At 50.8% G+C, this 138213-nt stretch overlaps 6 protein-coding genes across 12 annotated transcripts in view; 4 read left to right on the top strand and 2 right to left on the bottom strand.

Moving 5' to 3' along the window:
- Positions 1-22058, top strand: part of UAP1L1 (UDP-N-acetylglucosamine pyrophosphorylase 1 like 1) — a 22304-nt gene extending 246 nt beyond the window's left edge. Inside the window, exons 1-9 of the mRNA XM_074608556.1 lie at positions 1-77; positions 9572-9776; positions 11528-11703; positions 12793-12965; positions 13867-14060; positions 14901-15041; positions 16979-17164; positions 17939-18005; positions 19733-22058. The exon at positions 1-77 is cut by the window's left edge and continues 246 nt beyond it. Of these exons, the coding sequence (XP_074464657.1) occupies positions 1-77; positions 9572-9776; positions 11528-11703; positions 12793-12965; positions 13867-14060; positions 14901-15041; positions 16979-17164; positions 17939-18005; positions 19733-19819 (1306 nt within the window). The 3' untranslated portion in view covers positions 19820-22058. The remainder of the gene's footprint in view (positions 78-9571; positions 9777-11527; positions 11704-12792; positions 12966-13866; positions 14061-14900; positions 15042-16978; positions 17165-17938; positions 18006-19732) is intronic.
- A 2419-nt stretch (positions 22059-24477) lies between these two features.
- On the top strand, positions 24478-45971 carry MAN1B1 (mannosidase alpha class 1B member 1). The gene is made up of 13 exons (XM_074609269.1): positions 24478-24734; positions 27045-27153; positions 27799-27935; positions 28978-29138; positions 30847-30956; positions 32746-32931; positions 35211-35359; positions 36001-36189; positions 37175-37365; positions 38788-38908; positions 41831-42028; positions 42319-42450; positions 43315-45971. The coding sequence occupies exons 1-13, from the start codon at positions 24603-24605 to the stop codon at positions 43516-43518; spliced, it is 2019 nt and encodes a 672-aa protein (XP_074465370.1). The 5' UTR covers positions 24478-24602; the 3' UTR covers positions 43519-45971.
- Positions 45972-49055: 3084 nt separating this feature from the next.
- On the bottom strand, positions 49056-75235 carry DPP7 (dipeptidyl peptidase 7). The gene is made up of 13 exons (XM_074609271.1): positions 74920-75235; positions 74654-74767; positions 70794-70933; positions 70012-70175; positions 68100-68235; positions 63728-63809; positions 61901-62067; positions 60661-60721; positions 52021-52139; positions 51783-51939; positions 51404-51468; positions 50539-50609; positions 49056-50026 (listed from the first exon to the last, which is right to left on the bottom strand). Exons 1-13 carry the CDS (start codon positions 74978-74980, stop codon positions 49885-49887), a joined length of 1479 nt encoding a protein of 492 aa, XP_074465372.1. The 5' UTR covers positions 74981-75235; the 3' UTR covers positions 49056-49884.
- LOC141751826 (kelch-like protein 9) lies at positions 52870-60660 on the top strand. The gene is made up of 4 exons (XM_074609270.1): positions 52870-54195; positions 55499-55751; positions 57587-57747; positions 59432-60660. The coding sequence occupies exons 1-4, from the start codon at positions 53161-53163 to the stop codon at positions 59828-59830; spliced, it is 1848 nt and encodes a 615-aa protein (XP_074465371.1). The 5' UTR covers positions 52870-53160; the 3' UTR covers positions 59831-60660.
- Positions 74188-117344, top strand: LOC141751828 (dual specificity testis-specific protein kinase 2-like). Of its 7 annotated transcripts, none has more exons than XM_074609272.1 (9): positions 74188-74311; positions 102592-102791; positions 107311-107432; positions 107591-107639; positions 108373-108522; positions 110525-110698; positions 111296-111379; positions 112468-112554; positions 113990-117344. In XM_074609272.1, exons 1-9 carry the CDS (start codon positions 74281-74283, stop codon positions 114089-114091), a joined length of 999 nt encoding a protein of 332 aa, XP_074465373.1. In that variant the 5' UTR covers positions 74188-74280; the 3' UTR covers positions 114092-117344. The 7 variants fall into 7 exon arrangements, with proteins under 7 accessions (XP_074465373.1, XP_074465374.1, XP_074465377.1 ...); XM_074609273.1 differs by lacking the exon at positions 74188-74311 and adding an exon at positions 75532-75684; XM_074609276.1 differs by lacking the exon at positions 74188-74311 and adding an exon at positions 75629-75742.
- Positions 117345-119572: 2228 nt separating this feature from the next.
- Positions 119573-129907, bottom strand: LOC141751556 (ficolin-2-like). Its single transcript, XM_074608578.1, has 9 exons — positions 129531-129907; positions 128549-128662; positions 127767-127820; positions 126130-126165; positions 124769-124804; positions 123181-123308; positions 122662-122791; positions 121974-122108; positions 119573-121077 (listed from the first exon to the last, which is right to left on the bottom strand). Exons 1-9 carry the CDS (start codon positions 129607-129609, stop codon positions 120830-120832), a joined length of 960 nt encoding a protein of 319 aa, XP_074464679.1. The 5' UTR covers positions 129610-129907; the 3' UTR covers positions 119573-120829.
- Positions 129908-138213: the final 8306 nt, after the last annotated feature.

Genomic DNA, 138213 nt, shown 5'->3' with positions numbered 1-138213 from the left:
GGAGCCTCTCCCCGCCCGCCTGCTGGGCAGCGCCCGCCGCAGCGGCCCCGCCGCGCTGGAGCGCTGGGAGGCGGAAGGTGAGCGGGGCGCGGGGCCGCCCCGCCGGCCGCGGGAGGGGGCGCGGGGGGGGCTCCGTCCCGGCGGGCTCCCCAGCGCCGCCCGCCCGCCGTGCCAAAACCGCTGAGGTTTGTCCTCGAAAACCACCCGGGGCTGCCTGAAGCCCGGCTGGCCGGGCCGGGCCGGGTCCCTGCCCCGGCGCGGCAGCCACAACCGCCCCGCGGAGCCGTGGCCGGCGCGGGGTCCCGGGGCAGGGCCGGGCTGTGCGGCGGCACCCGCGGGGTGGCAGCGGGCTTGGGGCCGGGCAGGGGGGAGGCCAGGCGGGCGGGGAGGGGAGAGATCGGGGGTTCCGGCTGTACCGGGCCCTGAGCGCGGCAGGGGCTGCGGCGGCACTTCGGGGCTGAGGCGCTGGATTTCCGCTCTCGGCTGTGAAATCCCTTGGATGAGGCCCCGGGGAGGGGGGCGCGGGGGCTCCCATCGCTGCCGAGGCCGGCGGCTGCGCGGCGGCACAGGGCTGCCCTCCCGGAGCGCTGACGGGTGCGAAGGCAGGTGCCGTGTTAGCGGCTGGCACGGCTGGGGATGGCACGGAGCCCCATCCAAGGGGGGAGGGAGACGGGATCTGGGAGCAGAGCGGTCGGGCAGTGTGGAAGAAGCCCAGGAAAGCCCAACATCCTTGGTTTTTGGGGCCCGGTGGATGCTGGCGGCTTTTCCTGGTCACCCCGTGGGCGTGTGAAAGATGGGGGTGATGGGGGAGGTGGTGGCTGGGTGTGGGGGGCTGTTCTCCCCCCGCAGCACGTACGTCTTGCACTGACATCCTGTGCTTTTTTCCAAGTGCACGCTCTATTTCATTTATTTACAAACGTTCAGACGTGTCTCCCCTCCTTCCTTGTATGCTGTTAAAAAATAATCATCATTAAAAAAGGGAAGCCAGAAAAAACGCGCTGTGGTTGGAGAGACGCGTGTGTAAATTGTGGCAAGTGTCTGCACAGCCTTGACCCAAACCTGCCAGCAAAGAGGTGGGGGGATGCGTGGGGCAGGGGAGTAAACATTTCCAAACAAAAATAGAAGCGGCAGGGGAGCTTTTCTTCCGCATCAGACTCTGCTCCTGGGGCTGAGCGGGGATGGAGGGAGCAGGAGGAAACTCTGGTGACCCAGAGGCCACGTGTGCTCGGTTAAACCAGTATTTCCAGCGGCCGTGCTGACATCTCCAGCCGAGCAGAGGAGGGTGTCAGTGCCCTGCCGGTGTCGTGGCCGCTGCCCAGCCCTAAGCTGGCTTTGGTAGGGGGCCCGCTCGGATGGTGGTCCCTGCCTTTTGCTTGAGGGTGTTGCAGTGAGGAGGAAGGGAACCCGTGTATTCTAGTGGCTGGTGGGTCTAGGTCAGGGCTGCACAGTTAAATTTAAGAATTTTACCAAACTGGGTCCTTCGTCTAACGCCGTGCCAGGCCAGCAAGGAGCCAGTGTATCTGCCTTGTGCTGCCGTCTGCAGCAGGGAAGGGAAGGCAAACTGGGCCGGGCTGGCCTCACTTGCTGCCAGCGGTGCTTGCAGGAGTCCAGAAGGTCCAGCGTGGTTGGGACCACCAGCACCACGCACAAGTCACCTGGCCCCGATGTCCGGCTGGCCCCAAGCCACATCAGTCCTGCAGGCAGCGTTTTTTAATTTCTACCAGGAGAGGGGGACACGGTTCTTCTGTTTCCCTTTGGTTTGTTTTTGTGATCCATTTTAATGCTGGAGATTGGAATTGGCCTTTGGTTTTATTTCCCAGGGGAGGACAATCAGGAGCGAGACTTTGTGCCGCTGAACCCGAGCAGCGCTGGCGTGTCCCTGCGGATGTGGCCTCATCCCCGGATGCGTCCCTGTGGCCCTGCATGGCTTTTCCCAGAAGAGCCGCTGGCGGTGGCACAGGCTTTGTGGGGATTGTGGGCTCCTGAGGGATGCAGGCTCCAAAGGCTCTCGGTTCCAGCGAGCTGCTGGCGGTGCCGAGCTGGACGAGAGCAGAGGGAGCGGTCCCGAGCGCTGCTGGCCGTCCCCGAGGCTGGGCAGCTGGGAGAGCCCTCGGCTGCGGGGCCGGGGTCTCCCCGGGGCTGAGCTCAACCGTGCTCTGCCCAGGGGTGTCCGTGTTCCCAGCGGCTCCCACCTGCAGCGCGTCCTCTGCAAAGACTGAACAACCGAAATGACGCCTCTCCCTTCCCCCTGCCCCCTTTTTTGTGATAAAAATGGTGGTTAAAAGAACCAGGCAACTCAAAACTTAGTCTTGGCAACAGCCAAGGTATTTTTTCATTGTTAAAAAAAAAAAATAAATAGCATTATTATTGTCTCTGTGACAGTACAGCTCAGCCTGGTCAGATTTGCTTTCAGATCTTAAATAGAAAAATTAAGCAATCACGTTTTTGTGGGCAGCCTTAGAGGTGATGTTGTAGGTCAAGCACAGACACTTTTACATTCTGTAAATGTTTTATTAATGAAATCTTAACTCCTGGGCGTGGGCCGCAGTGTAGCTCCCGTTTCATCAGAGCATTCGCTGAGCCGTGCCGGTTAGCCGACTGCCCTGAAAAATTAAGGATTTTGGGTTTTTTGCTTTATTCTCTTGCTGACTGCTGTTGTGATCGGGCTGATGCAGGAGAATTCCGTCTGTTCTTGCAAGATCAATCTGTTCTTCCTGCAAAATCTATTTTTTTTTTTTTTTTTATTTTTTACTTTCTATGCAGAATAAGACTTACTGCAGCATTGCTGGCTATCTAACAGCCAACACATCTTCCCTTTTTTGTTTGGTTCGGCTGTTCGGATTTCTCATGCTGCAGAAAATAAGGTGCGTGGTTTTTCGAGAGGGATACATATTTCCATTTACTGCAGGAACGTGCAGCAAGATGAGTCAGTTGTTATGAACTTTAATTGTGAATATTAGTAGTTTTACAGCTGGTAAGTCAGAGCAGACCTACTTACTCAAATTTGGGGGGATATTCGTTTTCATGGGAACCTAAGATCAGAACCTTGGAAAAACTCCCCGGTAGTTGTAGGGTTGCATCGTAAATAACTGGGAATGCCATAAATGATGGGAAGGAGAGTTGCCTTGCTGGGTTTTTCACGTGTGCTGTGGTCAGCCCTCTCACGCGAATACAGCCCCCGTCAGGCTGCTGGATTTTGGGAAGAGAAAAAGAGAATGAGGCTGTTGATGTTATCAGTGGCATTGCTTTGGACTCGGGTTCATCCTGCTTAGGTCAAGGTTTCGTCCCCGCAGTGAGAGGCCCCTCAGGGAGGTGGGTGTGAGATGCCAAGTCACCATTGGGCAGATCCCATCCCAGGGAGTTGTGATCAATGGGGTGAAATCCTCTTGGCGGCTGGTCACCAGTGGTGTCCCTCAGGGCTCAGTTTTGGGGCCGGTTTTGTTTAATATCTTTATCAATGATCTGGATGAGGGGATTGAGTGCACCCTCAGTAAGTTTGCAGATGACACCAAACTGGGTGGGAGAGTTGATCTGCTGGAGGGTAGGAAGGCTCTCCAGAGGGCCCTGGACAGGCTGGATCCATGGGCCAAGGCCAACTGTGTGAGGTTTAATAAGGCCAAGTGCCGGGTCCTGCATTTCGGTCACAACAACCCCCAGCAACGCCACAGGCTTGGGGCAGAGGGGCTGGAAAGCTGCCCGGCAGAAAAGGACCTGGGGTGCTGGTGGAGCCAGCTTAACATGAGCCAGCAGTGTGCCCAGGTGGCCGAGAAGGCCAACAGCATTCTGGCTTGTATCAGGAACAGTGTGGCCAGCAGGGGCAGGGAAGGGATGGTGCCTCTGGACTGGGCACTGGTGAGGTCTCACCTCGAGTGCTGTGTCCAGTTCTGGGCCCCGCTGTACAAGAGGGACATTGAGGTGCTGGAGCGTGTCCAGAGGAGAGCGACCAGGCTGGTGAGGGGTCTGGAGACCAGGGCATGTGAGGAGAGGCTGAGGGAGCTGGGCACGTTTAGCTTGGAGAAGAGGAGGCTGAGGGGAGACCCCATTGCCCTCTACAGCTACCTGGAAGGAGCCATCTCTGGGCCAGCCCCGTTTTAGGGGAGCGGTGCCAGCCCTGACACCCCTTGAGTTGCAGCCAAGGATCCCAGCGGCTTGTGCTCGATGCTGCGTGACAAAGTGGGACCTCGCAGGCTTTTTCGATACAGCGTTGGCTCCAGAGCTTCACAGGAGTGATGCCCCTTGGTCGCAGTCTGTTGCTGTGCGTCAAGCTCGAGTTGGAGATGGGTGGGATGTGGTCCATTGCGCTGGGACCAGAGCGTGCGCGTGGGCGCCAGCCCGGCGGGGCTGCAGCAGGGATGGAGTGGGGCGAGCGCCTGACTTGGTCCACTCGCACCCCGCAGCAGCGCTCCCCGAGCTGCAGCAGCTGAGACCAGCAAATGCCAAGTTCAGACCTCAGACAGCTTTGTTTTAAATCAATGTGAAATACTTTAGCTCAAGCGATTTCTGTTCTAGATTATGCAGGGTTTTTAAAATGTTTTTATTGCCTTTTTGAAACAGAACAGTTTGGAAGTGTCCCGCAGGGGATTTTTTTTAGATCTTTTTTTGATCTCCATAAATCCTTCTCTTCCTTAATTTTTTATTTTTTTATTTTTTTTTCCTCTGGGCTGTTTTGGGTCGGGTTTGGTGGAAGGAGCCCACCAGCCTGGTGCAGTGCTGCTGCGGCGCTGCCCCACCCCTGTGGTACGGCCAGGCTCAGGTAAGGGTGAGCACTGCGGAGCGTGGGGCGGTGCTGTGTCCAGGTGTAAGGGACGGAGTGTAAATTCCCTGCCGAGGGGCAGGAGCCCCTCCAAGCCTTCAGTGGAACGCCTCGAACACTCGCAAGGAAGTAAATAACGCAGGCCTGGCCTTCAAAGAACCGATAAGGCTCACGCTTCTGGCGCCTGAAAGTGTGGGAGACCTGTCTGGTGAAGCCAGGATGGTTCTGCCACTCGTGTGGTGAGCTCGCTAGTTCTCAGTTCTCAAGGCCATTGTGTCCGATGAGTGACCTTTGCTTCATTATCTGCGAAATGCATATGGAAGCGCACACCCTGCATATGCCAATGACGATTACAGAGATCATGCTAAACATGTATGACCATGGCACTCGTGTCTCCACCCACATCGTGCCACACATCACCTGGGAGAAGGGAGAAAGCCCAGAGGAGGCTGTCCTGGGCAAGGGGGGTGGGCCGTGCTGATTCAGCAAACAGAAAAGGGGAAAATAAGTGCCCCTAGGGAACAAAGAAGAAACAAAGGAGAAGATACTGCCTGGGAAGATTCTTCCCAAGAAAGAAGATTGTGCCTGGGAAGATTTTTCCAAGAAAGAAGAAGTTTATGCCTGGGAAGATTCCCTGAGAAAGAGGCTGGAACCAGGGCTGGTGATCTCTTTATCTCTGTCTTTTTCTCCGTCTTTTCCTTTCTCTATCCCTCAGTTTCTCTTTTCTCTTAGAATTGTTAAGTAACGGTTAGAGTTGTGAAGTAACGACCTTAAGTACGACCTCAAATACCGCTCGCCGTAAGTTGTCCTACAGCTGTTGTTCAGTGACGCGATGCACACCTCACCACTTGCCATCATTTGTTATGTACCTGACCACTTATCGTGGACTTGTGAAGACCGACACTAACCATTTTGGTAAGCTAATAAATGTTTCCATGTGGGCCTTGAGATTTATCTCACCTTAGTCTGCACGGCTGAGAGTTAACGAATCTGAAGTCACTCACCCTCCCTCTTTCCTGGGAGTGGGACGTGACACCAGGCAGGGGGTTGATGGAGGTCAACGATGAACGTGCTGCAGCTGCACCGTGCCTTGCTCTGCCCAGTCAGTGTTATCCATGCAGTGTCCCCACCTGGAGCGGACCTGAGGGGGATGTGACTGGGCACGTTGATTTTACTAACCCCGTGCCTCAGCCTTCAACAGTCCAAGGCTGTTCAGATCGTTAGAGAGCTTCAGGTTTGCTTTCCTGGGGAACTGTCGGTTGTCTTGATGCTGGAGGAAGGTTGTATGTTTCCTTCCATGCTGCTGCCCTGGTGGCCCTCCACACTGGTGCCCTGGGGCACTGGTGTGGCACAACTGGTGCAGCTGTGTGGTGCAGCCAGGTATCTGCTTGCATCCTGAGGAGCAAGCTGGAGCCAGCTGGACAGTGACGTGTGTATATGTATATGTATATATATCTATCTCTCACCACCTTAGGTCTTCTGCCCAGTAGGATGCACTCACTGGGCTTGCTGGGCCTGCGCAGCTGCACGTGGTGGTCTCACGCTGCCGTCTGGTGGTACTCATTCAGCCTTGGGCAGCTGTGGCATGATGACATTGAGTCCTTCCCATCACCACGTTTCCAGGACCGTGTCCATCTGCTGTGGGTTTTAAATGCAGTTGGGAATCACTGGGAAAGTGACTTATCCAGTGTCATCCTTGCCTATGGGAATGACAGGAAGGACACTCTCGCCGGTGGTCGTGGCCAAGGGCTTTTCTTTGCTCAGACGCTGCTATTTATCTTGTTTTAGGAGAGACATTGCGGTGGAGAGGCCAAGATTAGGCTTGCTCAGGCATAGATTGGCCAAGCGAAATGCATTTCCTTGCGGAGCGGTGAGTCAGCTCCCCGTGCTGGTTGAGCTCAGCAGGACTGTGACAGTTGTTATTCCTTTTCCTGGGATAAAGGAGGGGAAGGGAATGGGCAGGATCTGTGCAACGCTGTCCTCACTCACGACTCTGCAGCCATGACTGTCCTCTCCCTGCCCTGCCGCAGGACAGGGGGTGGCTGCCACAACAGAGTGACCCAAACTGAAGAGTTTGGCTTTCCTTTCTAACCGCGATCACTTTCCCTCCCTCTCCCCACTGGTGATTTTGTCATCGCTGCTGACCCCGCCACTGGCCTGTCATTCCTCCCCGCTCCATCCCGCAGCTGTTGCTCCAGGGCACGGCGATGGTGGGGCTGGTCCTAGCAGGGATGTGGACCCAAGAGCCAGCTGGGTGCTGAGCACCCCCAGCTAGCCTGGTGCTGGGCTGGCTGTGGGTTTGCTGAAACTGCGTCTGCGTGGGGAGGAGAGAGAAGGGAGGGGAGAGCAGCCTGGTGGGAAAGGATGTTTTCCCCAGGTTTGTGTTCCCGAGGGCTGTGTGGCTGCCGCGAGCCAGGCTGGTGTGCAGGGCGCAGGTCTCACCCGCGCGCTTCCCTCCTGTGCCAGTTTGTGCCTCTTTGCCAGGTCTCGGTGGGGGACAGCCACCACCCGAGCCGGTGCCGGGAGGCCTGGAGCCACGCTCCGGCAGCCCCTTGCTCGGGCCCTTCCCGTGACGGAGCTGTGCTCTGGCAATCGCCTGCCGAGCAGGCGGCGGCAAACCACGGCCGAGGACCGGGGCAAGTACTAGTGCCGTATGTCATACCTTAGAGCCCCTGCTCTGTACCATTAGTCTTTTGCAATGGGAAGTTCAGTAAAGGTGCAAAGGAGCTGCTAACTGCTTGGGGTTTGTTGTGTAAGATTGTGCTTGTTTTATTTTCATCGCCGTACAGCTCACCCAGTGCTATCCTCTGTGCCTTTTAAGTTTAGAGCCATACAAGCTTCCCCCTCTATCTGAGGACCTCCTGAAACTTTGAAATCTCAGGACTTCCACCTTTAGCACAGGTTTCCCCCTAGAGAGCTCTCCTAATCCCACTGGGAGCGGGAGGGTGGACTGCAGGTCTCCAGAGGTGGCCCTGTGAGCTCACAGGCTCTGCAGCGGAGCGACGGCAGGGCTGCCTGAGCGGCTCCCTTCGGCGTGCCTGGGCGGGCGTTACCGGCCTTTTCGGCAGAAACATGGTGTTACTGCTGTGGTGGGACTGAAACTTGTAAGCGTGGGGAGGTCAATAGCATTGCTGCAATGTCATGGATGGCTGATGTCTGTTTTTATTGCTGAAAGCTAGATTTTTGAGCAGAATTAAAACCAAGTCAGGTTGTTAAAGCAGAAATTGGTATTTTCCCTCTATTGCTTATTTAAACAGCCAATTATTTAAAGATGAGCATGAAAACAATCCTGCTTGTCTTCTAATTTCGTATCTGTGGTCCCTGTGTCTTTCAGTCCAAGTCAGGAATTTTTTTAGTCCCAGATGTGGTTAAAAGTTGGGTGTTTGTCCTCTCCCCGGAGGTTGGGGTGAAGCAGTGTCAGGCTCGGCCATGGGGTGTTGACTTCTTGTGTTGGGTTGCAAAAGGCTCTGAGAGCAGCAGCAGAGCTGTGGCTTTTGACCTGGGCAGTCCCAGAGCTCAGTACGTTCCTGGAGGAGCACAAAGTGTTCCCTAAGGTGTTCTGGTTTAACACCAGCACAGGTTTAACTAAGCACCATGCAGCCGCTTGCTCACTCGCCCCCAGCGGGATGGGGGAGAGAACCAGAAGGGTAAAAGGGAGAAAACTCATGGGTTGAGATTAAGACAGTTTAACAGGGAAAGCAAAGGCTGTGCACGAGGAAAGCAAAACAAGAAATTCACTCACTGCTCCCCATCGCAGGCAGGTGTTCAGCCATCTCCAGGAAAGCCGGGCTCCATCACGCGTAACGGTGACTTGGGAAGACAAATGTGATCCCTCCGAACGACCCCCCCCTTCCTTCTCCTTCCCCCAGCTTTCCATGCCGAGCACGATGCTCCACGGCGTGGGACAGCCTTTGGGCAGCTGGGGGCAGCTGTCCCGGCCGTGTCCCCTCCCAGCTTTCTGTGCACCCCCAGCCCTCGCCGGTGAGAGGCAGAAAAGGCCTTGGTGCTGTGCCAGCACTGCTCAGCAATAACTAAAACGTCCCTGTGTTATCAACGCTGTTTCCAGCACAAATCCAAACCAGCCCCATACTGGCTACTATGAAGAAAATGACCTCTGTCCCAGCCAAAACCAGCACATAAGGAAAAATCTTTCTCATGGTTGTCAGTCGTTACTGTATTGCTGGCTTGAGAGAAGGCAGGGAACAAAGACAATGAGCTGGGTGTTTATTAGGTGGTCTGGTTCTTCCCCAAGTCCTGGATTCTCCTGGTTTGTTGGGAGAGATGACACTCTTTTTAATTAGATTGTGGGAGTTGTGGCTTCTGCAGGCTTGGCTGTGTTAGTCCTGACTGCAGCCAAACAGAAGCTGAAGCACAAGTAGAGATAGTTGATTAAGGCAGATTCCAGAAGTGCCCACGGTTTACTGAAAATGATGAGACTTTGCTTGTTTGGAATGTAGAAACACTGGTGATAAGGGACCTCGGGAGGTCTGTGGTCCAACCCTGATTTGGAACAGGACCGTACCCCGCCCTAGGTCAGGTCAGCTGTGGCTTTATCCTTGAAGGGACCTTTAAGCCTTGAAAACCTGGAGGGACATTCCCCACTCTCCGGACAGAGGAAACTGCTGCATGGAAGAGGTGAAATGAATTTTTTCATATTGCGTGCAGCGTTGTATTTCTCTCTGAGCCGCCAGCAGCGGACACTGCACTGGCAGCTTCTGGCTGTTGCCTGAGCTCTGCAGAAAGGCTCAGGAGAAGAGCACGGGGTGTTGATTACGTTTGTGGTTCTTACGTTCCCTTGGGGTTCTTTCTCCCATTTAGGCTTGCATCAGATCTCGCAGAACAAGGTGGCAGTGCTGCTCCTGGCTGGAGGACAAGGAACTCGCCTGGGAGTGAGCTATCCCAAGGGCATGTACGACGTGGGGTTGCCCAGTGGCAAGACCTTGTATCAGATCCAAGCAGAAAGAATCCGCAAAGTGGAGCAGCTCGCGGGCCAGAGGCACCACTGCAAGTGTGCCGTCCCCTGGTAGGTGACCTGGAGCCATAGACCTACTGTGCAGGGCTCTCTGTGTCGCAGTCTTGCCCACGTCGTCTTCTAGAAGCACTTTACTGGGTGCCGTATGGAGACACGTCAGGGGAGAGCCTTTTGTCCGCAGGATGTGCGATGCCAGCAGCTGGGGGAGGGTGCGCAGGGGTGGGAAGTGACGGGTTCGTGTCTGCAGACCTGAGGGTCCGAGCACTGCCCTTGAATGGCTGACCACTACCCTCACTGCTGCACCATGCCGTCTCTTCAAGAACGGTCCGTGACAACACTATGAACAGCACTTCCCGGTGCCTGTTTCAGATGCTTTGCAAGGGTTTTCATCCGTTTGTGCTGTGCTTCCTCAGATTCCTGCATGGAGGGAGAGATTGCCTAGAGCTCACCTTCCAAGACCCCCTGCCTCCCCTTGCCTGCAATTTCTGCTGCAGCAAAAAAAGCTCTTCCCCTCGCAGCAGTAAATGCTTGTTGTGCTCCATTTTCAGGCCACCTCCTGCTGTTGTTGTTTACAGCTCTCTGCTGTCTCTCCTGGCCGCTCCTAGCTTTCAAAAGCCTTCAGGCTTCAAAAGAGACTAGCTCTGTGCAAGGTGCAAAATATGAATTCCCGATGGGATGTGGTGGGTGAGAGAGAGGAAGGCACTGGGACAGGCTGCTTGGAGTGTTTTCGGCTAAGTGGTCTTCGTTAGACTACAGATACCTTTGTGAAATCACTGTCTGGTCTGAGCCAGGCTGGGGAAGAGTGAAAGAGCAGGTGTCAGAGGTCTTCAGGGTAGCACGTTGTTTTACAAATTGGAGATCAAAGGTGATTTGAGTCCATGTTGTGTTTCTTTCGGAAGCCATGCATGCATGGCCTGAATTGCAAACGCACCATCTCTGGTGCTGCTGGAAGCCAGGATTGGTGTTCGCAGGGTACAACATCTGCTGACGGTGTTCCTCTCCAGGGTACAACATCTGCTGACGGTGTTCCTCTCCCCGGGCTGAGGGGGCAGGTGGCTGCTACAGTACACCAGAGGCCAGGCTATGCTGTGCTGCAGAGGTGTAAATCAGGGGGAGTGCGAGGTCCAGGCTCTGCTGTGCAAGGGAGCGATACCCCTGGCATGCTGGCGGAGGACCCCTATACCTGTGCCAATAGCTGTTGAAGTGCTTGCCAGGTAGATGATGAAGATGGCCCTTAGCCACGGTTGAAGAAGGAAAATATTGGAGGGAGAGAGAGCAGCAATGGAGCTGGAAGAAGAGGAGGAAACAGAGAAACTTAAGAGAAAAACAAACCGTGCAGGCAGCATTTGAAAATGTGTCTGTTTGTCTTGGCACAGAGGAGGTGCTGGCAGACTGAGCGTCTGGGGATTCGCAGCTCGGTCTCGGTACCTCATGCTGGTCAATGCTTCTTTAAGCTTAAGAAACTTAACATCAGCTCGAATCTAGGGTGAACGAGGCTGTTGTAGTGTCCTTTGCCTTGTTTTCCAGCTCATTCGTGTATCCAGATGTCATTCACATTTAGGGAAAGGCTCTTCTGTTGTGGCTGGAGCGAAGCCCGGGGTTAGAATCGTGCACAAGACCCTGTGCAGCCTTCCTGTGGGATGAGCGCCGGAGGAGAGCTCTCCGGCTCGGTCGCATACCGCAGGATACTGCAGTGTTTCTCATTTAACACTTTCGGGTTTCCTCCTTTTTACGTTTCATTTGTAGTTTTGTCTTTTGCTTGTGCTTTTCTTGCTCATCGCTCAGCACCCGTTCCTTCCCAGGTATATCATGACGAGTGAGTTCACGCTGGGGCCGACAGAGGAGTTCTTTGTAGAACACAACTACTTCAACCTGGATAGGTCCAACGTGGTCATGTTTGAACAGAGGATGCTGCCCGCCGTCACCTTTGATGGGAAGGCCATCTTGGAGGAGAAGGGGAAAATTGCTATGGCTCCAGGTACCCTGCTGTTCCCTCTTACATGGTACAGTGATGGAATGTACGTTGATAATTGTTACTAGCCATCATCCAGCCTCGGCACGTGGAGTAGTCAATGGAGGTCAGTGTTAATGCTTCTGATTAGCGTGGGAGGGTTCAATTAAGTGTTTCAGGCTGGTGATCAATAGTGTAGCAATCTCTGGTTAGTTCTTGCTGGAGATTTGCCCAGGGCACCTGTTTTTTGTGGAAGCCTGGGAGTACTGGCAGGATTAGGAGTGGTGCAGGTTAGGAACAACGTGCGTCGGCAGGGCTGTGCGCGAGGTCCCTGGGGGGCTGCCTCCCAGGGGTGAAGCTGTCAGGAGCCGGGCTCCTATTTGAGGCTGGAAACGGGTAAAAAAGCAGCAAGAAGATTTACTCTAGCCAAAATGAATGGCAGTGTCTCACCAAGTAAAGTTCTCGTCTTCTCTTAATCTGGACACCGTAAGAAGCTCGGTGGAGGCAGCCTGGTTGGGGCCGTATTGCAGTGATGCGGTTTTGTGGCCTCAGAGTGGTTTTCCTGAGCTGACAGGGGTGTCAAAGGAGGAACCGTGAAAGGGCGATCTGCGATGGGCAGACGTGCAGGTGTCTTTCATGCAGCTGCAGTTCAAACCTTTAAAAAGGCATTGGGAAGTTGCAGGGGGGAAGACAAACAGAGAATAAGATTTTTTTTAGTCTCTTTCTCCGGGCTGAGTTTTAATTATGCTTTTGCTCTGCACTGGAAGAGAAGAAATGTAACAAGCTTTTCCAACCCTCTGCGTAATGTTTTGCCCTTTAGTGTTCACCTTCTGAGGATAAGGCTTCGTAAAGTCCTGTAACGCTTGTCTGTGAGGCCGGTCCCCACGGTCCCACGCTGCAGGTGAGGGAGCTGGGGCCTGCAGGGGACCAGCCTTGCCTGAACTGTTGTGCAGAGCGGGAAGTAGAATCTGGAAGCACTGACTCTTGGCTAGAAAGCATTCCCTGCTCTCCTGTTAAAGAAAGTTTGTTCAGGACTTTCAGCTTTTGCTCTTAGCTGCAAAAAAACCTGCGAAGTCACTAATTAACCGGGGCTTTCTCTTTTCTCTTGCATTGTAGATGGCAACGGTGGCTTATACCGTGCTTTGGTGGATAATAAGATCTTGGACGACATGAAGCAGCGTGGAATCCAGTATGTGCACGTATACTGTGTGGACAATATCCTCGTGAAAATGGCAGATCCAGCCTTTATAGGCTTCTGTGTTTCCCAAGGGGCAGATTGCGGTGCAAAGGTGAGGTGGTGCTAAGCTGGGCCGTTTTCCCACCGAGGGTTAAGGTCTGATTACACTTGGAAGCTGCTGGCCGGGGTGAGCTTAGAAGAACCGGGGTGTTCGGCCCTCTGTTCCGCAGCACACTTCAAGCGGATTTAGAGGAGCCGCTTGCTGCCTGCGTTGCATTCAGAATCCCTGCCTGCGGGTGTCCTCCTCCCCTCTTCCTAGAGTACTGCGGAAAATAAACTTCAATTAGAGCAGGGACGGTAACTGCACAGGAAACTACAAACTGGAATTGCTTCCCCTTTGTGCCCTGCCCGTTCTGCAAAGGCACTTGGGCTGTCTAGAAGCCATATTGGACTGGGTTGTGTTTTATAAATGCACCTTCAAGTCTAACGTAGGCATTCCTTTATGCCCCGCTGTGGAAGGTGGGGAAAGCCAGACCAGCCTGGTTTTGTCATCTGTCCTGGTTTGGGCTGGGCTGGACACTAAATTGGTTCTGTTTTGCCTCAAACCAGGACATCACCCTAAAGCAGCAGGTGGCTGAGGAGAGATTTATATTACTTTAATCAATAACAGTGTTCATGCAAACAGGGAGCTGAAGGCTAACAGCTGCAAACATTTTTCATTTAACGCCAGGTCCCAGTCCTTGATAAGAAAAACGCCCCACAGTATGCTGGTTTCTTTTAATTGCTTTGTCTTCTGAGCGTCTGTGCAATCTAGCGGTCGAGTACTGGGTTTTAGTCCCAGTTGTTGGGCACGGTGTGCCTCCAGGCTACTCCGTACACCCAGCACTGCCTGTGCTCCTGAGGTGCTGGAGGGTCAGCGTGCACCAGTCCTGGAGGGTCGTTTGTAAGCGGGAGTTGGAATAGTGCTGATGTTTTCTTCCTCCTTGTAATAGTCCTCCGTCCCGTGGCTGCAGGTGGTGGAGAAGGCGTACCCCACAGAGCCTGTTGGGGTGGTGTGCTGTGTGGATGGCGTCTACCAGGTGGTGGAGTACAGTGAGATCAGCCTGGAGACTGCACAGCAGCGAAACCCCGACGGGAGGCTGAAGTACAGCACTGGCAATATCTGCAACCATTTCTTCACGGTTGAGTTCCTGGAGATGGTGGCCCAGTAAGTTCCAGCAGACCCGCTGGGCAGCCGCGCAGCCCAGAAATGCCTCCAAGAGGGGGGGCGTTCCCATTTCCCACTCTGTAATTTCAGTTATAGTACCTCTTGCTCTGCTCTTCACCTCCCCTCTCCTCCAAACAATTTGAAACAGCGGTGTGCCCCTTCTGACAGCCCCAGCATGCTCTTCAGGCCTTGCCCAATGAAGAGGTTGCATGCTTTGCTGTAGCTAAATCGGTTGAGCTATACCAGCGCGTGACCTTCCCGGGCCTGCAAGGGTGAGCAGCCGTATGGGCAGCAGTGTGGTCAGTGACGTGGGCAGCGATGCAGCCCCACACTGAGGATTTTCAGTGGGAGCGTCACCCAGGCCATCCCTTGGGACAACGGAGCTTGGGGGAGAGGGTGAAACTGGGGCAGGACTCTGCACCTTGATGTTGGGAGACGAGGATGTGATGCTGGGGATTCAGCGAGCAGGGACACGACCTTCCTGAAGAGCTTGATCCACCCTTGTGAGAGGGATCTGCTCTGCTCTGTTGTCATCCTGGTCAGATAACAATTTGGGTTACCTTTTTTTATCTCTGCCTGCAGTTTCAGCTCGACACTGGGTCCTCCCTCTCCTCTTGCTTTACCCTGTCCTGTCCCACTGGTGCGGGGGGTGCGGCTGGCTGGGCTGCTCTGCTCAGTGAGGTGTTCCCTCGGTGTGACTTGGATCAATTTGGAGAGAGCAATGCCCACAACAGTTGAGAGATGACCCAGAGCAGTAATAAACCATCCACTTCCCAGAAGAGTACTCCTTTTTTCTAAATGGGCACAAAGTAAATGAACTTATTACTTCTCCTTTTGCAGGAAATACGAGCCGCAGCTGAGGCATCACGTAGCCATAAAGAAGGTGCCCTACATTGACGAGGAGGGAAATCTGGTAAAACCGCTAAAACCGAACGGGATAAAGCTGGAGAAGTTTGTGTTTGATGTGTTCCAGTTCTCTAAGTTAGTGGTAGACATGATTTTATTTTTTTCTTCCCTTTCTCAATGTTTGTTTGAATGACTCGAGGTTGTAACAGACCTTGCCAAGGGAGTGTGTGGTTTGTGGGTTGTCAGAAAGGCTGTTGTATCTACACCAAGCTCCAGCACAACATGCTCCCAGTGCGGTCACAGAGCGCTCGGCGGCAGCCACGCTGCTCTGACCATGCTCCCAGAACTGTTTGTTCCACCGAGGATGTGTTGGCTGGCCTGGCCTCTGCCAGCCCTCTGAAAGAGGGGAAAAAAAAAAAAAAAAAAAAGAGATGAGGCGCAAAGCCAACATTTAATACAATTCAGACTCACAGAAATCGGGTCTTTCAGGATTGTGGCTTCCATGGCAACTGCAGCTCTGGTTTTCGGTGGGTGTTACAGAATCCCAGGCTGGCGGGGGTTGGAAGGGCCCTCTGGAGATCACCCAGTCCCACCCCCGGCCAGAGCAGGGTCACCCAGAGCAGGTGGCACAGGAACGCGTCCAGGCGGGGTTGGAATGTCTCCAGAGACGGAGACTCCCCCACCTCTCTGGGCAGCCTGTGCCAGGGCTCTGCCACCCTCACAGCAAAGAAGTTCCTCCTCATGTTGAGGTGGAACTTCCCATGCTCAAGTTTGTGCCCGTTGCCCCTTGTCCTGTCCCCGGGCACCACTGAGCAGAGCCTGGCCCCATCCTCCTGACACCCCCCCTTTCAGTATTTATCAGCGTTGATAAGATCCCCCCTCAGTCGTCTTTTTTCCAGACTGAAGAGACCCAAATCCCTCAGCCCACGCCCTTTGTGCTCCAAAACCAGTTGCTTGAGCACTGTGGGGCCGAGTTACTGTTGCTGTGGGGAACTGTCAGTGTTGACTTGCCAAGCTCTAAAACATAGCTGGGAGCGCTGTGACGTAGTGTTAGCGCAGTCAGGGGTACTTAGTGTTTAGGGAATGTGGGACTTTAATAATTTAGGAATTTAGGATAAGTGCTCTTATAATACCTATATTCCAAGGTCTCGAATTCAGCAATAAAGTTTCTGGTTTAGGCTTAAACAAATGGCAAAAAGAGACCGCAGGCAAACTGAATTATCTTTGTTTGGGGATAGTAGTTTTCTTTTTAGAGGATTACTTTAAGGTAGAGAGCTCAAGGTTTGAACTGGTCTCCGTTTCCTGACATATGTTCAGTAAAGAACCAAAGGCAAAAAACCATCGTGATGGAAATGGTGCTGAGTTCTGAGCTTTGAGAGGGCTCATTTGCAAGCGGTGATTCCTTGTGCTTTTTTAATAACACTGCAAAACCAGCTTGGCAGCTGCTCTTCACACGTGAAATGCAGAAACGCAGAGATGCTGCTGTGGCATTTTTGATTGCATTCCCGTTTCTGGTAAACAGCCGTACCTAACATTCAACTGCGAATCCTCCTATATTGCATATTCATCCCTGGGAACTGGTGTCCTCGGTTGATCCTTGCCTACAGGCTCCCAAGCAGAGCGGCTGTTTCTTGGAGCAGGGCTGCGGCGCTCTGACGGGAGCCGCACAGCTGGGCGCTGGGTCCGAGCTTCAGGCATCGCTGCTCTCTCCAGCTTGCCGTGTTCTCAGCTGAGACTCTTTGCGCGAGTCTCCTAGTGCCTGGGGAGGTTTCTGGGGGATCTCTGCAGAACTCTCGCTTTTCCTCTCACCTGTGCGCGGCTCTGGAGGGTCGTGAGGCTGCTGTTAGGTTCCCAAAGAGACCAGGCTTCTTGTGTTTTTCCATCATACAGCCCTGGTACTTCTTCGCTCTTCAGATGGGAGGTGGGCTTCCCTTAGCTTGACTGTCCCAGGCTGCATACATCGATGCTCCCTAAAATATATATGAGTCTGTCCCCATGAAAGCTGTTGTATCAACAGGGCTGATGGCTAGCTTTGTTTTTCGTTATCACTGTTTTCTCCCCTTTGTCGGTAGGAATTTTGTGGCATTTGAAGTTCTGAGAGAAGAGGAGTTCTCGCCACTAAAAAATGCAGACACAGCTGACAAAGACACTCCTACCACTGCTCGGCAAGCCCTCCTGGCCCAGCATTACCGCTGGGCTCTCAAGGCTGGGGCCAGATTTCTGGATGAAAATGGTTGCAGGATACCGGAGAAACTCAGGTACGGAGCTCTGTGACCTTCTCTGCAGCTTCTCTGCCTGTGGCTGCCCAACCGTGCCAGCTGGGTAATGGCATGTACTGTGCTCTACGAAACCAGGCATTAGTTTGATCACAGGGTGACTTGGCATGGTTTTCATTCAGCTGGCCTTTCTGAACATGCAGAGTAATGTCCGTTGCAGCTCCTGCTCCATCCGCGATCGTGAGTGCTCTACACAGTGCTCTGGAGTTTATCTCTGGCAGACATTCCTGCCCTTGGGGTCGTGAGTTGACTCCTTCTATAGGAGCTTGTTAGGCAGGGGCAGCCTTTTCCATCATTCTGGATCTGGCCAGCCCAAGGAATTGTAATTTGTAGTTCTCGCCAGCTTTTCTGAATATAGCCCCAGTGCATAAAGCCCAGCAAGATTCTCAGGTGGGCTTAGGGATCGGCTATTACAGCAATTACCAATTCAGATTCTTCCTGCATCACACTGAATGAAGAAGCTGCTTTTACTCCATGGGGCTATTACTTCATCAGCTCATAGTTTAATAAACCCACAAGCTGTTCATCTTAACTTGAAAAGCACCTCTATAAAAGCGATGTTCTTGTTTTGATGAGAAACGTTTGGGAGCTGCTAATTCTGTTTTATATTCACACTTCGTGTTCGAATAATGTCTGGTGCATATGAATATATCAAATGTCTTATCCTTCTGGATATCCTGTTCTTGATGATCTTTTGAAGAAGATGCCCTGTTTTTTAAGCGTAGCAAGAGGTTAATCCTGTGTTCTCTTCTCTAGTCTCTCAGGAACTGAAGACCCTCCAGCTGTGTGTGAGATTTCTCCGTTAGTGTCTTACTTTGGAGAGGTGAGAATAACTATGGAGGTATTTTTAAGAGTGTGCAGGTATGCATCTGATTTCCTTCCAAACACGACGGGGGATTTCTTTAGCCTGGGCAGGGTAAGATCAAGGGAACTAGGACTCTGAGTTCTCTTTGTGGTTCCATTATGGTTTACTCTTCATCAGTTTGTTCACTCTCAGTTTTAGCCATCTGTAAAATGAGATTTGCAACAAGGCTGCACAGTTTCATTGAGACTCACAAATACTTTGAGATCTTATGAATAATTCAACAAGGGCAAGTGCAGGGTGCTGCACCTGGGGAGGAATAACCCCCCGCACCAGGACAGGTTGGGGCTGACCTGCTGGAGAGCAGCTCTGTGGAAAGAGACCTGGGAGTCCTGGGGGACAACGGGATGCCCACGAGCCAGCAATGGGCCCTTGTGGCCAAGAAGGCCAATGGCATCCTGGGGTGCATCAAGAAGAGTGTGGCCAGCAGGTGGAGGGAGGTCATCCTCCCCCTCTGCTCTGCCCTGGGGAGGCCGCACCTGGAGCACTGGGTCCAGTTCTGGGTTCCCCGGGTCAAGAGGGACAGGGAACTGCTGGAGAGGGGACAGCAAAGGGCTGCCAAGATGCTGAGGGAACTCGAACACCTCTCTGATGAAGAAAGGCTGAGGGGTTTGGGTCTCTTCAGTCTGGAAAAAAGACGGCTGAGGGGGGATCTTATCAACGCTGATAAATACTGAAAGGGGGGGTGTCAGGAGGATGGGGCCAGGCTCTTTTCAGTGGTGCCCGGGGACAGGACAAGGGGTAATGGGCACAAACTTGAGCATGGGAAGTTCCACCTCAACATGAGGAGGAACTTCTTTGCTGTGAGGGTGGCAGAGCCCTGGCACAGGCTGCCCAGAGAGGTGGGGGAGTCTCCGTCTCTGGAGACATTCCAACCCCGCCTGGAGGCGTTCCTGTGCCACCTGCTCTGGGTGACCCTGCTCTGGCCGGGGGTGGGACTGGGTGATCTCCAGAGGTCCCTGCCAACCCTATGGTTCTATGATTCTATGAAAAGTGCCGAATATTCAAATTACAAAATCCATGGGGTCACTGTATTCAGTTGTATGCTAATTTGTGTCCGTCTCCCGTGGTGAGTGAATGAGAAGTGATGTGTGCATTGGCTTTAGAGAAACCACATCTTAGAACGGGTTTCTCAAGTTTGTCCCTCTGAAAATAATTGGTCCTGGGAAAGCTGCTGCCATTCAGTAGTGAGAAGAGGAGCTTCCCTGTGTCGGACAGACAGGGTGAGAATGAGTTGCAGGAGGATGTGGGGGCACCGTGGAGAAGAGTGATCATAAAACATTACATTTTTGCTAGGTTTGTGCATGCAGGTAGCAAACTCATCACAGTCAATTGTGATGAGTTACGACTGGGTTGTAAGAACGAAATGAAAACAAGGCAATTTAAGTTGACATTTCTCTGCTAGGATTATTCTAACGTGAGTTAAGGATGCGCCTTCCCATGCCTGCCCCTCCCCAGGAAGCTTGTTTCTGAGATCCGTTGTTTTATGGTTCATCGGTGCTTGTCCTTCATGAACCCCAGGCTTGGGGCTGAAATGCTTTCCATCTCTGCTCTGGGGAAACTCTTGCTGTTGTCTGTCCTTCCCAAGACCATTTAACTTTTGAGGACATTACGTAGACTTAAAAATACTGCGGGTAACCAGTCTGATGCATTTACCACCTAACGGTACTGTTTTCACACATTCTCAGGGTCTGGAGGCGTACATGAAGAACAAAGACTTCCCTTCTCCCTTTGTACTCGATGAAAACAAAGCGGAAATGCTAGGAAATTCTTGAAGAGCAGGGAGGCCTTTCCCCCTCAAATCAGATGTCTGTCTGTCAGATCCATTATAAGAACCGACATTACTAAAATGTCGGTATGAAGTGCGCTATTAAAAAAACCACATTGCTTCGCAGTGTCAGATTGATGCCAAATCCTTGCAGCAGCTGTGTTTACACACACATGCGTGCTCACCAGTTCTGTTTGGTAGCTGTGAAGGCTATGCCTTTTACCTCCGTCTGTTTTGTAGACTTGGATGTGAATGAAGATGAATACCTTGCAGGTACCAAACGGATTTTATATTTCTTCTTTGCTGTGCATACAATTATGTAAAAGAGCCAGTCATGGCCTAATAAATCAGCTTTGCTTTCAAGAAGATTAAATCTCTTCAGTGCCTTGTTAGGTATCTTCTTTGTGCTGGTGGAATCGAGAGGTTTTTTTGGTTTTATTTTTACATTGTGTGCACAACTGAAGAATCAGTTTGATCCGTCTTTCCCCTAATCCTGTGCTGGTTAGAAGATCCAGTTCAGCAATTGCATCCTCCAGCCAGCTCGCAGAGAGGGTCTGCTGTAGGTAGGGATGGTGCTGTGTGTATGCGTTGCCTGAGGTGTTTTTTCCCAAGCAGAACAGTCTGGTTTGTGTGTCTAGGCTCGCTGGTGCCATTCCAAGAAAACATAAGTAAATATGCAGCTTAGTCTGATTGCTCTTTACAGCCGTAGTGACCTGTATTTTTTAATTTAAAAAAAAAAAAAGAAATAGATGATGTGAATTTTTTTCACAACAAGCCTCTGCTCTTCCTGGCTATAACAAACATTTATTTTGCTTTTCTGTTTTCTGTTTAATGTATACCATAGCTCTCAAAGGGGTACTCTTTTTAAAAGTGCCTGAAAGTAATAAGAGGTAGAATTTAACGCTTAACCAAAACCAAAAAAAGACTTAGTCTCAGCATAACCAGCGTACACAGTAAAACACCAGCCTCTGCTTCTACAGTTTCCGGCCAGTTAGTTTTCCACCATTCTTTCACTTATGAAATAATTATTTAGGTGCCTTCCTTTTAAATATATTATTAACTGTAATGTAAAGTGTCAGCTAATTAAGGACGCTAATTGCCAGAACATTTCTAGCTTGTGAACTCATCCCTGGCCGAGGGATCCCAGGGTGGCCGTGATCCACAGCTGATTGTTCCTGTTCAGCCTTTGGATGCCGCCCCCCAAGCTCGTGCCAGGCGGGCGCCGGCGCTGGACACGCCAAAGCCCTTCCACCCTTCCTGAGGGTGCTCTGGCTGGGCTGCCGGGCGGCCTTTGCTAGAGGAGCACTCTACTTTTACCCTAAACCAGGCGTTAAGGAAGGTGTGGAGGAAGGTGCCTCACCTGGAATGTTGTTATTTCATGCATCTGCCTCTGCAGAGGAATTGCCAATGCTATTTTATTAAACATAAATCTTTTGAATAACTTCTGTGGCTTTCTGTAATTCCTGACGTGAAGCTGTATACAGAATGTTGGGGAAGTATAAAAATGGCTTTGAGGGTAAACACAGTTTGTAAGTAGGCGCATGTTTGCCAAAGAAAGCATCTAAATGTCAATGGCAGAGTTTTCAGGTATCGAGTGTATCTGCGTGCACCTAAGTAATGAGCCTTTTGCACATGCACACCAGCTAATGACCGTTCCGATTACCTCATTTTGCATGTGCCCCGGTAATTCCCATTTTTAGTATAAATTAAGTGTTTCTCCTTGACACTCAATTCTGTAAGTATTTTCGCGCAGTGTTTTATGGGTCATTCCATTCCTGTCAGTCGGGTTTTATGTCTGAGAACAAACTGTGTTGTATCTTTGTGAGTATTGCTCGCTGGTACAGGTGCACGCTCATTTTAAATTGCACTGTGCTATAAAGAAAGGATATTTCTTTTGCTCTTTCTAAAGTGCTTTCTCTGTTGAAACGTCAGTTCCAATGTGCTTTAATCATGTGTATGCTGAGCTGCTGACGTGGTTTTTAGAGGTTGTTTTCAAGGAGAAGCTGAATTAGAATGCTGAATGCCTTGTCTGTTGGGGGTTTTTTCTGTGACTCCTCACATTTTAAACTGGAACACAGAAAGACTCTTGAGAGAATGTTAAAAAAAAAAAAAAATCTGTCCTGTATGTAACAAAATAATTCTTATGCATTATGAAATGAAAAAAGTACCTGAAACAAAGGGAGGTCCTGTTGTACTCCAGAAACTCTTGGACATTAAGCATTTTTACAATAAAGATGTTACTGTGATTTCTATGTGTCTGTCTGTGTTTCTTGTCCATGAGGAATATAGACTTGTTGTCTTTGTGCCTACGTGTCATGGGTGTTGTCACCACAGCTGCAGGACACTGAGACAGTGTCGCTGATGGTGTGGCTGGAGGCTGCAGTGCCCACGCTTCAGGTGTGCGGGGGGATGTGGGATCAGCAGAGGGTAATTCCTGACAGGGGTTGACACTGTATTTTTCATCAGAAAACAGAGATTCTGTTCTTGCCTGCAATCCTGTTTATTTTTTTTTTTTCCCCAAGCGTTTCAACTGAGTTTACTGAGGGGAGTGGTGGGTGGTGTGTGGTTTTCGTTTATTTAAAGTAGATTTGAGTGATCTGGATCTGAGTCAGGCTTTCGCAGCTGTTGTGTAGGTAACGAGCACTCGCTGTGGTGCAACTTTTGCTTGGCTTCCCATTGACAGGCACTTTTTGAACAGGGTTCTATTTATAGAACCATCAGTAGGGGAAGTTAGTAACTTTTCGCAAATGACAGATTGTCCTTTCTTTTGGGGGTTTAGTGCTCAACCCAGCAAAGGTCAGAAGTAGATATTCTTCCTTCCTTACCTGTTTCACCCCATGTTTCTCTCTTGGCACCCATATGAAAGCTGCTGGGGTTTTTAATGTGTTTTTAACCTACATGAGTCAGTAGTTTCCTGTGATAGGAAAATAAATATAAAAATTGAATGCATGCTTCAGGCTTCTGTTAAATTTGTTCCTCAGCTTTTTTGTGTGGAGTGTTCATATCTACCAGAATTGTTTGCTTGCTTAGTTTTTTTAATCATTAAATGCTCAGAAAAACACCCTATTTTCATTTTTATCTAGAAATCTAGTGCGAGGTGGAGTCCAAATTTAAAGGCCTAAATGATGCATGTTCAGCGAATAGGCGCAGCTGCAGGTGAATTCAGTACCAGTACAGCAGTAGTCTTAAAGCAGCTGCTTCAGTGCTTTCTTTTTCCTGTTGGATGATGGACCTGGTCTAGAAGTAATGGTTATTACAAAACCACAGTCCCTGAACGTGTGTGTACATCACCAAACAGCGCTCTTCCCTATTCCTCTGCGCCCACTGATGACGTCCCTCTGCCGCCCCAGTGAAGATGCAGAGAACTGTTGGCACAGGCAGTGACGAAGGGCTGGGGGTCACTGGAGAAGCGGGTGAGGGAAGGAATTGTGTGGGACGAGTGGATGCTGCTGAGTACCAAAATTCAGTGCTAGATCTTAGGGGTTTATTTACACAACCCCTTAAGTTGCTTTTCACTCGCTCACACACATCCTCTCACGGATTTCAGTTGTCTGCTCTCAGGCCTGTGTTCCCGTGTTGTCTGCCCGGGACCGTGTGTGTGTGATGCGGAGGAAGAGGGATGCCGGCTGCCAAATGTGTCTCTGTGGTTCTCACTGGCAGGTGGCAATGACACTAGGCAGCTCTTCTCTGTCCTCTTGGAGTCCATGTTGTTTGGGGTTTTCCTTGGCTGTGCTCACCTTCCTGGCGGCAGTGTCTGTAGTGCATCCTCCTTTTGTCGGGGCACAGTGTCGTCTGCTGCCTGGCTGGTGCTTTGGCCTTACCAGCGCGGTTCTCCAGGCTGGTGGGAGCCGCACCTTCCCGAGCTCGACCGATGGGAGCGCGCAGGCCCTTCTGTTAATTGTCATTGAGCTGTTTTCCCCAATGACCTCTCACACGCACGTTTCCATTTATGTTTCTTTCAGGCCAATATTTCTGTGGCTGATCTCTATGTTATAATCTCACAACACAGAGGAAAAGTGATTGCTCCCAGCGTCTCCTTACACCTCATTTACTGTGAGGGCGGTGAGCCCCTGGCCCAGGTTGCCCAGAGAAGCTGTGGCTGCCCCATCCCTGGAGGGGTTCAAGGCCAGGTTGGACGGGGCTTGGAGCAACCTGGGCTGGTGGGAGGTGTCCCTGCCCAGGGCAAGGGGTTGGAACTAGATGCTCTTTAAGGTCCTTTCCAACCCAAACCATTCTATGATTTCCCACAAGGGCCAGTAAAGTCCTTGCTGGGCAGGGACTGGCTCTGTGGTGAGAGTAGGTAAAGTGAGGGCCAGCAAAGGGAAAGAGCGAAAGAAATTCAGCCCTGAACCACCCCCGGCTCCCCGAGGTGCCGGCGCCAGGAGGACTGGTGGCTTTGCTCCGGCTCGGACCAGGCCCACACCGACGGCCGCGTCCCCCCGTGTCGTCGGCGGGTGCGCGGTGCGGGGCCCCCGCGGCACTAGCGCTGCATGAGGCGGTGAGGGCCACGGCTGCCGCTTCCCCGCCCGCGGTGCGGAGGACGATCCCCCGCGCTCCCGCCGGGCGCCGGGCCTGGCTCCCCGCGGCGGGTCCGGCGCCCCCCGCGGCCGCCGTTGCTAGGGCGCGGCGCGGCTGTTGCTAGGGGCGCCATAGAGCCCCGGAAGTACTCTCGGGCCAGAGTGGCACCCGGAAGCGGCCGCTCCGTCGCGCTCTGTGCTGGCCGGCGCGGGAGGATGGTGGCCGGCGCGCAGGGCGGCGGACGGGCGGGCTGCGGCTCCTGAGGCGCCGCCATGTACTCGGCTGCTGCCGCCGCCTCGCCGCCGCGACGGGACTTCATTTCCGTCACCCTCAGCCCAGAGGAGGCGGTGGGGGCCGGCGGCTACAATAACAGCAAGGCGTGGAGGCGGCGCTCCTGCTGGCGGGTGAGAGCGGGCTGCGGGCCGTGCGGGCACCCGGGGGCTCCGGGCCGTGAGGGGAGGACGCGGCCTGGAGCGGGTGGGGAAGCTGTGCGGGAGTGACGGGTACCCCCGAGCTGGGTGCGAGGCACCTGGCACTGAGGGAGCCCTGTTGGGCTGGGAGAGCCGGGCTGTGGGGAGAGGGGGATGAGGGATGGCCCTGGGTGCAACTGGGGTGTGTGCTGGGGTCGTGGCTTGGCACCCCCCGTTCCCAGCTAGAGAGGGGGCCCAAGCCGCGGGCCCTCGCCGATGGGGAGGGGTGGCCCCGGGCTGGGGGTTCTGCTTTTGGCTGCCTTCGGGTGGCAGCTACCCACCTGAGAGGGGTTTGTGGAGTGCAGGCTACTTCAGGGTGCTGCCAGCCATATCTTAATTTTGTGAGCAAAGCTGGGGTGGGGGGATGCGGAGTGCATTCGAGGGGAATCTTGGCCTCTGGTAGTGGGCATTTGTGGGGCAGCACTGTGCTCTCTGGGCAGGGGCGGGGTGGGGATTTGGTCTTAGTTCCTTTGCCCTTTTTTATGGCTTCAAGGAGGAGCCCTGTCCTCTGCCCTGGCACAGTAAAGGGAACGGTTCTGCTTTCTGTGGGAAGGCTGAGTGTGAGAAGAGGGGTCTCCAGCAGAGCTGTGTGGAAGTGACCTTCGTGTCTGCTTGGCAGTAGGGAGTGGGCAGGCAGCTTTACTGGGGGTGGGAGTCTTGGGCTGGAGAGGCAGGGTGCGAAAACGTGGGTCAAAGGGACAAGATAACCCTTGTAGATAGGAGATGAGGTGTAGCCACCTATAGAGGCTTTACAGGTGGTCAGATGAAGCATATGAAGAACTTGTTTAGGGACACTGTACGGCAGCTTCTCCCTTACTAACAGATAGGGAAATGTGGGGACAGGGCACAAGATATTTCACCCTTCCTTTTATCCTTATTCTTTGTCAAAAAAAAAAAAAAGTAAGATGGTGGTGAATGCCCTCGTGTATTCTTGAGCCTTATTCCTACCCATCCCAAGACACCACAGTCAATGCCTCTTTTCCCATTCTACCCTGAGGAAACACAGGGCTGCTGGGTTTCAACCATCCTTCGGCAGCAGGGAGATGATGATGTGGTTGGCTGTGCAGGTGGAGCCAAAGGTGAAGGAGTGGGATCAGCATCTTGTGGTGTGCGTAGGGAAGGGTGTACGGGATTGCTGTACAGGGTTACTGTACTGTCAGCAGTGTGGGAGGAAAACAGGAACCGCGTGCTGGGGCTCGGCAGTGTGGGCACATTGACAGTTCTTCACTGAAACATTTGCAGCCTCTGGTTGTTATTAAGAGGATGAGGGCTATGGGAAGTGTAGAGAGGTTTGTAGGAAACTGCAGGTTGTTCCCAAGTGTAGCGCTGGCACTGAAGCGCCCTCTCTGTACACCCAAACAAGTAATTAGAAGCAAAATGCTGCTATGGTGAATTTTGGTAGGACTGCTAGAAAACTAAAAAAAGTGATCATTTAGCAGTTAATGTTTAACTGCAACTGCTTTCTCTCCAAATGGAGGAAGCTTCTCTCTCAGGTTAATAGAGCATTTGCTGTCTGACTTTTAGTGATTTTGTTCTATATACTTCAGTTTTAAAAACACATTTTTGCCCAGGACTAAACTTGAAAAGACTGAGGTTTTGTCTTGTTTGTTGTTCTGTTGGTTTACTTAATTTTCATGTTGCTGTGGGTTGGTGACTTTTATTTGTGGTGGCAGGAACTGTTCTGTGTGACAGTTCCACATGTGCTAGTCAGAAGCGGGATGCCCGGCTTTTCTTGTCCAGTGACCAATACTTAGCTTATTTTGAGCTTTTCTTTTTTGCTGCAGTAACATTTTTAGTTTTTCTACCACTTTCTTCTATTTCTTATGTTGTGTGTGTGTTCTGCAGTACCTCCCCAGTCAGAAGGGAGGAAAGAGGCCCTTGATTTTTTTCCCAGTTGACATCTGGGCAGATGCACAGGTCAGCCAGCGAAGGCTGCGATGAAAGTCAGTGCACAGTAGTGCTCTTTGGGAATCTCAGCACTTGGCAGTCTGAGGTTCTTGCAGCAAGTGTCTCTGATGTTTCTCTCAGCCTGCTGTGCCATATGCCAGCATGGTATGTTTCTATTTTCTCTGTCATCAAAGAAAATAAGCATTGGATATCTGCAGTTGGAAACAGAGGGTAAAATTAAACCTACTCGGTTCTGTGTTTCTTGCTCTGAATGAACTGGTAAGAGTTTATTTTTGACTGAGTAGGCTCTTAATGTCATGCTAAATGTTCTTCCTTTTCCTATTTTCTCTCCTAAAGAAATGGAAGCAGCTGTCTCGACTACAGAGGAGCGTAATTCTCTTCCTGTTTGCCTTCTTGGCAGTCTGTGGAGTCATTTCATACACAAGCATGGGGGAACCGTGGAAAAGTATGTGTTCTGTATAGCTCAGAATTACTGGATTGCGGTGTTCTATTTAAGAAGTTGTTCTAATTCTTATAACTAGTTTTAATTTTTATTGACAATGACGGGGTTTGTTCACTGAAGCGCAGTTGTGAGGTGATTTTATGTGACATGTTTGAACGACTTGTTTCTGCTTAATCAGAACTATTTTTCATATGCCTTTTTGTTATTTATCTTGACTAGAGCAACAGTTTGTTCTAGTTGATTAAGATTTGGAGACTGTGGGATTTTTTTGTTGTGTTTGTCTGTAGATATTGGTAACCTAAACCTAAACAGTAGAATAAGGTAATCCTCTCTTGGTTTTGATTGTCCATCAGATTAGAAATTCTAATAATTCTACAATATGAAGGCACATGTAACTGTGATATTATCTTACTGCCTGTATTGAGAAGCTAAAATAATACCAATTTTAAAAAAGCATGTGCCTTTTAGCAGGCACGTTGTATATTAGGGAGGTCGTTAATACCAAAAGGAGCTTTCTTTCTAACAATTAGTGTCTGTTTATCAGTGTTTTGGAGGTGCATCTAGTATATGAACGCAGCAAACTGTTATAAATTTCTAGATGGAGCCTAAATTGTTGATTCCTTGTGCTGAGATGTTTTGCGTGTCTAGGTCTAACAAACAAATCATTGGATGATCAGAGAACGGAACCAGGAATTCCTGGATTAAAGCTGGCAAATCCAGCTGTTCTACCAGCACCCCAGAAAGCCGATGCCAACCTTGGAGACTACCCAGAGCTTTCACCACAGGTACTATGAGAAGAAATGAATTTTATAAAGCTCCCAAAGAGTTTGTGAAAGCTGCAAATAGCACTTGGTTCCAACAGTTGTTGAGGAGAAAGGAGTTACAACTTGCCATAAAAGTCTGCTCTGGGTGGAATGCTCTTCTCTCAGGAAGGGCTTTGGTATAGTATTTCTTGGCTTTACCTTTTTTATTTAAGTGTTCAGTATACTATTTCTTAATCACGGATTAGGAGTGCCAGGACTTTAGGTCATGGTGACCTCTTACTTGAGGCTTCACTTTCCTGCTATGATTAATTTGTTTGGACTTGGAGTACTCTGGATGTCAGTCTTGCGGTTGTGAGGAGCCTAAATAGAGTCGTGCCTGAATACGAGCTGAAGGATACGGTCAGTGTCACACTGAATTGGAGTAGCTTTTAAAATAGAAGCAAACAAACAGATGTTACTAGATTTTGAAGGGTTACATTTGTGGGGGAAGCGACAGGAGAGAAACATGAACTGACTGTGTAGATTAGTGGAATAGAGGAATACTGGTTACTGTACATACGCCTATGTTGCATCTCCAGTTTATGAATAGGGAATTTTGTATTAAATCTTTCCCTCATTGTGCACAAATGTACACGCATTACTGCATAGTAATTCTTGGTATTACCTAACTCTGGCGTTGTGTAAGCTTTTTTTTTTTTTGCATGCTTTTTGCTAATTCTAGCAAAAATTTGCTGTGCCTAGTAAAATGGAATCCAGTATCTTTACAGTCCTTTGGCAGCATCTTGTGTTAAATTACTGTTTGGTATCAGTAGAGGTAGTTTAAAAGTAATTTATCAATGTCAACTTAAAAACTGTATAACTTTACCAAATGTTTAAAACAAACAAAAACCCAAGGTCTTTAAGTGTACCTTCCATTCAGGGCAGAACTTGCATGCTGATACGGTACTGAAATAAGATTCATCTGAAGTTATGTTTAACACTGGAATTCTGTTGATTTATGGTTTGAAATTTTACCATCTCTGCAACGTACCAAGCACTTTTTTTTTTTCCTTTATTTTCTCAGAAGCTGCCAAAACCGCCTCATGTTCGGCGTGGTCCTTCCAATCTTCAGATCAAGCCACCACGGAGGGATGTGAGGCTGAAGACCCGACATGGTACCAGCAGGGTCGTAGAAGAGCCGGTCCAGGCTGATAAAGAAGAGAAAACGGAGAAATCTGTTATCAGGTAGAAATGTTTTCAGCAAGTTACAGTGCTCCCCCCCGAGATCCACTGCATGTTGGAGTGAAAATTGTAAGGGCTTTTTGCTGTGTGTGCCTGAGGTTGATTTATTTCTTTGCATATATTTGTTCTCAGGTCTGGCCTGACAGCTGTTGATGTTGCTAGGCCAATTTATTTAATTTCGGGGAATGTGCGGCTTTTCTGGTTTTACTGTTTTCATCATAGAACTGTAGAGGCTTTTGGAGCCCTGCAAGGCTGTCTGTATTTCTAACGTGCTTAGACACTTAATGGTCAGGAGAATTCTCAGTATCTGTAGGTTTCTGCTGTTTGTTTTGTAGTAAATATTAAAGTACCAGTATCAATGCAATAATGCTGTCACAAGTGTCTTTGTCCTGGCCCGGACTTGGAAAATTATACCAGCGTCGGCGTTGGTTAGGGGTATGATGCCACTAAACACACTAAGCCCCAACTGAACTGGCAGAAGCCATAGACGCGTATGTAGTTGTGTGCACGTTTACTCCTTTCTTCTAAAAGATTAATCATACAGTTCAAAGACCCCTTTTGCAGACATAGTAGTATCTTTTATGGAGGGTCTATGCTGCTGTTTTTATATCTATACGAAGTTATTCCCTAATTGACTGAAATATTTTGATTTGGGAATTACTGAAGGGATGTGACTTGGGTATAGAAAGGACTGCTACAAGTTCAGCAGAGGTTTTAAGATTTGGAACATTAGGCTTGAGTTGTTTTTTCGTGTTTGTGTCCTTTTCAGCACCAGCACAGCTGAGCTGATCGTAGCATCAGAGCTGTGCCTGCATCACCATTTTGGCTGTTGGTATTATCTGAAATCTCTCAGAATGACTTGAAATGTTTTATTCCTGTGCTTCCGCTATAACTTGTAGAGTTAAATGGGTGGTAACAGGAAAACTTAGGAGAGCAATGAAAGCATAGTGAAGACTAGTTTACAAATTTAAAGAATAAAAGTAAGAGATGAAATGATGGGATTTATGTAAGTCATAAGGTATGCTGACTCTAAACAATATAAACTTTTAAAGGTCCTGTTAGCCTGGTTCCCTTAGGGGGCATACCATGAACTCAGAGGCGACATATCTGTACATTAAACAACATGGTTGAGATTGTTTGATCTTGGGATGAACTTGGCTTGACTTGATGTCCATTCTGGAAGACTTCTCCTTCAGGAGATTCTTAATAAAAACCTGTAAAAACTGATTTATACGTCTGTGGTGGCAGGGAAGACTTGCAAACCCCTTGGTAGTAAAGCAGGTACTTTAAGTGTTTAGTCCTGTGTGCTTACTCGTGATTTTTTAATGATCATTTGTGTGGTACTGTTTGGTGTTAGTGGCTCCTATGATCATTTTGGAACTGGTAGATAAAAAATACTTTTAATGCAGCATTCTCAGGTGTTTTAGTTATTTTTAGAAGTTTTCTTAAATTCCATTGCCAAGATATTTAATGAAATTCCAGAAGCGTGTATGACATTTCTTAATCTAGTAAAATTTCTCTGGTGAAAAGTACTCTCTTTGAACAGAAAAATTATCTAGTGCACAACATAGTTATTTTGATCTTTGATACAAAATCCAGCTCCCGTCTTATCGAAGTATTGGGAGAAAAAGGAAATGTAGAGATAAGTCTCCTTCATTTGCATGACTCTCTGTGATCAAATTGTCTTAATTACAATCCCTTGTATTTGCAGCTGGAGAGGAGCAGTGATAGAACCTGACCAAAGCACCGAACCTCCATCTAGTAAAATAAAGGAACCAGAAAAACCTTCATCTGTGGAAGATGTAGACCAGAAGGAACCAGGTGAAAGTACAGATAATAATACCTGTCTTTCTGTTCGCTTTCATAGTTGAAGTTGTGCAGTTCCTCCCCACACAGTTCTATTTTATTTATTATTTATTTTAATTAAAGGAAACCAAAAGCGTACGAAAGATTGTTTACCTAGAATATCCAAGCCTTTCAGTGTCCTTATTCCACCATGACAGCCTTCACGCTTATTAGACTTCAGAATTTTCACTGAATTTCAGTCTCAGTTTTCAGTATTTAATAAACTTACGTGATGTGTCCAACGCCATGGCAGGAAACCGTTTGCAGTGGCTGTAACGGCCGGGTACTGTGTCAGTGGGTTGCAGAGCGTATGTTATATGCGCTGTTCCGCGCAGCTCGTTGCTGCCTCTGTCCTCTCCTAAAGTGCACGTGTCTGCTTCTGGAAAATGCATTGTGTGTCCTCTCTTAGGTGCTACATGAAATATTATCGGGACTGTAACTACCTGTCGTGGTTTTGGCCGGGTTGGCCAATGACAAGATGACAGATGCTCTCCCCCACCTCTTGCTCCAAGGAGAGGAAGAAGAGAGATAAAGTGACTTATGAGTTTTGAAAAAAACTAAACTACTCAAATGAAATAATAATAAAATAAAAAGGAAATAATGAAATAGATGCAATATCTACAAATATACACAAAACCATATTAAGCTCCCAGGGAGATGTCACTGGCAGGCACTAGGGAAGTTCCAGACTGGACTCAGTGACAAATAGGAAGGCAGACATTCCCATCTTTTCTCTGGGAAAGGGATAGTCTGAAGAGAAAGGGCTTGAAAGGGACAACTTCTTTTTTCAGCAGTGTTTTTCCTTTTGTTCTGCAAATACAGGGAAAGTGACTTCCTCCCTGAATTCAACTGAGTTATTTTTAAGGCTCCCCAGAAAGCTGTAGAAGTTGTTCTTGCAGTTGCTGTCCTTGTGGAGTAAAGAACCTGTTGTCCTGCTTTCTGGGATCATACCAGGAAGTTCTGATATGATAAAGGCGGCATATTACAATGTGATGTATTTGGCTTTTGCTAGCTTAATATATATGGGGTTGGTTATGCCGCTTGGTGCTTCCCACTCTAGAAATCTTGGTTTGTTTATAATTTTGCAAAATTTTAGCTAATGGGCTTGAAATTTTTCATGTTAGATGTGTAACGTAAGCTCAACTTTATGGCAAACAGCAAGCAAAAGTATCAATAGAGCTGTGGAAAAAGACATGGCTTTCCAAAAAGATGGAAAATGTAAATTTTCTTCCTTTTTCGTATTAAATGAAAAGTTCAAAAGAAATAATTTTGTATAACTGATTTTAAATTTAGCAGAAAGCAATGAATAAGACAGGGAAGATGAAGAAAAAATGGTATGTGGTAAATTAGCCAAGGATTGTATTGTTAAGCATTATGCATTCAGCAGCTGAATTACAGTTGATTTGAGCAATCTTAATTCTGGTATTTCCTGACTTTCAGGTCTTTGAGCTTTAGTGATACTTATCTAACAACTGTGCCTGTGATTATTTTAATGTTTTATTTGCAGAAGTGACTTTTTTTTTTTTTGCCAGGGAGAGATCTGTTTTTGCCAGGGAGAGACTGGTGGAAACAGAAACACTGACTGGTTGTTCTGCAGAGGAAAGGCTGTCCTGAAAAGAATGACCTGGGGATGGTTTTTCCATTACACTGATCATTTAGTTTGGAAGAAAGTTTATTTGGGGTAGAACGCAGCAAAATGGGCCTTGGTGTAGCTGCGTAACTCCCCTGCAGAAGTCTTGAGCAAGGCGCTGTTTTCCTCTTGCAGTGCCCATAAACGAACGTCAGATGGCTGTGATAGAAGCATTCCGCCATGCCTGGAAAGGATACAAGGATTTTGCCTGGGGCCATGACGAGCTGAAACCTTTGTCCAAGTCCTACAGCGAGTGGTTTGGACTTGGGCTTACCTTAATTGATGCCTTGGATACCATGTGGATTTTAGGCTTAAAAGAAGGTAAATTTTTTTTCCTCATCCATTTTTTCCCCTCTAAAATAATTCCTTATTTTCTCTTCAGGCAGTTCAGTTCAGAGTTCTTTGAGGGAAACATTATTACACGTGGCCAGTAAGTTCAGTTTTCATGTGAGGGTAAATACGCATATATATATATATATATAAATAGTATGTATAAAAATAAATATAAAATACCCCAGCTATATTAAAGGACACCATTTTTCTTGGAATAGAATTTTAAGCCAGAAAAATATACTCTGCTGTTACATATAATGATGGATGTATCTGCTAGAAACTGAGGAATGTATTAAGAAACTGCCTGATTTTTGTTTCTGTGCTAAAACCCTAGTGCTCTTTATGCCATTATATGGCCACTGTAGGCCTTCCACCTTGCTTAATCAGTATTTAAGAGTTTGTAGGGTTTTTTGGTGGTGCTTTTTTTTTTTCAATGGTATTCAAAAATTTCTGAAACTGTATCTATTTAACCTTGGTAGATAGCCACCTTAGTAAACTTTTATCAATCTTGCAGGTTTTTGTGTCAAGGTAGGAGGAACAGAGCTGCTAGTAAGGGGACAATAAACAGTCTTTAATGGTTTCGTCTCTTCTGCCTTTGAAGTTTGTGTAAATTATTAAGTCAAACAAAAACTCCATATAACGCGTTTGCAGTTCTAGGCCTGAGCAGTCCATCTTGAAGTTTCATCAAGCTGACAGTATGGTGCTTTTTTTTTTCATAAAACATTAATTGTTAACTGCATAGAGCTTTTAAAATAAATTATTAGTAATTTAGGTATGTTGAAAATGAGTTCTCGGTGCAGTCTTCTTCATATTTTATAGCAGTTCTTTTGCTGATTCCCTTAGAAAGCTCCTGGGGTTTCTTCTGAATAGCAAATGTTATACAAATTAAAGTTCTGTTTGAGGTTGCCAATATTTCTTACAAGCTGATGGATAATAAGGCTTCTGTGAAAGCGGGCCTTACCTCTTCTGTTGTACTGCTTGTCGCTGTTTGGCCTCAGACGGCAACAAAAGAACCACATGCCGCTCGCTCGGGCTTTCCCAATACGGGAAGAATCAGAAGAAAAAGGCCAAACTCGTGGGTTGAGACAAAGGCAGTTTAACAGAACAGCAAAGTGAACAAGAAAAACAACAATAACACGGATAGAGGAATGTACAAACACGATTACAGTCCCACCGCTCACCAACCGGACCCGGGACGCCCCAGCCCGATCCAAGCGGGGACCTCCTGCCCCCTCCCCCGGCAGCTCCCGGCTCCAGCCTGGACATGGCTCCCATGGCATGGAATACCTGTGTCCCTGCCGGAGCCTGCGGAGAATTAATCCTATCCCTGCCGGAACCACGACACTGCTCGATGGCACTAAGTTCTGACGGCCGAGATTTTTCCATTTTTCTTCTCAGTCTTCCCAACATCGAGATGCTTTTTTTTTTTTTCTCGTGAGGATTGAGAAACATCCTTTTGCTTTAGAGTTAGTCTCCTGTGGACTACCTTCCATTTCTGGGAAACTGGTTGCTCTTCCAGGAACTCCTGCTTGTCAGCAGGCACAGAAGGTGTGAGGTTCAAGTTGGCTCGTGCCCCTGACAGCGAAGGCTGAGCTAACTCACAGGCACCGTGGAGTTAGACCCTCTGCAAAAGCAGTCATTGAGTTATGCTGCTGCTAAAGCGGCTGGTGAATCTGAAATGGCTGTTTTTACATTCCTGTTCAATTAGTAGTGTGATAAACAACGGGTTTTGTTTCTGGGGAAAAAATTGTGGACTGTTGGGATTTCATGGATTAAGTGCTGGAGTAGGAGGCAGGCTCCCCGGGACATTGCTGGACTGATGGCTATTAACTGAAAATGTTACCTGTTTTCTTCATGGATAACAGCTTTGGTTTAAAAAGATTTAATTAAAAAGCTCAGAAGGTTCTTGTGGAAGTGTGACTAATGTCTGATAAGTCAAATGCAAATGAATGGAATTAAAAGATCTCCATTTCTGGACTACTTTAATAAAGAATTCCTCAATTTCTTCTTTTTTAGACTATTGGGAACCTTTTATTTTGCTGGGCGTTTCTGTGTGTATGCATCAGTGGTGCGTGCTGCATAAGAATTAAGCCAAGGGTAGTCAGACTGCTCCCAGCATATACTCTTCATTTTAGTTTTCCACCTAAAATTATGATCTTTGTGGACAGATATAAGTAACTGCCGTGGCTATACGGAGTCCTGATGTCTAGTCTAGCTGTTGGGATATGCCAGAAGTTCATAACTGAACTACCTTTTATACTTTGCAGAGTTTGAAGAAGCAAGAAAATGGGTAGCGAACGACTTAGTATTTGATAAAAATGTGGATGTGAACCTCTTTGAGAGCACTATTCGTATCCTGGGGGGCTTGCTGAGCACCTACCATCTCTCCGGAGACAGCCTCTTCTTGGAAAAAGCTGTGAGTGACTACTCTTACAAATGAAATCGGATTATGTATTCCATATTGGACAAAGTTGAGGGAAGATCCATCAGGAAGTTAAATGCTGATGTTTTTTAATAGTTTCATGTTGAAAGTGGTGGGAAAGGGATTTACTGTTAATCTCTTAAGCCCGTGCTTCTGTTTGCTCTCTGGATAACCTCAGAGCCCTGCTGTGTCTTATCAGGTATTCTTTTATGTCTGTTCTTCTGTTGGTGAAGAGCTGGCCATAATAAAGTTCATGAAACAAAAAAGGAAAGAAATGGTTGGCAAAGAGGAATAGTTGCCTTTTGTCACCCTTTCTATGTGTCTTAATAGCACCAGCCACCTCCTTAGATGCGCTAGATGCAGTCAGTGAGTTCAGAATTGCATCACGTCGCGTAGGGACTGGAGCCATAAAGGCGGCATGCAATAGTAGTAACGAAGCAGAAACTCTGTACTCATGTATAAGTCTGTGACCCTTTTTAATTCTTCGCTTTCTTGCACCATCTAAAACGAAGCTGCTGTTCACTCTTTTTCTGTCTGCTTGGTGAAAGAAAATCTGAAGGGATGTGCGTGTGTGTGTATATATTTATTTTTTGGTTTGCTTGTTGTTTTGTCCTGTGCGTTTGGGTTTTCTTTAGAAAGAAATTGGGAACAGGCTTATGCCAGCATTCAAGACACCCTCCAAGATACCATATTCCGATGTCAACATTGGCCGGGGCACTGCACATCCACCTCGTTGGACATCTGACAGCACCGTGGCCGAGGTGACCAGTATTCAGCTGGAGTTTAGGGAGCTCTCTCGTCTCACCGGCGATGAGAAATTCCAGGTATGGCACTACCAGTCGATGTTTTTCTGTTTTTCCGCTTTTATGGCACTACCAGTGACTCTCCATCAACACACGCCGTCTCTCTAGTGTCTAAGTGACATTAAATGAGTTGTGAAACTCTAGATGAGGGAAGGAAAAGAAAGTAATTCCAATTATTTTCTTAAATACCAAAAAGTAGTACTGAAGGTGAATAATTATTTTCCCCCTCAAAAACAGCTTTTGATTTAAAAAAAACCCAACCGAACCAAACCCTGTCCTCCCCCAATCCCCCAGTTTTATTATTGACATTTTTGTTTGACACTATGTTATCAGATTTTGAAAAAAGTATTAAGCTAAACAGGGGACTGTGAAACTGCGCCTTACTTTCATGTTGTTAGAATTCTGTTTGTGGTTTCTTGATGCCATTATCTGAACGCAAAGAACAAAACCTTGCTGTTGCCCTCCAAGGAACTGAAACGTGGCTCACTAGAGAAGGATCTGACAGCAGGTCACAGTGTGAGGAGAAGTTAGTTGAAATAAACATAATTCCACAGAAAAGAGTATTTTCTACTCCTCTTCTTGTTTGGAGAAGTTGTTTTATTGTTTTAAACTGTATTCACAGCTGAAAGTTTTGAAGAGTGTAGTTAAATAAAGAAGTTTTAGCTATTGCGTGATTCGTGTAGTTATTTTAGCTGGACTTCTACTTTGCAAATATGAGTAAGTCAGATCATGGTCCCCTGCCATGGTACTGGCTTTTGAGTGGCCTTACTTGAAGGAAAGGAAATAGCTATAATTATTTCAGCGTACTTAAATGTACCCAGAACATCATGTTTTGAGAGTCAGAAAGCTTGAAATCCTGTATTTAATATAATGCACGAGCTGAACTTGATGTCCGCGCTGCTAATTCGAGGATGGATAAATATTTGTTATCGACCTGAAGCTACTAGCCACGGTTTTGCCCATCATTTATACCTGTAATTTATGTTTGCTATTTTCTTTCTTTTAGAAAGCTGTAGATGAGGTGATGAAGCACGTTCACACCCTCTCAGGGAAAAATGACGGACTAGTGCCTATGTTCATAAACACCAACAGCGGGCAGTTCACTCACTTGGGTGTCTATACTCTGGGAGCCAGAGCTGACAGCTACTATGAGTATTTGCTCAAGCAATGGATTCAGGGTGGGAAAAAAGAAAACGAGTAAGTGCTTTCCACTTCTCATACCGATGTGAAAATCATGTGAGCTGTAAAACTTTCTGTTGTAGTTTGCTGCATAAAGAAAAATAATTTATGTGCCCAACAGCGAGCTGAAAATATCACTGTTTTTAAAAGCAGGCTAAGCAAGCCATGTGGTAATTCCATGTAAAAACAGCATGAGGTTGGGCTTAGTCTCCAAACTTCTCTTCCTCAGAAAACCTTTCTTCCTCAGCACATCAGATGTGAGGAGCGTTGCAGACAGAAGAGACTTAAGTCTTTGCGGTAGATACGGAGCATAATTAGACACTTCAGAAATAGTGATGATACTTCATTTCACCATCGATGTCTGTCCCCTCTGGGTTTGTTAAGGAAAGGTGAATCCTACAAGATGGTTGAGGTGGGAGATTTAGTTCATAAGGAATAACTGTTCTTGGAAAGAAGGAGAGACTGAAGTTTGATGTTTGTGTAGAATTTGCCTTAAGTCTCTTACATAAGTTTCTCTTATCTGCACTGGTTAAGTGGAAGAGAATGTTTGCAAGGAGCAGAGGAATTAGAGATATTGGAAAAGAAGGTTTCCTCCAAAACAAGACAAAAAAATCCAAGCAGCTTTTGTCCGCTTACAAGCTAATTGCGTTGGACCTGTTCATGTCGAGGGGTTTAATGCATACAGTGACAATGTGCCTCGCTGAGGCGTTTCTTTACATCGGAGCAGGCGCGTCTCTGCAGAGAGAGTTTGCGTGACTGCGTTTTCCAAGCCATACTTCACTGTGAATGGAGAACCGTTGTCTTTGGGACCGTGAACGATGGCATTTTGTGAGCCTCAAAATGAAATTATTCAAGAGGGTTTTTTCCACCACAAAGTACTTTAAAACAAGGGAATGGCCAATTAAATGCTGTGAAACAATGTTTCACAATAAGAGTGCTCAAACATTGGAAAAGATTGCGCAAAGTCATTGAATCTCCACCTTTGGATGGAGATAATACCATACCTCTGGATAGAGTTACTATAAAATTGCTCAGATTTTGATTAAAATTCCTCAGGCAACCTGATCTAGTTGAATCTGCTTCAGAGCAGAGGGTTGAGGTAGAGACCTGCAAGAGGTCCTTACGAACCTACGTTTTCTGTGATTTGAACTACCGTACTTCTAAGGATTCCTGAAATAAAACTGGTTACTGCCTAGAAACAGAGTTGGGGGTGTTTTCTGTAACGCTTAAATTCAGCTACATGGTACAATATTGCTACGTGGTAGCCATGACTAATTAACGTGCAGTTGATGGTGACTGAGGTATTTTTGTCAGTTTTCACATTTGATTAAATGTTGTTCTTTAGGCTGAAATAACAGCCTCCAAAAGGATTGTGCTGAACATCAGCTACGTTTCTTGCTGTGTGTATGGGAGCCAACTGGGAATTATTTCAATTCACAGGCTGTTGGAAGACTACATGAGAGCCATAGAAGGAGTGAAAAAGCATCTTCTTAAGAGATCACAACCCAAGAAGCTTACTTTTGTAGGAGAGCTTGCTCATGGCCATTTCAGTGCCAAGATGGTAAGAAGTACAACTGCATTTAAAAAAACAACCACAAACCAGAAAAATCACCACCACACTGCGCCCCCCCACATATGCTGGTCCATATGTGGACCGGCAAATGCTAAGCTCCTGTGCTGTCTTTCCCCCTTCCCCCCTCCAAAGAAAAAAAATATCAAACCAACAAAAAACCCCAACAAAACAAACAACAACAAAAAACAAGACTGAGAAAGCCAAGACTCTACATATATAGCCAGCGCGGTGGCAGTACTGAGTAACTAGTTTATAGATACTAGTCACCTGTGCAAACCAGGGGCCTTCTATTTAAGTCACTTGAGTAAATTCATTTATGTTCCTGCAAGACTGAACATTTTGGTGCTGGAGCCAAATTTTCTTTCTCTTTTTCTTTTTTTTTTTTCTTCGTTTTGGGCATAAAATTCCAGTGCCTGAAACTGTCGAGGCACTGCCTATTTTATATATTATTTATCTTCCGTAATTCCAAAATATATGTGGACGCTTGCTCACCTGGCTTTTCAGAGTCGCCTTCAAAAGAAGCAAGTGACATAATATTGTGTTACTGGGTCTACAAAAAACAAATCTGGTAATTTTGGAGGGTGCTGTCCATTCATGACATTTATTTCTTTTCCTACACGTAGGGTTAGTGAGTAAAACACTGTAGGGAAGATTGATTGAGCTTAACTCCCTGCTCTTAATTTGTGCATTTGTACTCTTTAACATGCATTTTAAGATCTTTCAGTTACATATCTCATGCAAGCGTGTGTGGCCTTTTTGTGTGTGTGTTTTTTTTTTGTTTAAGCTTAGTGCTGTATTATCATAGAATCACAGAATGGTTTGGGGTGGAAGGGACCTTAAAGCCCACCCAGTGCCACCCCCTGCCCTGGGCAGGGACACCTCCCACCAGCCCAGGTTGCTCCAAGCCCCGTCCAACCTGGCCTTGAACCCCTCCAGGGATGGGGCAGCCACAGCTTCTCTGGGCAACCTGGGCCAGGGGCTCACTGCCCTCACAGCCAAGAATTTATTCGTAACATCTCATCTCAATCTCCCCTCTTTCAGTTTAAAACCGTTCCCCCTTGTCCTGTCGCCGCGCTCCCTGATGAAGAGTCCCTCCCACGTACGTTATTAATACATGTGTAGCCTTACACATACTTTTTCAATACCTGAAGTGAGCTTTAGTGAATTCTTTGACCTGTTTGGTTACTTCTTGTAGCATTTTTGAGATGATCAGCTCTGGTTTTCAGTGTGTGCTTCTTGCATCTGAATTTCCCAAAGGCCCTCCAGACCTGCTGTGAGTGAGGCTGGAGTCTGGGTTTTGGGTAGAGGGGGGCTCCCCCATCCCAAGATATGACAGAATTGAATTCAGACAAATAGTTGTGGCTTAGGTTTCTGTATGTGTCAGAAAACTTGCTTCTATTCCGGGGAGTCGTTTTTGGTATTTAATTAATTATGAAAGGCCTGACAGGTACCCCGGCCAACTGGAAAAGTGAGGGATGTTCATCTCCTTTGTCTGTGCTGACCTTCACCACCCTCAACCATTTCCTTTAGGACTGGGCAAAGCTTTTAAAAGTCCGTACGGGTGCTGCTTGTGCACCAGCGTGTTTTTATTATGTTTTTTGGGTGATGATACCTGAGCTTTGATTCTGAATGGTAAGAATAAACTGAAATTCCATATGTGACATTAATCTGTGTTCTTACCTTCACAATATCAGTGGTGGATCAGCCCCTGAAGGGGGACAATCAATCTAGTATTTTTAATTGAATTTTGTTGGAGATGAATTTTGGTCATTTTTTACAATCTGTTTTCTGATGTTTTTGACTTTTGATGATCGAGCTTTCTTGGAAAGTTAACTAAATTAATCTTGATTGTTTACAGATGTTGCACATTCTTGAAGTAATAGCGCACTTCCTTTGAACAAACTGTTTGCTGTAGCAAGCAACAGCTAAGACAGAAATGTCCCTGCAGTCCTTTCATTGCTGGTTCTGTGTCTTGGGAAAGCAACCAGGAATGTTCTCCCCACCGTCACCCTCAGGTGCCCCTCTTCCACATGTACACGAAGAGCCGGAGATGTTTTGTTCAGGGTGCCTGGTGTCTGTGGCCTTCGGCCGGCTGTAAACAAGAGAGTAAGTCTAGGAGAGCCTGCGGAGGGAATTTGAGCCAGCTGTATCCCAGGCTCTGGAGAAATGGTGCTCCTGCATCTTTAGTGCCCTATAGACTTGAGGGGTAATAGATTTTTGTTACCCAAATAACAAAGTTGCAAGAAAGGGGCAAGCTTTCAGGCAGAAGTATGCTTGGAAGCTTATCTGCGTTTTCCAGTTCTACCAGTGGATCTAATGATCTCTGCAGATGTTGTCTCTCGTACAGCGATGCTAAGGTGATTATTTCAGAAGGATGAAAATCTTCATCTGACCTCTCCACTTCTCCAAAGCTTTGTTTTCTGTGGCTGACTCCCACCTCTGTTCCATTTTAAGTTTAAAATCAAGTTCAGATGATCAGTTTGTCCCTTACGTTGTCCCTTTAGGTGTCTCTGTTGAGAAACCTTGAGGTGATTCTGCCTGCCCCTCTCCGTGAGCTGGTATCAAACGTACACTTCTCGGAAACCAAAAGACACTCTCTTCCCCCTTGCCCTGTCCTGAGACCTTTTTTTCAGACACTTGACATAAAAAGCACACAGTCTTGTACGTTTTCCAAATTAGTGGTGTCCCTGTAATAGTGCTGCCTGCCTCATGCTGCATGACATCAGACTATTAAAAGGTTATCCTTGAGTTCTTGGTACCTTAAATGTATTTTGAAGAAGAGAAAGAAGCGGGGGGGGGAAGCAGAGACACATACATAGGGACACAGAGGCGCACACACACGCACACAAATACCCGTATTTATTTATTTTTTTTTTTTCCCCCCCCAGTAATAGTTGTCTTGTCTTGCAGGATCACTTGGTTTGCTTTTTGCCCGGTACTTTGGCACTGGGAGCTCACAATGGATTGACTGCTGATCATATGAAACTGGCTGAAGCCCTTATAGAAACCTGTTACCAGATGTACGCTCAGGTAGAGACAGGCCTGAGTCCGGAGATTGTACACTTCAATCTTCACGCACAAAAGGGCCACAAAGATGTGGAAATCAAGGTGAACAGCTAGCTGGCCTGAACCGTAATTTGATTATTCTTCTGTTTCTCTGTTCTGCTGGATGTTGGTGATGTGCTCTGTTGTGGAGCAGCTTGTTCTTTTGCTGCCTCGCTTTCTAGGTGTACCCTAGCCTTTGTTTTTAATTACCCCTCTAGTGTATTTAGAAGCTGAGATATGCATAATAAGCTCTCTGGGGTAGACGTAGATGGGAATAACTTTTTGTCTTCCTGCACGTTTCCTTGAGGAAATTCCCTGTCTGAATTTTTCTTGCCTTTTTTTTTCTCTTATAGCCTGCAGACAGGCACAACTTACTGCGACCGGAAACTGTGGAAAGCCTTTTTTATATGTACAGATTCACCGGTGATAAGAAATACCAAGACTGGGGCTGGGAAATCTTGCAGAACTTCAATAAGTACACACGGGTAAGGTCAGCTTGTCATGACCTTGTTTCTGTCAGGACCGTATTCGCTCACTTGCCCTCTAGCAAGAACTTTGGAAACCTGCTGTCTTGGAAGAGTCATCAAATACCTGTGGGGAAATTCATCAGAACAAACAGAAAAGTTCAGTTCATGCAGTGCCTTACGGGTTGCGATACACTACTTGGTACTTCCAGGGAAAGGACTTGTATTGCATTGATTAAAATGCAGAAGTTGTGTGCAGATTGCTAAAGTGTCTCTGTGTCTTCTTGGAAGCTGTAAGATCTGCTACGACCTTTTTAGAGTTCAGAAGCTGAGAAGGACCTGGCTGGATGGAAAGAACCCTTTGGTTGAAGTTGCAAAAAAAAAAAAAAAAAAAAAAAAATTGCCACAAAATGGCATTATCATTTTAATAGAGGGGTTTTTGTATTCATTCTGACTCCAGTGCTGCCGGAGATATCACTCCGATATGCTGTAAAAGTGTGGCCGAGATGCCAGTGGTCATGAAATATCCATGGTCTGTTCGTAAGAGAACAAGCATGGTACTTTGATGAATTCTCATGTAGAATTTGCACTAGTTACTGTCCGTACCTTTATCCAGAAACTTCAAGAGGATGTTCTTTGTGATACCTCTTTAAAGTAAGCATAAATAGACATTTTGCTTCATTTTATCCTTATGGTTTCTTTTAAAATGCCATGAGATTTTCTTTCATAACGGGAGTTTTATGTGTAAATGAAAAACATGCCGATCTGTTTCTTAGCACTTATTTTCTCCAAGTGCATCTGGATGATAAGAAGTGAAAATAATTTATTTTAGATTATCGAAATATACCAAATTTCTGCTTTTTTTTTTTTTTTTTTTTGTCACAGGTTCCTACAGGTGGTTATACTTCCATTAACAACGTCCAGAATCCCAGTAATCCGGAGCCACGAGATAAGATGGAGAGCTTCTTCCTTGGGGAAACACTCAAATACATGTTTCTGCTGTTTTCAGATGACATAGACTTAATCAACCTTGACAAATACGTATTTAACACGGAAGCTCATCCACTCCCTATCTGGGCACCAGCATAGACTGGGTGCCAGTCGACCTTCCAATGGTGGCGTTTTTATCTTCGAGTCACTTTACTTTTCAGGGTTTGAGGAGAGATGCTGTATTGCACCTTTTTTGGCTTAAAAGAAACAAAACCTTTGGGAAAGCATCTCTGGTTTGCAGAAGTCATGTCAGTCTTAAATCTAATCCCTGGTTCGGGGATGGACAAGCTGTGCCATACTGAGCTGCTTTTCCTGGTATTGATGATGAGGTTTGGAGAATAATTGTAGCGTGGACCATGACATCCACTGGGCTCTGGTGAACCAGAACTCACTCGTGTCAGTCTTACTAAATGCTCATTAAATATCGGGAACGCAGCACGTTGTCTTACAGCACGGGATTGTCCCTGGAGATGAGGAATAAGCCTACAGGTTTCTGGTTTACTCTGGATTCGCTGAAACACTCGGTTACGGCGCCATCCGTTGTAAGAACGTGTAGTGTTTCAGGTGGGAAGCGGAGCAAACAGAGAACTGTAACGTTGTCCCAGGTAGAAGCAAAGCTGTCAGTATTGCTACTGATACTCTGATCTCATTCCAGACTGCCGAGCGATGCTGCATCACGGTAGGAGAAGGAAGTGGCAGCAAAGCCTCTGTTGTACCGTGTCTTAGTTTTATAGAGCACTTTGAACAATCTGTTCGAGCTGTGGCTGAAATGAACGATGGAAAAGAATTTGCTGCTGGTTTGGCTCAAAGTGGTATATAATTTTGTAGAGGTATTGCGGTTTTTTAACTTATCTGCAGGAATGCAGGAGATAATGTGAAACGCAAGCGAAACTACACGTGCATTTTATATATTATTTGCATCAGTTAGACTCAGGTATTCTGACTGAAAGCTGCTTTCTGAGGTTGGGCACTGGGAAAGCTTGTGAGCACGTATGGTATAATTCTGAGTCAGTCTCCTTCTGTCCCCTCCTGTCCAAGTACTGCATTGTAAAATGTTTGTTGATTCAAAACAAGCTTACAGCTGTATACAGCAAAGTTCACGCTATTCATCGTAGTTTAGACCATGGAGAAATTGTCAATTTTTTCTTTTTCCTTGGGAGTACCTTGGATGGAAGTATTTTCATTAGTAGTATTAAAAGCAGACGGTCTAAATGTATTACAACAATTCCTGGTCCCAATACAATTAGTGAAATCCATTCAGTCGCTGAAGACGAAGCAGACCCAGGGTCTTTTTTAAGAGTCTTACAGGAATATCGGGATCTTTAATTTTTATATGCGCAAATAGATTTTAAACCGTGAATTTGGAAACCAGCTTTCCGTAGTGCTTTTCCGTTGGGTTTTGTAGCTACTTGGACAGTCGTGTAGTTACAGATCAGTTCTCAGAAATGTCCTTGTTCGTATTTCCTAAAGAGGTTGTTCTCCCCAAAATGTCATTTCCCCTTACGTTAATGGGAGCGGCGGGAAGCACACAGGTGCGTGGTAGCGACTGAGGTACAGGGCCCTCTACATCTAGGGCCGTTAAATGGGACTAATTAATTCTGACTGTAATGGTTAATTTTCCAGTGGCTGAGAGGGGTTTGTGTATTTTATATTATTTGTAACCTTTGATTTGTAAATTAAGATTCATCTTTATTTGTTGTATGCTGATCAGTTCTGTTTGCTGGAGTCAGAATTTACCCTTGGGACCACCGTGTAAGTCTCTTAAAGAATATTTATCATTCCATGGACTAACGATGGCTTATGGAAATGGAGAAATTCTACCGATTATTTAAATGCACCTTTTTCGGTCATCACAGGGATCCTGGGATTTGCGAGACATTACAAGTTTGTGCAGAATGTTAATGTTCCTCCAGTTCACGTGCCACCAGTAACTCTGGAAATTAGTTTCTCGCTTGCGTGCAGCGGAGTCCGGTCGCTGCAGCCTTTGTCTGCACAACTGATTTGCTCCTAAGACTTTTGTTTTCTTTGACATACCAGCGAAGAAAGAAAATGCTGTTGAAACGTGGGAGCAAACACCTTCAGGGGTTTTGTTTGTGGAGCAGGTTCGTGTGACTGAGGAGCTGAGCTCTGGCTAAAAGCTGGAGGCTTAAAACTGGAGATTAAAAAAGAAAAAGAAAAGAAAAAGAAAAATTCAGCGAGGCTACGCGGGCCCTGCTGACTTACATTCCTTTGGCCTTGTGCCTTTGATTGAAGCCAGTATTGAACCCTTAATTAATAACTCTGCTATGGGTTGTAAAACTTCCAGAGTTTGGTGTTTGGCAGTGCTACTGAGGAAACAAAGAGATTTATTAGAAAGTGGGATACGTAACACACGCTCAACATCAGTCTTCTGTTTTTGAAGTCTTAATGTAATCGACTCTGCAAACGGGACTGTGGGAGTCTTTTTTTTTGTCTTTTTTTTTTTTTTTCCTTATGATTGGCTTGAGAGTAATGATCCATTTCATCGTGAGTTAAAGGAAGGAGAGAAAAATAAATCATCACTTTCCCAAACACGTTTTTGTCTTTCAGCTGAGCCTCTCGGTCCAACTGGTTTCTTTTCTGCCTAATTCTTCCTGGGAAACTGAATCTCTGCAAAGTGCGGCTTTGCTGTCCTCATCCTTGAAGTCAGAGTTCAGACTGTTCAGTTCGCTCTGCCTCCGAGAACAAATGCTTGTTTCGGACTCCTGTGTAACATGTGAAATGGCACAAACCTACATAATTTGATAAAAGCTCATCTGCTTCTTCCTGTTCTTTTGCAAAGGTCACTATAATTACGTATTTATTTTTACTTCCTTAACATAATACGTTGTCAGATGAGCCTCTGAGCTTCACAGCCCCTCTCAATTCCGCTACGTGCTCCCCCGGCACGGCAGAAGCTTTGCACGTCTTTGAGTTTTCTTTTGAGCACTTTGTGGTTCTTTGAGCCAAAGCCGTACCTGCGGGGTCTGTGATCCGTTGCGGGGTGTCAGCGTGCTGGTAGACTGCTGCTACGCTTCTGATGCTGCAGGCGAACGCGGTGGAAAGGCCGTCTCTTCAGCCAGTGATTGTGTCCTTTTGCAGAAAGAGCTGCCTTGGTTTCTCTCTGAGCTTGAGTGCCTTCCCTAATTCAACTACAACCCCCCGGCCCCACGCGGCTGCCCTGGTCACGGCCGCTTTCGTCCAGAAACAGGAACGGGGTGGGCACGGCCGGGGAGCGCTGCGCAGCTGGAGGTCGGGGAAGTCTCGCGCTCGGCTTTAAGCCACAGCTCAGAAAAATAATACGTACCCGATTGCTCGCAGAAAATTCAGTAGATGGAGGGGGCTGGAGTCTGATCTCTCAACTTTTGGAGAACTGAAGTCTTGCTGCAGGTCTTAGAAACTGGCAGTTTTGCAGGGTCTATGGTACTGGCTGACAGGGGCCCCTCCATGTCTCACGTGGCTTTCCGTTACCAAGATTTTCAGCGTGAGGTGCCAACCCCGCATACAAAGGGCGAAAGAATGCGCTTTGTTTCCTGTTCTACACCCGTGTGCCATGGCAGTGATGAGGGATGCAGACAGGATAGGTTTTTGCAGCTAACGCGTTTACACAGTTTTGTGCATTTCTCCTGCCCTTTAAGGCTGCTTCCCTTCAGCTGTGCACTCCTAGAAATAACCCCACGGGCAGTTCAGCTCCTGTTTTCCAGTGCCACGCTCAATGTATTTAACAAGACCAGTAAAAGTGACGTGTCGGGGTAGCTCCATGATGCTGTCTGGCAAGCTTGTTGCTTCGACAGAAGGGTTAAGAGTTTCCCGGCTTTGGAGTCGGAAGGAGTGCCCTGGGTGATTTCTGTCTCTCAAGTATTGCTAGAACTTACTGTCAAAGGCTGGAGGCCTCAGGTTCCGCTGAAAACCAACCCTGAGTTCTTCAGAAATGAATCACTTGTGCTTGCCAGGAAAACCTGCTGCTTTGCATGCCCAGTTTTCAAGCTCTGACTTAAAGGCATGTGACCAGAAAGATGTTTCTTACTGTTTCGTGCAATGGTCCCATCTTGGTCGCGCTCCTCATGCTGGTGTGGGATGACAGACCAGATAAGTCTTTTCTCAACAACCCCACTGGTACGGGCCTTAAACCAGCACGGGGGCTCCATCCATGGATGGTGCTCTGGGTCACTTGCTCTCTGCTTGCACTCCATTCTCTGTTGGTGTTCCCTGACGTTCAGCCCCGAGCAGTTGGTCCTGCCATGAGCTGCCGCTGTTGGGCTCTTCCCTTCAGCTCAGGGAGCACCACACAACCCAAGTTTTCCGCTTAGATGCCGTTCTTCCTTGCCCGAGGCTTCAAAACCTTATGGGCGTTGGTGGCACTGCCTTCAGACTTTGCCACAGTTTCTGATGCCTGTTTTTGTAATTATTTTTAGGGCCGCTCATCTGTCATCTGTGTGGAAGATGATCCATCCGTGATCCATCTATGTATAGCTTGTTTATCCCTTTGACATAACCTCTGAAAGCCTTTAGTTTATCCTTCCATGTAAATCAAACCATTTGTGTGTCTCAAACTACGTGGATTCCTTTGGGGCACGTACTATCTGTAAGAGGAAAATAAGACATCGGTGACGTCCGCTGTAAGAGAACTAAAGAACTCTTACCCTTCGGGAAGGTCCAGAGACACCTGGGCCTCTGTTCACTCAGGCACAAAACAAGCCATCGGCCAAAGGCGGTAACTTGCAGATCACTTTCCAAAAGCCTCGTACTGAGCTGCTTTACTGCCCTGGTGGGTTGGTGCAGTTGGGCCTCCTGCGTGCGGGGAGCTAAGGATGCCGTTAGAAAGGTAATAAACGCAGGAGGTAAATGCCCCCTCTCTGCAGGCACAGCCACCGCTGGCAGCTTTTTTGTACTGTGGTGCTCGTCCTGGATGATTGCCGGGGTACGGCAAATCTAAATTCAGAAAAGTTGTGGGGTTCTGCGAGCGTGGAGGGTGGAGACCGGCTTCTGGCACCTCAGTAAGGCAGGAAGCGGCAGCGTTGCCCTAAGCCGCAGTTTCAACAACAACCCCGAGGCCTGACTTGAGTGTGAGCAAAAGGGCGTTGACGTTTTCATGAGCACAAACGGGGACGATACGGGGCTTACTGAGGCCGTAGTTCCACTAACAGTCTGAAAGGGTATTCCTTGGGGGGCTGGGGTTTGACTAGTCGTGGCTTCCATATGTTGTCCTTCATCTGTGCATACCTGAGAGCTGATAAATGGACTTTGTCCGTTCCTGCTCTTCCCCGCACCCCTCGGCAGGCCGGGGGGGGAGCAGAAGCTTTGGCCTTTTGTACTCCCTTTGGTACAGGGAAGAGGAAAGTGGGTCATACGCAAAACCCCCTTTTGTCCCCCTGAATATTGTGAAATAACCTCAGTGACTGATACTGTAGCTCCGGGAACCAACCCCACGGTGACGGCAGGGAGGGCCCAGCGGCGCAAACGCTGCACACAAGGTGTTATGTTTGAGCAGCGTAACAGCCGGGGAAGCAACGCCGAGACTTCGCCTGGGTAGGCAACGTAAGCCTTTGATCACCCTGGAGGCTTCTCCTCTAACTCGTAAAATCCCTGTAAATGGATCAACTGAGGCGTCCAATTGATTACCAGGACTTAGTATTTTTGCACTTACGCTGGTATTTATTCGTACGTAGTAATTCCAGTAGGCCAGAACGCACCTGTTCATGGGCAAAGATGAGTTTACTCCACCTGGGAAGGGGAGAAGTATCCTGTTTTAGCTTCTTTGGTTATACTACCAAGCCACGAAATTATATCACACGCTTTAATAAACTTGTACTTTATTTTAAAAAGATGTGATGCTGTCTCAAGTGGAAGCGTGCTTGACTGGTCACTAACATGCAGCTCTCGAGTGACAGCAGGATTACTTTGTGTAGACCGGGATTACTTTGTGTAGATCTCCAGCTCGACAAGTGGAGATCTCTTGTGCAAATTCGAAACAAAACAAACAAAGAACCCAAACCCACCGCCCTGGATGAGGCTGACATACAACCGGTCTACTAGTGGAGTACGACCCTGTGTAAGTCATGACGATACCTCTGCTTTTCCACTAGTCACCCAGTATTTACTCTTTGTCTAAAAATAATTTAGCTTCAACCTTCAGGTGCCTCCTGCAACCACACTGTTCAGGACAGTGACGATTCTTGGACACTCAGACAAGCTTTTATTATTTCCACCTTTTTTAATGCCTTCTCATTCCGAGCAGGTGAGCACAAAATCCATACAATGCGATTTTGGCTTCAGTCAGTGATTTGGCCATTTGCTTTTCTTTTGACGCTTCATCAGGGGTGGGTGGGACACTTCAGAAAGGTGAATTTCCACCGTCGTGACAGAGGAGAGGACACTTCCTCAAGCGGCGCGGGCAGAGCTCAGCAGGCTGCTGTCGCTCTGTGTCCCGGTGGCAGCCTCACACCCCCGCTGCAGGGACGGACGTGATCACAGCCACGCGCCCGCTGGAGCTCCCGAGCGCTTCTCCTGTGCTCCTTCCATCCCCGCAGATTTCACCCAGCCGTTGATGATGCTGGCTTCCAGCCTGCGCGCCGCGGTGACGGATGGGGGGTCAGCTGGATTGTGTCCGCTAGAGAGAGCAGAGCAGCGGGACGCGTCAGCGGGCAGCAGCCCCGTGCCTCTTGCACAGGGAAAGCCAAGCCAGGGAACCGAAGGACAGCGATTGTGTTTTGTACTTGGAAAACAAGTCACAGTGTCGTCCCCACCAGGAGGCTGGGAGGCATCGGTGGCTGCTGCCCCCTCTGCTCCGGGCCTGGGCTGATGGCTAATGCCAAGAGACACTGGACTACTTCACGTGACTGATCGCTACAGGCTGTCACACGCTTGTGCCAATGCTCGTGCAAGAACAAGTTCTAATGGAAGTCCCAGAGCTTAGTGCTGCGTTCTGCACAGCACGGCTTCCCTGAAGGCTGCGAGAGCCCTGTGCGGGGGAGAAGGTTGCTCTTCCGTGGTTACGCTGCGCCAGGCTGGTGTCCGGTCTGCCTTAAGTGAAGTATCTCCTGATTCTTTCGGCTGTGGCTAGCTAAGATCAAACAGCCAAGGCAGCAGGATTTTGTCAGCTAAAGGAGATTCAGTACTTACCGGAGATCTAGGTGATGAGCGCCTCCTTTAATGGTCAGGGCAATTAGTGAAGGACTGAGGCTGCTGTTTATCTGGAAGAAGGAGCAGAGACAAACTCTCACCACGTTACCAGGCGGAACCGGACATGGGTTCTGAGAGCTGGAAGATGAGCTGGGCAGGACTGAGGAAAAGCACTGGAAGAGCTCCGTGCTATGGTGGATATCGCGTGGGTGGCCACCAGCCCTAATGAGCCAAACCCCCTGCCTCAAACGAAGCGAAGGCTTCCCCCAAGACGAAAGCTGTCGGCCCGTTCCAGTACAGGCGGTTGGAAGTAACAGGCTCCTTTGAGCCCGTGCCCCCCGAGCGGCCGGTTCCTTTTGCAGCTGGGATTGCCAAGGAACTCCTGCGTTACAATCGGGAGCTAAACTACCTCAAAGCCCAGTTTTAAGTGTTTAAGTTTTTAAGTAAAGCTCTGCCGCCCTTCTGAAGTTTTGTTCAATCTAAGCCAAAATATGCCCCGAGTGGCTGCTTACAGCGACCACTTGGTCTCACACAGCGTGCGGAGACTGGAAACGGCAAGGAGCGCTTGGCAGCACTGGGACCTCCCCTCGACACGGAGACGCGGCAGGTCGTGGTTCGGAGCCCGGCTGTTGGGCAGGGAGGCTCCTGCTCTGTCTGCGCTGCTGCAGCAGCGTTCCCGGCTGACGGACTCCAGTCAGGGCATCTGTTGTTAATATCCTGAGGCTCCCGGAGGGTTCACATAAACCAGCCGCTTGCAGAAACTAAAACGGGCTAAAGATGAATCACCCGTGCTGCTCGGAGAGGGAGAGGGGAGGCGTGGCACCTGGAAAGGCTGTGCTCGGGCTGCGGGAGTGCACGTGCTTACCCCACCTCCGGCCCACGGGTCCAGGTCTCCATTTGAAAAAATGATGTTGCTTGCACTTTTCAGGTCTGAAATTCAGAGAGAGAACGTTTGAGAGGCCTCTTTCCTGCCCGTTTACCCAAACGTGTTTCCCACTACAGCAAACATGGACAAGTACAGAAATCACACAAGAATAAAAGAAATTCTTGGCAGTTTTTACGATTTCCACTTTTGTCTCAAGGAGGCACAGAAAGGCCTGTTTGGTTCAAGTCAGCACAAGGCTGTGACTTTCTGCCGGGGCTTAGAGCGCTGTGCCTGTCCCCACGGAGCTCAGCTGGGCAGAGGGGGGACGGGCAGCCAATTACAGGGTAACGCAAGGGGATGAGCAGCTGGCACGACTCACCTCCTCCCCAAAAGTTTGTCTGCAGCCAGCGTGCTCGCGGCTTCACGCGCCATTTGCTCCAACAGTACTGCTCTCGCATGGCCTCCGTGAAGGGCATCGCAGGGAACATGTCAGTCACGTTGTTGCTGTTGAAAGTTAAGTTGATCTCGGTGCAAACCTGCGAGGTACAAGAGCTGTCGTGGGGCAGGGGTGTAACCAGGGCAGCAGCTGAAACCTCTTGGTGCCACCAACACCTTACCTGGTAGTCCCAGGCCTCGGCGTCCAAGCCAATGCCGCAGCCCGTAGGGTCGGCACAGGACTGGTACAGCTGGTATATGTCGTAGCACTGTGCCGAGCCGGAGGAGTTGTAAAACACCCCTGCCAGGTGGAAACACAGCGCAAAGCCAACCCGTCAGTACCTCTCCGCTGTCTCGCCCACCGCCTCCCGCATGAGCCTCGTGGCCAAGACCCAGCAGAGGGGTAGCCATCCCAGCTGGGCAAGTGGGCTGGGGCAGAGCTGGCAGGGTCTGCACCAGCGTTCGGTAACGATCCCAACTCTATGCCACAGCTTTCACGTGGTCTCAAGCCCGGCTGCAGGATATCCTTTGCTTCTGCTGCATCCATGGGGAGGAAGAGGCTCCCGGGTGCTCCCTGCTCATGCCAAAAGCCAAGCAACTGGCTCACTAGCCCTTGGGAGAGCCGCAGCCTCTGATCCCCAACGCCCCCAGGAGCAGGCTGTGTACAGGACGTTAGCTGGATGCTTCAAACCGAACGGGACACGATTGCTAAGACCTTCCCACCCCCTCCCTGAAAGTAGCTGTTGTCTGAATCCATCAGAGGGCCAAGGCTGGCTGGTCACAGGCAGGATTTTGTTTGACCGTTGTTGAAGAAGGGAAAGACAGCGTGTGCAGGCTTGCCCAGATGAAAGAGCACCTGACCAGGCGGCCCAGCGAAGCGTAGCCGGGTAGCTGCCCAGGAATGAGCTGCTTTTTGTGTGGATGGGTAGTTACCAGATAGCGAGGAGGAGGAATGCGGCTACGCCTGTGGCCATCCGCTGCTGCCAGTGTCACAGCCCGCAGGCAAAATCCACAAACACTGCGGGTTTTGTGCAATAACCAGCTCCAACGGCTCCGCTTGCAAACGGCCCCCGGCGGCTCCGCGAGGCAGGCAGCGCGCGGTGCCTGCAAAGCACCAGGCAGAGGCCGTGGAGGAGGGAGGCTGCTGCAGCCACCGGCTTCTGGATGGCTCTGTGGCGTGGGCAGCACAGCCACGGCCCCCCTGAAGCATGAAGCCACCGGTTCAGCTGCGGACGCCTGCCCAGGAGATGCACTGAGCGCGTGCAGTGGAGTCCCGGGGCTACGCCGCATTCAGAGCAAGGCTGCTCGGCTCACAGGCCGGCATGGCCAGGCTCGTGTCGGACACCTACCTGGCGAAACTCCTGGAAGGGCTCAGCAGCCTTCGCTCGCAGAGCGCACTGTGCGACGTGACACTGGAGGCAGAAGGGGTCTGCTTTCCAGCCCACAAGATCATTTTAGCCTCAGCAAGTAACTACTGCAAGATCCTGTTTGTTGGAAATTTGACAAGAGCGGGGAGCCGGGATGGTAATGTCCGGCTGAAAGCCGTCAGCGCTGCCGGGCTGAGGAATGTTCTCAACTTCATTTACTCCAACAAACTAGACCTCTCATTACAGAATATTGAGGAGACCTTCAAAGCCGCAGAAACCCTCCTGGTTCGGGAGGTGATCAAGCTGTGCTTTTGCTTTCTGGAGGGTTGCTTGAACTGTGAGAACTGCATGGATGTTCTTAACATTGCTAAAAAACTCGGCCCAGCAGAGTTGAGACAGAAAGCCATGCGCTACGTAGGGCAGCACTGCCAACAGATCCTGGCTGATCCTCGGCGCTTGAAAGACCTGGACCGAGGAACCCTTTGTGAAATTTTAGACAGGACCGACAGCGAGGGATACAGCGAGCTGGAGCTGCTCAGGGCCGCCGTGAGCTGGCTGCAGCACGACCACGCGCGGCTGAAAGATGCAGCAGATATTTTAAGGCGCATAAGATTCCCTCTCATTCCTTTACAGGATCTGCACAGATATGTCCGAGAAATGCCTCTTATGAGGCTGGATTCAGGCTGCCACAGATACCTGCAGGAGGCTCTGAATTACCACTCCCAGCCGTACGCGCAGCCAGTCCTGCAGACCCAGAGCACGAGCCCCCGCTCCGGTTCCGCCGTGCTGCTCGTCACTGGTGGCAGAACCACCAACAACTGCGTCTCCAGAGAGATGTGGGCTGCGGACCAGAGCTGCAGCACCTGGCACAAGGTCGGCGACCTCTGCGTGCCCGTGTACAACCACTGCGTCGCCATCATCAATGACTTCCTCTTTGTCATCGGGGGACAGTGCAAATTTGATCCCACAGGAAAGCAGCCATCAAATGAGGTAAGACACGAGAAGCCTTTAGCCTCGGAACAACATCTGGGTGAGGGAGGGAGGGAGAAAGGGAGTCATTCCTCTTGCCCACCACAGCTCTCCCACCTCTGCATATTTCTTAGAGCTCTGTGCAGTACTGAAGGCCCTGGGGAAAACAGCTTCCAAACCCTCTGGGAAGCAATCAGGTCCTGCCCTGGTCTCACCTTGCTCCCGCTCTAAATTGTCATCCTAATCCGTACACAGCTTCCACAGGGTGGGTTCAGCCACATCCACATCACTCAATCAAGCAACCCCACGAGTGCTGCCCCCGTCCCCGTTGCTGCCGCCGTGGGACTCACGCTGGGGAGGCATGGCTGAAGCCTACCGCTTCGCTTGAGAACGGCTCCTTCCTTGGTTTTGCCCTTGAAAGGCATACCTGCTTCAGCTCCCAGGACCTTCCCCTTCTGCCGGGAGAGTAAAAAGACTTGTGCAGGGGTTTATGTTTCCCTAGACGGCTTCAGTGAGCTTGCTAGAAACACCAGCATGTTTTTCTTTCCCATGCTCCCAGGGGGCTTATTTCCGTGTGGTGTTTAGTTCGACACTGCCACTGCAAACAGCCGCTCCCTTCCACCGCCTTGGAGGCCGGAGGCAGCTCCGCAGCAGTGCAGCAGAGGACGCGGGAGCAGCAGGGACGGGGCGCCGGCTGCTGGGCTACAGCCCAAGCCCGGCACTCACCCCATGTGGTTCTGCAGATGCTGACCTGGGCTTCCTCCCCAGGACTGACAAAACAAGCTTGGGGAGGTATTTACTGCTGAGGAAGATGGGGGTGAAAGCCCAACCTTAGCAGAGGTGCTGTGCCCCTGCGGTGATGCCGCCATGGACGAGAGGAGGGGAAGCCACTCCTGCCTTCTCCTGGGCAAAAGCAGCAGGCAAAGCTCAGCTGCTCCCTTTACGACACACTCAAACAGCAGCAGAGATGCAAAACCTGCTTGCTTAAATCCCACTGAAACAGTTTTCAGCTGACACATGCAAGCTAGTGTTTGCAACAAAGGTATTTCATTAAGCCAACTTGTTTCACCTCCTGCTTGCTCTAAACTGAGAGTGCAACCTCTTCCCAGAGCTCCAGACCCGCAGAAAGGCCTAATCCAGCCTCCAGCTCCACCAGGGAGGCACTGCTGCATCAGCTGGCGGGCACCAGAAGTCAAGCCTGTCTAGGTCTGAATATAAAACCTTCTTCAGACCAGGGAGAACGTTTATCGGCTCCTGAAGCCACAGGAGACACAAGCGGGCCAACCGCCCTCTGCTAACCATCACCCATCTGCTGCGATCCTAGGTTTTCCGATTTGATCCCCGCAACGCTTCCTGGCTCCAGGTCGCCAGCATGCTGGAGAGGCGGACACGCTTCCACGCGGATGTGCTGTCTGATCGCATCTTTGCCGTGGGTGGCGGGACGCTGCTGGGGGCCCTGACCTGCACGGTGGAATCGTACCAGCCTGCCGACAACAAGTGGGAGTTCATGGCTCCGTTCCCCACACCTATTGCTGACCACGCAGGCACAACCCACAAGGGAATCCTCTACGTTTCAGGTGACAGAGCTAGTAGAAAGCAGCATATTTTCACATAGCGTCATTGATTGTTGCTGGCATGTTAACGTCACAGGCTAAGCCTGCACCCTCCCCAGTAACACCCACGGCTCCGGCGTCCCTTTCCTGCTGTGTTAGCGCAGCCTCACTGCCCTCCTGAATGGCAGGAGTTCTTTTCTTTCCAAGACATCAACGGTGACTTCATCTCCTTGCAATCCACACCCCTGCTCGCCTCTGACCTTGCAATCCTGGCTGAATCCCAAAGCTTTGCTGCCTGAAAAGGTAAAGCAGGAGCGGGCCGCCGTGGTGTCGGGGATGGGATTAAACCCTGGTATTAATCTGAATGGACGGTGTGGGACTAAACCCCACTGCACGGCTTTGTTCGTCGGTACAAAAAGAAGTATCGTGCAGGCTCTTACCCTCTGATCCCGCACAGCTCTTGCCCTACGAGGGATCCCGTCTTTCCAGGGATCGTTGCTAGATTGCGCAGGACGTTGAACAATAAAGCAGCATGGGTTTAAGCACATCAGGAAACTGCTGTAGGATCTTTAGCTTTTGCAGCTACTAATTTGGACTTAAAAGTTAACCTTTGGTTTGTCCTAGGGAAAGAACTGTGCTGTTTGTGTTACTGCCTCTGCAGTTAAAAGCCCTGGGCCAGCCTACCAACGCCGGAGGCTCCCTGCTTTGAAAACCAGCTACGGCCAGCTGGGATCACTCTACTCGTCCAGCACGGACTAACTTCAACCGCACAGCGGCACTTCTCTGTGCTGGACCGTGCACGCGAGCCCCCAGGGGCCGGGCGGGCTGTCCTACCCAGACGCGTGCCCGCTGAGGGCAGGGCTGGCCCCCGCTGGCAGCGCAGATGGATAATGGGTTCCCTGGGGCAAGGGCTGAGGCTCAGGGGCAAGTCCCTGCTTTGACCCAGCTGGCCCACGGCACCTCTGTTGGTCTCTCTGTTGGAGAGCAAGGACAAAATTGCCTCACGGAGCTTCACACACCCACACCCCAGGGTGACTTGGGCTGGATAACGCCGTAGCCCTTGGGTACAAGACCTTACCTACCTATAATAATCATTTTGTTCTGAACTAGTGGGGTAACGGCAAATTTGCTGTGGCCGGCCTACAGCCCTGCCCAAGCAAACTGAAAAATTACGCCCATTACTTCAGTACCAGATTTAGACACGAGTTCCACGCAGACAAAGCGTCCGCACCCAGGTGAGCTGGGGCTTATGGCCAACCTGAGATACCACCTCCCGTGTTGGCAAAGACTTTCTGCAGGCTGGGATCCAGCGGGCAGGCAGCTGGAGGCGCCCACCCCCCCCCCAGCAGCACCCTCCTGCTGCACGGGGCTTCTCATAATGCACCCCTGCAACACTCAAGTGAGTGCTTCATCAGGAGAAAAAGCTGCCACCAGCACTGGCAGATTGGCTCTGACCTTCTGTCAAAAAGCCAAAGTTCAAAGAGCTTTGAACGCTTTTCTTTCAAGCCACCATGTTGTGACTGCGCATTCTGGAAGCAGATTCCCTAATTAAAGCTGTTCCTGGTTACGCTCGAAATACTCCCAGAGCTTCACTCCAAAATCTTCTGTGGAAAACTGTTTACAGAAGGAGCTGGAACTGGTTTGGAGTTTATTATTTTTTTTTTCTTTAAAATACCTAAGAAGCTCAGGTTTTAAATTTCACACCGCATCACCTCTGCAGAACGGTGTGAAATTTTAAACCTGAGCTTCTTAGGTATTTTAAAGGCAAAAAAGATCAGCTCTGCTAATGTTTGCAGAAGGTTTGCTGGGTGTCAGAGAGGATGATGGATAGATTTTCAAGACTTCTGTTTTCCTTGTAGGGGGCTTCTCAGGGGGTAAAACCTTACGAGACACTTACAGCTACCTCCCTCGCCTCCGACGCTGGATTGGCAACAGTGCCATGGCTTTTACCCGCTGTGATCACGGGATGGCTACAGTCAGGGACAGGATCTTTTGCATTGGAGGAAGGACACTAAAAGGAGTAAGTTCATTTGCTCTTATAATCCCAAATGTGCTGCAAAATGGTGTCTCTACATTGCCAGGCTCTGAGTGTTTTATTCCGACAGGTTGACCAGTAACTTCATTATTTTTGGCCTCTTAGCTGACCGGCACAGTCAGCAAGTCAGGCCAATAAGCGTATGAAAACGTGCCTGCCGTTACAGCTGTGCACGTCGCAAGCTGCCCTGTTACCACACTCGATTTGCTAAAGTACAAAGGCTGTTCAAAGGGTTTTGTTTTTTTTTTTTAATAAAGAAAACATGGTGGAGGTGCAGCCTGCTGACACGGGAAAACCTGAGTGTAAAACTAGTCACGTACTTGCCCCAACACACTGATTCCCCTTGTTCGAGCTGAAAAGGGGCGCAACACTGGCAGACGGGAGGAGGAACGGACTGCAGGGAGGACGCTAGCCTAGATTTTAGGAAAGACGGAATGCAAATGAATTCTCTTCAAACCTGTATTTCCCATCTCGGAAAGAGGAGGGAAAGCACTGCCCAGCCTCCTGGGGAAGAGACCTGACCATGACTGAAAGACTCGCTCTAGCAGAATCCCATTCCCTGAAGCCAAGAGAACTGAGTTTTCCAAGATCATTCATCAATTCCCATTTGAAAGTGTAAAGACTCAGGGCCTGGCCCCATTTTACCACGATGGGTACGGTTTCTTTCGAAGGAACGCACGGGCATCTCAGAGTACTTAATTGCTCACTGAGGAAAGGATAGAAATCTATAAAGAGAAACTGCACATCCAGGCGGACATCAAATTCATCCAGATGACACAAACTCAGTTGTGGTCCACAATCCGATGCAATATAGCCCTCTTTAGATGGGTTCCTTCGTAATGTGTTAAATATCTAGAGAGCAGGCAGGACTTGGGCTATGCCAGTCCCAGCAGGTCCCTGTGGCACCTTGCTCAGCTCGCTCCTCTGATTTTCCAAGAAGGAAAAAGCTCCTTTAAAGCCATGCCATTCTGGTGTTTTATTCAGTTTCTTTTGAGGCTCTGCTAAATTGCTAAATGCGGTCAAAAATCTGGCACCTCGAGCCCCGTGGTATTCAAACAGGATTTTGGGGCCCCTCTGTACAGGAGGGACACTGAGGTGCTGGAGCGTGTCCAGAGGAGAGCGACCAGGCTGGTGAGGGGTCTGGAGACCAGGGCATGTGAGGAGAGGCTGAGGGAGCTGGGCACGTTTAGCTTGGAGAAGAGGAGGCTGAGGGGAGACCTCATTGCCCTCTACAGCTACCTGAAAGGAGGGTGGAGAGAGGTGGGGGTTGGGCTCTTCTCCCAGGGGAATAATGACAGGACCAGAGGAAATGGGCTGAAGCTGTGGCAGGGGAGGTTTAGGTTAGATATGAGGAAGAATGACTTTACTGAAAGAGTGGTCAGGCACTGGGACAGCCTGCCCAGGGAGGGGGTTGAGCCACCATCCCTGGAGGTGTTTAAGAAACGTCTAGATGTGGCACTTGAGGGCACGCTCTAGTGACAGAGATTGTAGGGTTTTGTGTGTGTGTATGGTTGGACTCGATGATCTCAAAGGTCCTTTCCAACCATGAAGATTCTATGAGTCTATGAAACACTGGTTTCCTTTATCGTCAACCAAGCGAGCCTGACATGACAGTGACGCCCACTCGAGGTGTGATACAATGGGTGAGTGTTGGTCTGGTTCTTTGCAGGCAGAGGAATGGATTCACGTCAGTGAGACGGAGTGTTATTGTCCTGGAAGCAACCAGTGGACAACGCTAACGCTATCCCCGTTCAGCTGCTGCCAGTTCAGCGTCACAGCTCACCACACTACGCTCTACCTCACAGGAGGTGCGTCACTGCAGCACATGCAGAAAGAAGACAGTGTTTTCCTGTATGACACAGAGGGCCGGGCATGGAAGAAAGCCAGTCCCCTGCCTAAAGCTCTGGTGGATCATGCCTCTTGCATGATTAAACTGTCCCAAGTGAACGTAGCTGGTGAGACGAGGAGAGGCATAAAGTGCTCCCCCACAGGCAGAAGGAAGAAATCTACTCTCAGCTTGTTCATCACAAAGAAACAAGAGTCCCACTTTGCCTCAGAAAAGAAGTAGGATGTGAATAAGTCAAGCAGATCTGACAGTGTTTGCCAACAGTGTAGTATTTTAACAACTCTTCCAGTTGCCAGCCGAACATCTCTAGCAGTGATATGGAATTGGTACATTTTTGACTTGGTGTTATTATGGTGACATGCATAATCTGCAAAAAAAGAATTAGTTCCCAATCCTACTAAGCTACATCAAACCCGTAAGAATTCCTTAAATCAATTTTTTGTCATTAAGAACCCGTTTTTCTGAATAATGACCAATGTAGAACTTATTTTCCATGAGCAACTTCAGAGATTTTATGAGGAAGTCTTCAAAAGAGCTTTGAATTCCATCTCTAGTAATTTCCTTACGAACACTGCTGGCTCACAAATTAAGTACTGACAGAGACACATATACGCAATGTATTTAAAACTGTCTTGACACTGGATTAAGACCATAGGGCACTGCGATGACAACCTTGTCCTCAACAAGCAGACCAGAAAACTTTCTTCAGTGAACATGCATTGAACCCGTGACTGCTTGAGCCAGAGTATGGGTAAACTTTTAGAAAGGAACCAAGTATCTTAGAAGTCCACATCTCACAGACAGTCAACGGGCTAAGGGGCTGGAATGGACAAAAAACCTGACGAGGATAAGTTTGGAAAGGTGTGAGAATGAATCCATGGCCACCATGGATACCCTGATGGACAGAGCCAATATGGGGCAAACCGTCCCAGTGGGAGTCATACCAGGTCCCACGATCCACAACCCACACAGCAATGCGACAGCTCTACTTAACAGGTGCTTCTAGAAAACAGGGCGCTAAATAAAAGACGAAATGGATACTGTTAACTCACCGACAAGAGCAGCCAGGCCTTGAATTGGGTCTGTGTGGGCAAGGATTTGTTCGCAGCCAACCTGGATGAGACACATTACAGGCCAATTGCAGACAGGATCGTTAACAGTCTCTGCTCTGTGGAATGGCTAGGCTGGAAGATTCACTAAAATTACCACGTAGACATTTTATGGTTCAGCAGCTTTCCAAGGGCTTAATGGTTTTTGGGGTATTTTTCCTCCCTTCTAGCAACAAAATACATAGGAACAAGGAGACAGGGCTAGGACAAGTTAAGCGGCTGTGCAGAGGCTGCAGTGATACACTGCAAGGAGTTCCTTCCTCCTACAATCAGAATATTTCAATGCCCTCCTCAAGGGCCGGGGGCGGGGGGGTGTAGAATAATTATTTCCTTTTTACAGGTTGTTAAACAGACCCTAGAAGGGAACTGGATGCCCAGTGGAGCCAGAGACAGCCCCTCCTGAGTCCCAGTACAGCGTAGCCTGTATGACATGCGCAGCACGCGTGTCGCTCCAGGTAGGACCCGAACCACAAACGCCGCAAGGCAAATGAAGTGGGGTCGGCGTGGTGTGCTGCAGCGCAGCAGAGAACAGCAGCACCACGCTGACAGCACGCCAGGAGGAACCAAGGATTGCAGCAGCAACTGGTGATCTGGGATCAACGCTGGGATCCTTCCAAAGCAGCTGCTGTCTCAGAAGTCTCTGCCCCTGAGGCCCAGGTCCCTTTCCCACACTTCCCCATCTCTGACTCTCCGGAAAGTTTAGAGGTTCTCCAGTCCCAACAGCAGAAGACATTTCTCTGCGTTATACTCTGAGGTGCATCATCTCCCTGGGCAATACTCAGAAAGGAGCCTGATTTTTAGGTCTCCCTTCTCACCCACCAAGAACAAACAATCTATGAAAGTGTGTTGAAGTGGGCTACAACAAAATTACATTTTTTTAAAAGCTACAGGCTTTTAGTGTTTAAAAGCTGAAGTCAACAAGCTTGCACAGGTCTTTGTGTCTAAGGTAAAGGCAGAGCAGGGCAGAAGTGGCTCCAGCAAACCCTCCCTGACGAGCCTTACAGCACTTCAAACACTGCACTCGCCCTCACAGAGTTTAAAGTGTGTAGATTTACTGCCAGGGTGGATGGGCTGCAACATCCACCGCTACTTGCCCCTGTCACCATCACCGATGGCGTGTGCTTGACAGTGCACCGAAGTGCACGGCAGAAATTGCAACTCTCACCTGTGTCCTGGTACTCACCTTCACTGGATTGGCAGGGAGGTGACCCATGAAATCGGTTTTGTAAGGGTAGTCCATCATGGCCATCATGGTGAAGGCATTTCTAGCAAACCCAAAAAGCTGGTAAACATCCTCCTTGTTAGAGATCTTATTGCATGTGGCCATTTTCCTGCTAATTTCATCGAAGGCTGCAGAAAGAAGGAAAATTGAAAGACACAAACTTCAACAGGTGCAAATAATACCAGCCTTCAGCGTCTTCTTTCACTCAGAAGTAAGACGATGCTGTAACACGCAGATGAGGTTTCTAGTGGGAAGGACACATCACATCTAAATTTACACACAGGTAGATGTTCAGACACAGCCTTCCTGTGCAGCTTCACGCTGCCGTGTGGCCCAGGGCCCCCAGCTGCCCCTCGCAGAGCCGCTGACACCTCCCTGGGGAGCCCAGAGGAGTCGGCACCCACCGCGACAGCAGCAGTCCCGGCTGGCACAGCGAGAGGAGCAGCTTGGTACGAGCCCGTCCTCGCCGGTGCCCTGCCTGGCTCCCTCCCTGGGCTCTGCTGTGCCCCCCAGGGCAGCCCCCCCGGTAAGCTCTCATGTAGGAGAGCAGGGTCCAGCATGCAGGTCCCGGTGGGATTAAACAGCTGGAAGAACTGTCAGGGAAAAAAACAACCAACCAAACCAACAAAAGAGCGAGTTCCTTGGGAGCTGGGTGCATTTGCAGTAAGAATTGCCAGTGGGAACAGTCCTCACAGAGTTACAAAGGGCTCCCGAGACGAGCCTTCAAACTTCAGTGTGACGCCGAGAGGTCAGCTGGAGTCAGGAAATCCAAATTTGAAGAGATCCCTTCAAGATGCACTCATATATTTTTGCTTTTCTACTGGGGAATGCTGCTGCTTTTCTTTTCATCCTCCGCGTTTTGGCGTCACAGTTCCTGTCTGTCCCTATCGTACTCCACAAGCCGCCCACCGCAGCCCGGCTGTCCTTACTTGGAAGCCCAAGGCCAGCGACCTGCCTCTGGATACTCACTTGAGAGCCTAAGCCTTAAATATGACCACCTTATCCACCCCACTGCAGTAAGTGTGGCCCAGGCAGACCTTGAGGATCTTGGCTATTTAACGGTAACATTTGTCCTGCTGTCACCCAAAGCTAAGTGGGATTTTGGACCCCTGGCCCCTCTGGGCGATTCCAGGACGAGCTCCTGCAGCGAGGCAGGAGGCACACAGCCCCTGAGGGGCAGCACCACAGGCCAAGCCAAGCCTTGAGACAGACCAAGAACCCACCACAGCTCCTCCAACACCATGCAGGGCTCCCAGGAGATGCTGCATCGGCCCACGATATCTGCTCGGAGGCATTGCAGACATCTTCACCAGTCTCTGTCCTTGGCTTCACCTGACTGCCCAAGGTTGGAGATGAAAGAGACTGTGATGGCTGCTTCAAAACCTAGATTGCCTTCCAAATACTTCTCAGTTGTCATATGGTGCGGGTGCTGAGGACAGGCATCTGGTGAAGCATGAGGCTTTACAAGCATAAAATGCAGGTGTTTTGCACCTGCAGGTGTTTTGACACTTTGGGTGTAGAAAAGAGAGTTTCATTAACACCGTTCCAGCCCCCATATAGATACTTTCGTTTTGGTGTTGGTTACTATCTTTAATGCCAACTGAAACTGTTCATTAAATCAAAAATCAATCGTGTAAGCAGGAAGAGGCAGCCAGGTGGGCATTTGCATTGATTTAGCTGAACAATTGAAGACCTAGCTGAAGTAAAACTGAATCAGGTCTTTTCCAGGCCGTGGGGACTGCCTGCTGGCTGCCCTTGGGAACCGTCTGCAGGGCTGTCTCTCCTTACCTCCACTCAGGCACAGATCTTTAATCTGCTGGAAGGCTTTGCGGACAGCTGTGACGCAGCCAGGGCTGGACTTCTGAAAATCCTGAAGGGACAGAAAAGACACAGGATTACGGTTGCGCAGAGGAGACGCATGTGGAGGCTGCACTGGTAAGAACTGCCAGAAGTACCGGGAGATGAGAGGGGTTACTGGCCCACTGGTCAGAACCTCATCTGCGTCTCCAGGAGCAGTGATACCGGTGCTTCTGCCTTGTCCCCCAGACAATCAGCACACCCCAGCAGAAGCCAACAGCCTGCACAGGTCAGTCCAAGCAGCAACTGTTTCACCAGGTCTCGCTGAGATGAGCTGTTAAGACAAAACACTTCGCACTTAGTGGAGCCATTAGACTGAACATGAAGCAGCGAGGAGACACGTGCCTTGGCCAGCAAATGGGAAGAGGCTGCCAGGCTGCTTGGCCTAAAAAAATTTTGTTGTGCCTTTTTTTTTTTTCCAGACACACCATAGATTTCTTCCAACTCCACTTTGTCTATGAGAAGGAGTCATGGAGAAGCCAGTTATGCATGGGGGCAGAGCACCGGTTTGGGAACCAAGACCTGCTTTACTTCTTAAGCCTGCCAGCGACCTGCCGGGTGACCAAGGCGGCCGTGTCCTTTTTCTTGGAAAAAAACATCACCGATGCTGAAAAAGCACTTCAAGGTATGCTCGAAGAACTACAGATGGTTATGCTGGTGGAAGAAGTTGTTTCTGTCACTGAAAGCCCTAGCAGCCAAAACTGTTTCTCTTCTGTCAGCTTGTAAGGCAGTTTGAGATCAGTTGGCAACCAGTGCTTTGTAAAAATAAGAATTAGTAGCGCTCTTTTAAGGTCTCTTTACCCTGCTAGACCAACGGTTAAGTAATCACAAATCACTAGCTAAGCAGTTTTCTTACAAAGACCCATCCTCAACTAAAACCAGCCTCTCTCCATCATTTATCAACAATCCTGGTCAACAGGAGAGGTGCCGGATGACTGGAGGGTGGCCAATGTGACACCCACCTACAAGAAGGGTCGGAAGGAGGATCCGGGGAACTACCGGCCTGTCAGCCTGACCTCGGTAGCAGGAAAGATCATGGAGAGGATCATCTTGAGCGAGCTCTCACGGCAAGTACAGGGCAGCCAAGGGATCGGGGCCAGCCAGCATGGGTTTAGGAAGGGGAGGTCCTGCTTAACCAACTTGATCTCTTTCTATGACCATGTCACCCACCTTCTGGACGCAGGGAAGGCTGTGGACGATGTCTATCTGGACTTTGGCAAGGTCTTTGACACCGTCCCCCACAGCATTCTCCTGGAGAAGCTGGCGAATCATGGCATAGACAAGTGTACTCTTCGCTGGGTTAAAAACTGGCTGGATGGCCGTGTCCAGAGAGTTGTGATCAATAGGGTGAAATCCTCTTGGCGGCCGGTCACCAGTGGTGTCCCTCAGGGCTCAGTTTTGGGGACGGTTTTGTTTAATATCTTTATCAATGATCTGGATGAGGGGATTGAGTGCACCCTCAGTAAGTTTGCAGATGACACCAAACTGGGTGGGAGAGTTGATCTGCTGGAGGGTAGGAAGGCTCTCCAGAGGTCCCTGGACAGGCTGGATCCATGAGCCAAGGCCAACTGTGTGAGGTTTAATAAGGCCAAGTGCCGGGTCCTGCATTTCGGTCACAACAACCCCCAGCAACGCCACAGGCTCGGGGCAGAGTGGCTGGAAAGCTGCCCGGCGGAAAAGGACCTGGGGTGCTGGTGGAGCCAGCTTAACATGAGCCAGCAGTGTGCCCAGGTGGCCGAGAAGGCCGACAGCATCCTGGCTTGTATCAGGAGTAGCGTGGCCAGCAGGGGCAGGGAAGGGATGGTGCCTCTGGACTGGGCACTGGTGAGGTCTCACCTCGAGTGCTGTGTCCAGTTCTGGGCCCCGCTGTACAAGAGGGACATTGAGGTGCTGGAGCGTGTCCAGAGGAGAGCGACCAGGCTGGTGAGGGGTCTGGAGACCAGGGCATGTGAGGAGAGGCTGAGGGAGCTGGGCACGTTTAGCTTGGAGAAGAGGAGGCTGAGGGGAGACCTCATTGCCCTCTACAACTCCCTGAAAGGACGGTGCAGAGAGGTGGGTGTTGGGCTCTTCTCCCAGGGGAATAATGACAGGACCAGAGGAAATGGTCTGAAGCTGCGTCAGGGGAGGTTTAGGTTAGATATCAGGAAGAATGACTTTACTGAAAGAGTGGTCAGGCACTGGGACAGCCTGCCCAGGGAGGTGGTGGAGTCACCATCCCTAGAGGTGTTTAAGAAACATCTAGATGTGGCACTTCAGGGCATGCTCTAGTGGCAGGGATTTGTAGGGGTTTAGTTTTTTTTGTGTGTGTGTATGGTTGGACTCGATGATCTCAAAGGTCCTTTCCAACCATGAAGATTCTATGATTCTATGAAAAATAGATTTGGGACCTTTCTTTTATTCCTAACTCTGCCTTTTTGTCTGATAGTTAGGCTTAGAGAAATCACTACGGAATTTTCCACAGTTTACCTGGGCACCCCTTTAGGGGTTCCAAATCTCCTTCTGGATGTGCTTATTGATCTTCATCTACTAATGGCTCTAATGGGAGCGTGGAGACAGATCAGCCTGGGACAGAGAAGCAGGTCTGCTCTGGCTGCTGTGATGGCCGAGCTCCCCACTGGGCAATGCTGGACTGCTGCAGGGCACTCCCGGCACGCTGGGGAACACCACCCATTCCAGTTCACCCCCACAAAGCCTTACGGACCCGGGAACAGCTCAGCTGAGCTGGTGTGGAAGCAGAGGCAGGAGGCATTACAGCCATTCCGAGGAAAGCTGTTGCCCCTCCAGGCTGCCAGCTTTACTCTTGAATCACACCGAATTCAGCTGTCTAAACTGACCCAAGCTGACGGCCCGAACAGCCCCTGCATCGGTCACCTAATGGGAAGCAGGGATGTGGCTGCGCGTGTCGTACTCACACAGGGGCATTCTGCCCGACCGCATCATACATAAATGCCTTCTGCAAAACCAACTTTCTGCCCTCTGCTCGCTTCCCCTGTGAGCTGGAGGCTTACGAAGGAAGCTGGAAAAGCTCAGTAAAAGTCACAGAGAAAGCTGCTTCGAGACAATGCTCTCTGACTCACGGGAGGAGAGCGCTCCCGCAATGATTCATGAAAGGTTTGCGTCTTCATTAGTATTAACAGCTCTCAGGGGTGTTCTCTCACCAAGAGGAGCAATTGAATTCAGATTTCAGATGCACAGATTGCTTTTATGCAAATACACTGAAGGGGGAAGGAATTACTTTGAGAACAACACAAAGTGCTTGCTTAGAATCTCAGCCCAGAGGACGACTTACTGCTGCAGAGAGAATATATTTTAAAATTAATTGGAAAGTTTTTCACATGAAAAGGTCAAAGCCCTAGTTCCATGGGTGTGTAGTGACTCACAGCATATTCACAGCCGAAGCAAGTCAGAGCTATCAGCTGCACAGGCTTCTGAGAAGGAATTACTTTCAATCAGGGAAGAATTCCCACTGCAAGGCCCGTTAGATGATTGTGGTATTACATTTTTTGTTTTAAAATGTATGATTTTATGTCTTTTATTCTCTTACACACTTAAAATTTCATTTCAATGCATTTATTGTGGTTATTTTCATATGATAGACTTTTCTTTACACTTACCAGTAATGCCATCTGTCCTGTAAGTCTCTGCATTGAAATAAGGTTTTCATATATGTCAATAAGAGCAAAAAGACCAGTACTACCAGGTAGTACATTTCTTTCCTTATAAACTAAATGTAAGTCAGTTCTAAGCAATACCACCTTCCTATAGGTCCTATGTCCTCAAAATGTGAAAGCTACATTTAAATTTTGGTTTTAAGTGAGCCCAGGACACCTTGCGTATTTTTAGTTAGTGGAGTGAAGCTCTTCATTGAAACGCAACCATCACAGGATTAAGGAGCTGCTGTGAACCACTGATATCAATGCAAAATACAGCATCTGGGGAGAGGATTTGAAGAATAAATTATCCAAAGGGTGTTGGTCCAGGCACAAAGGAAAACTTTCAGGCTGTAATATGATTAAGTCACCAGAAATGGGCAAGTGAATCCTTAGTGCTACTAAAGGTGCTGGAACCGAGCTGTGTTGCTCAGCAGAGCAGCATCTTTGGCCCTGAGCTGCCACAGCCAAGGCAGTGCCCAGCCATCATGTCTGCAGCTGCTGCTTTTCCTTACAGGTTCCCATTTAATTGCATTCCCTGCCCAGCACTGATGCTGTGAAGACAGCTGTCTGTTTAAATACATAGAAAAAACAAAAAAATTCAGCCTCATTAAAGAAAGAAAATACTGCTCCTGGAAAGAGCGTATACTTACTGCTGTTACATCTCTGAAGAACTGGGTAGGGTCTCCAAGCCCAGCCACAGACAACAGAGGAGCACTGGCAGCTAATGCTCCGGCCACAATGTTTGGGTATTTCATCCTCATGTAAGCGCTCAGCATTCCTCCATAGCTGCCGCAGCATAAACAAAAGGGTTACTTCCTCTAACAGGCAGCTTATAACACCGCAACTCAACATTTCAGGCGAGCATTCACAGGCTTACCTAACCCAAGGCAACAAGAAGCTTAGGGATATCTAGTACATGCCATCTTCACGTAAAAAGACCCAGTTACGGTCAAGGAGGCGGCACACAATGTGTTCTTACCGGCCTTTTCCCCAAATGCTCACACCAACTCTGGTGGGAACACAGCAGCCCAGTTTGCTTCTGCAGCCAAATGGAAACCCTGCCTCAATGTTTAACTCTGCACCATCCTGAGTGTGTCCTGACAGCTTCAGTACAAAACCAAGCGGGGCACAAGTGAAGCGGTCACTATTCAATGGGGGAAGTAGCCACATTTTACATACAGGATGATAAAGTCTAGCTAGGCTCTTAGCAAAGGGTGTCCTTGTACACTACAGAACCTGCAGCCCTCTCTAGTGCTGGGAAGTGGAGAGTATTCTCCCCGGGCACCCCAAATAGCAGCTGCATAGATGATCAGCACAGATCTAGGGAAGGGGAGACATTAACAAATACCACAATAAAACTCAAAGCCACCTTGGTAGCTTCAGTGCCAGGGCCACAATCTGCAGATATATCAAGGGTTGCTAGATAAAGCCATGGTGACAAAAGTTATTCATACGCTGATGTTTGTGGAGTTACTCTGAGGTCACTCCCGGGACTGTGACACCCCCAAAACGCAGGTAACACCCGGTGTGACACCAAGCTTGCAAGTATTCAAGTTTCCCTCCCCACAACCTCAAGCGGTTGCAGTAAATACCGGTCCCACATCACCCACATGGAAAGCAACACGCATTTCCCTAACCCTGGTCTTGGAAGCTGGCATTAGCTGAAACCTTGCCACAAGTTTGGCAAAGTTATAAGCAAGAGAAGAGGCTTTGTTTCCTCCCATGGGAAACGCTGTGCTGCTCCATCCCTGCCCTATTTCAGCGTTCTTCACGTGGTTTAGCGCTGCTCAGGGCTGTGGCAGACTGAACTGTGATTTTGATTTACACACACATGTCTAACATGCAGCCCAGCCAGCAGATTCTGCTGAATCTCTCTCCCACCTCCCCGCCCCAGGACAGTTCCTGGCCCTTTTTACACTAGCCGTGGCCTGACAGTCACACTACAAACACCCCTGAGATCAACAGTCCAGCCATCACCGCAGCGAGCTGGAAACTTAACAACTGTCAGGTCAACTGCTTCTTAGCTCACTGCAGCTGAATTAGAAGCCCGGTACTTGGTGGGAGCTTTTTAAAGGGAAGCATCCCTCTACTGGAAGCGTGGGGAGCCATTCAAGAGACAAGAACATCACATCAACACAGCTCTGAGCTGCAACAGAGCAAGTGCTTTGGGGAAGGAGCTGCTAAGAAGCCAGGAGCAACCAAGCAGCAGGTGCAAAGCAGAATTACAAAGGAGCCTACAATGAAAACGGCTGGATGTTGCAGGAGCAATTTCCTATTTTCTGCAGTTCTGTCTGACTCATACACTGAAGATACCTAGAAACATCCAGTCAGCGGTGCTTCTCCAAAGCAATCACAAATCCAGACTAACTCTTGATGGGATATCTGACTGGGACCTGGTGATGAGCTCTTGGGAACTCATGCACAGGCACATCTGCTCTCTATCAAAGATAGCTTAAAGCTCTGCCTTTAAGACTTACTTGAGAGACAAATAGATCTGTGAGAACAGCACAACTCTGGCTGGGAAAGGATGCAGAGAAGGCAAGGAGCACACAAAACCTTTACCTGCCTCCAAAAGCAATGACAGGGCAGTCCGCAGCGCCATATTGCTGCTTAAGCTCAGTAATTAGCACTGCGTAGTCAGCGAGGGCTTGTTCCACAGTAAGCAGACCAGTCTTCTTCAGCTGCGTTGACTCAAGTCCAAATGGAAGAGACTTGCCATAGTACCTCTGAAAGGAAAGAGATAATACTGCAGAAATGCTGGTGTCAAGGTCTGGTTCTTCTCACTCCAGAACTGGGATAAGCGTGCACAAACGGGAAACGGTAACAGAGCACGTGGTGTCCTCTAACTTGTTCATAACTGAGGAAGTGCCTGGTCTCCTTCACCTGATAAACAGAGACCTTCAGGACATATCCTGTAGAGGATTGACAGTCCATCACAAGCTACTTCAGTGGGTGCCAAGTACCTCAGCACGTATCTCTCTCCTGAAACCCCCAAGTAGAAAAGGGAACAGGGTAATCTCTTCATGCATAAGTTGTGGAACAGAAGATTTATTAGAGTGGTGTGGCCTGTGGAAACTACTTACAAAAGTTCTGCTCTAAGGCAAATACACCATGGCATAGGTTTTACTGAAACAGTAGTCTGTATCCAGGACTGCTGGCAGGCACAGTAAAAAAAGATTTAGAAGCCAAGGTTAAGTAAAGAAGAGCTGCTACCACGAGGAGAAAGCTTACAGCAGGTATAGCTCAGCTTCAAGAGATATTATTTCTCGACCTGCAGAAAGCTGAATTTGGTAATCCTGAACAGAACAAGACTCTGTAGCATGCATAATGACTAAAATACTCACGTGCTCAGCAAAAATCACAAGTGCTTGCTGTTCCTCTGCTAATTCAAATATGAAGTCAGAGTTCTGAGCAAAAGTCCAGATGTCACCTTCATTGCCAGTATAGAAGAAGATGGGTCCAAATCCTTTGTTCCAGAACTTTTCTGAGTGGGACAATTGACAGAAGCAAATTTGAAAAAAAAAAACCAAAACAACAAAACAACATATGAGCATGAAATGACTACTTTTGGTAAGTCTGGGCAGGAACTTAACAAGGAAGAACTCTGTGAACAGGCTGAGCTGGGGCATAAAGGTATTAGAAAGGCCAGGCTACAGAAATCTCTCATTTGAGCAGGGGTGAAAAGAGCTTCCATGAGATCAGCACATGGCCTGGAACTTCTGCTTCTGCCAGAAAATCCCTAAAATCTCAGTTCTGCAAAGCATTTGGAAACACCTACCCACTAAAAGAGCGGTTTCTGATTTATATACCCTCGTCCCAAACAGATTTATGTATTATATAAATATTATATATTATATTTATATACACAACTGATCCCAAAACACTTGCACAGATCACTTTTCCCACAAATATAGATGTTAGGGAATTTCCTGCATCTTTCTGCTGCTCCTGCTGTGACGTATAGCATAGAGCCAAGCTGTAAATCACATACCATAGAATGGTGTGGGTGGGAAAGGACCTGCAAAGATCATCCAGTTCAATCCCCCTTCTGTAGGCAGGGACACCTCCCACCAGCCCAGGTTGCTCCAAGCCCCGTCCAACCTGGCCTTGAACCCCTCCAGGGATGGGGCAGCCACAGCTTCTCTGGGCAACCTGGGCCAGGGGCTCACCGCCCTCATAATAAAAAATTTCTTCCTTAAATCCAATCCAAATCCACCCTCTTCAAGTTTGAAACTGTTGCCCCTTGTCCTGTCACTGCAGGGCCTGGTAAAAAATCTCTCTCCATCCTTCTTATAAGCCCCCTATGTATATTGAAAGGCTGCAATAAGGTCTCCCCGAAGCCTTCTCTTCTCCAGGCTGAACCCCCCCAGCTCTCTCAGCCTGTCCCCACAGCAGAGGGGCTCCAGCCCTCCCAGCATCTCCGGGGCCTCCTCTGGCCCCGCTCCAACAGCTCCGTGTCCTTCTGCTGTCGGTGCCCCAGCGCTGGAGGCAGCACTGCAGGGGGGTCTCCCAGAGCGGAGCAGAGGGGCAGAATCCCCCCCTCGCCCTGCTGCCCACGCTGCTGGGGATGAGCCCAGGAGATGCTGGTGCTGATATGATGATCTACATTATATGTGTAACACACGCACATCTCTCTCTCATATATCATATACAAATACGTGATGATATATGAAGATGATGTGCTTCATCCTCCAATTTGTTTATAACTGAAGGCAAATTGAGACTGGTGGGACAAGCTGACCCTTGATGTCAAGACTTGCTTGTCTAACAGACATTTGCTTTAATGCCTGCTTGACTTTAACAAACATTTGATTTTAGCTTAGTCTTAAATTACACAGGAATTAAAAGGGATAATAAATAGCTTTCTTCAACAACAGACCTCAGACCATCAGTAAAGTGTTGATTTCAACACACTGCCACATGACCCAAAGGGACCCTCCAACAGTGGCTGTCCTACAGGTGCCGCTGCAGCACGTCACATGGGGCCATTTACATTAACAGAGAGGCCTGGATTTAGTCCTTGGCATTCTCAACACGGACTTGCCAAAGCAGGATTTGGCTTGGAAATGGGTTTGAAGCCTTTCATTTAGCAAAACCACTGCTCTTTGTTAACAAAGAGGCTGATTCTCTTTCTGTGTTGCATTTGCTGTGGGTACCAGGTGGGAAACTCAAGTGCTATCTTTACTCTGGCTTTTCTTCTGACGTGCTTTGTGGCTCCTGGAGCAATCGACCATTCACAGGAGCCAAAACCAAACCAGACAGGTTGCTTAAGAGGATATCTATTTTTAGACTGAAATCCTGGGCAGCTGCCAGTTAAACTCAAGACAGTCAGATGCCTGGTTGTGAAATAACAGTCTCCTTCAAGTTCTCGCTGATAATCTGAAAAGTCTCATATTGCACAAGCAGTAGAGGGGAAAGGAACTACTCACAGGAATTTTGAGTAAGAAACTCAAACTGCTGGTTTGTAAACCAGCAGGAATGCACTGTTAATATTTCATTTCTCACAAATATTATTCAGCTCTGCTCAGGACACGCAAATAAAACACTTTAAAAAGAAAACAAAAATTACGCAATGCTTTAAACCAGGTGATCCCAAAGTTCTGTTCAAAAAGGGCCACTTAATTAGTGAAATTTCAGCCTTGGGTGTGCTATCAAAATTCAGTGGTGTTCCTATATCTTTGGGCTGAAGTGATCCATGAATTCACACTTGGTGAAATGTATATAACACATATGACTGGGTGCAGGTGCTGAACAAGCCGCAGAGCAACAGGTGATGTGAAGAAGACAAGGTGCTGCATAGGAAGCCCCAGAGGCAGGCGGTGTGTGAGGCAGGTGCCAGGCTGGGCAGAGCTCTGGGCTGGCGCGATTCACAGCTACACCTTTGCTCTCTCCCTGCAAATCTCTCCTTGAGTCCTCCAAGCAGGCAGGACTGAAAAACATGTGATGCTAGTTATTGAAATTGCTGCCTTTTAGTCACATGCTGTTTAGAAAAGCCTCCTCTCTCTTACTGTCTGTTGCACAGAAGATAACTCATTATCTGGCTAGAAAGGAAGACGCTGCCAGACTCCTTGCTGGAAGCCCCCATTGTTCAGCACAGCTTAAGCTATCTAAAGTTGCAGGGGTTCAAACAACACAAAACACTGACCCAAGAGGAGTTATCTTCACTCGTAAGAACAATGGGTGCAGAGTGCAATGTTTGGGTCACTATTTGTTTTTTCTGCTGCATTTGGAGCACCGAGTGGCACTTGTAAGAGACGCCGTGGTCCACTGACAACATGCGTGCTCAGAGCCAGCCCTGGTGGAAGCCTAACGCAGCTGCTGTTCTAGTCAACTCCTGCTCCTGAAAGGCCAATCCCCACCCCTGCACCCCACACCGAACTGAAAGGAAGAGGAGGAGGAGGATACGGACAACACCAGGGGGAATGACTGGCTGATAAGGGGCTGACAATCAGCTCAAACTGACTCCTGGCTGCTCCTGTTGTGGTTTCAGTTGGGATAGAGTTAACTTTTTTATTAGCAGCTGGTAAAGTGCTATGTTTTGGATTTGGGATGAGAAAATACTTTTGACAGCACACTGGTGTTTTCAGTTGTTGCTGGGCAGTCAAGGCCTTTTCTGCCTCTCACCAGCGAGGGCTGGGGGTGCACAGAAAGCTGGGAGGGGACACGGCCGGGACAGCTGCCCCCAGCTGCCCAAAGGCTGTCCCACGCCGTGGAGCATCGTGCTCGGCATGGAAAGCTGGGGGAAGGAGAAGGAAGGGGGGGTCGTTCGGAGGGATGGCATTTGTCTTCCCAAGTCACCGTTGCGCGTGATGGAGCCCGGCTTTCCTGGAGATGGCTGAACACCTGCCTGCGATGGGGAGCAGTGAGTGAATTTCTTGTTTTGCTTTGCTTGTGCACAGCTCTTGCTTTCCCTGTTAAACTGTCTTAATCTCAACCCACGAGGTTTTTTTTCTCCCTTTTACCCTCCTGATTATGTCGTCCTCCCCCTCCAAGCCCGGGGGAGTGAGCGAGCAGCTGCGTGGTTCTCGCTGCCAGCTGGGGTTAAACCACACCAGCCCAGCCCCCCGAGCACTACGCAGAGCGGCTCTGCCCTGCACAGGGCCGGTTAAAGCTTAAGCAGACAGAAACTCAGCCCTGGGCCACAGCAGGGCCCTGCCGCGGCGCGGCCGGGCCGGGCCGGTCCGCAGCACACCCCAGCGCCTACCTGAGACCAAGTACCGCTGCGGGAAGGTCTCGTTGCCGCACGTCTCGAAGCTGAAGTGGTCCCGCACCTGCGGGAAGAACCGCTCCGCCAGGCCGGGCCCCGCTGCCCAGGCAGCTGGAGGAGGGAGCGTCAGCGCCGGGAAAACCGGGGGCCCAGCCCGGCCCTGGCAACTGGGGCCCAGGGGAAGCCGGGGCACCCGCCCAGCGCTCCCCAGGCCGGCGGGGGGCGCCGGCCCAGTTGGGAGGGGTCCCGCCCGGGGCACCCACCAGGAGCAGCAGCGGCCGGCGGCAGCGGGAAGAGGAGCAGGAGCGGCAGCAGCGTTCCCATGGCAACCCGCCGGCTCGCGCCTCTGCTCCACGCGCACCAAGCCGTCCTCCCGCGTGGGAACCCCAGGCGGCTTGTCACGTGATCCCAGGGCCGTGCGCATCACGTGGCGGCTTGCCTCTCCCTCACGTGACCGCGCGAGCGCCATGTCTGCCGGGGCAGCGCCATGTTGGTTGGGGGGTTGCCGTCCCCGCACGGCCCGGGGGTGCTGCCGGCGGGGCTGAGGCGGGAGGGGCCGGGAGTCGCATGCCACGCCCCGTGGAGGGTGCGGGGGGTCGGGGTAGGAGCCTTGGCGCTGAGGCGGGGCCGGTGGTGGTGCCGGGCGGTGGCCTGTGCGCCTCCCCCCGAGGGGGCAGCCTCGCCGCTGGCTTCTGCTTGTCAGAGCCCTGCAGCGTTTGCCTCTTGGCGCGGAAGCGGTGCGGACCTTCGCAAGGACGAGTGGTGGCACCCCCGGTCCCCTCAGTGATGCGTTTGCATGAGAAGGAAGAGCTGGGGAGGAGGGAAAGCCCAGCCCAGGCAGCACCCGGGGGCCATGGAGGCTCAGCACCCGGGGAGGTGCGGGAGGGGGAGGATCCACCTCTCGGCTGAGGAGCGGTGGGTGAGGGAGCAGCAGAGGGGAGGAGGCCTGGAGAACGCCCCTCACTTTCCGCATGAGGGTATAAGTGTGTGACAAGAGCCGAGCATGTCCCTGTGGTGGTCGTGGACTGGTGAGCCACTGGTTGGGCATACTGGGGAGAGAGGGAGCTTACGCTACTCTGAGAGCAAGTAAGGAGCCGTGTGAAATCGTTTAGTGCATGGTTTCCTCTAGGTTTTTGGTTTCAGAGGGAGGCTGCAGCAGATACCCCAAAGGGCCTGGAGCCCTGAAGGAGAAGGGGAATGGAGAAAGTCGCGTTACAAACTAGGCAGGGCTGAACTGGCTGGTGTGGCTGTAAGTAAACTCTGCAGTACCTGTGATCTAGCTTGATCTTGTTACGCCAAGCGCTGTATAAAAATGCAAAAAAAGACGTGGTTTTACCCCAAAGGGTCAGTACATTGTCAGCTTATTCAGAATGTTGCAGAGACTTTACAAGATGTCTGTGAATGTCATAGAAGTTTATATTTTATAAAGGAAGGGTTTTAGTTCACAGAAGAGCGAAGGAGCTGTTATAGGAAGAAGATTTAAAGGGTGCGGTCATACGTGGGAAGCTGCAGCAGCAGCAGCATTCTCAGGTCTGCTGTGACCATCTGCAACCGCACGGTGGCAACCACAGCGCGGGAGCTCGGTCCGGTTCAGGCGGTACGAGGTAGGGAAGCCGGTGGAAGTCATGTCTGGCCCGTCCTGGCGTGATGAGAGAAGAGCACCAGGCTCCGAGGATGCTCTGGCCAGCGCTTCTCTCGGGCTGATTTTTGTACTCGGGTTCCCGCCTGAGGAGGTACAGAGATCCTGCCAGCTTCTTGTCCGAAACCTGCATAAGATTTATCCCTGATAGATTGGTCACTTGATTGAAAACGTGGTTTTTTATACATTAGGACTTAAACAGTGTTATGCTTTCTTTATGAATTTAATAGAATAAAAATATATTCCGAGGAGTTCTGAGCAGTATTTCAATTACTTTATTTTTCAATTAATTTCCTGCACTCCCAGGTTTGTGCTTTCAGTAAAGTGTCATTCTAATTAAGACTTTGAAATCCCTGATTTTTGGGGGACTCTTGTTTTTAAGACTGTTTTGGCTTGATATTCCTGAGCAGGTTTATTTCTGCAAAGGATGAGACTCAAGCAACTTTCCACCTCCCCAGAGAGGAGGAGGCTGTGACATAAGAAGCTCTTCTACTTCCTAAACCACTGGATAGTCTTCAGATCTGTTAGTTTAAAATGTGAACTGATACAAAGGAAACAAAACACATTGGCAGGAACTTGTTTGCTTTTGCAGTGAAGAGGAAAGGCTGGAACTGGTCCTTGGAGCGGGTCCTGTGGGAGTTCAGCGTGAAGGCTGTGCTGCACACAGCAGGATTAAGATCTTATTTTTAGACTACTGCTTATCTAAATTCTGTCCCAAAGAGCTTTGCAGAGTTAGGCTACAAGTAATACCTATGAGGGGTGTAATCCAGGGCTTTCAGGTAAGAAGAAAGGATTTGTACTCGGTGCCAAGCTTTATGAAGAGGTGAGGGAAATCCATGAGGTGACATGGGCAAAGATCTTCATCCTGGGGTGAGGAAAAGGGTTTTTTCCCCAAAGCCTTTTATGTAAACCAATCCTAAGAAAATAACGCCTTTAAAAAGGCTCTTAATATCTTCAGAAATGAGGATACTTGCTGGTGGATGGGACAAAGAGCCAGAGCTTTCCAAGATGTGAAAAGAGAAAGTAAGTCTGGTTTTGTCGCTCCCCTGTCAATAATATTAAACTCTCATGAAGACAGTAAACTGAGAAGGCAAGTCTCTCTCTGGTGGTACCTTCAGACTGTCAGCCGTGGGCAGCTCCAGCTGGACAAGCTCCTTCGATCTCCCTTGCTCGGATCCTTGGCCTTGGTGGGATAAAAGAGCAGGGAGTGGTTGGAGTGACCTCTGGACCCGAACAGTGCAGTCCTGTATTTATAGATGGCTGCATTTACATTTTTGTCTATTAATTTAAAATTCTGTAAATCCTCCTTCGATCTGCGTATAGTCAATTATAAACAGCCTTGCACATAGTAATTGTGTAACTTCAGTTTCCCTCTTCGGAGGAAGAGGGTTCTGTGTATCTTTGTTTACAAAAAATCCCAGAGCACCTTTGAGATCAAGCAATACCTATTACAGCCTGAGAGGCGTCCCCGGTACGCCTGCGTCACTGCTCGGCTCGGGGGCTCTGTGGGGCGGCTGATGGGATTTGGCTCCATGGGTGGAAACTCAGCTCCCTGGTGAGCCACGGCTGAGACCGAGGGCTGTTGGTGCTCACCCGCGTAGTTCCCTGAGCGATGGCCAGATGGGAGTGCAGCCTCATTGAGTCCTCCGCCTGCTGCGGTGGTTCCCGGCAGAGCTGCCTGCCTCCCCTTCCCTGTGCTCCTCTGGCTGCTTGCTGTGACAGCGTGGAACAGCATCAAGACTTGGAGCAGCCTTGCTGAGAGACGACACAGTGTTATTTGCCTGCTGCCCCCTCTCCCTTGCTTTTACCTGTCAGCCTGGGAGCCTCCCCTGGGACAAAAAAATGCAGCTTTATTTTGGAAGAGGTCCCTGTGCTTCAGCGTGTGGAGCAAATGGAGGAAAATACAGAAGGTGGTCAAGGTTTCAAAAAGATGAGTGTTGGAGGTTGGCCTGTGTATTGCAGTGGTGGTAGGAAGCTGGCCCTGGAATTGCAGCAAGGCCAAGGTCACCTGGCCACTTGGTCTTGTGTGTGCCCAGGTCGGGGCTAGGAGAAGGGGGCACCGTCATGGTGCTCATCGTGGTCCGCGCCAGGCACGGGTTTGTGCTATTCGGTAAAGGGCAGGACCAGGAAGCTAAGCAGCTGAAAAATACATTTCCTTTCCTCCTGTTGAATTAATCCTCTGAGGGACTGGTCTTCAGGTCTGGCTCACAGGACCATTGGTGCGGAGGCTGATACCAGCAGAGGGTGGAGGGCAGGGGGAAGGTGCGGCCATGCCCTCGAGCAGCAGCTGGATGTCTTCTGGCTTGCAGAAATGGTGTAGCCCAGGAAAATGCTGTGGGGCAGGTCTCTTAGCTCGCTGAGGATGTGATCATAGAATCATAGAATCTTCATGGTTGGAAAGGACCTTTGAGATCATCGAGTCCAACCAAACAACCTACAATCTCTGCCACTAGAGCATGCCCCGAAGTACCAAATCTATATGTTTCTTAAACACGTCCAGGGATGGTGACTCAACCCCCTCCCTGGGCAGGCTGTTCCAGTGCCTGACCACTCTTTCAGTAAGGTAATTCTTCCTCATATCTAACCTAAACCTCCCCTGACGCAGCATCAGCCCATTTCCTCGGGTCCTGTCATTATTCACCTGGGAGAAGAGCCCAACACCCACCTCTCTCCACCCTCCTTCCAGGTAGCTGTAGAGGGCAATGGGGTCTCCCCTCAGCCTCCTCTTCTCCAAGCTAAACGTGCCCAGCTCCCTCAGCCTCTCCTCATATGCCCTGGTCTCCAGACCCCTCACCAGCCTGGTCGCTCTCCTCTGGACACGCTCCGGCACTTCAGTGTCCCTCTTGTACATGTGATGTGGAAGGCTGCAGTGTCTGCCTGGGAGAAGGCCTCCCTGGAGAGGTTGTGCTTACCCTAATCTTTTTTAGGCCTGGTGGTTGTCAGAGGAAAGGTTTCACCTTGTCTTTTGCTGCTCCTATCCCTGTATCCACTGGGTGGATGTTCCCCGGGCCGTGCTAGCTGCTGCCTTGAGCCAGAGCTCGGCTCGGCGGCACTTGGAGGCACAAAGAAACCCTGTCCCCGAGGAGTGCGGGGAGCTGGGGGTGGCGCGGTGTGACGCAGGAGGCAGCATGCGCTTTGTGCCAGCCGGGTGACCAAGGGCAAACGTCAATCCAGCTGCAGGCTTGCCAAAGCAGAGCGCGCGTGCACTGTGCAAAGTGGCATTACAGCACCAGTCTCCTGATCAGATGCTTCAGGAGGTCAGGTTTAGTGGGACCGTGACCTTCAGGAGGCTGAAGGAGTGACGTGGCTGCGCTGCTGCTGCCGGAGAGCTGGGGGCTGGGCCTGGCAGAGCCTGGCCAGGGATGAGGAGCCTCCGCTGGCTGGAGATGCTGTGAGCGGAGCGCTGGGGTGCACCAGATCTGCCAGTGGCACTTGGTGGCGGGCTGCTGCCGGGACCCGCAGCTCCACACTGCAGGCAGGAGTGTGCATGAACTAGAGGGACCACCCGGCTGCTGCGCGGCCTGGGGAAGGTGTCGGTGAGAGTGCTGGTGAGGGGCTCTGACCCCACAAAACGCACTTTCATCACTGGCTTTTCTCAGCTTGAGCAATCTGTGCGCTTCTGGCGGGTGTTCATTGCTCCAAATTTACTCTGTAAGTGATGACTCCAAATCCAGCTGAGGCATCCCGTGGGGCACGGTTGGGCGGTGTGTGACAGATTCAGTGCCACTTAGCTGCTGTGTCTTGCAGGAGGGCACAGTCTGCCCCTGAGTGAGGTTCAGGGATGCCAAAAGCTAACGGTGATTTTCTTAAGGCAGAAAATGGGGGACTTGTCTGTGGGCGGGAGAGGGTGGGCTGGTGGTGCTGGAGGGGCCGTCCCTGCCATGGGCAGCTCGTAGTGCAGAGCGGTCAGTGAGCGTCAGGTTTTGCAGGCAGGAGAGGTGGGGCTGGGGGTCTCCCTGCACATGCCGCTCCTGCCAGAGTCCAGATTTTGCCCTTTCTGCACGGGCTGCAGCAGATCCTATGGTTTGGGAACATGCCAAGGGACGACGTGTGTGCCCTGCTCAGACTAGCAGGCAGGGATGTTATCAGTCCTCAAGGACGTTCAAGGACGAGGCCCTGGAGCAGCTGCTGAGGGCTGTGCATGGCCAGCACAGCTGTGCGGCAGGCTGGTGGGAGGGGCAGGCGTTGCTGTGGGATGGGGCTCAGCAGCAACCTCAGCCTTGTTTAAAGGACCAAAGTAAGACACACTGCCTGTGGGGTGACACATCAACCAGATTTTTCCTCCCCTGGGGACACGAGAAGGGTTTATGTACACAGTTTCTCAAGCTATAATCTTCCCTCTTCTGTCAGGACCCAGTTCTGCGGTGCTCTGTTCAGTGTCAGCAGTCTCCTGATTGTCCCACGTTGGCAAGAGGAGCTTCAGCAGGTATTTTGGCAAACATGGGCAGTCCCTGTGGTGCCTAGGGGCACTCGTCAAGGGTTTCTTCTAGTTGGGTATGCTGCTGTGCTGGTCTTGGTGTCTAAGAAGGTGCAAGCTCCTACCAGAGACTCCCGCTGCTGGACCTTGAGGCAGTTGCTCTGCGGTGTGCATTCTCAAATGTCTGCAAGAGGCTGCAGCACCTCCTGCCCTGGGAGCACAAATAGGGTCTCACCTCCCCATGTGCTGCCTGTTTTCACAAAACCAAGCACCTCTGAGGTCTTGACCCTTCTGTCAAACAGGGCTGAAATGACGAGTGAGCCCCAAAATTGTCCAAGGCAGGACAAACAAGTGGAGGCAGTGTGACTGCACAAGCCTTTTCTAGAAGATACCTCCCAAGGAGCACAAAGGGAACAAGTATCTTGCACTGCACTGAATGACCTACAGAGTGATGTCAGGCTGTGCTTTGGAGGACACGGTCATTCCATGAATTTGTGTCTGAAAAAGGCAAGTGCTTAGACCCATCTCAAGTCTCTCGGTGTTCCTCTCTTTGTTGCCCTGGTCTGCAGGGCCAGCTGGTCCCCCATCCGTCCTCAGCAGAGGGATTCTCCCTAGGCTGGACCTTTTCTGCTAGGCTCTTTTGCACCTGCCAGAAGCTCCTCTTGGGAGCACATCCCAGCTGTGGCTGTCACACGTGTGGTTCTATCAATGATCTTTCACCATCTACCTGCAGAGACCTCCAGTGTTTGGGAGAGGCAGCTGTCACCCCACAAGTTCCCGATGGGGCGGTATGGCTGCTGGCTGCCTTGGAAATGCTCAGAAGCACTTGGCATCCTGGGCTGGGCTTCACATGAGAGGCTTAACTGTCTGCTCAGCTCCTGCAGGGACATCCTTTGACCTTCGTTTAATTCCTTCAGTGACAGCAAGCACAGAGAAAAGAACCCAGAGTCCTTGATAATCCTAAACTGACTGAAAGCAGGGGTGGAGGAAGGGTTGCAAGGCTCCATTAGAGCAGAGCTGCTGCCTGGTGGTGCTGCCGCAGCCATGCCGGAGCCCCTGCATACCGGCCTGGGAGGAGCTGGGGGCACCAAGGAGGCTGGGAGAGGTGGCGGCATCGTTTAAGATCTTGCCAGGGGAGAAAAGCACCTGGACAAACTTGCACGAGGAAACAAAAGTGGCACTTAACGCCTGGCTCCTGTGGTTTTCTGCAGAGCGATGCAGGGGCTTCTCAGCCATCCACACGGTGAAGTTTGTTGCTGGCAGTGTCTGCTCGATAGCGCTGTTCCTGGTGGGTTGTCTCTCTGGTGTTCGTTTGCCTTAATGATGTGGACGCTGGGGCCACCGAGCCATTGGCTGGTGTTGATGGTGCTGCTCGTGTGATGTTCAGCTGGATTGGGCCTGAGCATCGAGACAGCACCTCTGTCTTCGACACGTGCCGACGGTCGCTTGATAGCTCGCGGCTTCCCTGCTGGCTGCAAGGGCAGACAGCTGCTGCCGGGGCTGCTCTGCTGCCGCTGGTTGCAGGGAGGATGATCCGTGCTCACAGCTGAGGCAGGACGGTGTGGCAGGGTGCTCTGTGGAGCGTAGCTGGTCACGAGCTTGGCCGGGTGCATCACGCAGCCTGTGAAGGGGTGTCTGTGCTGGGAAAAGCAAAAGGGGAGAAAGGAGCCAGGGTTCCCCTCTTTCCTTAGCACTGGAGATGTTGCTATTGATGGACGTTGCAGAAGGAGCAGGCAGGAGGGAAGGCAGGACAGATGGCCACACCTGAAGGCGAGACCGCCCAGCAGCGGGGGGAGGCGTGCCTGGCACCGAGCACCAAAGTAACTGGGGATGCATCCGCATCCTAACGTGAGCTTTGGTCATGGGATCTTCACGCCGCAAATAGGCTTGCCTGGCCGACCTGTCGGATTTGCTGAGGCCGCTGACGCATCTGCCCTGTGAATGGAGTTGATTCTAGTCCCTGTGAATCCCTTTTCCTGTTTCCCCTGAAGAAAGTGGAGCCGTGGAGCTGTGGGTACCCATGGCACAGCCTGACCAACAGCCCCGGGGTGCCAGGCTGCTGACGAGCTCCTGATGCCACACGTACAATGTTCCCGCTGCATTTGTGGTACTGGTCGTAAGGAAAATGTCTGAGATGGTCACTGATTTGAGGGAGGAGTTTGTAGCCCAAAGTTGTAGCCTGACTTGTGAGTACCCCTGGGTCGGGCAGCTCTATGGGTTGCTGCTCCCCAGATCTCAGCGCAGTAACAGCTGCTCGTGGATCCCGTGCTGCAGCGGAAGGACACTTATGAAGATGGTTTCTCATTGTACAGCTGCATCTTAGCAACCGTGTTTACAAGATAGTAGTAAATGGGCAGTAAATATTCTTCAAGTCAGGTATCTAGAAGCCATTAAGAGCCTTAACAGCTAGTTATGTCTAAGTGCTGGCTTTCTGCACTAGAAGGTGGCTTTGAAGGTGCATCTTGTGCTGTGATCTGTAGAACCTGCCTTTCATGTGGTGAACGTGACCCCCGGACATCCCAGGGAGGGATTTCTGCTGCTTCCCCTGCCGGTGGTTGTCATGCAGAAGTACAGGGGGCTTCAAGACACCATGTCTGGGGCCTTGAGGAGATGTGGGCAGAACCTGTGGTCTGTAGCAGCTAGATCCTGCTCTTCACACGTCAGTGCCCTGTGCCAGCTCTGATGGAGGGTGTCTACGGTGCTTCAGGGGAAGAGGGTCTGTGACACCCCTGAAGTGATGTTTCCTGCTGTACCCAGCCAGCCATCTTTGCTCCACCTGATCTTGTTCTTGTTGGAAACTACCCTGGCTGGTTAATGCCTCTGCAGAGAGGATTTAAGGACCCTCACCCAGGAGAGCCCGCGTGGCTGTTCCAAGCATCTCCCCTGTAGCCTGCGTTGCTGCTCCTGGCCCCGTGTGCCTCCGACCCTGGCAGTGCCAGGCATTCCCAAGGAGCTGGCAGGGCCAGAGAGGAGGGCAGGGGCTTCACTGCCCCTTCTCGCCTGCGCCTCTCCCTAGCCCCTGCTGTTTGGTGGGGACAGGAGTGCTGTGGAGGGGACGGAGGGCTAAGCACTTGCCTCGGTCACACATTGCTGTCCTGCTCGGGAGCACAGCAGAGTCACTGCTGCAGCGCAGATGTCACCAGCTGTGTTCCTCGAGTCCCAGCTACCTCCTGCTCCTGCATCACCCGGATTTTTATTTGTCTTGTCCTCATCAAGTATCTGGAGTGAGTCCCGGGTGCTCTCGTAATGGGGTTGTGTGGCGGTGTGCTCTCCCCTTTTCCCCTTTTCCCCCCCGGCTCCTGCTCAAGCCATGGCCACCAGCGGGAGTTGTGATGAGTTGCACTTGGACTGTGGGAGATGGCTGGCAACATAAAACACTGTCTGGAGTGGAGACCTAGGTATCTTGCTCCCATGCGAATATGTCTATAGGCCAATTCTCTTACTCCATAAATAGCGGACAGCCCAAGAGCCCATGGAGCTCTGCTGCACAGCAGCGGCTGCACGACAGGATCTCCCCTGGAGTGGGGACGCTCACTTAAGGTTCTGCTCCTCGAGGTTGAGAGATTCGTTGCCGCAACAGATTCTCGGTAAGTGACTAATAGCATGCTAAACTTTGAAATCTTAGCTAAGGGATCTAAGGATTGATTGTGCATATATAATCCTTTAGACATAAACCATTGACCAAGCCTGGGGCTGGGATTGGATCCAGCCGCAGCCAGACTCCTCTCTGAGGAGGAGTTTAGAAAGCCAGGGGGTCCTTTCTGAACCTCGTGACTCAATGGGAGGGTCTCCCTGACAGCTCTGTCTGACCCCGGCCTCTATGCAGTAAATAACCAAGTGTACCCTGGCATTGAATCTCATAAAACACTGTCGCATTCACTACTAATTTTGTTAAATCACTATTTTATGTTAATAAACATTTCACTACTTCTCTCTTACAAGTGGAGTTAATCACTCCGCCTGCGACAGGTTGCTGTAACCTGCAGGTCACCCTCGTCCCGTGTCGCAGCAGCGTCTCTCTCAGTGGAGAAACGCTGCGGTGCTGGTCACACAAGTGAGGGGGGTCACCCTGCTCCTGCCCCCTGGGCGCAGGGGGAGGCCAAGCGCATGGTGGTGGGTGCTGTTGTGGCTGCCCTCAGTGAGCACCCACGCCCCGGGGGGTGAAGGGGTGGGATAGCAGCTGGGAGAGGAGCCAGAGCTGGAGGAGAGGTGAGGAGACTCGGCCCACCGTCAGAGATGGGAATAGAAAGTCCTTTCTTTCCTCAGGCTTGGGGTCGCGGGAGCTCTTCTGGCTTCATTCAAACGCTGGGAAGTGCCAGGGCCTGTCACCGTTTCATGTCTGGGGTCTAACAGCGGTGGCCCGGCGGGACCGGCCGCTCCGGGCAGCCCTGGCCCCGGCGTGCAGCGGCGCGGCCCGGGCAGGGTCTGAGCCAGCCCTCCGCGGGGCGGGGGTGCGATGCTCGGGGGTCGCTTTCTCCGCGCTCCACCGAGGAGCTCGGGCGGGGGGGCAGCTGCGTCGGGAGGAGCCGCGGCGCTTTATCCCGGGAGGGGGCGGTGGCAGCGGGGGGGCAGCCCTGGGGGGTGGGGAGGGGGTGTTCGGGGGAGGCGATGCCGCCTTCGGAGGGGGCCGGTGCACGGCACGGGGGGTGGCGCAGCGCCGTGGGGCGGGCGGGGCCGAGCGGAGCCGAGCCGTGCCGTGCCGTGCCGTGCCGTGCCGTGCCGTGCCGTGCCGTGCCGTGCCGTGCCGTGGCGGGCCGAGGGCAGCGCGTCCTGCGGGAGCCGGGCCCGGCGGGGCCCATCCGGAGCGGGTGAGTCGGGGCGGGCGGGGGGCGCCGAGCCGCCGCCGGGGCTGTCCCGCGCCGTGTCCCCACCGGGAAGCTCCGGAGCGGGCGGGACGTGGAGCACCCCCGGCCCCGCTCCCCGGGCGTTCTCCACCTCCGGGAGCCGAGCCCTGGGCAGCGGCACCGCCCGCCGTCCCCACTGTCCCCGGGCGGCGGCGGCGGGCGGTCCCGGCGTGCCGGGTACCCAGACCCTGCCGCTCGTAGGGCGCTTGAGAGAGCTGCAGGGTGACGCGGCTTCGTTAATTAACCCCCTTGGGCTGCCCTGCTCCCCCCTTCAGGGATGGAGACCGAGGTGATTCCAGTCCCGAGGGCCTCCTCTGCGCCGTGTCCTGAAGCCTCCCGGGGGGAGGGAGAGCCGCTCCCGGGAGTGATGGCGAGGTGGGGATGGGGGAGAGCTGCTCCCGGGAGTGATGGCGAGGTGGGGATGGGGGAGAGCCGCTCCCGGGAGTGATGGCGAGGAGGGGATGGGGGAGAGCTGCTCCCGGGAGTGATGGCGAGGAGGGGATGGGGGAGAGCCGCTCCCGGGAGCGGTGGCGAGGAGGAGCAGCTTCGGGGGGAGCGGTTCAGCGGGTCTCCTGGCCTGGGCTGGTCCCGAGCCGAGCCAGAGGTGGTTTCCCATCTGCTGCCCCCGGCACCTGTTCGGTGGTCCCAGGAGACCGATGTCTCTCTCAAACTGTCCCTAGTCTTCATTCGGAGAAGGGCTCTGGGCTTTTTAGAAGGCTGCCAGAAAAAAGTAGACCCCAGGGGGGGCAGGGGGGGGAAATAGAGTTTGTGCTTGGCGTGGAGTTCCTAGGCTGTTGCTCTGTGTCACCCTTCCCTGTCTCCGAGCCAGTAGTTTGCCTTTGATGCTGCTTGCGCACCCCGTGCAGACGGTGGCTCAGCGTGGTTTGCTGAAGGAGAGATCTGTTTTCAACCCAGTCTCTGCTTTGCAGAAAAGGTCCCTCTTCCCCTGCTCTCTCACGGTGCGCCTGGCATGCCGACACCGCGCTGCCCCGGAGCAGCAAGGAATGGCTCAGGGCAGCTTGGGCAGGATTCTCCCACATCTGTGGCCCAGCAGCTCCAGTGTCTATCTCTCCCGTTTCCGTGCCAAGTTCAGCAATTCCAGTGCAGAAACAGTACCCGGGAGAGAGCACACTCGAGCTGCAGGATCCTGCCTCCTGCTTCAATCCCAAATGTATCTTGTTTTTCTTTTTTAAAAAAACCCACCACCACTCAGACAACAAGGAAAACTGAGGTGGAGGCTGTGTAAAACCTGCATGCAAAGTTGGGGTAAAGTTGCAGGGTAAACAAATGGTGAAAAGCCAGCACTCGAGTAGTGAAAGCATTGCTGACAGTCACAGCGTGGCACAAACGTGCAAGGGGCCAAACAGCCGCCGGCTGGAGCTGAAGTGTTCAAAGGGGGGGTACCTGCATGTGGGTGGGTGTGAATCACAGGACGGGAGTTACAGCGCTGCTGTCGCTGAGCAGGAACAGACTCTAAAGCCAAGCTGGACCCGAGCAGTGAGGCTGAGGGATGCACCGGGCTGCAAAGCTGGGATGTCAGCTCGTCACGGGGTGGGCCCGTCAGCGTGGGGAAGACCGGGCGGCACTGAGAGCCCCACAGGGACCTTGCTGGAGGGTCCTTGCCTGGCCCACAGTCCTTCCGCAGGCAGGAGTCAGGGCTGAGTCACTCAGGGTGGCACATATCTCCTTGTCCTTTTCCCGTTGAATCTTACTCTGCCGGGAACGGGCGCTGCTGCAGGAATGTCACTCTCGCACCTGGCGTGGGGGCTGCGTGGGGTGAGCTGCAGCTGTGCTTCCAGCATCTCTTCCGCAGGGCCACCAGGCAAGGTCCTCCTTGCACAGCAAAGCCCCCAGCAGTCCCCACTGCTCTGCTTGCTCTTGGTTCACTCTTGTTATTTTCTCTCTAAATTATTAGCCCTGTGATCATCAGGTTTGGTGCTTTCTAGTGATGTTTCAGAAGCTCCTGAAGCAATGTGTAAGCTCATGGGCTGAAACTGGAGGTCCTCTTGTAACCAAAGTACCTTTCTACAACAGTTGGCAGAGCTTTTGGGAGCATGTTCAGTATCTTCAGGCTGCACACAAAATGTACCCGCACCGGGGGAGCGGCACAGGAGTTACCTGAAAAGCACCTGGCATAAATGGGGAAGTCCAATTATGGCAGAAACTGGGATTTTTCTGCAACCTCCCCACCACTTGCTGTATGGAGAAAGCTGCTGCTTGTCATCCTTGTGAGCACAAGAAGCTGATTTTCTTCTGCTGGGGACTGGAAGCCTGGCGGCTTCCTGCAGTCAGAGCTAAAAACATCAGGGCCTTTAAAGAAAACACTTCAGGGTCATTCCTACTGTTCAAATGAAGCCTTGTGTAATCTTCTTCCCCAAGGGCAGATTTTGCAATGAAAACTTTATGTAAAGCAGCAGCCTGGGTTCACGTAAAGTAAGGCCATGGGGTTTAGACTTGGAGCACAGTTTCTGAGGCAACTTTCAACTTTGAGCGTTGATGGCAAATGCTCCTGCCCCATCTGATCTTCATCGTGAGTGCTTAAGGCTAGAGGTGTACATCTGGTGCCACCGAACATGGAGTGTCGTGTTGCTGCTACTTAGCAGGTGTTCGGCCCGTGCCGCGCTCCCCCCGTGTCCCCAGGGACAGCTGTGATTAGATAAAGTGCCTGTGCCGTGGGTCAGCTCCATCCTGCTGCGAGTTGGCGGAAGCTGCTGCAGTTACAGTGGGGTGGGAAGGGGCTTTGGTGTCCTGGGAGAGGTAAGCTGCACGAACTGCATCCTCACCAGCCTCCTACTCCTCAACCGCTGGGTCGCCGCTGGGGTTCCTCTCTGCTCCTCTCCCTCCTCTGTGGGGGAGTGGGCATCGAGCAAATTGCAGCGTAGGAACCCGCAGTGGGCATGAGCCTGCCGGACCTGCCCCCACGCTGCCGCTCCGCCAGCGCTGGGTTAAGGGCTCTGCAGCGACAGTAGGGGATGGGAAGAGGTGGCTGCGGTGGGCAGCACTGCCGGCGGCGCAGCCCGGGCTGCATTCGGTCTCGGCAGGTCTAACTCTCCCTCCCCGTGCAGCGGGCCATGCTACCGAGCTGGGCAACTTCTGGACAAAGTATGTTCTGGGGCTAAAAATGCATGTAGTTTCGAAAGCTTTATTGGGCAGATTCACAGAAGAAAATCATGCATTAAGAGCTGTTCAGTGCAAATCACCATGTGCTCTGTGCTGAGCTGCGAGGGGGAGCCTGGAAGGCAAACGGGCAGAGCCGAGTCTGCGAGCCCAGGGGTTGGGGGGGGCCCTTCTCACCCCTCACAGCTCAGGCTTGACACCCCACCTTGACACTGGCTCATCACACGGCCTTGGGCAACTCACTTAATGTGCTTTTCGTATGTTTTAGCTTTAGTGATGGCCAAGTCTTCCTGCTTTGCAGTAGTGGACTGGTATGAGAGAACGTCTGCAGGGAGCTGGGCTTGCCTCAGGGGCTCAGCCTGCTGAGCTGCATTGGTAAGAAAATGCTCATCTCAGTATTTCTCTTTCCCTTTGGGAGCTGCTGAGTGATACCTTGTTCCCTGGAGAGAGACTTTACTGCGTTCGGTGTCCCTGGCATTAGCTGGCTGTGACGCTGTGTGCAGAGCTCTTGGAAACAGCTTGCTTGTCTTGAGAAACTTTTTATAACGTGCTGTCATGCAAATACTGCTTGTTTATCTAGCGTTACATGGAGACATGGATTTAATGGGGGCAAGTGAATGACTGATTTCCCTAGCGGGGTAACCTGACTTTATGAGGCGTGCAGGAGAGCTGGGCGGCTTGTCAGCCAGCTGAAGTTCAACTTCCCACAAGTCATGTGTTTTTTAACAGGCCGGTGGTGGATTTGATACATCCCGCTGTAGCGGTAGCAAGAGAAGGGCTCAGAGCGGAGAGGGGGGACAGCGGTCCTGGATGCTTGAGGCAAACTGGGCTTGAGGTGTTGCCCCCAAGGCAGACAGGCAAACCCTGCCCTGATGCAGCAGGATTTGAGCTTGCCCTCCTTGTCTGCCTTTGAGCTTGCCCTCCTTGTCTGCCCTGGGAAGGACTCGTGTCTTGCAGGATGTATCCTGGAGGCTGTCGGAGCAGGGACCGTCTCCCCTGCATCTGCACAGCCCGGCTGCGGGGAGCCAGGGCGAGGGCCGAGTGCAGGGCAGGGATGCGGTGCCCAAAAGTGCTGCCGAGATGCTGAACTTCTGAGAAAGCACTCGGCTGTCGTGCTGAGATGGGGCCGGTTACCTCCATCTCAAAGTGCGGGCTTTTAAATTATTTCTTACCCACTTATCTCCTGCAGCCTCGGGCAGGAAGATCACCATGGTTTTAGTCCCTGCCTACAGATGAGATAGAGCGGCGCAGCACCCACGGGGTGCTCCCTCGCTGGCGTCCCACCATCAGCAGCGGTTTATTGAAGTAGCTTTTTTTTGCTGAGCGTGAGTAAATCTGTTGCAGGGGGGGAAAAAAAAAAAGTTAATGAATGTAGCTATGTTTGCAATTGAAAAACCTCTGCCACAGCTGAGGCCTGGAGCCTCAGTCATGTTTCTTGTCACACAGAGTCTTGAAGATTGTGGGTTTTCCTTGCGCGCCTGTTGGTGCAGCCGGGGTGGCGGAGGTGGGCAGTTGGCCAGCATTGGCCATCATGCCAGCATTGGCCGGCACGCCAGCTCCTGGGAAGATTTGGGTGGCAGAGACTGAGAAACGGGCTGGCTGAAACAAGCCCTCTTCAACGCTGGTGAAGCTAAGGCAATTCGTCACCTCCCGACTGTGTATAGAGTGGGAGGGGGAGGTTTGTTTCTGTGCACGGGTTACACAGTGCGATGAAAGCAGGTCTGAAAACGTGTTTTTTCTGGTGTTGAGAAAGCTTCAAAGCACAGCAGCATCTGCCAAACCCCTTGGAATAATTTCGCTCTAGCTTTTTGCAGGAAAAGGGCTAAGAAGCAGAGAAGGGATTCTCTGCCCCTTACCTATGAAAGGTTGAGAAAATTTGCTCCAAATTCTTTGTCTTTCGTTAATTTGTTTTAAGCTGCCTGGGAAGATCAATCGTTTAGCTGCTGAAGACCGTAGCTCCAGCGTTGGGGACGAGCCAGCTGGGGTCGATGGGGCTGCCGTTATTAATTTTCCACTGCTGGGAAAAATAACGTCTGAGATGCTCTAACAGGATTTCAGCTTTATCTGCTGGATATTTACTACAGTCCTGCTTTGGCTCGAGAGCGGAAAACATGTAAGGGGAAACACGTGCTGGGGGCTTCTTAAGCTTGCAAGGGGCAGAATGTCTCCCAGAACGACCCCTCTGAAGCAGCAAGGTTCCACACCGGGTTTACCATGCTGTCTGTGTCCTCTGCTGGATTCAGGTCTGCCGCTAAGGTGCCACTTGCTCGGGGACCCACCGCCACCTCGTCCCCTTTGCGCTGCTCTGCCCAGCACGGGGGTGGCTCGGTCCAAGGTGGCGCATCTGCAAAGGCGCTGGAGCGAATGTGGCGATGCGAGGGCTCGGGCTCTTCTCCCCCGTGTGCAGCCTGGGAAATGAGGCAGAGGGAGGTTGTGGGGAATGCGGTATTCGGCTGTGAATTATCTGGATAGTGCCCCAGGGGCTCCTGTAAATGATGGAGGGAGAGAAACACATCCAGAGGACAATTTGGGCCATGTAAAGTCCCAGTGCTGAGTGAACGCCTCTTCACTCCGGAGGCGGCCGAGCTGAAAGGGCTGGGGAATATGGGTATTTTGGCGTTCCTCAGCCCAGGGGAAGCTTGGCCTTTCCTCTCATGGTGGATCAAGAGTTAATTAAAGTTTCGCTCGGAGCCATCCCTTCAGGGAGGCACGTGCATCTTGCACTTGAGGCAGGATTAGGAAGCATGAGTCAAATTCACTGCTGAATTCTGCAGGCTTTAATATTCAGCCAGCTGGGGGCTGCCTGCTGGAGTGCCCCTCGCTGCGGCTGCTCCCGCAGCTGAGGAGGCTGGGGGCAGCTTTTGTCCATCTTCTCAGCAGCTCTTTGGCTTGTCTTTTTCCTTGAACTGCGACCTGCAAATGTGGAGAGGGGAAGAAAGGTCTCCTTAGGAAGGGAACGGGATGAGTGGCTTCTGCTTAACAGAAGGATGATGCTTTGTTTTTGCCTTGGATCTCATGGAGCTTGGAAAACGAAGCAGAGCCCAAGCGTTGCTGAACGGGGAAGGGCATCGGGCCAGGGTGGGACGCCGTGATTGTGGAGCGAGGGAGGGATTGTGGAGGAGCGCAGCAAGGCTGTTTAATGTACCTCTGTTGTCACCAGATCCAGTTGGTTGGTTGTTGGTTTGAGCCTCGGTTAAAAAAGCATGGCCACCGCTTTCCCTGCGTGCTGGTGCGTCTGCCAAGCCCGCGGGCAGCAACGGCAGGCTGTGCTCCCTCAGACGCGGGATCGCCCTCTGCCAGAATGGGGGTGGCCCTTAAATTAAAGCCTGGGTTTGCTTTGTTTTAATTCTCAAGTTCTTTCCGTCAGGTGTCTCTCAGCTGCTGTTCCCCTCTGCCCAAACAGCTGCCGTCAACAGAAGGGCAAACCAAGGCCCGGAGCCTCGAGGGTATTTGGAGCCCCGGCTCGTCTCTCGCCAGGTTTAGTTCTTTCGGAGTGGGGTGCCTGGTCCAAGCAGGTCTCCCTGCTGGTTTTAACGCTCACTGGAGAAAGACCAGCACTTCCCAAGGAAGACTGATCCCACCTCCTGGGGTATCTTTCTGCAGCGTCCTCAGTATGGGCTGTGTCCCACGTTGCCCAGGTTCTTTAGGGCACCGGGGGCAGGTGGGCACCATCCCCACAGCTGAGTGTCAGAGCCTGGCCCGCAGCTCTCTTCCTTTGCCCTGGAGCCACGGGTGCGCCCATGGCTGCGCGCCCACCCTCAGGAGCCCCTTGTGAGCATCCCCTCAGCCCCACGGGGCAGAGCAGCCTCTCCCCTCTGCAATTAGTGTAACGATCACACCTCTAACACGCAAAATACGCCGCCCTCGCTCTTCTGTGCGTAGCTTCAAGCCTCCTGGCAGCCCCAGTGCACAGGATCCCAAATAGACCACGGCTTTCGGGTGCCCTGTTTCAGAACAGCTGCCTCCGTTGATTCTTGTGTGCTAGTTTCAACTGAACTTTCCGCTCCATCTATGTGCCTGCCGAAGAACGGCACGGAGCAGTTCAAAGAGCTTATTCTGGTCCCCATTTGTGCTCTATTTGAATGCTGAGTAGTGCCTTGTGCTGGTGCTTGGTGCCATGGTGTGATAGTGGTGCTCTTTGGGCAGCCCTGAACTTAAAATTAGAAACTTTGCTCACCTGAGGGTGATGAGTGGGACGTGCAGGTGACGAATGAGTGCTTTTCATGCCTGATGAGCCAGGGGTTGATTTGCTCTCCCTTAAACTGATCAAGTCCCTGAGGTGTTTGGAAAATGTACCGCCTTCCATCTGGCATTGCTGTGTCCCCAAGGTGGTGGGAAGCGATGATTTGTAAGTGGATGTGGGGCCAAAAGGCTCTTTGGCCTCAGAGAAAGCGCACAGCAGATGCTCCTTCCCTGGCTGGCTGCAGCTGATGCAAAAGCCCCTGGTCCAGCCCTGGAGACACAGACGCCCTGTGCCATGTCCCTGGCTTTCCACCTTGGCTGCGGGACGCTGCGGAGTGTGGCTTTCCTGTGGAAACAGGGCGGCAACGTGTCCCTCAGGGCTGTCCCTTCCTTTCTCCCCAGCTTGATGCAAAGATGGCTTTGGGCAAATGTCAGCAAAGAGCCATTTCTCAGGCGCTGGGGAGGGTGCGGTACCCTGGCTCAGGGTGCTTTCGCATTGATCAGGAGGAGATGAAGCTCTGGGAAGACCTGGCAGCTGGGCTGTGCTGGCTCTGCACTGATCCAGCCTCCGAGGGGCTCTGCCGGAGCGTGGGCCAGGTCAGGAAACGCCCTGTCTCCAGCTTCGGAGCTGTGGCCCCTTTGCTCTGGACTAAGGCTATGGTAGATGAGACTGCTCGCCTGGTGCGAGTCCAGCCTGCAAAAGGAAGGGCAGGTCCACCGTGCCTGCCCGTGGTCCGGCACTGGAGGTCCTGATGGTGAGGCACGTCAGGGAATCATCCGGCTGAGGACGAACCCTGCAAAAATAGTTTTCAGCTGAATTGATGCATAGTTAAAGCGGTCAGACTGTATCAAAGCAGGCACGTGAGAGTGGCTAGCACGTGTGGCAGGGCAGGGGGGCGGCAGGGCAGGATGCTTTAGCTGAGGTGGGACTGTGGCCTTCATCACCAGCCCAGGTACAGTGTCCTTGTGCTCAGCGTGTCCCAGGCCAGATTTTCCGGTCACACCGAGAGGGAGAAATGGGGGTAAACGGTTGTTTCTGGGGCAGCTGTTCCTCATGAACTTCTAGCTCTGATAGCACTTTCCCCATTTTGCAAGCTCTGTGTGGGCTAAGAGCCGGCCCCTGTCCTGAAGGGCTGAGAAAAGCCAAGAAGAGGAAGGAGGAGGGAAGGTGATGCCAAGGAGATGCAGGCTGGAGCTGCAGCCTACGTGTCCCGAGTCAGCTCCTTACTCACTAGGCTGTGCCACTTCTGCAGGATTTTTTGGTGTCGTACATGAATAATCTCATGGAGCAGCATGGTCACAGTGGTGACTCTGGTGTCTGCCCACCTACAGATTTCAAAGACCTTAAAATGTTTGATTCTGTTTATCATGGTTAGTGTGTTCCTTGGAACAACCTGAGAAAAGCAGGGTTTTGTGGTCCCTCCAGGCTGCTGTCCCTGTCCCCAATGGCAGCCAGCACCACAGTGCTGGAGGATGCTGCAAGGACCCATCGGGTTATTCTTTCCATGATCCACTGGAAGCCTGTAGATACAGCAGTCAACAGGAGGTGGATCCCCATTAGCTATCTTCTTCACCCAACTCATCCCCTTGTCTCTGAGGGGTGGAGATATGGCTGCAGCATGGATCTCGGGTTCGCTAGGTCCTCTCCGAAATGGTGCTGGGGCAGTTTTGTGACTTCGAGCCATCTCCTGATGTTTTTCCATGTGTAAAACCAAGTTTCTCCCCACCTGGATCCCAAAGTGCAAAGCCCAGTTAATGCCCTCTAAGCATCCCCAGAATTAAGTGCTTTCAGGGGATTTGGTGCTGTTTCTATTCAGTGTTTTTTTTGTGGGTGTTACAAGAGCTGGTAGGAACCGAGTGACATACAGTGGTTTGAAAAGAGATAGACTGTGTTTAGGAGGAGAAGTGCTCACGAGGTGCGGTGAGAGCTTGTGTGTGAAGCTCAGCAGGGAGCTTTTGCATTGCTCAGAAACCACTGGCGAAGACCATGCACAGCTCCAGCAGCTTGTTGAACGTATAAAGCACTGTTAGTGCCAGGTACTACTGCTGCGGGGAGCTGCCGGTGCGCTCGCAGCACAGCGCGTGGCCGTCTCCAGCTCGGTGCATTCTTATGGACAGGAGGTAGCAAACGCTTCAGCACTCCGAGCAAGACCTGCAGGAGAGGACCCGAGGGGTAGGAAACCGTGTTCTCCCTGATGAGGAGTGATGCTGGTTGTTGCAGGTGGGGTTTTCCTTGCTGAGATACCGGAATGTCTTGTGAAACCAGCAAAGTGCTTTTACTGCTTTTTGGCATTTGAGGTGAGATGGACACGGAGGCTCGTTTACCGTGGGGCGGTCTGCCAGCAGTGCGTGGCAGAGAGCCCAAGCCTTTATTCTAGCTTAGGACTCTGGACATCTGCACCCAGAACAATCCTTGAGCTAAAAATAATTTCTTGACTTCTGGGAAGCAACACAGAGTGGTTAAGATTTGAGATTTATCTTTGGGGTTTTGGTTGGAAACCCCGAAGATAAAGCGCATGGCTTTCACCTGCTGTGGAGCACATTTGGGTTTGCAAGGAGCGGGGCCGTTCCTTGGTTGTTTGACAGTATGGCCCCCACCTCCTGCCCGGTCCCTCCACAGCCTCCAGCCCTCGTCTCTGGGCTGCAACAAGAAGCAAGTTGCAGTAATCGCTATCAGATGATACCTCTTAACATTTCAGCAGTAAGGTCACGGTATCTTTTCTCATCCTAATGCGTTTTTCTTGATGGAGAGAGTGGGCTGGGGATGTTCTAGCAAGCTCAAACACTTGACAGTTCCCACATGCTGAGCTTCCTTTTAAACACCCACGTGCCCTGCTCTGCTTTTTCATTTGTATAGCGTCAATTAAATATCAGGGGAAAATGAGGTTTATATATGCTGGTGAAATAAGTGCCATGTGACATCAATTAGGGGTTTGATACCATGAGTCTTCAGAATTAAAACAAAAATCACAGAAAATGTATGAAGAATGTAGCAAAGGGAGCCGAGATAGACAGTAAATGTGTGGGATTAGGCTTGTGACTGATGAGCTGTTACGACTGTTTTTTTTTTCCTCTACTCTTTTCTGCACCTTTCCATCTCAAAGGAATCCATGTGCCTTGTTGATCATCATCGATTTTGCAAGGGGAGCCAACTCAAAGCCTTGTCTGCTGGCTGCCCTGGAGAGGGTGTTTTCACGTGTTCTTGTCTTGTTTCTCTTCCTTCAAACCACCCACCGATTTCCCACCTGGCAGGCAGCGCTGGGGCGCTTTCTGTGCATGGGCAGCGTTACTGGGGTGGACTCCACACAGAGACCTTCACAGATGGTTGGGTTAAACTTGCCCAAAACTTAGTGCAGAACAGACAAGTTCTCCTTGGAGGATTTAGGTGCCTGACTGTCCTTAAGCCTGCTAGAGGCCAAACTGCATCTTAGCTGCCTAAATGTCTTTGTGCACCCTGGCCTGACGGGTCTTTATCAGTTTTGTGAAAGCCATTTCAAGTGGGACTCGGTTTGCTGGGCGTGGGCACAAGGGAGCTGGAGATCAGGGCTTCTTGGGTGAGGAGGGGACCAGCTGTGTCTTCGTTCCCCTGTAGGCTTGTCTTTTGTGGAGGGGGACAGTTGATTGCTGGAGAAGCCAGTCCCTCTCCACTTATCTTCAAAAATGTTCATTGCACAATTAATCTCTTCCTTGAAGGCCTCGGGGAAATACTGATTTTTAGGGCCAGAAGATCTTACGAGCTTGTCTCCCCCTTGCAGGTATCATCGGCCATAGATCTTCACCTTGAAGCTTTATGCTTTTTGGTTAGGTTGCTTTCTGAATGACGTGCATCTTGTTTATAAGTTAGGTGGGATCAAGAGTGTGTCCTGATCAGGTTTTTCAACGCTTAGGCCCTCCCTCGGCATAACAAGCATAGAGTCTTTCAACTATTTCAGATTTCGAAGGGGATTTATGTCACACAGAGGCCAGATACAACAAAGACCTGCGCTTACCTGTGCCAAGGACCTGCCGTCCTCGTGGATTGTCTAAGTTCCCATTTGCTGGATCTTATAATGCCCTTGTCCCTGTTACTTGGTGTTTTCCCCTCAGGAAAAGGACACTTTAGCTGTCCGTTTTCTCGTGACTCCTTTGTGTTTAAATATCCTGGGAAAGCAGCTTTCCCAGATTTTAGATCTTTCCTAAGGTTTCTTTCTTACCTGGCAAAGGATAGGTTTGAAATCAGAGCAGTGAAGTCAAAGCTGGGATTGCTACCCAGGGTGTGATCCCGGCCCTGCGAGCATGATGGCATCCCAGGAGGGCAGGATTTTGTCCAGGTCTGTGGCTCACAGATGTCCTTGTTGACAGCAGCATGATAAGCACTTGAACTTGCAAAGTGAAAATGATTTATCCTGCCAGTAACTTACCCTGAGCTTTTTAAGTCTTTCTGGGCTGTATTTACTTAGTTCATTTTATGAAAAGTGCGTTCATGCTCAAATGAAACGCGAGTATCCCTTTATCCCTGCTGTGTATTTTACTTTAATTCGCCTTCCTGATTCGGTTTTATTTATTTATTTCCCCACCCGGAAGAAAATTGTCTAATTGTCTTTTCGACTGGGGAGATGAATATATTGAGGTTAGCTTGAGGGAAGCAGCCAGGTTTAGAGTAGATGTTGTCATGTATGTGAGCTTGTCTACGCAAAGCTAGCCGCTGACTTGTGTAACGATGGCACCCGGGGGAGGCCAGCTGGTTGCCGTTGGTGCTGGGAGCTATGGGCCGCCAGGCCGTTCCTGACACGCTTGCGCTGGTGAATGTCACTGTCTTATCTGTGGGAAGCCCACCTCTCGCTGGGCAGTAGGAGCTGTGGTCTGTCTTTAGCCTCCTCCCCGAGACAGGAGTATTCAGGAAATACTTTTTCCTTTGTTTTTGTGGGTCAAGAACTCAAAAATACCCATGACCTATTTTTAGGGATCAGCAACAAATCCATTTTGGTTTTGCTTGTCCCGCTACATTTTCCTCATGCTACAAGAAGGTTTGCTGGTGTCCGTTATGAAGACAGCACGGAAGAAAGTTCCTTTCTGTTGACAGAGATAAAATGCTGAGTAACTCTACTGAGGCGTTTTGTTCATCTGGCTTAGACAGATGATCTCATCTAATGTCACCATCGTTATCTGGACTTGCTTTGCGTTTTCACCCGGGGGCTGAGGAGCGCTCACCCCGCCGTCTGCGTGAGCCAGCCCGGGGAGGGCAGGACGGAGAGGGCTGTAGGGAGCGTTGCAGGAGAAAACCGCTCACTGAAGTGGCTTACCGATTTATTGATGAGACGCAAACAACTGGCCCTCAGTGAAGCATCAGGATCGTTACCAGCAACACAACAGGTAAACCCTAGTGCTGGACACTTACAAAATATTGATAAAGCACCTACAGATTTCTAAACATCCTTCTGTACCCGATCCCTGCTAAAAGGCCAAATCCTGCACACGTGCACGCATACGCGGTCGGTGCCAACTCCTCCTCCACCAGGAGGGTGGGTTCCCCTGTTTGCGCCCCAGTGCTGGCACCCTGCTGTCCTGGCAAAGATATTTTGTTTACAGAGTGATCCCACTCAACAGCAGGTTTTTTGCATGGCATGTTGGTAAGCACCAGCTGAGCTTTTACACGCTGCTCCCCGGCGCAAGGCTCCCCCCATCAGGCACTGGGCTTCCTGGTGCGGGGGGGGTGTCCCTGGGGCCAGTCCAGCCTCCTGCTTGCTGTGGGGAGAAGCTCTCTGCTTTCCTGATGATGAGAAGAAAAGTCCTGGAAACCGTGGCAGGGGAGGCAGGTTGGCTGTCTGGTGGGTGAGGGGAGGAAGAGTCTGTCCTCCCCTTTTTGCAGGAAGATTTGCTGTCTAGAAGAGGGGTTTGAAGCCTGAGGTTTGTGTCCTCGCAGCAGAGCCTGGGTAGGTTCTCGGTGCGCGGGTCTGGGAGAGAAGCCGGTTTGACGAGTGGTGTCTTGCTGGGGAGCCGTGGGTGCTGCATTGCTGGGCAGAAGGGACAGGCTGGAGCCAGCCGTGGCGGTGGGGCCGAAGCCACGCTTTTGGCTGCGCCATTGCTCTTGCAGAGCGCGTGCGTGGGGCTGGGTACGGCCCCTCCGTCAGCCCGGGCAGCGGCTGGAGCCTGGCTGAGCCCGTGTCGTGGCAGCAAGGGTGGGCAGCCCCAGTGAGCCCTGGCAGGGAGCCGGACCCTTTCCTGCAGCCTGCGGGTGCCTCCCTGGTGTCTGCGGATGAGGAAAGCCCAGAGGAAGGTGGTGCCCCAGGTCTGCTTTTCAAATGACTGCTAATTTCAAGTTTTTAATCTGGCAAGGAGTGGGTTTCCTGCAGCGACAGCTCACAGCACCCAAACATTTCCCAGCTGCCTGTGAGCTGCTTCCTTGCTGTTCCTTGTGTCCCTGGGGAGCTGACAGGCCCGTGTCGGCTCATTCCTCACCGTGGGCACAGCTGACAGCTCGGGGACATGGGCAGTTTCCCGAGTGCGGTGGAAGCCAGGGGCACCCCGCTCCCTCCTCCACCTCTGCAGGCAGGGCAGCCTCGAAGGGCACATGTGCCCGAGCCTGGTCTCCCCACCATGGGTTGAATTTGAGCTGGGAGCACCGGGAATAGGGGCAGCTTTGCCTGCTCAGGCAAAAGCATGGCTTTGGCTGCTCTAAACCTTGCTGGTGACCCCGAGGATGCACCCTGCCCGGGGCTGCGGGCTCTCCCCCGAGACTGCGCTTCCTGCTCCCCGTCCTTCTCCCATCCTTTCCCTCCCTCCCCAGCACCTTGAAATAAATCTCGGCATTTTGAAAGGCCATTTTCTCCCCCAGCCTACGTGTCAGCACTAATATGGGAACAAACAGACGCGTTTATAAGAAGAAAATAAAGACTCGGCTCCCACTTGGCGGCATAATGTGAGGGGCCATTCCCAGCGTGCTGGGGATGCTGCAGGGATTCTTTACTGGACAAAGAGGCAATTGATGAACTAGGTCATGGCAGGAGGAGATGGTACGTGGGAAAAGCACTGAACAGAGAGGCCTCTGAAAAGGAAACCATTCCCTGTGGAAGAGGCAGCCCCAGACAGCCTGCCTTACTCAAGGGGACCTGTCGTGCCTGTGCCCAGGTCACCCTGCAGGCAGGAGGGGCTCCAAGGTGGCTGAGGATCGGGGCACCTCAGTCGGGAAAGGCTCCTCTTTCTCTTTCTTTTGTTACTGAGGAGTGCTAAAGTGGAGGGAGAGGCTTTCAGAGCCTGCTGGGTAAGTGTGTCTCTGGTGGCTGGAGCAGCAGTTGGGGATGCTTGCTGGTGAGTGACCGGCACCCCAGGGTGACGTTGTGGCTTGCTGCGTTACTGTTTCGCCAGCCACGCAACAGGAGGGGGCAAATCTGTGTCCCAGGATTGGGGGCAGGAGTGGGTAAACCCTGAGAGTGCATCCTCACAGATGGGTCCGATGCTCAGGGTGACCCTTTGCCAGTCCTTCTCCATGTTTTTTTGGTGGCTTGGGGTCAGCGGGATCCATCAGACCCTGTCGTCGTCTCCTTATGTCCTGGCCAATTGCGCAGGATGTGGAGGAGCTCCTCTGTGCCTCGCTGGCTGCGTGTGAAGCAACACTTGCTTAGCCTGGAGCTGCAGCACCTCCTGCCCCTCGCCCCTGCATGCTGAGCATGGCCATGGGCAGGAGAAGCCCTTTGCTGCACCCTGCCACCAGCTTGTGCCGGTGCCTTGCCCCGCTGCCCCCGTGCCCCAAGCCCTGCCAAAGCTGGACCGTTTTGCACACCAGAGAGCGTTGTCCTTGTGGAATGTGGATGAATCGTCCCTGTGGGAAGGTAATGCCTTCAGTGACACAGCCAGAGCGTGGTTGATGTGAGTCCTGTCCCCTGCTTCTGCACGAGCCTCTTCCCTTGCGCCAGTGCACGGCGCCTGGGTGCAGGCTGGATGGGAGGGGGCTGTGTCTCAGAGGGTGCTGGCTGTCAGTACCAGTGACTGTCCCGAGCCAAAAACCTCCAGGCAGGTCCCTGCAGCTGCATTCCATCATGGGATGTTCCTTGGTTGCCTGTCCTTGGGTCAGAGCAGGGGTGAACCTGTGGCCCTCTAACCTCTTCCATGTGCCCTGCCCGATCAGAGCGCTCTCCACCGATCACGGCCACAGGCTCCCCAGTTCACCAGCAGTTCTGGGGCTTTGGTCCTGCGGGCGTTTGCTGAGCAATCAAGTAGGAGCCCGTGTGTCGTGTTGATTTTGCTGGGGCTGGATTCCTGCAGTCTGTGTGGGACTGTCCTGTGGTGGCAGCTCTGGGGTCTGGCTGCTTTCAGAAGTTCGTGCTGGTTTTCCCCTGCCTTGCAGCTCCCTCCGTCTCAGCCCGGAGCTTGCCTGCTGTGTGTGTCGGGGAACCCTGCGCTGCCTGGTACTGTCTGCCTGCCTGGCCCATGTCCCAGCCCTTGTCTCTCCCTGAATTCCTGCCCTGCTTAGCCCAGCCACATCTGTCTGTCCCCATTTGGCAGCTCTCTCTTTGGACCTTGGCTGGATTGTGGGTGGCTGGTGCAAATATTTTATGCACGTCTCAGTGCAGATTTTGCCTTGCCCTGGAGGAGCAAAGTAGCCATGAAATGATCCATGGGATCAAGGGATGCTGATACGGTTCCTTGTTTGGTGCAAGATCTAGGAATGAAACTTAGGGAGGGCAGAGCTTACCTTTGCTTCAGCTGTAAGCATTGAAGAGCTACCCGTTGTTGTCTCATCTGGTCACAGTCTGGCAAAGCAGCTCGTCAGGCCCCAGGACCCAGAGCACATGCTGTGAGTGGAAGGTGCTCAGACACCTTTGTAGTGTGCCAACAATTGTTTACAATTATCCAGAAATAGGTGCCTTATTTGCCTTGCTGAGGGTGTCAGAAGCCCGTTATCCACTGGATTTACCTCCCCTGCATCTTTGGAAGTAACTAGAGACAAGCGATGCGGGAGAAGGGGAAGGATGACATACGGCTTTGGGAGAGTGAGAGCCTGCTGCTGTAGAAGGCAGAAAGGAGAACAGAGGGAGGGGACTGGAGAGAGAAGTGTGAGAATCAGAGCAGTGGAAAAGGAAGACAATTTAGCAGAGGCACTTGGGGCTTGGAGTCAAATTGGGGATACACGGCCTGGAGGAGGGTTGCTGGGGTGTTTCCTTGTTCTGTGATTCTTTAGGGCTTGCAATGAACTGTAGGCACCTGCCGAGGGAGGACCCTTTTAAGATTGAGTGTTTCCTGCTAGCACGCCCAAGCCATGACCCTCTGCAGCAGTAGCTCAGCCCTGCCTGGAGCTCTGGGCTGACGGAGGTGGCATTAGTGTCTGGCACGTGACCTGTGCTAAAAGCCCAATTTAGACACAGTGGCTTTTAACCCAACGTAAGCTGGTTGAGCAAGCCCGAGTCCTCTGCGCTTTTCCTGGGCTGCACTATCATGTGTTGAAAGTGATGTATCCTATCTATCCTAAACCTTTAGAAAGTATAAGTCAATATATACTGATTTGGCACCTTTTAATCCTAGTCTAAAGAAGTCCGAATACAACCTGCCTAAGGCAGGCGTAAGCCCAGGGTGAATTATCCAGGAGACAGTGCCCATTGGTGCTTCCCAGTGCAACGTGTGCTGCAGGGTGCGTAATCTTGGTGCCTCGTCTCCTCTCCCCCTGTTCCTGAGGCTTCGTCCAGCGCTGGTCTCTAGTGCGGGTATTTGTTTGATGTCCAAATGCCACTCTTGGCTCACTGTGAAATACATTGTGTTTTAGCTGCTGCCCCCATGATGTGTGAGGCAGGGCTGATCACACCGGAGCCCTCTGGCCCCATGCAGTACTATGGCGAGTCGTCTGACACCTACTACCACGTGGACCGCTGGCAGAGGCTGCGCACAGCTGTCAGGAAGCTGGAGTTCTGGGAAAACTTCAACGCTGAGCTGATAGGCAGCGGCTTCTTCTCCAAGGTCTACAAGGTAAGACATGCAGGCAGCCCATGACCTGCTCTGGGAGAGCAGCTGAGCAGCTGCTGAGGCTGTGTAGATGGTGTTTCACCTGAGGAATCTGTCCCTGAGCTTATTTCCTTCGTCACTCCAGTCTTCATCACTCCCAACTCACTCTGGCAGGTTGGATGGAGTGAAGGAGGAAAGGACACCCCCTTCTGCACACCCAGTACACCCCCTTTGATGCAAATCTCCCTTTCCAGAGTGAAAAAGGGGATGGGAGGACTCGATCAATCGGTGTTCATTGATACTGTCGTCTAGCCATACAACAGGCTCGTCAGGGAGCTAAACTGGGTATTGGATGAGATTAGGGGATATTTATGCTCTGTGCAGATTTTGTTGTCAAAACTTTAGCAAAATATATAGAGAAAAAGAATGCAAAATTAAGCTGCGTGTGTCTCCCAGAATACCTGCCACCCACACCCCATGGAGATGCCAGCGCCGTCACCCCTCTCTGGCTGCTGCCCTGCGTTACAAGGGAGCTGGGGAGGGGCCGGGGACTCGGGGCAAGGGCGGGCTGGGACAGGCTGCTGGTTGTCCACTTCTACCTCTGCTGCCTTCATGTCAGGAGGCCCATGGCTCCCTGCAAGGCAGCGCGTGATGTGGATGGTGTGTCACCAAAACAAAACTGCTTTTCTCACTGGGACTGTTGTGAGTCACTCCCTGCACCGAGCTCCGCTGGTGTGGGAGTTTGTTTAACCCTCTCTGAGCAAGCACAGGGTCCGGGGTGCTGCTAGCTTTGCTCCCCCTGCAGTGCTGCTCCTCAGCCCGGGAGTGCCGCTGCTTATTTGGGGGGAATGGGTGGGACCTGGGGGTCTTTCCCGGCAACCCTCGGTGATCCCTGCTCTATGAACAGCAGAGCAAAAGGAGGTACTTCACGTTAGGAAATGAGACTCAGCCCTCATCTCTGAAAGCAGGTGCCACGTTGCTTTGCAGCGTGGCCAGGTTTGCCCACCTTATCTCTCCTCCCAGCAGCCCTCCAGAATGTGGCTGCTGACACTGGTCTTGGTTGTTGGGGCGCGACAAACCCAATGGAAACAAACTGGACCTGATTCTACCATTGCCTTCAGCTCCTTAGCTTGATGGGTGCCACGATAAACATCACGACTGCACTTTTCTCCTGCGCCAGCACAAAATGCTTCTGCCAGAGGAGTGCTCCGACGTATTCTGGGTGAGATCCCTGGCTGGTGTAAGCACATGTGGCCAGTTGAAACCAAGGGAGCCAGGCTGGCAGGATCTGGCCATGGAACTGCAGAAAATACCCAAGTTGGATAGATAAACACACATTGCTTTCTCAAGGCTGCATCTCCTCCTCTACTGCATCTGGGCTTGGTGCTGCGATAAAGCCATTTGGTGAACATCAGGTCCAGGGACAGTGCCCTGTTCAAGGGCAATCTCCAGCCAAAGGTCTATGACAGCTCTTTGCAGACTGGAGCAATACATGACAAATACCGCTCCCTCCCTCTAGTAATTGCTTTCCCTACCTACGCAGCATGCTGTTGCCATCGCTTTCTCTTTCCTTTATCTAGCAGATTTTCATAGTAACAGTTGCTGTTTCCTCTGTGCATGACATTTTCTTCCTGCCCTGGCAGTAAATGAAATTCCATCAGTAGGCAGGCTGGAGACACGGACCTTGAATGAAAATGAAATAACTTCTTGAAGCAGAAGCAGAAAAAGAAATGCAAAAAACCAGAAAGTTTGAATGAAATGCTATGGGTCAAATAGTCAGAAGACCGCGGAGGAGGACTTGGGTCATGAGATTTGTCTGGGGCCTTGTGTGCGACAGTAACTAAGTGCTTTGATGACTTGCGCTCCTCTTGGGTCATCCAGTCCCCTGTGGACTCGTAGCCCTGAACAGGAGCGCTCCTGCTGTGAAGCCTCACTGGTGATGGTCCTTTGAAGCTCTTTGCCAACAGATGCTGCCTTCCAAAGCATTCCCACAGCAAGGACGTAGACTCCCCAAAGTGCTGGCACTGCCTGTGCTGGCTGCCTGTTGCTTTTGCCATCCTTTATCCTTTGGTTAAGCCCATTGTCAGGAGTTGTTATGTGGGGGTCAGCTGAGGAAGCAGGATTCACTTGGTTCTACTTGGTGACTCAGGCTCAAGAGGTCTGGGCACAGCCTTCTGCTCTGTGGGTTATGTATTGCATGACTTGGGCACAAGGTATTTTCTCTTTTTCCCTGCCTTAGTTTTCTGATGTGCAGTGAGGAGCTATTCAAGTATGAGTTTCTCTCGGTGAAAGCATAAAGCTTCTTTCATTGGCAGCTCACTCATACATAGGGGTCTGAGATGCTCAAAAGCAGGAGCAAAATGCAACGTGACTTCTTTTTTCTGAGGCTCGTTTAAGGCATTACCCAAAGGGAGCCTCTGAGCAACCTCTTTCTCTGTTGGCCCTCAAAAAGCTTCATACACATTAGGAAGCACAGTCCTACTCCCTGTCTTTCTGCAACTTCCCAGTGCTAGATTTTCACCTTTATTCTCCACTCAAGGCTGACACTAGATCTTTACCCTTCATAGCTCGTTAGCATGAAGTGAGACTACCTTGGAGGCTCTTCTGTGCTTTCCTGGTTCCCACACTGATCCAGGGCAAAACTGGGCACTTTGCATGATTCAGAGTGGACCAAGGGCTGCTCCACGTTGGCCAGAGCAAAGTCTTAGGGTTTGTGGTCTTGGAAGAGGCCTTCTGAGCCCATTACCTTTGCCCATCTCTCCCACTACTTTTTTGAGGGGAGTATGGGTCTATTCTTGCTTTCTAGTCATTTCTTATCCAGCCCAGGCTGGACTTTGCATTGCCCTGTGGACAGGAACCCCCCCAGTGCTCACCGACTCCACCAGCCCAGGCAGTGTTTGTGGACCCTGGGACGTGCAACCTCACCTGGAAGGTCAGTGTAGCTCAGTGTCTCCACCAGAGTTTGTTCAGGGCTAGTAGGTCTCACTGAAACTCGGTATTAGCTCTTCTGAAAGTTTTCCAGATCTTCCAGATTTCAGCTGCTCCCTGTACTCTGTCCTGGACGTAAGGGAACTCACAGTCTTTGGGCAAAGATGATTGATAGCATCTCTTAGATTTACATCTGTGCAATTACAGTTAATAATCAGTTACATCTGATTAGTGACCCGCAGTCTGTGGTTATGAAGTCCCATCAGGTGAGGGTGTCAGAGCCCTGGCTTCCTTATGGCCTGCTCGAGGCACAGTTATTCCAGTGATAACATCGACTATCAGCTTGCGTTCCTTCAGAAAGGAAGCAGCAGTTCATGTTACTCCCAAGACAGTTTGTTTTGTGACCCTGAACCTTTCTGTCCTTCCAGCCCAGCTAGATCTTACATGCAGCTCTTTGTTCTCCTCCCCTGGGCTAGTAATCTTATATGTAAAGTAACCATCACAGAGAGCAATGGGGACACTTTGGGACTCAGAGTGCTGATAGCCAGCTCATGCTGGATCTAAACTATTCCTCCCTTAAAACAAACAAACAAGACCCCACAAACCTTAAACACATGGCTGGATTCTCTGCTGGCCCTGGGACAGCTGTCAGGACATCAGTGTGGGCCACAATTGACACATAAGTCTCCGTTAATTGAGGGTGGAATTGTTCAAGTACCACAATGCTCAAGTGGTCTGGAAACTGCTATTTGGATCGTTAACCCCAATTACGTGAGCTGTAGTGCAGGAGCCCTGGACAGTCCCGTCCTGGCTGAGGGCCAGGGGACCCCTCCATGTCCTGCAGCCTGCACGAAACCCCTGCATTCAGTACAGCCCAACCCCGGTGCCGCCAGGGGACGGCAAATTTCCTCCTAAAAATGCCTGCTCAGCCTGTTCAGTGTTGTAAGGCGGGGGAAGAGCGTTTTGTTTTCCGTTCTTTAGCTTCCAGTATCCCTGCCTGGCAGAGGCCCTAGGAGTGAAATGTCTGGTGGTAATCCATAGCGGAGGTTCAGGTTAGCATGTGGCTGGGAGGCAAACACAGGACCTCTGTCATGGCATGTGGGAGAGAGACAAGCTGTCTCTGTGCTTTCTTTTTGTGTCTGGCAGAGCCTGGGTGGAGAGTGGCCGTGGGCCGGGGTGCAGGAGGAATTGGGGATGAGGAGTGTGGCTAGCAGCCTTGCGTAGTGATCAGACCCAAGTAGGAAGGACAGATGGAGATGTGGGGCAGGCTGTGGTTGGGAAGGGACATTGCATGCAAGGCATTGGAGGGGAGAAGGTCAGCTCCGCGGTAACCCAGTGTGGGCTGAGAAACTGCTCCAGCCCAAGGAACACACAGATTTTGGCAGAGAAACATTGTGATGTGTTGGGACAGGAGGCACCTAGCTGTCACCAACCAGCCAGGCAGGCAGCATTGGAGCAGAGCGTGTGTGGAAGGGACAACACTTTGCACTTGTGCAAAGCTCTGGGCAGCAGGGAAATGAGATTCAGGCCTTTGGTTGGGAAGGGATGCTGTTGTCCAGAGGGGCTGGCAGACCTCTGGAAACTAAGAGATGTTCTACTCCAACCTTGGCTCCAGGTGACCCAGGCTGCTTCTTGTAAAGTGATGGTGGTGAAGATCTACAAGAATGATGTGGACCAAGAGGTGATTGTGCGTGAGATCAGCCTGCTGCAGAAGCTGTCCCACCCCAACATTGTCAGGTGGGCACATCCTGTGGCCATGAGCAGTGGGCGCTGGCAGGGGCTGGAGTTGGCTGGGTGTCTCTAAGGCAGTTCTGCAACGAGGGATTGAGCTGAACCTTGATGGTTTCTTTTCTTTTTTCTTTTTTTTTTTTTTTTTGGTGTGTTCTTCTGCTTAGGTACCTTGGTATATGCGTGAAGGATGACAAGCTCTACCCGATTCTGGAGGTAAAGGTTTCTCTCTTGTAAGCGTGCTGTGGGCAGGCAAGGACCCTGCGGTTCTTTGGCAGGGGGGATGGCAGATATCCTGTAATGCGTATCTACACCTCTCTGACTCCTGCGCCTGTAAATGGCTCTGGACTAGCAAGATTGCCTCAGAGTGGCTTCTGGTCCTTTTTGCCCTACAGCTGGTCACAACTGGAATGGGGCACAGTCACTGCAGGGGCATGAGATTCAGGCAGGATAGCCTAAAAGTGTTTCAGGTTGGCTTGGTACCACCAAAGGGCCAGAATGGGTCAGCTGGTGGGGAGAAGAGGAGCCGGGGATGGAGGACAGGAGTAGAAAGGAAAGCAGATGGAAAGAGGCAGGGACCTCCAGGGTGGCTCTGGAATGGTTGCGTGGTCTAATGGAAAAGCCTGGGCTGGAACCGAGGAGGTCTCCCCTTGTTCCTACGCTGTCGGTGGCAGAGGAGGCATTGACTGAACCGCTGCCATGCATTTTGCCTCGAGTTCGCTGCCTGTGAGTGAGGACCGTGGCTGGCTTATACAGCCGTCCCTGCAGTGGGGCAGAGCCCAGGATTTGCACTGTGCCACACACAGGGGCCCCCACGTGCAGGGGCATTCCCAACCCCCATCCTGAAGGAGGGGCTCCTGGGTTGGCGAGGGAGGGTTCAGCGCCCGGGAAGCTGCAGCAGAGCCTGTGCGCAGCCACACAGCCACTTGCTTTCTCTTTCTGCTCACAGTACGTGAATGGGGGTTGCCTGGAGGAGCTCCTGGCCAGCAAAGACATTGCTTTGACATGGAAGGAAAAAGTGGACTTAGCTTCTGACATCACCAGAGGCATGATCTACCTGCATTCCAAGAACATCTACCACCGAGATCTCAACTCCAAGGTATGCAGGTGGAAAGGGGATGTCATCCTGGGACTGCTGAAGGTGTTAGGGCACCATACAGGGACCCCTTAGGGCTGTAACCAGGAGGCCTCATGCTGGTTCCCTGCTCCATGCTAATCCCTCTGCAGGCAAGGATTTCTTGATAAAACCTGTCATTACATTGCGTTCATCGCTTCCCAAGCAGGAGACCCAGATAGAGATAAAAATATATTGCTCCTAGTGCTGTTGCTGGCAGAAAAGATGGAAATGTGTGCAGGATTACACATGGCTTTCTTTGCCTGTGGTTGCAGGAGAAGCTCTGCCAGATTTAGAGATTTCCTTTCCTGCTCACAGCAAGGAGGAAGCTGTTGCTAACAGGAGCTGGTCGCGGGCTCTGGGAGCAAGTGCCATGTGAGACGGTCCCTGTCTATGAGCAGAGCACCAGCAGAGCTCAGGAGATGTGTCTCCTCACTCAAGTGCAGGGAAGTTTTCTTCCTTGATACAGGGGGTCCAGGTCACCAATTTTAGGGTGGTCACCTCCGGGGTTTCACACCCTGGCCGTGTGCCAGCTGTGAAGACTGGTGTCCGGAGACAGGCTTTGGGTGTAACGCAAAGGCACGTCGTGTTCCTGGTGTATTGGCCCTCTGGCTGGGAGGCTGTTTTCCTCAGCATGGGCTCATGCTGCTTGATGAGGGCAGGAACAGCACTGAGGCATTGCCATTCTCAGGTTCGACCAGGTTTGACCAGGCCTGGGGACAGGCTTTGATGTGGCTCTTCCTCTGCCACTGGTATGGCAGTAGGAACATGGTGGGGCAGGGCCTCGTTGATCTCTTTTGGGCAATACTGGCCAAACCTCAGGTAGATCTGGAGCATGTCCATGATATCATAGGGAATGTGGGCTGAAGGGTTGCCCACCAGCCTGGACCATATCTGTGTCAGCTGACGCCAGAGCTTGGCTTGGTGATTCATGGAAGTGGGGCCTACACGTCCTTGCAGTTGATGCTGGATGGTGGTGTATCTCTTACAAGCCATTTTTATTGGTGCTCTGTGAGCTTTTTAAGAGAAACCTGAAATGTAGATGAAGGTTGGCAGTGGGGAAGCCAGTCACATGTTACAGTCTTGAGAGACATCAGCACAGGAGTTAAACGCACCTTTGTAATCTCAGGCTGTTTACTTGGCTCAGTCATTAACCATGAAATCGCAAACACCAGGCAAAGACGAGGCAAGAGCTTGCTTCATTCTGACTGCAGGTTTCTTGGCCGATGTGCTCTGAAGTCAGGTGAGATGTAATTTCCTATTTGGTGGTGACCAATGAGCTCAGGACCTTTCCAGATCTGCTTGTGGAAAGTTAGTGGGTGCTGGAGGTCCCTTCCTGTCCCTTCTGTCTCACTGTGGTGCTTCAACCATGAAAGAGGTTCATCCTTCCCCAGGGAAACCTAGTAAACCTGCAGTGATGATGGCTGAAGGTACAGGACAGAAGTAAGTGTACGTGCTCACTTCAAATCTAGTTGTTAGTGAGAGCCATCTGGAGCAGATCCCTGTTGTCTCTGCTAGTTCCCTGGGAGCAGATGCCAAGGAGGAAGTCCTGGGGAACTGAACAGGCTGAAACCGCTGGGATTTTGAGAAACCTTAAGATAATTTTATAGGAATTCCTCCAGAAAGCCGTGTTAAGGATGTGTGGCTGCGGGCAGTGAGAAGGGCTGTGGCTGTGATCCCACCCACCTTCGGCCGAATGGTGACCAGGGTCAACACGCACGTTTTGAGGTCATTTCGGATGAAAGGATGTGGATCACCCTGTCCATTGAACAGCTTCTTCAAAAGACTTTTCCTGGCTTCAGATGTGATCAGTCCACCCCTAACCTGCCCCGCACACTCCATGTGTGCTGCCAGGATGCAGCTCTCTGGGGAGGGGAGAGCCTGTGATGGTGAGGTGGGGCTGAGGGACGGCGAGGCACTGCTCAGTGAAGTATCCAGGCTCTTCCTTGCCAGGCATCTCATGCCATGCCCCATGGGCTCCTTTCAGAACTGCCTCATTCGAGTGACGCCGCGGGGCCGCGAGGCGCTGGTGACCGACTTCGGGCTGGCCAGGGAGGTGGTGGAGCTGCCTGTGAAGGATGTGGAGAGGAAGCTGTCTCTGGTGGGCTCTGCTTTCTGGATGGCTCCTGAGATGCTACGGGGAGAGCCCTATGATCGGAAGGTATGGCACTGCTTCCCATCCCCCTGTTCAGCTTCAGAGCTCCCGAGCGACCGTGGAGGATGTCTCCTCTGCTTGCTGGTGACATGTCCTGACAGCAGAAAAGCCCTTCCCTCCTTCCCCAGGAAACATTGCCCTGCTATCCGGACCTTTGCTTAGTAATGCCCTGCTTAGCAACTTGGAAGTTCCTTATGTGGCCTTGTTAAGTTAAACTTCTAGGGAAGTGGATTGCTGCCATGGACAAACACAGTGAAACCTCTCTGAGGAAGATACTTGGTGAGTTACAGCCCGATGAGCCTGTTGCAGGGTCTGTGGGGGTGCCAGAGCTGAGGGCGAAGCACCAGACATGTCGAAAAAGAGCACGGGGCCAGGCTTTCCGAAGACGAGTCTGGACTCCAAGAGGGGCTGTGGTATTTCTGGGTGGATTCAGAAGCCCAGATTCAGCAAACCCAGGGGTTTGCTGCGTCTCTCTCCGGTGGGCTTTTTTTGATGGGCTTTTGCATAACTAATGGAAAGACCTTGTCGTTGGTACTCCCCTTTCTCATTCTTTGCTTTTGTGCATGTCCTGTCCCACCTCCCGCCCTCCCACCCCTCCTGCAGGTGGACGTGTTTTCCTTTGGCATTGTCCTCTGTGAAATCCTGGGCAGGATCCCAGCTGACCCCGAAGTGCTTCCCAGGACTCAGGTAATGATTCCTACAGCCAAATCTAATGGTGTTTTTTCCATGGTACCAGATTGTGGCTTCTCTTTGGACCAGACAGACTGTACACATGTGCACATATGTGTTCATGCTGAGGTTTCTCTCTAGAGGTTTTTCCATGAGAAAACCTGATCTCAAAATTTTCAGTGCACAAGAGTTCGGTGCATCTATAGTTTCAAAAATGTTGTTAGATCAACAATTTGATATGAAGTTTAAAGACCTTAATTCCAAATACTTCATTTCACTTTGATGTTTCAGCTTCTCCACCGAAGTGGCAGGTTAAACACAACTTTCATAAAAAACGTTTATTTTCAAATACATTTCAGTTAATATGCAGTTCGTGTGGAAACAGTGGGCTTCTCTAAAGACGTGGCCTTTTTTGTTTCAACCTTTGCAACGTTTCCCTTCCACAAAGTGGGAAGGGAAAGTTTAACCTGAACAGCAATGAAAAATCCAGCAGGAAAAACAGCAAATTGCTGCTTTTCGAGGAGCAATGCAAGGGACCCGCAGCGACCAGAGATTGTTCCATGTTCTGTGAGGCTGAACAGGAACTACCGCTCTGTCCGTGTTCACGAGATGAAGGAGAATTCCATATCAGAGACTCTGATAGTCTGGAGGGACCAAGCTGTAGTTGTGGAAACAGCTAGCTGGACCCCTTTGGCTCTCAGCTGCTGTTGGAAGAGCAGATCGCCTGCAGTTCCTGTCCTCCGCAGCCGCTGCTCAGCACCTGGTGCTGGTTCCTCTGCTGGTTCCTGCCTTTGTGGCTCTTGTTGCCTTAGTCTGAGCTTTTCCAGGAGGACACATACTGCCCCGCAGGGGTAGCAGAAGGATCAAGCGAAAGGATGCTGCAGTCTCCCAGCTCTGCTAGTGATTTATCGTCTGTGCAGTCCTGCCAGAGCTGATGTTGCCCAGTACCTTTGCAAAGCCATCAGTAAAATAAATAGCTGTGATGGAGACCCTCAGAGCTTTAAACAATGAGCGTTTTGTGCTTTAACACCTTGACGAGGATGAAGAGCTTTTAAAGGACTTTATAGCTGAAGTCTTTTCTACATACTCTTCCCCCTTCCTCACAGGATTATGGCTTGGATGTTGCTGCCTTCCAAGGAATGATCAGTGAATGCCCCAAGCGGGTGATGGATCTCACTGCTAGCTGCTGTCGGGTGAGATTCTTGCTTTTTTTTTCTTGTTTCCCTTCGGTTTTATTGGATTTGTATCACACTTGTGTGACCGAGACCAAGATTGTGTGAACCCTGGAGAGCTCGAACCTACCGTTCTCAGCGCTAGCACACAGGGCTCTACCACTTGAGCTGTGAAGTGATGAGATCTTCCCGGGTCACTAGGATGCTTTCATCCACTGTGCGGTTTTGCCCCTAGGAGAAGTGTTTAGTTTGTGTATTACACCCCAAAACATCCCATGGTCCTGTCTGTTCCCTTGCACGTTGACCGCAGAGTGGGAAGCAGGGTGGTGATGGTGGCCGGTCCCTCCTTAAGCCAGGCTGCAGGCAGAGGCACCCGGCTGATCCTCTCTGGAGGGCGCTGCCTCGCTCCTACCAGCCCTGGTGTGGTAGATGTCGGAGCATAGTTCTCCAGCCTTTCTTGCTTTGGCATAAAAGGTGATGGTGAAAGCTGGGGGGCCCGCACATGCTGCCCAAAACTTCAGGAGGCAAAGCAGAGAGAAAGCGAGGACTCAAGTTAGTCTCTGAAAGGAACAGAAAGACAAAGGTGGTAATCGGGGAGAGAGCAGAGAATCTGGGTGATCGTAATGCACCTAATTGCTAGGAGCTCAAGGCAGCAAATGGAAGTAGATCCTTGCATGGGTCCTGAATAACTTGTCCTGAATCAGAGGAGTGATTCACGTCAGCAACTGGCTTAGATTTTATGTATATTCAGATCTTGTACCTCTGACGGGCAGCTTCCTAGTGCTTCTGCCCGAAATGCCCCTTGGGGCTGTTCTTCTCTGCCCTTGTGTGATGTGCAGGTTTGGGAAGTTTCTGGCGCAGCTCCCCAGGCTGGCATTGCGGGGGCACACACAAAGGACAGTCCCAGGACGGCATGGTGGGGCTGCGGGATGGGGGTGCCCCGGGCCATGTTCCTCACTTTGGGTACACCCCGGTGACACTGGGAAGGCTGGGGGATCACAGCCCACTGAGGGCGAGCCGCATCAGGGAGACAAGACAGGTCCTGAGTGTCACAAAAAAGTTCAGGGAATGATACATCTCCCTCCTGATACCAACCTGCAGCCTTTCCTGCAGACCGCCCGCCTCTGCACCGTTTGGGTGGGCTTCGGAGCGAGCAGTTCCCACCCCCTGCCCAGGCCGGGGTGTGTCAGGCTGGTTTCCAGCGTCTCACTGCCTTTGCTTGAGCTGCGCCCCGCGCCGTGGGACCTGTCCTGCAGCTGCTCGTTCGCAGCAGCCCGGGGCTGGGTCACCAGGTGCTGGGTGATGCCAGAAGGCTCCACCACCAGGCTTGTGACCCACACCAGGGCTAGTGGTAGATGGATGCCATTGCCCAGACTTGGGGGACCTGGCAGAGCTGCTGCAGAGCAACCGCCTCCTGTCCCAGGGCGTCCTCTTCAGCTTTCCCTTCTCATTCCAGGTGGAAGCACTTAAGAGGCCATCTTTCTCCGAAATCCTGGATGAGTTGGAGGATGTCGCGGAGCGACTGGAGCCTAGGAGGGACAATCAGCTTTCAGGCTGAGCTGCCTGCCTCCTGTGAGGCTTGGCAGAGAATCACTCAAACTGTAAATGAACTGTCTGGGGGGTCAGGAGTGAAGAAGGAAGGTGGCAAAGGGAAGAGCTAAGTGATGCGCTGGTGTTTATTTAATCATAGTCTTGGTCTCTAATTTCTTGGATGGAAAACATGGTTAAAAATGGAGAAAGGACTTACCAAGGGTATATTTTTCCTAGCTAAGGTTTTTAACAGATGTAACTAGGACACCGAGCAGCCTTGCCTGTTTGCTTGTCAAAAGCAAATGATCCTGGAGGGACCTGAATTCCCTTGAGGATGCTTTCCAAATCCCCGACAGAAACATCATCCTCTCCTGCTTCCCCGGGACCCATGGCCTTGGGGAGTCACCCCCCGGGGGCAGGGGTCTGTGCGGTGTGAAGGAGAGGGGCTTTGTGAGCTTCGGAGTCGCCTTATATTTCAAAGCCTTAACGCACCCATCCGGCAGCCCTGCAGGAACGGGTATGATCTGTAATGTCCCTGGCTGGGTCTCCTGGCATCGCGCTCGGGGTGCACGCAGGCACGGAGGCATCTGGCGAGGTTTTGGAGAGTCAGCTCGGGTCACCCACGGGGTGCTGACCTGCAACCGTCCGAGGCGATGGGGAGGGTGTGCCTTATCGAGATATGAACTAACCAGCTAATATCTCCTCTCAGAAGAGCTTTGTCAGACACAAGTCCCAGCATCGCAGCAGTCTGGATTTCTCTCTGCTGCCCTCGACTGGGACTCAGACATGGAGGGGTCTGCCTGCCCCCTTCTCGTCCTGCTGCAAACACGGCGATGAGCACAGTGCCAACAGCTTGTGAGGCCAAAATGGGGGGAGAACATCATCCAGCATCTCGCCCGTTTCTCTGCCCAGCCCAGCACCCGTTGCCTCCTTGGTGATGTGGGACACCCTCGCAGGCCCCAGGGCTCGTGCAGCCGGGAAAGGACTTTGTTTTGACGCCATGTTTTCTTCTGTGGGCCAGAGGGTGCTGGGGCTGCAGATCCAAACCAGAAGCGGCAAGAATAACAGCTAGAAATGGTCTGGCATTGCAAATCAAGAGAAAGAGATGAGCGGTCGAGTCCCTGCCCTCAGATCAGCTGATTGCTGGGCCACTGTTCTGAAAGAAGTGTTCTGCTGGGACTAAAATGTTTGTGGGTGTAAATAGGTGTAATGTCTGTATAGTGGTGGAGCTGTGTCTCTGTTCCTGTGGATTGTAAGCTCTTGGAGCAAGGATCATTCATGTGTCCACCAAAAAGTATTTGTACAGTGCTTAGCGCAATGGGCCTTCAACCTACAGCTTGAAGGCTGTTCTCCCACATAGTGGTAGACCTACCTGGGGCCCTCATCTCAAGCTCTTGGAGCTGGCTTTGGTGTCATATATAGCCCAAGGTCTGTGCCATGGTGCCCGCAGAAGGGAGTGTCAGTGGTGTGCTGGGACAAAGTGGAGGACCATGGTGCATTTTCACCAGGGATCATAAGGAATTGGGAGCTGGCATGGAATGCAGTGAATGGCACCAGGGTCACCAGCTCAGCCACATCTCCAGGGGGCATCTGCAGCTCCTCGTTTCCTGGAGGTGCCATTTTGCTTTTGTGGGCTACTAACTTATTTGCACAAGAAACCTCCTGCTCAACAGTAAGCTGCCCAGCAAATACCTTCATCCCAGCTGGATACTGCCAGTGGGGGGGAAGCAAAGCCTCGAGAAGTAGAATACTGAAACTAAGGGAGGCTTTTCAACCTGGAGGGGGAGAATGGCCACTTTTTGTCCTGTAGCAGTTTGGGGACTTCAGACCAGTGAAGTGAAATGGACTGCAACAGCAGTGCAAGCAGCGCTGATGTACATGTGTGTGTGTCTTCAGTGAGAACAACCCACCACCAGCATCACAGCAATGTGTTGGATGAAAATCACAGGGTGTATATTTGTCTACGAGGAGATGGACCTGAGGAGCTAACTGCAACCCCCTAAGGCTTCCGAGGCTCCCTATTCCATAGAGGAATAGGCTTGAGAATGAGGAATCCAACAGTATGTCCTAACACCCAAAGCATTAAGGACACACAGCCTTTTCCAAAGGCCACTGTGGATGATGGATAGCTGTCCACCTTGGCTCAGTCCCACAAAGCCTTTCCCTAGCCTTCCTCATGCTGCCTGGTCTGCCAAGCTGAAGTCTGTTCTTCCTCTGCCCCTCCTGCACAAGAGGGGGAAGATACAGAGGAAGATCCCTAAACATACCGATCCCTGAAATGGCCTGTTACGGGGTGAAGGTGTCTTGTTCCAGGGGCACTTCCCTGCAGGGTGGCTCCGCTGCTGGCCAGCCCCTTCCCAGGACAAGCAAGGCTTGGTGCCGGTGGTGCCCTACCGCAGACTGGGCTGATGCTTCCTCCAGCCATACAACCTGCTGAGCAACAACAGAGCAACTGCGTCTAGGACACAGTAGAAAAGGCACATGGAGTTGTGTATCCTTTGGTGATGCTGAGGTATGGAGGAAGATCTTTTGGGTTTATTTATCTGCTCAGGGGTAAGGAGCTCAAAGATTAAACAGATCCACGGTGGTGATGGTGGATATTTTCTGCACAGGGGATAACATTAGCCAGCATGATCTGAGCTGCAGTGGATCAGAACTGTGTTTCTTCTGGGCTTGCCATGCAACCCATCCACTCTCATGGTGAGGCCCCATGCTGGCTCTCAGGTGACTGAACGATAACAGGTCCTTTGGTGCCTGCTGCAGTGGCAGGTGGGACTGAGAGTGTCTGCAGGCACCATATGGACTAGAAAAGCCGATGTGGGGAGTCTGCAGACTGGTGCATCTCTTGGACCAAGAGTTTCTCTTCACTGGTCAGAGCTGGAGGGAGAAGTGAGCATGGAAAACCTGCTGAGATGCCCTCCAGGTACGAGCCCCTGTGCTGGGAGCGCAGTGCCTGTCTCCCCCATGCCGGTCTGATGCAAAGTCCAGGTCAGTGGTTGAATTTCATGTCTCGGAGTCCTGGCTCTTAACTGAAGCAACTGTGATGGTGGGTGGAGGGTCTGGGCAGCGCAGCAGCCTCGCTGTTGCTGGACCTGACCCGAAACTGCCTCCTCTGCCTCTCTTCCCGCTGTTGGCTGCCTGCCACAGGTGCTGATGGCACGGACCTGGCCATGCTGCATCCCACAGGCCATGCATTCCCGTATCCTCCATTATGTGTGTGTCTTTGTTTGTTTTTATAAATGCCATTTGGGAATAAAGTCTAGTGGTTCTTTTCCACGTCAGCCCTGGCTGCTGTGTTTCATCATCCTGGGTCTGCTGAGTGGTGCTGCTGAAATGCCGCGTTTCCAAACACAACTAAGTGAACAGCTTCGTGCTCTGTCAGCATAGCTGGCATGATAAGCCTTTAGTTAAAAGTCATTTACAAAAGAGTATTACCTATGCGAGAGTGGCATTTTGAGGCCATTGCTGCCCGGCGCCCTCGGTTTGTGGCAGGGTCAGCTGGTGTCTTAAGTAACCCCTTCACATCTGTTGGCCAGGCACAAGGTAACAGCAGCAGCACAAGCATTGTGTAAAGGGTGTTGGATTCATCTTTTCCACCCCAGCAGACAATAAGCCAAAAGGACCAAACCACAGTGAAATGATTTCCCTTCCTCAGCTGCAGCTTCTTTTATGCTTGTTCATACACGGCATTAGTTACTCACCGGATGCAACCCTCTCACAAGGACACCTCGGAAAATTGGAGGAAGGTGTTCGCTATGCCAGGACTACTGGGTCTGCTGCATCCAAACACAAATCATAGAGCAGTGCTGAAGCTCATTTCTCTGAGCTCCTCGCATGATAGCCATCAGCGTTAGGTAGGAAGAAGAGCTTTCCTTCTAAAGTCCAGTTTCTTAAAGTCAGTCAGCTTTCAGATTTACAGCTGTGAAATCTCCGGGCACTTGCATGTGCCCAAAGTGCCGTGTTTCTCCCTGGAAAGAGCATCTATGCAGCCCTTGGAGGCTGTCAGTAATCCCATCAATGGTTTGGAATGCTGGGTCTTCCCATGTCCCAGACAATGCAGGAGGGTATTGCTGGAGGCAGCCCTGGTCTGTCCAGGAGGTTGGTCTGGGTGGGGCCTGAGAGGACTAGGAGGGCCGCTTTTGCTTTCAGATGGCTGTGCACCAACAAGCCATCAGAGATGCTTCCAGCCTCTTCTCCAGGCTCCCTGACATGGCAGAAACCAGGTCCTCTCCCCACACCCCATAGCCTGGCCCACTCTACTCCTCTGGTGACTCCCCAGCCTCACTTGTCATTATTTGCAGCAAGGGAAATGTCTAGAGAAGCTCCAGGGATGTTGTCATTTGTAGCCTTCAAGGTTGTCCCTTTCCAGATCCACTAATGAGCAGAAGAGGGTTTTCAGACACAAAATGCAAACCTGATCCTTGAGCTTTCCAGGACACAGAAAAAGCCCTGAGATGAGCAGTCACAGATGGACTGTGGCTATCCTGCTTTTCTTCTGGGGACCCTTGGCAAGAGGATGGAAAGCAGGAGGGACTGGACGGTATCCTGGCAGTTTGGGGAGCATATTCCTTTAGAACATCTCAAGCCTGTTCCCTGCCTTTTCCCCCAGTGGTCAGGAGCGTGGGCTGATGGAGGAGTGGGAACCCTTCTGCTGAGGAGAGGTGGGAGCTCCAGGCTGGTGGTATGTATCTGTAACTAGGGCACTGGATCCTGGCTCGAGTGGTTCAGTCCTTCCTGGGGGGAGTCAGTGCAAGCCCCCTCTGTGATTGCTGCAAGCATAGTGCCTGGGATGGACCATCAGCCCCAATGACCCTCTCCCCCATGTGCCTGTACCAGCACAGGGAGCATTTTTCTGTTTTGCAGTGTTTGGGGCTCATGCTGGAGGGGAGGCAGTGCCAGCCCATGGCTCACTGCACCAGCTGAGGGGGATGCAGGAGAATTTCACTCTGCAGCCAGGTCCAAACCGCCTCACCTAGCACTGGTGGTGGCTTGTCATACCTGAATATTTCCTCTATGGAGTCAGATGGCAGTCTGGGAATATTGACTAGATGGGGTTGGGTAAACTGTTCTTGGTGTGCTCTTAATCGCTCTAACATTGGTGTCCTTCACAGATGACATTCAAATGGTGGAGGTTTCTGTGTAGTAAGAGGAGAAGATAGAGGGGAGCAGAAAAAGGCGATCCAGCACTTCTAGCCAGGTTAAAGCTAAGGGTGTCAGCACCAGCTCAAACATCTCTGCAGACGGTTCTGTGGTTCTGCAAAAGAGTCTGTGGCAGCACCTTGGGCCTCTCTGGTGGGGTGAGACACAGCTGGACGCTGTGGGACCTTGCTCCCCGCTCCTGCTCCTGCTGAGGGCACATCAATCTGACTGGGAGTGGGAGAAAAACAAAACAGAGCTCCTGGAGATGGGGAAATGACTATGGGACTTTCGGTGTGTGCTTCTCTGCTCAGGCACACGCTTTCTCATGTACCTGAAAAGGAGAAGTGAGCAGGGACAGGACCTAGTGAATAGGAAGATGCAAAACCTCAGATTTATTTCTTAGCACACCATTGACCCGCTGTGTTGTGCTGGGTGAGTCACCTCTTTGCTCTTCTCACCCACATGGTTTGGATTCAGTGTTGTAGGGCTGGAGCTGTACACAGCTGAGCAATAAATAACGTGATAAACCCGGGACCGCTAGGAACATAACACAAATAAATATTCTACTTCCACTAACTCTGGGGTGTCCCTGCAGTGAGGAGTTAGCAGTAGGCTCTCCTCCCCTGCATCAGCTGTGGGGAAGTCTGGAAGCAGGAGTCCTGGAAGAGACCCTTTAGCTAGTTCTGCTAATAGTCAAATAAAACATCACACAAACTGGGTGAACTGCCTCCGTCCGCCAGCAGATAGCCCATCTTCACATGCTACTGGAAACAAGGTGAAATGGAAGATACTGATACCCACTGGCAATTTACATGATGTCCACTCGTGCAAGGCTTGACTTGGGACTACTGTAGTGTCTTGGGACCACACATGTTGCTGCACAGACTGTTTTGTATCTGGGTCTTGGTCCACAGCGGCTAAAGAATGAGATCTCGGAACGTGCCCTGGAGGAGTGGCTGAAGCTGGCTGTGGTCCCAGCTGCAGCTGTGTTGTGGTGGGAAGTGCCGAGCAACGCTACTGTGGTTTCAGGAGCTGAGGTCCCACCCGAGGTCCTGGAGCACATGTTGTGTGAGGAAGCAGGGAGGGAAGGTGGAGTCCACTCCGAGGTGGCAGTGCTTACAGCCCTGTGCTGGAAGTTCAGTCCTTTCCAAGCTTGTCTACATCGTGGCTCCATCACAGCCTGCAGGGAGAGTGAGGGGGTTGGGAATTCACTGCCTTTCAGATGGCTCTTGGGTCCAATGGAAAAAGAGGCTGCAAGAACACTGGAGGCTTCACATATGTGGATTAGACTGAAAATTACCAGTAATTACCATTTAGTGTAATAATATTGAGAGCTATTGAGCAGTAGCCTCACCATCACTTGGTCTTTAAATCAAAGATTTAGATGCTCAGGCTCAGTCGGCATCTGTGGCCCTGCTGGAGATAGTCCAGGGTGACAGTCTGGTGTTTACAGGACCTCAAACCAGCACTGATCTCTTCTGGTCTCTAAAAGTCTGCTCTAGGCTGAAGGCACAACCTGTAATATCCTTGCTAGTCCAATTTTGCCCTCAAACAACGTTATGTTTTGTGTCTTCTCTTGGCTGTTGAGTGGCACCTGTTGGTGCTAGTCAGGCACCCGCTTGCCGTGTTAAACTGGCCTGAATTTCATTTCCGTTCGCTTATGGGAGTAATGGTATTCTTTGCCCGTCTTCCAGTTTATGCCATCAGCATAACTCCCGTGAACGCCCGGCCAGTACATGCCATTCAGGTTGGAGTAATGGCAGTCGTTGTACCACCACGCTCCCTTGTATTCTGTGGCGCAGTTAAAGGAGCTCATGTCGTTGTCCTGGTCTGTTGTTGAAAATGGCATGTCCTTGTGGTATGATAAGGAGTCTCCTGCAGGGAGTACAGTTCACAGTTACTGCAAGGGAGAGCACAAAAGGGAACCTAAGGTGTCTGCAGCACTGCAGGGCATCACTGGGCCTTGCTGGATGCAGGGCAGATTTTATAAATCCTGCTGTTCTCTGGGTTGCCCAGGTTTCCTCCTTGGTCCTGGAGAAAAAGAGTATCCTGATCTCTGCTAAAACACACGGAGAACTTATCTATGCCTGTGAATCAAATGGGCCAGATTCTGCTCTTTCACCACTCAGATTCTCTGCAGACATACCAAGGTCTGGACTATCAGACAGAGTTGCCGCGTGCATAAACATAAACACGTAAAGCCAGAGCCCTGCTGTCTCAGGTGTTGGTTTCACTCATTCCTGCGAGAGGGGTACTGAATTTTGCAGAGGATTTGTTCGCTTTTTAAGGAAAAACAAAACATCAGGCATTAAGAGGACGCAGTGCTGATGCTGCAGGTATTGAACAGCACCCCAGCCCTGGAAATGCCAAACCTCACGGGCAAATATTTCATTCCAAAGAACTGAAAGAAGAACTTTGCCCAGCTGCTGCAGAGCTGTTGGGAAGGTTATGTGGGATGAGGTGCTGCTCAAGACCAGACTCCACATTTGCTGCTAAAACATATGACTGGGCCTGTAGGTAATGCTCTGGGTCACACTCTGTGGGTGACAGGTGTCCCTGTCCTTCCCTGCACCAGAGGTCACTCAGCACCTGGGGTACCATGTTTGCTCATGGGAGTAATGGAACTTCATCTTACTCACATTTTTAAAAAACTTGACCAAAAATGTAGATGGTACAAAGAGTTTGCGTGATACAGCTCTTCATTAAAAATGCTGAATGCTTCTGAAATGCTCTAGACAGCAGCCTTTCCCAGTGAGCTGCTGCTAACTTACCAGCATTTCCACCAAGGAAGTCTCCTAGAACCAGTTTATATTTCTCAGACTCTCCTAAAATTCTGAAGGAAGCGTACTTGGCAAAGTAGTAGTTGTTTTCAAAGTCTCTCAAGTCAATGCGGAGTTCACAGGGTCCTAGAAGAGAAGGTTGACAAGTGGTGGTGCAGGGCTGATGGTAAATACACACCTGGATTTTAGGATGGAGGGTTTAAGGAGCCCTGAGCTAACTTGAGAGGAGCTTCCACTACTAGAGAGGTTATGATTTGTTTGAAATTCCTGCAGAACCTCCTGTACCTTTGATGGCTTTCTTGTGAAGCACCTTTTCTGATCATGGTGTTGGGCGTTCATAGGCACTGAGAGCTACACGCCCAGGAGTCCTGCACACAACTCTGACTCCAAGCCTGCGTGTGGACAAGGTGTCTGCCATCACAACCAGTCCTAGTAGGAAGATGTGTTGGCCTATCTCCAGGGTAGGTCACAGCCAGCTCATCATCTTCTGTGGCTTCTAGATTTCCCTTTTTTAGAGTGCAATTCCCTGTGTGCAGTGGGCTGCAAGAGCCTGCATGCTGTTTAGGATTAACTGTTGGGGCCTCAGACGGTTGTGAGAGGTTCAGCATCCTTTAATGACCAAGTGTGGCACAGGGGTCGGACTCTCAGGGCCCCAGCACGGGACGGAGGCAGACCTTACCCAGTGAGGTGAGGAGGTGGATGTTGTCATTCCCCAGCCAGAACTCTGTCAGCTGGTTGCCAAAGCCTCGTTTGTATGAGTCCCAGTCTCGCAAGAAGTTCACTGACCCATCCCAGCGCCTTTGGAAAACCTGCAGGAAAGGAGAGCCTCAGCCCCGCCAGCTCCCCCCTGAAAGCATCTGCAGTGCCCGGGTGGCACAGCCCCCTGAAGCACGCTCCCCCTGCGGCACCCGCGGGTCTCTGGGGACCAAACCCCAGGGGAATCCCTCGCTTACAGATCTCCTCCACCTGCCCTTGGAAATAAGAAGGAAATTATTTGGGAGTGGGTATGTGGTGCTCAGCCTGCTCGCAGAGACATCTCCCGGGAGAATCCCCTGCACCCATCATCCACCCTTACTGATGTGAACCTCAGCTGTCCCCTCCGTGTGTGTTTTCCTCCCTTTTTGTTTCTATTTTGGTGCAATCCTTTGCAGCCTTAGTAAAAATCTCTATAGGGACATAGAAACCTCATGTTACTCACAATCCATCCTCCGCCATCTGTGTCCATGTCGCAGAAGACGGTGGTGGTGTTGCAGCCTTGGGGGTAGATGGTATACCAGCCACTCAGGATCTTTCCTTTACCCAACAGCTCTTGGCAATTCCTGGCTTCTGTGCAAATCAGGGAAAGAGATCAAGCAGAAGGAGTTATAAGATGCTCACTGCACATCAGCCTCATGCCCTAAGCTGGAGGCTTTGACCCCTTCAGCCTCCCAGATGGCTCTTTGCACTGCAGGACTCTGGCGCAACTGGGAACCAAACCCCGCTGTGGTTTCTGATTCCGTATGTCGCAGGGGAGATGGACACCTGAGAGATGGTCTAAGATGCTCAGACTCCTCTCATCTGCAACAACTCCTTTGGGGATCTGAGTGATGGAGTTGCTCTGAGTGGGATGAAAAACTCACGATCCAGGAATTCGTCCAGGCTCAGGTACTTATGGAGGACACGGAGTGTGTGTGGGCGTACTTGGCAGCAATGGAGTGGTGACCAGAAAAACACATACCCGTAACACAGAAAACAGCGTTCAGATCATCCTCAGTGGATTGGACAGACGGTACTTTTGAACATACACATATATATTATGTATACATTTTTTTTTTTAGTCCCCAAAACCACACCTGATGACAAAAGCTCAGATTCACAGATGCCGAAGGCTTGACTGGAATGGTCCCTATTAGACATCCCAGCTTATAGGTGTGTCTGTGGCTTTGACAGGGAAGAGCCCTGGGAGATGACCTGAGACGGTGGTGCTGGTGGTGCAGGTGTCCTTGTGTGCTGTATTTGATGAACGGACGTGCAGCTGTACCAGGCTGTCTTGTGGGCATGGGTATCCTTCCTAATGGAGGGATGGTCCTGGACTTGGCCTGTTCTTTATTAGCCAAATGTTTTTACATAAAAGGGCAGAGGAGTGCCTGGGGCAGCAAGGGGCCAGTTCAGTGCTATCCCAGTCTCTCTTTTTCAGGTGTTACAGCAGCTCTGATCTGCCCAAGCCTCTGCACGTGGCTGTGGCCCTACGGCTTCCGTGTGGAGCCAGAGCAGGTTGTAGCTCTGCTTTGGCTTTAGCTCATGGAGACAGATGGGCCAACTGAAGCTTGTTTGTTTTCTTTCTTTCGTTTTTTTTTTTTAATGATTAAGTTAATCTGACACAACAATGACACATGTGGACTCTGTGTCTATTGAACATGCCACAGCAAGCGTGGTGGTGTAACTGCCTTTGAAGTACCAGTATGCCTATAGAGATGTTTCTAGTTGTTTCATCTTGGCAACCAGGACACTGAGGCTCTCAAAAACTAAGACAGACCTCCTCCAGGACACACAGAGGACAGGCGACTCGAGTAATGCTCAGAGGAGATGACTTTCCTGGCAGGTCTGGATTACATAGTAGACACACAGAAGCTGCATGTGGCTGTGAGAAGCAAATGGGTTAACAGTGGTATTTCCTTACTCCGTCTTTCAGTGTCACTCTGAATTTGTTTTTATTGCTGGTCTGTCCTGACTTCTGGTGCAGGGAGTCCACCACCACCTGCTCTGCAAAGCCAATGGTGTCATGAAGGACCTAGGAGGAAACTCACCCCATGTTTCTGGAAATCCAGGCTCTCCTTTCATTCCTGTTGAACAAACAACACCATCAATTGCTCTTCACCTTCCACACCCCGCCCCCTCCCCCTCCCGCCAGCACTTGGCATCATTGCTCCTCAAGACAAATCCTGCTGCACTGGTGAACGGCCGTGACGTTAAGGGAAGTGTTTAGTTCATCTGCGCCCACAACAGAGGCACAGAGAAACCAGGCAGGAGTAGAAACTCAATATACGTCCTGCCCTGGCTGCTCCCAGGTCCACCAGAGGAGACCCACCAGCCCATCAAAGGCACATCTGCACAGAGCGACAAGTGCAGGTGGGAACCCAAGTCACAGACTCCTGTAATTACAGCAGTGATACCCAGCATCCTCAGTCACTGGGAGCAGCTCTACAGGTCACCTAGCAGTCACACGAGGTGGCTGCCAGGGGGTGGAACACATTATAGATGCACAAGGAGTAGCAGCCTTGCCTCTCTTAGGCTGTTGGACCCAGCATGATATATTTTCCCCTGACATCTGATTTGGGGCTGGGAGGTCCAAATGGCAAGGCTGACAGATGTGTCTCTGTTGGACCTGGCTGCTCTGCCCACGGAGTTGGGTACCAACATGTTGCACCAGTGAATCCCATTGGGCTGGGACACATGGGACAGAAGCAGGTGGGTGGGGAACGGAGGAGGAACCGCGCCCATGGGAAGGCAGGGTCAAAAGCCCCAGGAGGGAATGGTTGCTGCTGGCAGAGGGCTTTAGTCAGTGGTTTGGGAGCAGCTGTGGCAGCTGGAGCAAGTGCACTGAACTTGGCCGCCAGACCAGCAGCACTTGGCCCCCAGCTATTACAAGCCAAGCTCCAGTGAGGGAAGGCGCAGTGCAGACCATGTTCAGCGATGGGTGCCCGTGGTCCTCGCGTGCAGGATGCATGTTTTCCCTCTGCTGCTAGCGCTGGTAGAGAGACCTCTGGCACTAGCAGTGACTGAGCTTCAGCCAAGCCCTTGCCTTTTGCCATAGCCTGGGAAGCTCAGAGCTCTGCCCGAATCTGGCTGGTCCCTTGGGCTGGGGCGTGTGAAGTGCTGCAGTTTCTGTAGCTGACGGTGCTGGGCGGCAGCGTCAGGCACCCAAGCTGGGGGCAGCTCCTGTTGCCGAACAGCCGATTTGCCAGTGGGGCTGCTCACACCACCCACGCCGGGGGCTGAGCCTGCGCTAGGGCACAACTGTCACCAAACAGCCCCACCCAGAACCTGGTGGGGCACTTTTCTTTTTTTCTCTATAGTTGCTCCCACCTGGTCTGTTTTCCCAGAACAGCACAGGGTAGAAGTTTAACTAAACCAGCTCACATGACAAATTCACTGCATCATGATTTACCTTTTGGTCCTGGGAAGCCAGGCTCTCCAGCTGCTCCTGCAAAAGGCAAGAGGAAAATGCTCATCACAAATGACCCAATCCAAGTGAATCACTGTAGCTCCCCAGGTGGCTGGTCCAACCCCTCCCTATGTCCCAAATGTACAAGAGAGGCTGTCAAGTGGTGCAAAGCCATGGTGCTCTGCTGAGTGTCCCAGCTGGTGCTGCCACCCCAGCCTGGCCGCTCCCTGGATCAGCAACATCTCTCAGGAACAGCAGGAAGAACAGGACAAGGACATGGGAGAGAGGGAGCTGCTGGTCCATCTGTTGGAGTGCATGAGGGATTCACGGCTCTGTCTCAGTGACTCTTTGTGGGGGCTTTCTGTGAAAAGCCAGGCAGCTGTGAGATTTGGGGCAACAGCTGCTTTTTCAGCAGGTTCATCCGTCTCCTGATGGGGTTTCAGCTGAAGTCTTGGGTGCTGGGCTGGGAAATAGCTACAAACTCAGCATCAGAGGGCTGGAGCACCTCTCCTATGAAGACAGGCTGAGAGAGCTGGGGGTGTTCAGCCTGGAGAAGAGAAGGCTCCGGGGAGACCTTAGAGCCCCTTCCAGTACTTAAAGGGGGACCCATAAGAGAAATGGGGAGGGACTCTTTATGAGGGAGTGTAGCGATAGGACAAGGGGTAGCGGTTTCAAACTGAAAGAGGGGAAATTTAGATTAGATGTTAGGAAGAAATTCTTGGCTGTGAGGGTGGTGAGCCCCTGGCCCAGGTTGCCCAGAGAAGCTGTGGCTGCCCCATCCCTGGAGGGGTTCAAGGCCAGGTTGGACGGGGCTTGGAGCAACCTGGGCTGGTGGGAGGTGTCCCTGCCCAGGGCAGGGGGTGGCACTGGATGATCTTCAAGGTCCCTTCCAACTGTAACCATTCTATAATTCTATGTAAAGGGGCTGTTTTCCCAGCTGGTCACTGCACCTGTGCTCAGTTCCTGGCTGCCACCTTGTGCTGGGAACTGGTTTCTTTAGAAGAGACGCTTTTTCGACGCCTGCAGCATGCAGATCCTACTGAAGACCTTAAGCACAGCCTGGATGGAGTGAAAGCTGATTTCTCAGTAGACATCTTCCTCTTTTCAAAGAACCACCCCCCCCCAATTCCTTGCTTCACCCTGTGCCAGCTGTTTCCTGGTGGTTTGATCCCATCCTTCTGGTCAAGTGGGCTAAAATGGCTCCTCATGCCACGTCCAGGCCTGGAGGCTGCAGGAAGCACTCAGCGTGGTGTCTCTGCATCAGACGTCCTGGCCGAAGCACCCCAAAGCTTCTCAGAGAGGGGGGGCATTTGGGCAGGTTTGTCATGGTGGAGGCAGGTTAGGGCAGGAGTGGGGAATGGGGAGAGGCCTGATTTTAGGGGGCTGGGAAGGGTGAGTGGGGAACTTCGAGAAGAAGAGTAGTGTCTTCCTCTGTGATGTGGTCCCACTCAAGGACACTGTTTCTCGTACTCACCCCATGCAAGATCCATCCCCCCAAATCCTGCTTTGCGTACCCTATTTCAGGGCTGTTTCTCGGACTATGACCAGCTCTACAGTTCATCTCTGTAGACTCGGTCTCCCAGTACATGTCCTGAACTTGGGTAGATTTATGGATTAGAGCTGAATATGTTATGCATTACCTTTTGCGCCAGGTGGTCCTGCTTTCCCGGGCAATCCCTGGGCTCCCATTTCTCCTGCAAGGAAAGACTCAGTTCATACGCGCACGTTGCAAGCCAACCCGAGGGGAGATGATACAGAAGCCCGAGCAGCTGGGCCTTGGATTTCGCAGAAACAAGGAAGCTGGGTTTTGTTAATTAGATTCAGTCTTGCCATGTATTTTACTTCTTTTCTTCTGTTGAAGCTACACAACACTGCTACTGCCAGTGTAAGTCCTAACCTGCAGTTCATGTATGAATTCCTTTGAGCTTTGCGCATCTTGGAGCCGGCCCATGGATTTTGCTGCAGTGGATCTGCTCCCTCTGCTAATGTGATTCACCTTCTCTGTGATTTGGCTATGAAAACCCTGAAGACCCCCATCTTCCTGGCTTCCTGGGGTATGGGGTGCCAGTACAGTTCCCAAACTGTTCCTGGTAGACGTGCAGGAGCGCCGCAGTCTCCCTCCCGCCCAGACTGTTCAATAAAGACTCAGAAAATTAACGGATGTTTTTACTGTAGAAGAAACAAGTGAGTGATGACACTCACAGCCCAGGACCACTTCAGACTTGTGACAGGACTCAGGAAAAAAAGACGACTCCATATGATCCCATCCTTCTGGATCTCCAGATGGGGTGTTTTCCACTCTCCAGCTGCTCAGAGAAGCCAGTGCCAGGCCAGCCTGCTCCAGCCTCAGCTTGCTTACCCTACCCAAAGCAACAAAGCCACCTCACATCACAGCGTTCACCACTGGCTTTTGGGGCCTTACCTTTTGTTCCTGGGAGACCTGGTTCTCCTTTTGGGCCAGAGGCACCTGGGATCCCAGGGCATCCTTGGAGAATGGCGAGCCGGTCAGCATCACCAAGTCCCACTATTCTCACGTCTGAGGAAATGAAAACAGTCTTCATGGAGATTATTAGGGCTCTGAAATGTCTTGGAGAGGAAGCCAAACCCTCTGGAGTTGAGGAACAGTGCAAGCAAAAGCAACAAGGGTGGGAGTTTTGGAGATGTTGTGTGGATTAACAGATGGTATTGAGGATATCACGTATTACAGGAGCCAGACACTGAACCTCTCTTTCTTCAGGAGAGTCCAGTGGAAGAGGAAGCTGTTGTATGTGACGTTACATGCATGACAAATATACTGTAGCTTAATAAAACAAAAGCTGAGAGGTGCCCTGAGGGGGTATTGACAGCAGAGTAAGTGACACTGGCGGATCAGTGGACAGTAAAGGTTCTACTAAATTTCCTGACAGTGAGTCTGTCTGAAATCGCCCCTATCGCCTTCTCCAGGAATACAGACAGAAAGCTGTGTTGTGCAGCGTCCCCAGGCTGCCAGCGTGCCTGGCACCCAGCAAGCACTCGGCTGGTCCTTTGTATTGCTCTGCATCCTGTGCTAACTGAGCCAAGGCACCATGAACCTTGAACCATGAGCCCTTAACCAGGATGGAAAACCTGGTATGGGCCAGCCTGTTCCTTGAGATCCCAGTGGGGAGTGGGGGAGGACGAGCCATCTTTGGTTGGAGACAGCGGTTTTGTGAAGTGGCTGATGAGACTTCAGCCCCCCCCTCCCCCTCCTCCCACTTGCAGCTGAATTAAAAAAAGCAGAGAAGGAAAAAAAAAAAATCATATTCTGTCGTGTCGTCCATCCTCCTCCCCACCTCTCCCGCCCCCCCTCCCCACCCCCCAGCCCCCAGCTCCTTGTGTTACGGGCTGTCTCAGTGGGATGGCAGTAGGATTTGTGCCCCACTCACCTGGACAGGTGTCCTGGGCATCACAAGTAGTCGCTGTTAGGCTGAGCAGTGCCAGGAGGGTTGGGGCTGCCCTCCCCATGGCCGGCACCGCTCTCGGCTCTCTGCGCAGCTCCCCTCATCCACGTCCCGGGCGCTGTGGTTAGCACTGACCCATCCGAGCCTTTTATATCTAACAAAATAATCCCGACATAAGCTCCACCTCTGCGCTTGCCCACTGCCTGCTCTCAGGTCCGAGGTTCTGGCTGAGTCTCAAGCTGTTTCCGAGACAAGCCATTTTCCACAAGCCTGATGGGAAGGTTCATGCCCAGCTGCCTCACCTCCATCCTCTGCAGATTTTGGATGCCTTTGCTCTCCCATATTGTACTTCTAGAGGAAATGAAGCAGGAAAAACATAGGTGTAGCTAAGCGCAGACACCTCCCCTCATCCTGCCTTTTACAAAGAGCAGAGCTTATGGTATAGATTGGGAAACTGAGGTACGGGGAGATGAAAAGCCCAAGGTCATCTGAGGCCACTGGCAGAAAGGAGGTGCAGAGGCTGGCTCACGCTGCGGCGCTCTGCCTGCCGGGCAGCCCAGCACCGCTTCGCAACCCTTCAAAGAGAGGTTTCAGCTTATACATGATCCATGACTGATTCGGACTTAAAACTCTGTGTATCCAGGCAAGGTCAGGTGGGCAGAGCATGTTTGATTCTTTTTTTTTCCCCTACCCGTTTTTTCCCTCGGTCCCTGTTCGTTGTAGTAGCGAGCAGGATTTCTGCTTAGCTTTGCTGTTGCTCTGCCCTGTGACACTCCCGTGCTCATTTGTGACAGCATTACTAGAGGTCCGAACCCATCGAGTTTGACCCCCATGTTACCGTCAGACACCGAGCCCGTAAAGTTTATAAATTTTAGCAGAGGGCAGAGTTTAAGTTTTTTTCTCCCTATTGTTGCATCCTGGTTCAGAGGAGACTGATTTTTTGGAGCCTTTCCCAGCTATCAGGATATCAGAGGCAGAACATAGCTCTCCCCAAGCATTCCCTTCTATCATGAGGTCCCTCTAACATCCCAAATTCCAACGATATATGACAGCCTACTTTAATGCTAAGCAAATGGGAGGAGGCAGGGGAGAGATAAATATTTGGTTGTCACTTAAATTCTGTGTCCCCCAAACAGCCCGTACATACACACATTCATGTACGTGTTCTTACACGTATTCATACGTGCATGCATATAACATAATAATTCAGTAGATGCTCTGATTGTTGTTGTTCCTGAGAACTAATTCTGGCAGGGCAACACACACCTTGCTTTCCTGCCCCCGTCTGAAAAAAATGCAGGGAAATGAGAAGGATTGTGGTCAGACTGGTTGCATTCAAATTTGGGATTCACTTTACATGGGAAGAAGTATCTCATCCACGGCAAGTGCTGCGTGTGCAGTTCTTGAGCCAAAACGAGAGGGACTTCTTCCTTGAGCCTTTCAGAAGGAAAGAGAAAAAGGATGAGCAGGTGCCTCTGAGCTGCTCGGAAGGGAGAGGTCTGTGTGGGGCAGCTATAGGGTGACTGGAGACTTGTGCACCCCTCTTCCCTCGTCTGTACAGCCTGTGCTGCCCGCCTGGGGCAGGTGGAGATGAAGAAGAGCCAGAACCGACCCCGAGAAGCCTTCTCCATTCCAGTGCCTTGCACCCTGTGCTCTGTGTCTGGAAACAGCTGCAATACCTTGTTTCAACTGTCTGGAGGCAAAAGCTGCTGCCATCAGCTGTTTCCAGCTTTTTCCTTTGGTAAATCACTCCAAAAAGCAATGGTAAAACTGGCCTTGAAGATTACCCCATCGTTACCGTGTCTCAAGGGCTCCAGGCTAGATCTGTCCTGCCAAAAAAAAACCCCAAAAAATAGTAAGAATGGGTTTGCCCAGCTTTTCCCAGTTGCTCCGTTGGCGGAGTGGCCAGCTCTGGGTTGGGCTGAGAACGCGTGTTGTGGAGGCAGCTGTGATGGATCTGCTTGCATCCCCTTAGATGTTACCAGCTGCAGGCTCCATCCAACATGGGGGACATGTGGAGATGTCACCCCACTTCTGTCAGAGGAGAGCAGCAGTGTCTTTATGGACGCAGCCACTTTTGGGAGCGGGGGGAAAACTGCCAATGAACGAGCTTAGTCCAAAGTAGGTCAGGCCCCGGAGGGTAGATTTTGAAATTGGCCCAGTGATCAATATGTCCTTAATTGCTTTTCCTCATGCCAGGACTCAGTGAAGATTGCAGGGGGCTGATCATTTACACCATCAGCAATTCTTTCTATGCAGATTCTCCCTCGAGCCCTGGGGAATGTCCCCTGTGAATCTCGAAAGTCCAGAACCACTTTGGGGATGAGAAAACAAGAATTTTAGGCACACTTGGTGAACAGGGAGTAACTCTGAACGCTGTGACCCATCGCTTCACCTCTAGAGACATAAATGCCAAGAGTGAAGTCCCCAGGAGTGAACTGTGCTGCAAATCCCCAAGAAATGAAGTTTAGCAAATCAGAAGGCACAACCAGATGACAGAAGAGCTTCAAAATGTTCATGCGAGAGCATTGTAACTGTGTGAACAGGTGGTTTAGCACTGGTTAATGCAAAATTGCAGGTGAAATTCTGGGTCCTGGTGGGGCCCTGGGGCTTTGCTGCCACCAGGATGCTAAAGCTTTGCAGGGAGGATGCGGAAAGCTGCAAAAGCTGTAAGGACCTAAAACAAGCAGCAAGCCCCAGTCATTGCATTCCTCTGCTCTGTGCTAACCTAAGGACACCACCACGCAACTCCTAAAGCTGCGAGAGGGGCAGGCAGTTGGCACTGGGGAGCTGGGAGGTAAACTCCGACAGATCTAACTTTAAGCAATGTGAAATCAGAGTTAGCTTGTGTGGTGGCACCATTACGTGTGCTCAAGAGGAGCGTCCATGTGCTTTGGAGACTTGCCTTGCTGGGAAAGGAGTGATGTCAACCTGCAAGAGTAGGTTATCATCCAAAGCCACGAGGAAAGATGTTCTTCTGGCTTAGCCTTTTGTGGCTTGTGCTATTTATAGCTCTTCACCATGTGCAAATAACAAAGTTTTCAGGTTTTTTTTTGGATGAACACTTGTATTTACAAGGGAGAATTTCTTCAGCCCATAACCAGTCTTAGAATCTGTGGTGGGGACATTTGCCCACACTAAGATAGCAGTTTTTTCAAAAGATGTTCCTTGGTTTTCCCTTTCTGCTTCCGGGTTTCGTGAACATATGCTGTCTTTGAGTGCCTGAGCCCCTCAGCGCTGAGAGTTCTGCTGCACATTTCCCTTGTCCTTACTACAAAACCAGTTCTGAAGCTCCAAAAGGGCAACAGGTAACAGGTAGAGTTTCTAAAGACAGTTGTCTTCCCCGGGGAGGGGAAATATGGAGAAGCAAAGATAGGAGGCTTCCCCCTGCACACCCCTGGGGTTTCACACGCTGTGTTGCTGAACAAGGTTTCACTCTCTGCTTTTCCAGGGCAGCTTCAATGGGAGCTCCTGGCTGTGAGGAGCTCAGGCTGGTGGTTTCACTGGTCTTGGCTGATGTCCACAGAACCTTCCTGCTGGGCAGAGCAAAGCAAGCCTTTCCCATAGCTGCCGCTGGCTGTAGCATGTCTTGGTCCTGGGCCCCCAGGCAGCGCAGTGATTTATGAATACAGAGCACCAACTTTGGATGTGCATCTAGGGGCTCCTTCCCCACAAGGCCATACGCTGGTTTTGGGGCACAGTAGCTTCCTAATTTCAAGAACCGATTAGAAGCTTCTCTATCAGTTATTGCACACCAGCCGCATCCCCTTTCTGAGGTTTGTCATTTGCTTCATTTCCTTTAGCAGCTGGTGTTGGGGAGCCTTTGCTTAACTCTCCTTATGGTGATATATTGAGACAGCCTACCCAAAAAGGATTTCATTTTAGTGGTTTCTTTCCTACCAACCTTTCTATCTCTGTGCTTCGACAAGATATTTCTTGCTGCGTTCCATTTTTAACTTATTTGACAATCTCTGGTAACACCTCTTCTGGTCTGTGAAAGGCTGGCAGCTGTTCTTCACTGCGAGCAGGGAAGACAGGCAGGGACGGGATTTATAGGATAGGCAGAAGCTGCTCTGCACCCTCCCTGCTCAGATGGATCCTGAAGAGTGTAAAGGCAATGCCCAAGACCTTCTTCTTTGCTGATACTGATTTTCCCATGTACAGAGCTGTGGAGACAGAGGTGGGACTGGTTGCTCTGGCACAACTGGTTGGATGAGGAATGTGCTCAGGAAAGGGGCAAAGGAGGTTCTTACCGCAGGGGCACCTGGTGAGGGAACGCACACCAAACGGGCGAGGATGGCTAGAGCTAAAAAGCAGAATAATTTTCCCAACAATTTGCCTGTTGTTGGACCAGACAAATGTCACGCAACTGGAAGTTATACCTGCATGAGGTGAACTATTTGGTTCTTGCTGAAGGTTTTGCTTATACTTCTCCTATTACCCCCATTCAGGCCTCAAATGTCAGCAGCTCTCAGTTGCTATTTAAAGTGTCCAATAAATTTCGTACCTAGGTCCCTCTTCAGCAAAGTGTTGCTGCATCAAAGTTTCCCGTTGCAAGTGGAAAGCTTAGGCAGTATGACTAAATCCAGATACCTGATGGAGTGAGAGCTTTGCCTTCACAGATCTCCAGAGAAATTATGCTATGCCTTTTTATTCTTTAGGATTAGTGACCTTGGTCTGAGGAGAACTTGTAGCCCCAGGAGCACGGGTAATGTTCCGGGGTGGTATTTCACAGGGCTCTGTGATTATGCTCGATGTTCTATTACATGAGCATCCCTGGCGGTGCCAGCCCATGGAAGGTCATGCACAGGCCCTTACAGGACAGACGAGACAAGATCATTTACGTGATGCAAAAAGCATTTCATGTCTTGACACTATATAATACAGCATTTCATCTGCAGATCACCCTGCCTTGCTGGAAGCTCCAGTTTATCCCGTGGACCCTCCATACCTGCATAGCCACTGCCGAGCTTTCCAAGGATCAGTTTTTAATTTTCAGCCTCCCCTAAAATTTTGAGTGATGGTATTAAGCAAAATGATGGTTGTTGTCAAAGTCTCTCAGGTCAATGCAAAGCTCATTATTGCCTAATAACAACAATTTACTGACACACACAATTTGCCCGTGCTTTGTTGGGTTTTCTTTATTCTGTATTTTTATTTCTGTGGTCTTTAGGAGTTCTGATTTGTTAGAGACTCCTAACCCCTGTTTATCTCACAGCCACTCCTCAGTTCTCTAAATATCCATAGCACAACTGCAGTCAGTGCTCCTGGATCTTAGCTGACTCTCCTGCCTCACCTTTAGACTTCCAGGAAAAGCTGATGACTTTTTTTAAAAAAAAAAACCCGGATTTTGTCAAATCTTTTGTTTTTTCTCTTTTGTTTATAACAATTTATTTCGGTGTTCCATCTTTATCTTGTTCCCTCTAAAATTAGGGCCTTCCTCCATTGTCTTTCTCCCTCTTGTCTTGGAGTAAAGCCGCACTGAGTCAGCCAAAATAGCAGCCACATCCATTTTCTCCCTCACAGGCTCTGCTTGAAGGCAAGGGGTTGGGGACATGGCTGTTTCCACGTTTCCCTGGCCAGGCTCCGATGAAGAGCTGTTGCATTTGGACAGATATTTTGTTCCTGCTGCCAGGTGAGAACAGTGTTAAGAAAACGCGTTAGCAGTTTCTTTACCCTCTGATGTCAGCATGCGAATATTGCCATTCCCAAGCCGGAATTCAGTCAGCTGGCTCACAAAGCCTTTTTTATATGCATTCCAGTCTCAGAAAAAGTCCGTGGAGCCATCCACTCATCTCTGGACAGCCTGCCAGGGCAGAAGGCAGATGGGTCTTAATGGAGAAGGAGAAGGAAAAGTTATGCCTAAACCAATTAGAGGATCTTCAGTGCAAGATGAATAACGACAGGGAGATTTTCACCCAAGGTCATTTTATCATGAGGGTGTTCCAGTTGTCACGTGAGCTACAGCAGATGGATTGACAAAGTCCCTTTTGGGGAAAAGGTTGTTTGTTTGTGTGCATTTGCTGGGGATTCCGTAAAATATAGCAGTAGTCCCTACTCGCGCACCTCTGGACTATGGGTTGGTAATAACCATTAATCGTAACAAAATATTGGCATGGTGATTAGAATTAAGGACAATATTTACTTTGATAGTTTAGCAATGTATGCATAGTCCTGGAAATTCACTCCATAATTTTAACACTCCTCATTTCAGTGCCATTAAAGAAAAGCATAAAATAAAAGTCTGGGATTATTTTGGCTCTAACTCAAACCAAAAATCCTCATACAATATATTTCCAAAAAAAACCCGAGGTTGATATTTATTTCTGTGTTTTATGCTTCACACATTAAATACTCTAGTTTAAAGACCCCCAGACTTTCACAGTCAAAAAGCCGGTGTGACAAGATGTTTTGGAGCTCTTTTTGCTGCTGGCCGGCGCAGGGGCAGGGAGCTGCGCGCCCGCAGGGGTCGGGACAGCCTCACTCCTCTGCTCCGGGCCACTCACCAGCCAGCCGCCTGCCACCTTAAAAGGAATGTAGCTTCGATATCTGTCTGTCAGAGTCCCAGGACTTTCACTGATTTGTTTATCGAGAGTCCCAGCAAAGGACCTTCGCAGCATCAGATTCACAAGAATCAAAATTAGTAATTTATGGAGAGCGACAGAACAGATTTGAGATTGCCGTTGATAAATTCACTAACTACAATAGCGCTATTTATGAAGGTTAATATTGCTAGCAAACACAATAACAATACAACCTGGGGTAACACTCCCCAGAGGGTGAAGGCGCTGACCCAGCACGGCGTCCGGCCTGGGGCGGAGGGAGAGAACGCAGCCCGTCTGCTGGTCCGTCAGCTATCGAGTTTCTTCTCTCCCAATTTAACAGTCATTTTCACCATCTCCTTATCCCCAAAATTACAAGGTTTCCCTCCCCTAGGTGACGTGTAGTATGATTTGGGTTGAGAGACAAGTGCTAGAGTGCTATATATGTTTAGCATGATCTCTATAATCTTCATTAGCACATACAGGGGTGTCAAATTTAATATGCATTTCACAGGTAACGAGACAAAGGTCAGTCATGGGGCACGGTAGCCTTTCAAAGAGGCAAAGAACTACACAGGTTCCTGTTACCTTGATTTTACTGTCTTTGCTGACAAAAAGTAGGACTGTCCTGTCTACACAAGGCAGCTCCCTCCTCGTCTTCATCCCACGATGGCCGGACGAGCCTCCGCTCCCCTGGGTTGCACAAGTGTGTCCAGAGGAGAGCGACCAGGCTGGTGAGGGGTCTGGAGACCAGGGCATGTGAGGAGAGGCTGAGGGAGCTGGGCACGTTTAGCTTGGAGAAGAGGAGGCTGAGGGGAGACCCCATTGCCCTCTATAACTCCCTGAAAGGAGGGTGGAGAGAGGTGGGGGTTGGGCTCTTCTCCCAGGTGAATAATGACAGGACCAGAGGAAATGGGCTGAAGCTGCGGCAGGGGAGGTTTAGGTTAGATATGAGGAAGAATGACTTTACTGAAAGAGTGGTCAGGCACTGGAACAGCCTGCCCAAGGAGGGCGTTGAGTCACCATCCCTGGAGGTGTTTAAGAAAAGTCTAGATGTGGCACTTCGGGGCATGCTTAGTGGCAGAGATTGTAGGGGTTTTTTTGTTTTGTTTGGTTGGGTTTTTTTCGTTTTGGGTTTTTTTGGTGGTTTTTTTTTTTTTCTTGGTGTGTGTATGGTTGGACTTGGTGATCTCAAAGGCCCTTTCCAACCACGAAGACTCTATGATTCTGTGATTCTAAGAGTAGCAAAGCCAGTCTTAATTGTTCTTTGAGCACAGAGATTTCACCTCATTATCCAAATTCCAGAGCACCCCATCCAGGTCCACCTCGTGGAGCACAGCCACGGCGCGGCAGTCCCGGGGACGCACCAGCCACGTAGGACCCACCCCTGGCTACCAGCTCCTGGCAGCTTGTTGCTCCCACGTAGATGTTAAACTGAGAATTAATTACTGGTGAGTGAACTGGAAAAGGAAACTAGAATTGCTGGCAAGGTTGTCACAGTTTTAGGGGTTTTAAAACTGTATAAATACAGGGAAAGGAAAGTGCTGACAATAGTTGGGTAGAACTCAGCTGGGCATAGGTCTTATTCTCAGGTTGTTTATTTTTAGATGGAGATGTACACAAGAATTTATTCAGAGACACATATTTCTGTCTAAAGAGACTGACCGAAGCACATGTTCCCCAAATCCCATCATTTCATTTCAGCTCGAAGCAGCTTTTCCGTTTGGCTTTTTTTTTTTTTAGGGTTTTTTTTAGATTTTCTAGAATTTTTTGTAGATCCTTGTAGATTTGTGTACCTTCAGTTGCAAAATGAAATTTTATTACAGACATGATATAAAAGACCAGACGATATAAAACACAACAAAAAAAAGAGACAACAAGATGGGTTTTTTGGGAAACACCCACCTTTTCTACACAATAGGTCTGGCACATCTGCCAGAAAAAACACAAAGCACCTAAGTAAGTAGAGATCGGAAAACCTCTTTATTTCTTCTGTGCAATAAAATAATAAAATCATCAGCCCATAGTTTCTGTTGTGCAGTTATTACTAAACAGATCTTGAGTTTTCTTTCTGAAAAGAGTATACTTTATTGGACATGTAAGTCTATGAGTTTTAAGAAGAACAG

Source organism: Larus michahellis, chromosome 15, assembly GCF_964199755.1.
Source record: "Larus michahellis chromosome 15, bLarMic1.1, whole genome shotgun sequence".
Lineage (NCBI taxonomy): Eukaryota > Metazoa > Chordata > Aves > Charadriiformes > Laridae > Larus > Larus michahellis.
This window is presented reverse-complemented; position numbering and strand designations above follow the sequence as displayed.

Bases quoted from the DNA above. Each gene is read 5' to 3' on its own strand.
- LOC141751826 (XM_074609270.1), top strand. From the start codon at position 53,161: ATGGCCAGGCTCGTGTCGGACACCTACCTGGCGAAACTCCTGGAAGGG. The intron at 54,196-55,498 runs GTAAGACACGAG...CTGCGATCCTAG, and splicing joins GAAAGCAGCCATCAAATGAG to GTTTTCCGATTTGATCCCCG. The intron at 55,752-57,586 runs GTGACAGAGCTA...TTTTCCTTGTAG, and splicing joins GGGAATCCTCTACGTTTCAG to GGGGCTTCTCAGGGGGTAAA.
- LOC141751556 (XM_074608578.1), bottom strand. From the start codon at position 129,609: ATGGGGAGGGCAGCCCCAACCCTCCTGGCACTGCTCAGCCTAACAGCG. The intron at 126,166-127,766 runs GTAATGCATAAC...TGCCTTTTGCAG, and splicing joins AGGACCACCTGGCGCAAAAG to GAGCAGCTGGAGAGCCTGGC. The intron at 123,309-124,768 runs GTGAGTTTCCTC...TGATTTGCACAG, and splicing joins TGGATTTCCAGAAACATGGG to AAGCCAGGAATTGCCAAGAG.
- MAN1B1 (XM_074609269.1), top strand. From the start codon at position 24,603: ATGTACTCGGCTGCTGCCGCCGCCTCGCCGCCGCGACGGGACTTCATT. The intron at 30,957-32,745 runs GTGAAAGTACAG...TTCCTCTTGCAG, and splicing joins TGTAGACCAGAAGGAACCAG to TGCCCATAAACGAACGTCAG. The intron at 35,360-36,000 runs GTGAGTGACTAC...GGTTTTCTTTAG, and splicing joins GCCTCTTCTTGGAAAAAGCT to AAAGAAATTGGGAACAGGCT.
- LOC141751828 (XM_074609272.1), top strand. From the start codon at position 74,281: ATGGCTGAACACCTGCCTGCGATGGGGAGCA. The intron at 74,312-102,591 runs GTGAGTGAATTT...ATTGTGTTTTAG, and splicing joins CCTGCCTGCGATGGGGAGCA to CTGCTGCCCCCATGATGTGT. The intron at 107,640-108,372 runs GTAAAGGTTTCT...TTCTGCTCACAG, and splicing joins AGCTCTACCCGATTCTGGAG to TACGTGAATGGGGGTTGCCT.
- DPP7 (XM_074609271.1), bottom strand. From the start codon at position 74,980: ATGGGAACGCTGCTGCCGCTCCTGCTCCTCTTCCCGCTGCCGCCGGCC. The intron at 63,810-68,099 runs GTAAGTATACGC...CTGTCCCTTCAG, and splicing joins TCTTCAGAGATGTAACAGCA to GATTTTCAGAAGTCCAGCCC. The intron at 60,722-61,900 runs GTGAGTACCAGG...TGTCTCATCCAG, and splicing joins TCCCTGCCAATCCAGTGAAG to GTTGGCTGCGAACAAATCCT.